The following is a 144,179-nucleotide window of genomic DNA, read 5'->3' on the forward strand; positions in this document are numbered from 1 at the left end:
AGAAAGTCCGGGCGCGACGCCAGTGCACCGCAGAGCTACACACAGACACACCCAACACGCACACACGCACACACACGCACACACACACACACACACACACACACACACACACACACACACACACACACACACACACACACACACACACACACACACACACACACACACACACACACACACACACACACACACACACACACACACACACACTCATTATTGTGGTCGATTTGGGACCGGCCAATTAACCTGAAGTGCATGATTTCTGGAGGTGGGAGGAAGCCGGAGAACTTGGAGAGAACCTACACAGACAGGGGGAGAACTCTGCACAGAGTGGGACTGGGACCCGCAACCTCCTTGCTGTGCGGCGACAGCGCTACCCACTGAACCACCATGCCGCCCGAAAGCCTTGACAAATACTGAAAATCTGATTTTCAGTCCTGGCAGAGATGCATTTTAACATAAAATATGATGTTTACAATTTAATGAATGAATGAATAAATTATAATCCCAAAGGGAAGTTATTCAGTTGCTCAAATTATTTTGTTTTAATCTAAAAGGCAACAAGTGTAAATTATGGAAGATCGTTTCGTCCATGTTACGCTTAAAAAACAATTATTGTCTAAAATAATCAAATCAAACCAATAATTTTACCTGGTGATACTCCATGAAAGTCTAACATAGCGTGAATGACCAATAACCAGCATGACAAAGAAATATCCATCCATCCATCTTCCACCGCTTATCCGGAATCGGGTCGCGGGACAAAGAAATACAATTTTTAAATTAATTTTAACTTTTAACTGTAATTTTAACTGTATGTAAATTATTCTATTTTAAAAGAGCATGTAAGTCCTCCTAAATAATATCTGATGTTTCTCTTTTAAAGTAACAATAAAAATTGTAAACACTTTGGAAATCATTTGACATCTTGCTGAAACTTGAATGCAAAGATCAGTACCACCAACATGTCTGGGTGGTAAATACGAAGAATATATATATATATATATATATATATATATATATATATATATATATATATACTGTATATATCAGAAGTAAAAAAGAAGACTAATTTATTTGCCTTACAGGGAAGGCAATTCTGCCCACAAAATGTTGTTATGCTATGCTTTTGCAACATAAAAGCCAATTAAAATATTTTAATATTTGACAGACAAATATAAATCTGATTAATTCAATATTGGATTGTGAAGCATTGTGAAGCGGTTTGTGGTGTGTGTTGTCACAAATGCTTCAATAAAAGTATTTCATAACAACTGAAGCTGCAAAAAAATTGTAATAGACAGTCTTGCCTTCCCCCATTATATTAAAAATATAATAAAAGCAGAACATATTTTTTCTCATTAGGGTTAAATTTTGGGGATTAGCCTCCATAGACTTCAAACATTTTGGATTAGCTCACCAGTGCCCCCTATCTACTCGGAGGTGGTAAGAATGGATGTGTTCTACAGCATGGAACATCTGTTATCTTACCATACTTGCTAAATAATTAAGTACTCTGATATTTGAAGTCAGATGTTGCGTCCGCCTTTTCCAGACAGTACACCATGGTAGTTATTAGTCTGAGACAATGCTAAACCACCAGTATTCAACCACTACACAAGTATACTCATTTAAATTATACTACATGGTAGTATGCTAACGAAAGTAGACAGATTTGATACTCATCAAATGAGTACTCAGTACTGCAAACCCAAGCTACATATTAATCCCAGCTCCACAACTCTGTCAGTGTGTCATGGCCACTTCTCTGCTTTCTACCCTGATTAGCTCAAACAGCCCCCATTCTACCAAACCTCCATCCGGGCCCCAGCTGACATTATAAAGTTTTATTTTGTGCCTTGTGTGTTGGAAAACTATGTCTGAAGGAGATGTATAAAGTAGAGGTAGATTGATTGGGTGGCTTGGTAGATACTTGGTTTTCAAACAGGTTTATCTCACATATCAGAGAATATGCAGTCACTGCGGTGGTGAAGGGTTCTGAAACATGTACAGAATAAGAAAACAGAAATTTGAGGTATTATTCAAGACCTTTCTGAGTAGGAAATGATCTGCCAAGGTTTTTCAGTTTCTATTTGCCAAACAAATGAAGCAAAAGGTCCTTGTTTCATGTGCAGCGTTTCCACCATCCAGACTGTAGTGCTATTCGATTTTCTATCAACCGGGATACCTAATGAATAAGAAAGCCAAAACAAATGTGCCAAATTTCAGTCATTACCTACAGCCACATGACTCTACCACCATGTCCTCGTACTGCTTGTAGACTACGTTGTTTCCTGAGTCGATGTAGAGGATGCTGATGGGGCTGAGCTTGGATGGGGCGCAGCAGCTTGGAGGCATGTTGCTGGGATTCATGGAATTCATCAGAGTCTGAATGATGGCATGGTTGGTGGGCTCCAGGTGGGAGCGCAGAGGGAAGTCACACATTCCTTCACAATGGTAGGCTTCATAATCCAGCGGGGCGATGATCCAATCGTCCCAGCCCAGTTCTCTAAAGTTGACATGCAGCGGCTTTTTGCTGCATCTGGATTTGGACTTCTTGCCGTGTCTCTTCCCGTGACGGGTTTTTGACGCTGCTGTCCTCCGTCTCCTGCTGGCTTTGGTACCAGAGCCTCTTTCTTTGACTTTCCTCTCAAAACCCAACAAAAATCTCCCCTCTCGTCTCTCACTAAAGAGAGTCTGTCTCTTTTTAGACCTGGTGAAAACCACCAAGATGGCTTTTTTCTGCTGAGGCCTGCTATGCCTCTGCAGGCCCAGAAGGTGCAGATCCAGCTCCCTCTCTGGATTGTCCAGCATGGCCCTTAGCTCCAGACAGAAGTGTTTCCCTTCGCTCAGGTGCTGCAGGTCTTTGAATATTTCCCACACATCCAAAACCTCCCACTTCGGCCTTTGGGAATCCTGCAAGTCCAGTGTTTTGGAGTCGAGCAGCTGTCGGTCATGACAGGAGAGGAGCTGAATGTCGACAGGTTCTGTTTCCGATATCCTGAAATTCCCAGACACTTTGGTGTATATCCTGAGCTCAGCTCCCAGCACCTCCGCTTTTTGAGAGAGGGTCGAGACGTCAAACAGATACTGCTGTCTCATCACAGGAGAGTGTAGGAGGTCATCTGGAGAAAGCATTAAAGCAGTGGGGTCAGATGTATTCTCACAGAGATGATGTGCATGCTACAAATAGGAGAATTTAACAGGGAAAATCCACCAGTTGTCTGGACTGAATTAATCCACAACACAATCCCTCTTGGTTGTTGCCTGTGCAATGTATAAATGAGGTAAATGGATGTATGGGGTCCTGACGGCCAATGGGCCCCCCAAAACTATTTGGAATGTCCCATAAGAGAGTCAGATGTTTAAAAATCATTCATTTTATATTTTTGCAATTTTATCATCAGAAAAAAAAGGAATAAAAGTATCTATAAGTATATATATATATATATATACACACACACACACACACACACACACACACACACACACACACACACACACACACACACACACACACACACACACATATAGTGAATTGTTATTATATTTAATATTCTTTTGCGATTATCAACCTTTTGCACATCTTGTAATAGCTTGTAACGTGAGTATTCAGCTATATCTTTGTTATAGTTAAAGTCATTACAGGTTCCTCTTATCTATTTAAATTTATTTTGTTTTAATCTACTTATTTTTCACATTTAGTTTTGTTCTCTTTATAAAAAAAAATCAGTTTTATAAATTTATTGAATTTATTTGTAAATTTTTGTTATTCATTTTGAACATTTCAAATAATTTTGAACTGAAGTTGTCAAAAGAACAATTAACAAAAGCATTGAACGTATTTACAATGTATGCAGTGTGGTTTATTTGATTACTTTACAAGGTCACCCTGAAGGTTGAATCCAGTGTTTGAAGAAGTTTTTATCCAAGAGTCTTCCTCAGTCTCATAAACAGAAGTCCAGCTGCTTTTCATTCAATTTTCATGATGCGCATGACTTTGAATGTAACTCAGTGAAGGGTATAAAAACATCCCAGATTGACTCTGCCAACCTTCACAGACACACACACACACGCACGCACGCACGCACGCACGCACACACACACACACACACACACACACACACACACACACACACACACACACACACACACACACACACACACAGTAAAGTTCAACATACCTTGTCCAATGTCCACAAAACTTGCAATGGTGTTTGCAGCTTTTGAAGATCGATAGAAGCTGGCGTTGAGCCCCAGTTTCTCAGCCGTGGAGAAGGTCTTGTAGATGGACAGCATGTAGTCGTGAGGCTCGACCAGGTCTTTAGATGTTGTTTTATAATGTCTTTCAATAGATGAGGGCGCATGAATCTGTTTGAAGTACTGGGAAGCCTCTTGTCCATCATAGATCCTCGCCACCTTGCTGGTCTTCGGGGGCGCAGCAGGGGAAATTGCAAGAGAAGGAAAAGCAGGAATTTCACAAAAAAACGCAAGAACCCCGCAGAGGAAAGTGAAGTGATAGACATCCATCCTCTGGTGTCGTCGTGGTATCAGAGCCTGAGCCTGGGCTGTGGCCGGGGGACCACGGACAAATCCCGAGCTGAGTTCTGCATCCACTCTGCGCCAAGTGGCGGCTCCGCAAAATCTGCACAGCGCCGCAGGACAGGCGGTGTAAAGTTAAAAAGGGGGCTGGAACACGCCCACATTGTGCCTTAAAGACCAAATCCAGGGTTGAAATTATGGCTGTAAAAGTGATTGTTTGCGCCTCTCAGACAGGCAGACGTGTTCGGAAAAGATGCTGAACAATTTGTGTGTCTGCCTGTTCATTTTTTTTTCTTTGAGACAAAAACTCTCTTGTACAAAAACAAAACAGATGTTGATGTTGAATTATTTGCCTGTTTTTTTCTTCTTCTTTTAATTCTTACTTCCCAAGAGGTTTTTGCGCGTCTCTCGAATCGCGCAGCATCAGGAGTATTAGAAGAGAGTATCCTGCCCCCTAGTGGCGCGTAAACGTATTACACTGTACCACAGAATAAGTATAAGCTTCCTTCAGCACCATGGACAGAGTCTATGCTCTCAGACCAACAGCTTGTATTAGACAAACAGCAAACAATTAAGATGCAAAAAAAAAACAGTATTTATTGGAAGCAGAACATACATTAAATCATGAACAAAATACAAATTTTAAATATTCCTTCACCTTGTTAGATATCCATGTCAAAACCTATTGCACCTGTTTCAGAATAAAAAATCAATAGAAAGTCTTTCACATTGTATTGATGTATATTAAACAGCTTAACCCCAAAACCTCCATTACACAAGTGATGATGCCAGAAAAGAAGAAACCCCTCCCCCAGCTGTGTTCAAAGATGAAATCAGTATTCAATACATTATTCTTTGGTTAAAATAATTTGAGCGATCCTTCATAAAACCGTTTCAGCTTTACTGAACTATTTAGAAAATTTTTATAATGCCTGAGGAGCCTATAGAATAAATAATGCTTATCAAACACAGACTGCCAGCTGAGACAGCGGTGCTGGAACAGAAGAGCGTGCCATCAGCACATGGTAGTGTTGTGGTAGATGTAGGTTGTGTGGTGCTGCTTGTAGAGTTGCTGCTTGTAGAGTTGCTGCTTGGTGTCATAGTGGTTAGACTGTTTTTGATGGAGATGCTGCGGGAGGTGGTGCTCCACTCCCTCAGAGTGAAGGTCATTGTCATGTTCTCTCCTGCAAGCAGAGGACGACAAATTGTTGGGGTTAAATGAGCAGCCGGTAAATACATCGGAACTTGTTGCTGAAGTCCAGACGTACCGCTGCTGAGGATGGACAAATCGGTGAAGTTTGCCCAGCAGCTGCTGAACAGCATGGTGGTGTTTCCACCCAGTCCATCTATGCTGTTCCCACTGGAGTCCCTCAGGTCGGCTGTTACAGTGAGCGACGTCACCCCCACTGAGACACACTGACCCTGCAGAGCAAACGAGTCAGCATTAAAAGACAGGTAGCTAATCTGTAATTTTATTTGGAGTATTTCTATTTCTATTTATTTCTTTGAGTGGGTGCTGAAATTTATGGTCATATGTATTCAGGTAGATCTTTACTGTCACTAAAAACCATGTAAATCCATTTAAATCAATGATTTAGTTTCTTACTTCTACAGGTGTTTATGACGTTTATTCACCATCTCACCGATCTTATCCAATAAATATTTACATGATCTGAGGTGAATCATTTATTCCGATGATAACAAGTTTGAAATAGAGTTAAAATGCCTCAAAGCAGTTATTTCTCTTAGGTATTCAATAAAGCCCCATACAGAATCTGAACAAAGTAATCCTGAGTCAATCCATCCATGGCTGCCACCCTGTCGCCATCAGATATAACAGCAGATCCTCACCGACTCATCTGCAGCCATGAGTCTGGGCTGCTGGGACAGAGGACCCACAAACTCTCCTGCTTTCGGCTCCACCATCAGCACCAGGCTGGCCATGCTGGCCACGATGCTCACTGGTGGCTCCTGCCTTGTCACATTTTCCGAGGCCTCCTGAGATTAAAAAGCAGAAAACCGTTGAAGCAGTGAGACTGACTGAGTGAAAGTTCTTATGACTTTGTCTGGATGTTTACCTCCCGCCAGCTGGAATCAGATGAGTGTGAAGGCGGCTTGACGATGCTTAAAGAGGACACGTTGTAGCCGGTGGCCTTGGTGAGAGTTCCTAAAACTGCTGCCTGACCTAGTTGATCAGCAATTTTCTTCATTTCTGTAAATGACTCCTCTGAGAAGACGAAAGCAACAGAGAGGTGAGACACTATGTCTGTTAGAGGATGGATCTGAATTTATAAATTGATGTTAAACATGCTGGGCATGACATCCCGTCTTCCACTGACCACTGGAGCTGTTGCCGCTTTGCTGGGCCGTGTTACTAATCTCTGCATTCACTCTCAGGCCCCCTTCTGAGGATCTCTTTCTGCGTGCGCCTCCATCCTCTCGGATGATATCGATGATTCGGATCATATTCGGGGGGATGCCGAGGAACGCAGCAAGGTTTCTCACAAGGCTTTCCCCAAAGAACTCTTCCTCAGTCATGGCAGGCAAGGCAAAGGAGACGAAGATTTTAGGAGACATTCGGACCTCGACTGGTTCGGAGCCTCTCAGCAACATCATCAGCATCTTTTGATCTTGGTTGAAGTAGTTGCTTCCCAAAGTACCATTCAGCTTGGGAAAATATTCCTCTGGAGTTGTGAAAGAGACAAAGCCCCAAGAAATAAAAGAATATTAAAATCTTACCACTTCAAGCCACGATTGTTTGGCAAAAACAATCGTGTAATCATATTCTGTCACCTTCTGTGGATAATAGATACTGTTTGACCTATTCTACTTGTTTTACCATCTGAACCTGTTTATAGTTACACTACATTATTTGCATGTGTGCAAAGTAGTGTCACCTGTATAGAAAGGTTTCTTCAGGGTGTAGTCAGTCCCGTCAGCGTTCCACTCAGCGTTAGTGGGAGGAACCAGGTCGTCGAAGACGTACACGTCCATCCGCTGCGGCCTGGAGTAGAAGACTGACACCACAACGGTCTGCACAAAGATAGACGTATGGATGGATGTATAGATAGACAGACAGACAGACAGACAGACACAGATAAATAGATAGATAAGGTAGATCGTATTGTACAATACTTTGTACAGATTAGTGTTGTGTTCACTGACTTCAGATGGATCAGCATTGAGCATCATAAGGCGAAGTTTCTGAGGACTCGTGCCGGTGAAGAAGATGTCAAACTTGTGTCCTGTGGCCACGATGGCGTGGAAGAGAGACAATCTCTCCTGGCAGGTGTAGCCTGAACACCAACCGTGATCCTGTGGACCTGGAAAGATCACTAATCACTAAACTGATCAAAGCATTTTATGTTGTGTGCAATCAGGAACAATATGTTGCTGTGATAAGTGATTTACTGTTGTGATCTCCAATAGTCTTTTGTTTCAAAATTGTGGTCGCAATCATTTGCACTTTCGGGCCACCGTACATTAGAACTGTACTGCAAGACCTACCGTTGATCAAATCCACGAAGCCCTCTCCAAAGACAGCAACGGGGGACAGACGTCGAGTCTCTGTGTCTTCGTCAAGACTCTCAATCACCAGCATCCTGTAGTTTAGCTCGAAACACTTATAAGCCTGCCAGGTAGGCATGTATGTGCAGTTTTTCCTGATCACACCTGAAGACACATTAAGACACACAGTTCACTAAGGGGTTAAATTAAGAGGTTTAATCATTTCTGAGCAATTCAAACAACAGATATAAACTCAATAATTAAAATTGCGCTCACGTATTAAACCTTGAATTTGAAAGTGAGATATGATTTGTCATACGTTCAGAAAAAAATTATATATATACGTATATATGTATAATTATATATATATATATTCAGAAAAAATTATATATATACGTATATATGTATAATTATATATATATATATATATATATGTGTGTGTGTGTGTGTGTGTGTGTGTGTGTGTGTGTGTGTGTGTGTGTGTGTGTGTGTGTGTGTGTGTGTGTGTGTGTGTGTAGATATATATAAATGTATCTCCACACTGTGGGATGGGAGTACTTGGATATGTTTAGATACGTTTCACAGGATCACAATGTACAATCTACTGCTTTCTTCTGCTTACCTTTATGTGGAGCAATGTTGTCCACAGGAATGCGGCTGCCGTTGGGATGGGTGAGCATGACTTTGGGAATGCGATAGTCTCCCAGTCCTCTCCTGGGATCCCCTCCCCATTCAAACTCAGACTGGGGCACCACAGCCCCCACAGTACCCAGAAGTGAACCATCAATGTCTCTTATGAGGGCTTTCTTCTTCGCGTCACAGTCCATGTCTACACAGTCAGCCGGGTTCACCTTACTGATGCGCAAAAAAGTATTAAGATTATTCTAGCCTCCCAAAAACAACATTTATACAACAATTTGTTGGTTTAATTATAAAATTAGCTATCATCCATTAACAAATGTGGACGTGGTTACAGGTGCAATGATGCTATTTATAGCAGTCTCGACTATTTTCATGACTTGTGGTTCCCAATGCTTTTGCAATACCACACTCTAACAAAACTGAAACTTATCATACAGCTTTTAGAATTTTAAAGATATTTTATGCATCATTTTGATACTAAAATCAAAGATTATTCTTCAAGTTCCTCCAAAACAAAACAAAAATTCTGCTGTTCGTTTTTACCGTAGGTCAGGTCTGTGGATGAGGATCATATACTCCTCCATGCTGTCCACCTTCCTTATGCCCGACAGCTCTACCTCTTGCTGCAGGTCCTCGTTCAGTGGGTTAGTTATGAACATGACGTTCCTTTCACTAGAGCAGACGTTTCTGAAATTTACAAATGTTGTGTCTGCAAAGACAAACGACAAATTAGGAATGAAATATTCCAACATGTCATTGTACAGCGGGCGGCAGTGGCTCAGCGGTAGAGCGGGTCGTCCAGTGTTCCAAGTGCTTTAAACAGTTTATAAAAATGTGAGAAAAGGTATACAGATAGAAGATGGTTTAATATCAGTATGAGGAGGGTTCATAAACGTTTAAATTGCTGTAAATAATAAGATAAATAGTTTGTTGTTTGTCTATTGCGGAATTCGTTAATCGCGTGGGGCTTCCTGGAGGCTAGAATTAATCACGAGAAACGAGGATGCACTGTACTGTACAGTGGTACCTCTACTTACGAATGTCTCTACTTACGAAATTTTCTACTTAAGCAATTTCTCACCAGGAAAATATTGCCACTATTTACGAAAGAAATTTCGACTTACGTAAGGTAAAAATACAGTATCGGCTGATACTCGCAGCTTCCACAGGTTCCTGAACGCAACATTCTCATAGCTGCTCTGCCATTGGCTATTACCTTGTATCCTGGCATACCATTGGCTAAGACGGACCTCTGTGTGCAGCTAGATAGGTGTCTATGCAGCGTCCTCGTAATTCAGTTCTCAACCCGTGAGGTGTTCTGATAGTTTTACGTAAATATATTAACTTTTAGAGTATTCACTATGGACCGCAAGAACGTGATGGAGAAAAGAGGAAAAGAAAAGATGAAGAAAAGAGTTTTTTTGTCCGTACAAACAAAGCAAGAGATAAAAGAAAAGCCTGAAAAAGGGATGCGTTTGGTTGATCTCTCCAAAGAATATGGCCGTAATGCATCTACAATCACCACGTTATTAAAACAAAAGGAAGTTTAAGGAGTTTAAGGCATCGCGTGGGTGGTTGGAGAAGTTCAGAAGGAGGACTGGAATTCACTCTGTTGTTCATGGTGGGGCAAGAGGGCATGAACCAAAGAGGGCAAAAAACAATGAGGACAGCAGTTAAAAGGTAAATGACCATCATTTTTATTTTTTATTCTTTGTTTTTTACGTTATGCACAACTCTCATTTATTGTGTAATAATGTAATTGTAACATGTATTTTTTACATGTTTTGATGCATTTTATGCTTTATAAAACAGTTATGTCGGAATATTTGGGGGGCTTGGAACGGATTAGGGCATTTGCATGGAAAACACGTCTCTACTTACGAAATTTTCTACTTGCGTAATTTCTTCCGAAACCAATTAATTTTGTAAGTAGAGGTACCACTGTACTTTATATGCATGTGATTTGACTAACTAGAGTGCCACTAATTTCCCTGCGGGGATTAATCAAGTATATATATAAAAAACTACTCTTTTCAATTGTACGTGTCCATTCATCCATCCATCTTCTAATCACCACTTCATCCGCCGTAGCAGGTCACTGGGACCTGGAGCCTATCCCAGCTGGCTTATGGCCTGAGGTGGGGCAAACTCCAGTGCGCCGCGGAAGGTGGATGTAAACATAGCAAAATAACATCACATTTTTAAACCTCACTTTGGTTGTAAACTTCAGAGCCTGAACTCACCCTTTACAATCATCTGTCCTCCGATGGCATTGTAGTTGTTGTTCAGGTGATGGTCCTTAAAGGGAGCACTGTTGTGTTGAGACTGAAAATTTGGCCAACAGACTCCAGCTCTGCCTCCTGTACAGAAATATAATGGATTAAATATTTCCTGAATAACCACCCTAGAAACCTCCTGATAATCCTGAGAGTGTGTTCAGTAGTATAGGGAGTCAGGGAATGCATGGACAAAGACCTTGGTCCCCACACAGTGGTCATAGGTTCAGTTTCCATTGATTTGTCACGTGTTAACACTCAAACACATTCTCTGATTCAAAGCTGATGCCATTAAAGTCAACCAAGAAATGTTTAAGGATTTTTAACGCCTGCTGCTACTCGTTCTTGCAGCCTAAGAAGACGCTACTATCCTCACATCAATGCATTAAAACCACAAACATAATTTTACTATGTAATGCTATGATTGTAGCGCACCATTTGGAGGTCTGGGGGCTCGATGGCCTTCGGTAGTTTTAATATTAAAGTCGCCGGAGGGCAAAGTGAGTGAACAGTCAAAGTTTGGGCTGCTGCCAACGATCAAGGCATTCTGGAAAGAAAAAAAAAAAAAAGGAATATGAAATAAATCAACTACAGAATGACAAAAGTAAACAAGATAACCAAATGATATGTGTTAAAGAAATGGTGTCTGTAAAGTAATTGCAATGAATGAAGCACAATAGACCTGAATCTCGACAGTTTTGTCAGCGAATAAGTGTGACCGAGATGGAGGACCGTAGATGAAAGACATAATGCCCAACCCATTGTCCACCAGGGTCACGTTGGAAACCATAATATTCATGCTGGTCTGTGAGGGAAGGAGAGGAAGGAAAGGAAGAGGATTTGAGTTTTTATGTACATAGAAACAACATAATTTAACAGGAAAGTAAAGTTCCGGATCTTCTTTCCAGGTTGATTATGACACGGTGTCATGTTTCATAATTGACTGTGGATCACAAACTGAAATGGACAATGTTCAGTATTTAAACCTGGAAGTAGATGCCGTGGTCAAAGCTCCTCCAGACAAAGAAGCCCCGGATGAGGCTGCAGAGAGGCAAACCATCTTCGTTCATATAGACTCCAAAAAGACCCCCATGAGCCTCATTGTCCATCCACTTCTCAATCATGTTCATGGAACCTAAACAGGCAGGAATCAGGGAGGAAAAAAAATGTTTCAGAACTTTACATCCTTCGCTTTAGTATTCTCCGGTGACACATAATCTGACGTGATCAGCTTTACTTGTTTGGCCAAGCATGAATGAAATGTTCGTGATCACTTTATTCCTTCTGTTACCTGGACATTGTTCCCCATCAATGCGATAACCAACTCTGGCGTAGCCTGCAACGATGTTATGCTGCAGCACAACATCAATAGCCTCATTTGCCTGAAAATATAGCATAGATTATAAATCCAGCTTTGGTTTATTCATTATACGAGTGGCTGTGTGTTGAGAGGACAGACCTCAATGCCAGCATTCCATTCAAAGTTGAAGGCCTCCTCTCTACCCTGATACGATCCGGGCCATAGTACCAGTGACACCAGGTTCCTCCTCAGTTTGGTACCACTGCCCTTAGTTATGATAGCTGCAAAGCGTTGTCACACGTTAAAGAGTTGCTATTCGGTGAAGAGGAAATGTCCATGAGCAACGTTTTACCTGATCCCACGGTGTGGTGGACGATGTTATCGTCAATTTTCAGTTGATCCGTCCCGATTGCTCCAATTGCTGGAGAGAAACCATCGTGGAAAGCACAGCCCTGAATGTATGAATCTTCTTCTGAAACCTTTTTGACATGAGACAGAAAGTAATTTTAATTTCATGAATTAAACTGATTTTGTGTCTGAACCGTCATGAGAACGACCACTGAAGGTTATCACAAATCAAATGGAGTGATTTTCCCCAAATCTAAACATATTACAACTTTGAGAAAATATTAATATTTTATGTATTAATCACTTTTCAACTGAATAAATTATTTTAAAAACAATTTGGCAGACTCCTTAATCCAAAGTACTTTGATGCATTATAAGTGTGTCATGTCATGTCTAATATGAATATAGGCCTGTCATAGGCTTTACTGTTTGCTGCTGTACCTCTCCAAGGTTTAGGAAGGACACAGAGTAACGAGGATCATGATCGTCGGTCCATCCTTCCTGACCAGAATGGAAGAATTCCACGTTTCTCAGCTGGGCTTTTCCTTTAGAAATAAAATATCATATAATGATAGATGGACTTTTTTAAAACTGTGTTTCAATGTAATTCACATAAATGGATATGAAGGGATATGTATAGTTCAAGAAGCATAATGGCATTATAGAGTATGAAGTAACTTAATAAACTCAAATCAGCAGCTTTAAAATGTCATGAGGGACACGTTATTTTGAAACTAGTGTCTGACTGATGAATCCAATGCATAAAGTAAATATAGAAGAGTCTAGAAACATAAAGCACAGTTCATACACCTGATCAATACCTTTGTAGTCGATTCCAGCCCAGGAGTAGGTGCCCACCAAAAGTCTGGCCCCAAACGACTCCTCCATCCTCTCTGGATATTCCTGACCGATGATCTTTATGTTTCTGGTCAGGAGCCCAACATCAGCTGCCAGATTGTAGCTGAAGGCCGTGCCTGAGACAGAGTGAGTCTCACCTGGAGAGAGAGGAGGAAAAGTCTTCTGTTTATTCAGCATAAAGACAAATGAAGGCTGCAGAGTCACATGCTGAACGGACCGATGTGAGTGTGGTTCAAAGGAAGGTTCAGGGTCAGCGTGCGGCCGTCTCCTGACACATTGGTGATCTGGCGTTTCTCAGTTTCCCACATGTTGTAGCTGGTGGTAGTGACGACGACCTCGTCTCCAGCCTGCATATGGGACAGACACAAAGTCGATCTGAAGAAGCTCACGTTCTCAGCGTTTACGTTAGACTCAGACACGAAGAGCTTCGCATTTCAATAAACACAGATTGAAAGGAAAAGTCTCCCTGACCTGCCAGTCGACAGAATTTTTCAAGGTCAGAGTTTTGGATCCGGACGCAGCCGTGGCAGCCAGTTTGGTGTGGTAAACATTGTGAGGTTGTCCGTAGAGCTCCAGAGAACCAAACACACCTGTGGGACGTCAACACACACTGAGTCACACATGAAGTATATACGACAAAGATCTCTTCAACATCATATTATACAAGAGATGTAACACTATTTAGATCTGGTACTCGAGCTTGATTGGTTATTTCTTATCTAACTAAAGAAAAATAATTTATACAGGTAAACTAATTTAAGTTACATGTGCACATTCCTGTTACAGCTATGTTCTGTGTTTGTTCAGATGGAGCTGATTCTGATTCTGTTACCCAGAACTTTTGATCCCTGGTTGGGTCCATTAGGTAATAACCAGTCCGGAGTACGATGGTTCCCACTCAGCGAGATGAGCAGCCGACCTGTGAATGGCTCATCAGGCTGTCCTGCAAACAGCCTGCCACCCTGAAACAACAGACACACACATGAACAGGAAGTACAGCGATCTCTGAAAAGATGATCCATTTAGACCATTTGATGTTACGTAGGTTAGAAATTTCTTTGTGCAAAAAAACACTGTTTACATAGAAATGATCCTCCTGATGAAACACATTGAATACAATAAACAGAAGGTGTATATCCTTTATTTTGCTACAGAGTAAAATTAAATAATATGAAAAAGACTTATTTAGAAGAGAAAATGCTGATCATCCCACCGACCTGGATGGAGACGTACACAGCGTTGATCGTCACACTGCTGAGCGATCTGGTCGTGGGCTCCGGGATCTCAACCACTCCAATCACCGTCAGCTTGTTGATGAGAGGAGTGTTGGTGTCTAAAACCACCCACACCCCTGTGATTTGATACAGATGGAAAATAGTACATTAGAACAAGAGCTGAGTTCAAAAAAATCGTGAATTAATTTATAAATACAGCAGTTAAAATTAATGTTATTCCATGACTACCATGATATTATCCTACCATCCATCTTAATGTGTGTTTTTTTTACAAGCAATAATTGATTGATAATTAATTGATAAAAAGAACAAAACAAGACTTTCAACATACAAATGACACTAGTTGAACTTTCTTTTGTTTAATTTTTTAATCTTCTGTTTCCAGTCTTACCTGGTCCGATGACCACATCGACTCCATCTGTCGGTATGGTGAAATTATTTTCTGCTGAATTTTTCCAGAAAGAGTCATTGGACCACAGCCTGGAGAAAAACAGCAGGAACTTTTAGTGTGATGAAGCCAGACTCAACCTGACGACGTTTTAAATATGTCCTGACTCCTTGTAGATTTCAGAATTATTTTTGTTCACTTCGGTGATATAACAGGATAAGATATTATTAAATCTTTTGTTAAAAAATTTATAAATTATTTGATAGATTGAAACTGGAAGTCATGAAACAACTAAAAATCAGAATAAATCCAGATGAAGAGGATTGAATAATGTGTTAATTTTTAGACTTTAAATTTTTTTAAAAATTAAAATTGAAATTAGTTGAAATATCTAGAAGTAAAAAAAAGTTTTTAGGTTTTTCCATATATACGAGTTTCGGCTTATATCACTAGTAATATCCCCTCCACTGGCTCCATTGGAGAATCTTTAAATTATTGTAGTAAGAAGTCAAGTCAGTTACAACTAGTTTGTTCCTGTAATGAATAAAATATTAAACCTACATGAAGTCGTCAGGTCGACTTGTAGCTGGGGGGGGCAGTGTGGCTGGAGGAGGTTTGATGCAGTTGGGGAAGAAGCAGCGGTAGACCTTAAAGTCGACCTTAGTGTCGACCAGAGAGCGGTCAACGCTGTTACGGCGCCGCCGTTGGCTCGTCTTCCCAGACACTGCAATGAAAAGACACACACAAGTCCCTCAGACACTAGATACACACCTGAACTCTCCTGAAGCATACCATCTCTATGGACACACAAACATCCAATCTGACATGGACGTCACATACTAATAATAACACCACGACTAAAGAAAAACTGGCAAGAAGTATTTAATTTAATAGTTTATGCTGATTTATTTCAGCATAAACTATGGACAAAGTTCATATAAAGGTGAACCTCACCAATGTAATAGAGGTCATTGGAGCTGTCATTGAAGAACCAGTCCCCGTTGTTGTTGCTGGATGTCAGCTGTGTTGAAGAGCCATTCCTGTCATCGATGATGTGGACCCTGTCTACATTCTGGGTGAAGTTGTGATTGATGATCACATAATCTTCTGGCTGTGTGGACAAAATAGTAGAAGGAATCAAACCTCAGTGTGGATAGACAAAATCGGGTCTAGGTTTTCGTATCCATTTAAAGTCTTATCCCATCATTTTCTAATATTACTATCGCACATTGTTTATTTACCTTGAAACCATAGAATTTTGCATCATACGTGATGTTGGTGATTTGACCCATGTCATTAATGTACAAATTGTATTTTGTTTTAGAGGGCAACATGGCCATCCAGCCCAACTTATGAGTCAATCTCTTCTTCAAATATGGAATCACACTTGAACCTGTATAAGAACAACAACAAAACAACAATCTTAATGTATTTAATGGCCGTCTTTTCAACAATTTCTATAAAAAATGTTACATAATACCCTGCCTCACCCCCCCAGTCGGCTGGGATGGGCTCCAGCACCAAGTGGACCACGACAGAGGATGACACGGGTTAGGAAAGTGAATGAATGAATGAATGTTACAATGTTACAGCTGAAATATTATTTGTTGATATTCATTACCTGAAAAATTGTAGCTTTTGACAAATTGATTAAAAATTGCTTACATGTCACTACAGTGTATTGTTGGACATTTAAGAGATGTTTATATATCTCTGTATTTACTGTATAAATAATAAATGTTGGCTTTAGTGAAGCACATACCTACTCAGTGGGATACAGGGGTACAGAACATTTTTGGCTCAACTGAATGCAGTCAACAAGTTGCAGAACTCTTCATCTCTCTGCAACCTTTTAATTTTTGCAGAGCTGACATTGTTTGTACTCGCAATGGTTTGTACTGAAACTGTTTCTGGATTATTCTGTATTAATAAAAAAAAATCCAAATGCAGAATTGACAATGCTTTCAATTGGTGGCAGCAAGAATTTGGACAAGTTTACTAGATCGCAATGAAATGACACATGACATATCTCTATTGCAGCTATTCCAGCCTCTAGCTGTATTGCATAATTTTTCGAGTCAGTTGGGTTGAATATCTAATCTGATTTTTTTTTATTGTTGCAGTTTTTTGGGTTAGGGAATCACCTGCAACCGCTTCATTATTCAGCTGCAATTCAAACTAATGTCCACTGGAGGTCAGCAATGGTTACAGATACAGCTCTTTGTATTGAAAGCAATAAGAGAGTACAGTATTTAAATACCGTGGTCGTTGGTCATGACAGCATCTTTCCCTTCCAGGGATTTTGGAGTTGGTTTGTTGAATGCAAAACGATGGAAGCTGACGGTTTGGTCACACACAGCGGCCGGGAAACCCACGCTGTGTTCAGGGCTAGGGGAACATCGAGTAGGGTCCAGCAAGGGGCTCTTGGGCACAACTTTATAGTCAGGGTGTCCTGATATCATCAAAATGAACAGAAAAAAAAAAGTTTGTTGGACTGCTTAACTCTGTAAAGTTTGATTTACTAAACAATAGCCAAAAAAAAGTAATTTTTTTAATATAAAGTCTTTATGGAACATCCTGAAAACAAATAACAAACAAACAAGTAACAAATGTGCATACATGAGCTGTAATTTATATCATCTTTCCTAGGCCCAGAATTTTTGTGCGTACAAAATGTACACACATTTGTTTGATTATATAATACGCGTTCAAGAACAAATATCAAACGTGATGAGGTCTCAAAACCATGTCAAAACAAGTATATCAATTATGATTCACGTGGCTTTAGTAAATCTTAAAAAATTAATAAATAAAAAATATATACGTATATATACAGTATATACAGTACATATATATTAACCACTTCAATAGGTTTGTATCTGTAGGCTTAATGCTTAGTGTGTCAGACAATTTTAATTTAGCTCAAACAGTCTAGACTGACTGTTTATTCTACAAAGCCCAGCAAACCATCATGAGTGAGCTTGATTTGATTAAGGTAGTGAGGAAAACATGCCTTTTAACAGGCAGAAACATCAAGTTGATTCAAGACTGAAGGTGGAGGGGATATTCTGATCAATTCCCAAATTGTGTTTTCCTTTAGCCATCATACATTGTTGTTTACCAAGTGGATTGAACATAAAAAAGAGAAATATGACTACCTGTGAGGGAACCATCAGAGTCGATTAGCTGTGCTTCATGCTCCCACCTGAGGTAAACCTTGTTTGTCGAGTTGAAAAACCTCAGCTGACCATAAATGGATGACCAGCCACCACATAAAGTTGTGCAAGTCCCATCGATGGAGGTAACCCCAATGGCTGAACACTTTTGTCGACTGAAGTTGATGAAAGTTGTGTTAAGGACACTCAGGCCATTGGCGAACGGCACAATAACACCCCGATCTGTGCAGTGCCCCCCTCCCAGCCCGAGCTCATCAACGTAGCTCACGATGATGCTGTCGGACACAACCGCTCCTCCATCTTTTCCGTTGCCTTTCACTGCAGATGAAACCACGTTCTTGATTTCAATACCGGCTTTCTCATTGTTGACCATGATGAATTTTGTGAACTGCAAGGCACCCCCGTTGACCCACTCGGCACCTTTCTCACAGTTCCAGGCAGTGAAAAAGCAAAAGACAGCAGGTTCTGGGATTTTGGAGTTGCAAGATCCATCTTTCATGGGGAAATAATCCTCAAAGATCCAAAGACCAAACCAGCCTTGTGAGTGTGCTGTATTGTTGTAAAATTCGCCCAAGGGAACCTTCTTCTGGCAGATGTTTCTGTCAAAAGATGCACCATCTGGATGGTCGTGCATGCGGTACCAGTAGCCAAAGTGAGAGCCTCCTGCAGCGGCATTGTGGCGGATGATGTTGTTGGGGTTAGTGACCCAGAAGGCAGCAGGGGTGATGTCATCATTCAGCAGGCTGGTGCTTTGTTTGACAAACACTGCCAGGTTATACTGCAGGATGTTCTGCGTCTCGATGCCATCCTCAATGAAGAAAGCACCGCCCATGATGTCATAAATGACATTGAACTCCAACAGCAACCCGTGAGTATTGTGGATGGTTATGGCCCTGTTGAACGTGTTATGGATAGCACAACCCCTCACGTACATTCCCTCAACAAATTCCATCCGATGCCAGTGGATTGGATAGCGTCCTAACCTGAAGGCCTGTCCTGCATAGAAAACCTATGACATAGTAGAAAAACTTGTTGGTACCACATAATCAAAAAGTACAATAACCTCTCTTTAAAACAGAGCTAATTGAATAAAAATACTGGGTAGTGTAGAATAAGAAGAAAAATATGTTCCCGTTGAAATATTTAAAGCATTGCACCTCAACATATTCTATTCTGCCAATTGCAAGATTCTCATTGGGTCTGGGAGCATGGAACATGATGGCGCATCCAAACTGGTCATCTCCGATTTCCTCTCCAAACCTTCCTTGGAAACAAGTTTGGGTTGCAAATTCACCTACAACAAAGTGACAGAAAATGTCAATGCTTAAAGCTGCATAAATACACTAATACGTACTAATATAAGTCATTATCTCAAAACAAGTACAATGTATGTGATGGAGTCAAGCCTTCAACGTATATTACATATATATTTTAATGCAATATAATGTATCGTTTAATTAGCAACTTTTTCCACTTTTTCATATATATATATATATATATATATATATGTGTGCTTTAATAATAATAATCTCATAACAGTACACAATTAGAAATAATGCAGCAAACCTCCTCTTAATAAAATGGAAATTATACGGAGTATATGCGAATCTGAATTTGCTCTCAGAATGCAGTAACGTCTCTCACAAAAAAAAGGTGCTTCTCCTCATATTTTTGACTTTTACGTGACATTCAGAGCAAAGATAACTCCAACAAAATTCAAATATCATCATCATAATCCATTTAAATACAGAACCTGTGTCAAAGCCTTCGGGACAGGCTTCAATCCTGTTGTTCCAGGCTCGGTTTTGGGAGCCTCGTACCACAATGTTTCTGGTGAGGAGACCCACTTCAGCTCTGCCCTCAAACTGTGTGCCATCAGGCAGTGTGATGGTCACCCCGAGATGAATGTACTTCAGAGGTTCGGTCAGCGTTACTGTCTTGCCATCAGGCGACACCGCAGCGATTGTCATCTTTTCGTTCTCTTTCTGGCTATGTCTGGAAAGAGCATATGTGACATTTACCACAATTAGATTCCACAACATTTTTATTGCTACAAGAAATGCAATATGTACAGATGTTCTGAGCACAAATCTTAGGACATGAAATTAGGACTTGAAGGTAGTTGGTGTGAGAGAAGAGGATTCAGGGGTCGCCACAGCGACCCCTGAAGGGAAAAGCCGAAAGGAGAAGAAGTTCTGAGCACAACTCTTATTTGTTGTTGTCTTCATTTGAACTAATGCCCTGGTACACTAATAATCATATTAAATTTATCATTTGTATGTAGTGATTATTCAGACAATAGAGTGTCATTGAGCTGCTAAACTTGCTAACCTTAGCTCTCTAACTAGTTTTTCCAGAGTTCTTCATTTCCCTGTTAAATGATGCCTTATTTATGGGCAAAAACAAAGTAATTTACAACATTTTTTCAGAGCAAGGTTACGTAATTGTTGGTAAGGCTATCTCATGCTAGATGCAACTAGGTATACTGAAGTAATCACAGTTTGGTTTTTACGTGCTATAATTATTTTAGACTTGTTTAAAATTGCACATTGCCATTCTAAAAATACCATATTATTGATGTACTAGAGGATAAAAATAATTTTTACAAGCATAAACTATAGACTTTGCTGTACCTGGAGCCAGTAGAAGCAATGACAATTTCATCTCCAGCTTTCCATGTCACTTCCTTCATTAGGGTTATTGTGGTGGAGCCCTGGGGGGCTGTTTGGGCCAAATAGGTCCAGGTAACAGGAACTGGAATTCCTGGACAAAAATGTTGTGAACAATTATTAGCACATGAGGTGAGGTCACACAGATCAAGCTAACTAGTCAGGGACTCGCTGGTGTGTGAACATGTGTGATTGTTTCTGTGGTGATTAGAGAGGTCGTTGGCGCAGAATTGACTGCTACGTTTCTGTCAATCTGCCCCAGGGCAGCTGTGGCTGCACATGTAGATTACCATCACCATGTATGGATGAATAAAGGATCCAGTGTAAAGCGTCTTTGAGTGTCTAGAAAAGTGCTATATAAATCGAATCCATTATTATTATTATTATTATTATTATTATTATTATTATTATTATTATTATTATTATTATTATTATTATTATTATTATTATTATTATTATTATTATTATTATTATTAATAACAATACTAATACTAATAATAATACTAATAATAATAATAACAATAATAATAATATATGAGGTCCCACTATGTGACATGATTTTCACAGGTAAACATGCATTAAACATGCATTATAATGCACTATAATCCAGTGCGCCTTATAGTGTGGAAAATATTGTAAGTTCTGTATTCTGTCTGTGCTGCCCAGTACCGAGTGACCCACGGACCGTTACCAGAGTGCGGCCCAGGGATTGGGGACCACAGATATACAGTATTGGTTTATTTTCTGTGTTCTTTGCTCTTGCATCAACAGCAACAGATGCTCTCTTTGTGTGTTCATACCATGAAGGTCCAGCACTCCCTCTCTCACAGCCAGTGTCTTGGCTCCATAAATGGGGAGTTCAGCTGAGCGCACATGTCCATGAAGGGTGATGATGGCTTTGTGCTGGAATGGCTCCTCCTCTGTCCCGATCTGTAAACGTCCACCATCTGTGATCAGGATGTTTTCCGCCTGCAGCTCGATGTCTGCTTCATCAAAGACCAGTGTCCCCCCTGAGTACGAAAAAACGGCAAGTCACACAATAAAAATCTTGGGGTTCACGTTCAGGCATCGAGCAAGGACACTCGATGTGAGGAGTTACGTATTCTGCTTGCACTTGTACTGATGTTTGTACCTTGAATAAGGAGCATTTTCAGCACTGGGGTGCTAGTGTCCAACAGGATGGTCTGGCCTTTAGTTACAACAGCAAACATACCGGCCCCGGGTGGAGACAGGCCACCCCACGTGAACCTGGACGACCACACATCAATGTAGAAAAGTAGTCTGCACTTTCCTAAGGAAAAAGACACAAACTTGAGACAGAGGTGTCGACTGAGTGTACAGTGTGTCATGAAGCAGACTGTAGCATGGCCTCCATATGGGAGTGTCCTCTCTTACCTGCAACGCTCTGCCCTTGCCTTCGATGCTGGCAATGACTTTGGTTTCTTGAGAATGCTGCTGAGAGTTTGTTACACATATGATGTGTGTGGCGTTGGTGGACTGAACATCACACACAGATCCTGCAATGGTAACGTTGACTTCATTCATTTTAGTGCTGTAGGGAAAAATGAGCTGATATAAATAAATGGGCAACAAGTCAAAGAATACAATAATCAAGGATTATTTAATTCATTGAATGATCAAACAATAGAAAGATTTTGCAGATTCATTGAATTCAAGACTCATAATAAAATAGAATGTGTGTGTGTGTGTGTGTGTGTGTGTGTGTGTGTGTGTGTGTGTGTGTGTGTGTGTGTGTGTGTGTGTGTGTGTGTGTGTGTGTACAATAATATAAGAAAAGTACCGACAGTGCCAGTACTCAGTCTTTTTGCATACTGGCACTGATGTTTCTACTGTTTGTTGTGTAGATAAAATTGTAATTACAAAATGCTTTGTGTTTGTCATATATGACTGAAGAAGTGTGTATACTATGTTGACACTACATTGCATTAAACCCTATGAAGTACATCCCACGACAAAAGTTAATGCGTTGTGTAATTTGAGCACTTAATTCTTAACAACTGGTCCTAATCTGTGTGACTTCCTCCATTGTGTCGTCTGTACAGCCACATATTCTCTTCTTTTACTGCACCTGAAACCAGAGCCGGTGATTGTGAGCCGTGTGCCTCCAGCAGTGCCTCCTCTTCGAGGAGAAACCCCAGTGATCACCGGAGTCAACTCAGTTTTGTAGACGTAGCCATTTGATATGTTGACCTTACGCAGCCGGTTACAAACAGCAACCGCACAGCTCAACTCTGACTGAGTACCTACAAATACACCAGACACACCAACACAGTTAGGTGATAAAAGAAGAGGAAGAATTTAAATGTGTGCTCAGACGTGACACGGTCCAGAACGATTAATCGTCCGTGGCAAGTCACGTTCTTATCACACATTCCTGTCTCCTGTGCTGACATGGTTACAAATCTATGTCGACACAGGAGTCAGTAAACAAAATATAATAAACCCACAGGAATACATTACTCACAAAGAATTACTTGAAAAAGATGAGTTGTTTTTAGTTCTTCTAGTTTAGTTCAGCTGATAACCAGACAAAACATTTTAGAACACTATGTTCTTGACAATTTGTCAAAGAGCTGTCTGCATAATTATGTTCCAGTCAAGCAGTGAGGACAGATCAGTTGGTTTAGTCTTTAATAGATTAGTTGATATGTTGACCTGCATGATCCCTGGGTCTAGCCTGAGAGGCAGAGCACAGGGCTAAAACTATTACCACAGGCTGTTGTTTATGACTTAAGGTGAAAACTGAAGAAATAGAGGGACAAAATTTGAGATTTTAAAAAATGAGAGGATCATGTTCTTTTATTTCCAGGGAAACGGATCCCTTTGTTTAAGTTTTCTATATATTGCTGCGCTTTTTTTCTGAATGGAGACCATTAAAGCCTGGCTGACTGCATATTCATCATCTTCTTAAGGCAGCAATGTTTGTGATAGTAATAAAATGACACAGTCATATTTTTTACGTTGAATCTTGTTGCTACTTTAGATAGAGAATGATTTTATTTTATTTTTTTATCTGATGTTAAATAACATAAACCAAACTTACCGTTGTTGAATGGAGTATGACAGTAGAGTTGGGTCGATGTCGACATTTGCCTGAGAACTTCACACTCCTGCTCACAGACCGTCACAGTAGAGTTTTGTGGGTCAAACCCAGAACCCAGAACAGACAGCAGTGTCCCACCACCAAAACTACCTGAATTACAGATGGGAGAAAGAAATTTCTTAGTATTAAAACATAAAACCTGTTAGTCGGCATGGTGGCATAGCGATTAGCAGTGTTGCCTCACAGCAAGAAGGTCATGGGTTCAAACCCTAGCATTTCCAAAATGGCCTTTCTGTGCAGAGTTTGCATGTTCTCTCTGTGTCCGAATGGGTTTTTCTGCTTTCCACCCATCACCACAAAAGACATGTGTCTAAGGAGCTTTAGTTTATGTTGGCCCATGGTGGCAGCACACCCAGGATGCAGCGGCTCAGGACCAACTCTCCATCTAACCTTGTAATTTCATTGTACGATTCTATAACGACAATAAAAGCTTTTTTCTCTTTCTTTCTTTAAATTATGGTTCATTACAGCAGTAAATTATTTAGTTTATTTAAAAAAAGGTTATTAGTTAATCATTAAGGATTATCCTTTCAGGTTCTCTCTTTATACTTAGCCTGGGAAAAGTCTATTCATTCATTCATTCATCCATCCATCCATCCATCCATCCATCCATCCATCCATCCATCCATCCATCCATCCATCCATCCATCCATCCATCCATCCATCCATCATCCATCCATCCATCCATCCATCCATCCATTCATTCATTCATTCATTCATTCATTCATCCATCCATTCATCCCCACTCACCCTGGTTCGGCTGTACGCCGGTCAGGATCAGCTCATGCGAGAACATGACATCTGACTGGGCAGCCCCCTGGTTGCTGTGATGCAGCATTACCAGGTAAGCCCCCCCTGGGTTGTCCCCTGCTTTGCACTCAATTTGTGTGTCAGAGATGGACGACACATCACAAGGGACATCGTTGATGGTGACGCTGACTTGCTTAGAGTCATTACCAAATCTTGAACCTGTGATTGTGATGACTGCACCACTCGGCCCTGTGGGAAACAGACAGGGAGTGAATCAATATGATATGAAAGAAATAAGCTTCCTCTACAGGGTTTTTGCCACAGTACTGTACATAACTCATGACAAATGAGGCTAAACTGTAAATCTAAACGATTCTACCACAGGGTGAATTTGTAAATGTAATTTAATGAATTTTATGTGTGTGATTTGGGGGAGGGATAACCTTTGGTTTTTTCAGTCATTGGGAAATAGAGGAGACTTAATCTTTTCTATTGTTGATTATGGAAGGGTCAGATTACCAACATTATTTGACCTTCTTCTCTCACCAAACAGGATGCTTTGTGTTGTCATCTCTCAGTAATTTGTTATTACAATGACAGTACGGTTTTGTTCGATACAGGCCTACAGATGGTTAGGGTGTTGACGATATCTGCTAGCTCCAAATGTTATTTTACAAAATTACATTGTTTTCCACCACCTCTTAGTATGCTTCTGTTGGTTGGTACCATCCAACCTTTTGATAATGGTGATACAACAATGTGTGGAAAAATGACCTGAAATAGAAACAGGACTATAAAGTACTGATTCAAAGCCTGACAGGACACAGAAAATGGTTTTGTTGAAGAGCGAAACTGAACTGAAGCATGAATACATGGTGGTTTTATTTACCTTGCTGTAAATGTAGGGTGGGATGATGCATAAAACATTCTCTGAACCCTTTTGTGCTTTATCCACCCTCTCAGAGTATAACAACTGATGTCACACGGATATTTCACACACAGACAATACAAAACCCAAATCTGTATTCATAAGGCTATGCACTGACAGAACTGAACTGAGCTAATCCCTAAACCAGGAGGAGATATGAAACTATAGTTACCAGTGGTTGGGTTGATAGAGCTGATTACGGGAGTGTGCGCTTCAGAGTAGTTGAAGCTCAGAGGAGGATACGGCACCATAAAGACCTGAATGTTGACGGCCACCTGTCCTTCTTTGTGGGGAGGTGTGGAGCAGTGAAGCCAACCTGAAGTTACTTCTTCAATCGTGCAGGACTTGCCTCCAACCATCACACTGGTGTTCCCCGGAGCAAAACCATTTCCAGTGATGACAAGAAGGGTATTTCCTGCAAGGCTACCTACTGCAGGGCTGAGGTCGGCTTGAGGAAGGCTCTTCAGGATCATGGTACCGGAAGCAAGGCCTTTACTTGAAACAATAATTTTGAGAAGGTGGTCACCAGCTGGCAAGGTATTCACTGTCAAAGAAATGCTGGTATCTTCTACAGAAATGACCTCCAGCTTTATCCCGCTGGCAAACACTGACACATCGTCTACATTGCTGCCAAACTTTGAACCAGAGATGGTGATTGTGGTTGGTTCACTGATGTTGTTTGGAGAAACACTGGTGACCGTGGGCATGGCAGAGGAAGAGTACAAGAAGGAGCAGTTAGACGCACAAGAGCTTTGGATCTGACCCATGTGGAACACGACATCACCACCGTGAGGCTGAGAAGGACTGGTGTCACAGATGATTGAAGTGTAATTGACCGAAACAATGGTGCATGGCTCGCCGGCTACAGTCACTTGTCCATCAGAGAACCCGGAGCCTAGAATGTGGAGTCGGGTGTAGCCGGTGGGGCTGCCAGTAGGGGGCGAGACTGAGTCGATCACAGGCAGAACTACAAAGCGACGCTTGAACTCATCTGGTATGGCGACGATGCCGTTGCCAAGGTTGTTGACTCCGACCACGACAACATTAGCGATGCCAATGGGAAGCTTGCTGTTGTAGCTGAGATGACAGTTGATCTCAGAGGAAGTGCTGTTGATCACCTGACAAGGCTGACCTCCTACCATCACCTGGAGGAGGAAGGGATGTAACGGCATCAGTCAAATGACCTGTTTGTCAGAATTCACTCTGTTTTATAAGGTAACTGAAGTGGAGAAAAACATGGCTTCAAATACAGACAGTTAAGACCATAGTCTACCACTGGGAGAAACACACTGATAAATGATGGATTAACCGAATAATCTACACAACTGTGGATCAAATGATGCTTTATATAATGAATATATATGATATAACGTATATTCTTTCATTCATCATCTACCGCTCATTCTGTCTATGGCGATTTTTGGAGCCTAACTAAGCTAACTTGTGGACGAGAGGTTGGGGACACTCCGAAAACGACGCACAATGAATGTATATATTAGTTATAAAATATAGAACCTTACCAAATTGTTTTCACCAGTTTTTTTTTTTTTTTTAAATTTATAATACATTTTTTAAACTACAGATGATACAAACCTCGTTGGCGCAGGTGATGTTACTGAAACCTCTGCCCTGGATGTGGATGACCTGGTGGTATGACCCCTGGTTGGGAGAGATGGAATCCACTGTGACGGTGACGCAGGAGGAGGTGGTGAAGAAAAGGCCATCTGAAGGCGGGTTGAGCTGTTGGCAGTCATGGGAGGCGATGCACGGTGACGTTGCTCTGGAGACACGACGATATTCTGGAGGAGAGACGGTTCAGTTCATACATCAACTGTAAACCTGGAATCATTTTGACATAAATTTCAAATGAACTCCTCTAGATGTTAAGTTTTTGTCTTGTTTCACCAAAAATCATTGGAAATCTAACTTGGATTTCTTATCTTTTCTTAATAATGTCACACACAACACACACATTCATTGGAGGATGAGGCCGCTGAGTAAGAACTTATCCACATCCAGTTACCTCCTGTCACATATTTGGCATCCTGGTTTCCCACGTTGACTGAAACTTTGCTGATCTTATCCTTTCGAGGTTTGACTTTGACAACTGCTTGCAGCAGGAAGGTTTTATCTTGGTCTAAGAAGCCACTGGACAGGTAGTAATGCCCCGGTGTGGCGAAGCGATACATGAAACTCCCTGAGGGGAAGTGAGAGACATTTCATGATATAACATTTCTGACTGATTTCTGAAGATTTGAATTTTTTTTTTTTTTACATGTATGTATTTACTGTATGTATTCATACAAACAGAGGACTGACCAAGTTTCAATACATGACATACCATTGATGCTTACGAATTAAGATTATTAAAATGCAAACCTTGGGTGTAGAACGATAAAACATTTAGGGAAAGAAAGAACAATACTTAGCATTTGGACGAAAAAAAATACAATGTGCCAAAAATAAAATCTAAAATATAATCATATGAGGCAAGATTATATCTACAACTGTATAGATACAGTTATAAACCTGTATAACAAGATAATGCTCTATAAGGACAGAACATAAAGCAATGACATTTAAAACTTCAAAGCTATTTAGGTTGACTTGTTGACTTTTCCTTTTAAATTGATATTTGATTTCTGCTGAGCATTGTACCTTTGGAGGTCCTGGTGTTTCCACTGTAGATCGGTCCCCCCTCATAGTTGGTGCTCCCTGGGGTGGGCACACTGTAGATGCCAAATTTCTGGTCACGTACGACTTCAGCTTCCCATTTCCAATTCACACTGTCTCCAACAGACACAGTCAAGGAGGAAGGATCCCATGCATATCCTCTTCCATAGACTAGAACACAGAGACAAGTGGTAACTGAAAACTGTGCACATATAAATTTATTACACACAAATGACAAGGTTTGCAATTTAAATATGAACACAATTCCATACGTCCAGTTGTCATGTTCAAAAAAGTGTGAGTATAGAGACGACGCTGTGGAACAGTCACATTTACATCTCCATGCCTCAAGCCGTTTCCAGTAAACGAATCTTCCATCTTTTGTAGTTCACGTCAGTGAACTGGATTTAGTTTGACAACTGCAAAAAGCATGGAAATGTAAACCTACTGTGGTGGACTCCCTGGTTGGTGACAGTGTGGGTCTTCTCCCCCGTCTGCAAGACACACTGAAGCTCATTCTCTGAGGCCGTCACCACATCACAGTCGATTTCTCCTGTTACAAAACAACACAGCATCACATGTGAAACCTAGAGCAGCAGCTTTGACACGTCTAACAGCTAACTACTTCTGGGGAAAATGCATGGTGATGTGGAATTTGTGTGTTCCCTCCATGTTGCTTACCAACAGAAACTGTGTTGTCAGAAATGTTGTTGCTGAAACCATTCCCAGTCACAGTTAGTCTGGTTCCTCCCATTAAAGAGCCAGCCAGTGGAAAGACGCTGTAGACTTCCAGGATGTATTCAATGGTTGTGTTCACATCATTGCTATGAAAGAAAAAGCCCAATGCAGTCCCAAATGAATAATATGATATGATCCATGTTCATAGGTTATATGACTTTTATTATAAGAGCAGCACCACTTATAATATGATGACATCACATACGCCCCCAGCTTGGCCTCACACTCCCAGTTGACTGGGATAGGCTCTAGCACTTCGCCACCCGCGACAGCGGACGAAGCGGATATAGAAAAAGAATGAATGAATGAATGTGTGTAAGAAAATACGTTGTGTGACAGGAAGTTAGTTTACGTACCTGTGCTATTCTTTCCAGTACGATCAACTTAATGGTATTTTGCTAAATTTTGTGAAATGTTTTTGCGAACACAAAATATTTTTTCATCAGGGCTTGAAACTTTCATGTGCATAGAGTACAACAGTGCAAAGCCATATATTCTGTGGACACTAAAAACATCTGAATTTTTTTACTTAATGTCAATTTGGACTTCATACATTTCCTGGAAAGTAAATTCATGGGGCATTTCTTTTGATATGATAAAAAAATGATGTGATAAAGGTCTTGTCTTGACCTTGATGTTTATCACCAAATCAAAAGTATAAAAATATTCCTGTGAGGGCTAACATAGAATAAAAAGATAAAAAAGCGTCACTGTTGGTGACAGTGATGAATAGAAAGAATTTGAAGAATTTGTGGGAATCCTAGAGAGTGAAACAGTCTGTCATGGTAGATGCACCTTGTCTGAGGGTAGCCATTGTTTCCAACCTGCACGTGTACAGCGTACAGGTCAGGTGGCAGCACGGGGAGAAGGCAGGTGATGACTGTTGTCGTCGACTCTATGGTGACACATTCTTCAGTGCCGACATACACCGTGGTGTCATTGTTCAGCCCTCGCAAGTTCGAACCCTGGATGGTGAGAACTCTGTGTCCTACAAGTAAATAACCATCAGTACACCGTTGCACAACAACACTTTCATCAGCCAATCAGTGCTGGTCATCCTTGTGCTCCAAAGTACCGTCGAGTGTAACACGGACTATTTCTGTACACATGCTTCTGCATTCTGTACTATAACTGTGTGAGATGACTCATGTCCTCCTCGTCTCAAATTGTTGAGGTTTTTCCAATAATGGGCGTAAATGAAAAAAATAATTTCATCAGGATTACACAATACAATAATATGACAAATAATCTTGTGGGATGACCAGCAGTAATGGACGTTCCTGTGTCATCCTTTAACCTCCCAGTGACGATGTAGTCACATACAAAGGACGAATAAAAACTGAACGAACAGCTTTTTTTAATACTTAGAAACATATAATTACACTGATATGCAATATTTCTCCATCAGAGAGGAATTTCAGACGAGCTATAATCATAGATTCACAAAGCTAAACCTCAGTCTGTCTGAAACTTGAGAAACAAACTGCGATTGTTGCAGATGTATTCTTTTCATAAGTTGTCAAACAAATGTACTATGGTGATGAATAACAGAGTGACCATTGAAATACAATGGGAAAACTTTGAATTATTGACTTTTCTTTTCAGAGTAGAGATGATTGACCTTCTCCAGATTGTCTGCTGTTGGTTCCACAGATAGGATTTCTACTAGGCTTTGTTGATAGGAGACATTCTGACAATCAACTTTCCATCTAACAATGCCGATTAATATAATCCAGTCTGGTTTAATTCATCTCTGTCACGCTCACTTAACCTTTACTCAATACTCATTCAAATGACAAAAAAACCAACTCATTTCACCTGTGACAGTTGTTGCATTGGGGCTCATGCTGCTGATCTGGGGTGTGAGGTCAGCATCATAGGTGAACAAGCCGCTGGCCGTCTGAGTCATGTTCTCCAGCATCACTGTGACGGCTTGTGATCCTGCAGTTCCCTGAAATACAATCAGTGATAGATCCAAGCCAGAAACAACAATCATGTCATGTATCTGATGTATTGTACTGTATGACCATAAAAAAAAATATTCTGAATCAGTTTACATGTTTTACTTTACACCAGTCCGCAACAATTCTGAAAATTATTTTTGTATTTAACTACTTTAATTAATTAGTAGACTGGAGCAGTGCCTGTTTAGACTGAGTACTTCTGATATCCCAACAAAACTGTGGGCAGGAGGCTAACATGAAGACTGGGCCTGTTGAGACAGAGTGAACCCAACTCTCCATAGACATGGCTCTGCATAATGAAATGTACAACTGCACCTGATTAGGTCTTTATCAATTATCTTAATTTATTTTATTTTATCAATGTAATGACTGATTTATTGATCATTCTAAACAATGTATATTTATTACTTGGTTCATACAATAATTAATTTATCCAAAACAAACGTGAAACCTTGTCACTCCATTCTCTCTGATCATTTCATTTTCATTTAGCTATAGTGTTATGATGTTAAGGACATTATAAAATGACAACTTTGTCTGAGGTCTTGCCATGTGTTAATGATACAGACTTTTTTAATCAATTAATCTACTGATATAATCACTGGGTGATTTCAAATAGTTTAATTTATTTTCACCCTCACAGATGGATTTTACATACAAATGATAAGTACGAATTAATTAGAGGACACATGTCTTTGGAAATCTGTTATTGGTGGTTTAGGAGTGCTCTTCCCTGGTTTAAGAGTGTTCTTTCTCAGCATGACTCATCGTCTAGCATCCTGTAATCTCTGTTTCCTCATGTTATTTATATTGCACATGTCATGTTCCCAGATTGCATCACATGTTCCCAGTAACACTTGCACCCAGTATGACGTCTATCAGTTCTGCAATTCTTGAGGCATTTTAGGCAAACAGACAGGCAGACAGATTCCTTGATTTAATGTTAATCTCTACACATTGATTTGTTACCAGATTCATTGACACAGATATATGTTATATTATACTTCCATCAAACATATTACACATTTGTTTACTGATGGAAACATTGATCATGGGGTCCTCAGTTGTTAAATGATATAACTGGATGTGTTAATGTACATGTAAACTGCTTAGTTCCTTTTCCTAAAGCTCTTTGACTAGTGAACGGTGGCTCACACGAGTTCACTTACTGCTGGAGTTTTACATCTCAGCTCTGTCTCGCTGACATAAACCACTGTGCATTCTGCGTTGCCCACAGCAACTGTGGCAGTCTTGCCAAGACCGAACCCTCTGACTGTCAGCAGTGTGCCTCCTATGAAAAGAGATGTTAATGTCCAAAGCTGTTTAAATCAATCCACAATATTGATTTAAACAGCTTTTAATAACCATGACCTGAATAACTGAGAACCTACATGGACGAGATGTTAATGGTTAGATTTTGTTAGAAAATTAAGGACTGTTTACTGCAAATATATGGATGTTGAGGTTTCATTTAATCTTATGAAGCAATAACAGACACTGGGGCAGTTGGGGTAGTGTCCTACCTGCTATACTCCCAGAGGCAGGAGAGAAAGAGGAAACAATGAGCTGATAGGTGAAGCTGAGCGTTCCACTGCTTGGGTAGCTTGCGCCCCCCACAGAAGGGAAGCTGACCAACACAGGGTGGGCTCCAGCAGGGGAACTGCCCAGTCTGCACACCAGAGCGGTAGCTGGAACACGGTCCATGAAGAGATTATTCTATGAGATGTTAAACTCAGCAACAAAATGACGGATTCACTTGTAATCTCACTTACCGTTGAACTGTTCAACATGGCACTCAGCTTTACCCACAAAGACGGAGGCATTTTCATGATTAAAGCCAGTGCCAGTGACAGTCAGCAGAGTCCCCAGGCCATTGGACCCTGAAACAATCGAGTCTTTTAATGCTAGGTACAACATCCTCTCAAGATTTATGTTGTGTTTTTTAAAAATAAAACCTAAATGACTGACAAGCAAGAAAGACACATGAAAAATTAGTTTGAAGACAAATATGTCCAAATATAACTTTAAGTCTTTGTGTTCAGTCTTTCATGCACAAATTTTCCAGAACTGTTGTGACTCATATCAAGTTACGTAGCTGTTGTGTGAGAAATCTATGTATAGGATGTCTGACTCTTTGCCTAAGGTAAGTCAGATCAGAGAGTCATCATTGTGAAAAAGGGTCTATACTCTGTTGATGGTATGATTTACACCCGCCATGAGGTCCAGATCTGTTTTTCTGTATATATGTATATCAGCTAAGCAATCTGAGAATAGTGCCTCTCTCTGTGCTTCATTAATAAAGAGATCAGAATGATGAGAGTCTGTAATTCCTCAGAGAATCAGAAACTATCAAAGTTGAAAACAGAAGGATTTCCCTTACATTTTATACGTTGGGTGTAAATCAATAAAGATCACTTTAAGAGAGTAAATAAGAGTTAGGGGCACCTTGAGATGGGCTGATACCAGTCACAACTGGGGTGCTGCTCTCACTCCATTCAAACCCACAGTCACCGGAACACTTTGAGATAATCCCATTGACGAAAACCTCCACCTACAAACAGGGTCACAAAACATTTGATTTAAAATGTTTCACAAAATACCTTTGACACAATAGTTTGCAACTGGAATTACTCAATAACATGCTATAACAATAGAATAATAGAGGAGTGTCACTGCAAGCTACGTCGATACATGGGAAATACTGTATATTCACTAAATCCTGCCTGGAGGCAAGAGATGTACAAATAGAGCTAGAACAGTACAAACAGAAAAAGGACTGGGCTTTAGAAACACACACACACACACACACACACACACACACACACACACACACACACACACACACACACACACACACACACACACACACACACACACACAGTAATTAGACATGATGACATGTGACAGACAGATAATGCTGAAACCCAAAACCACTCACGCCAGAGGGCTTACGATTAATGACCATACCTGTGGTTTGTCTTCACAAACACGGAAGAATTCATCGGGTATATTTTGCCAAAATGTACCTCCCTTCTTACTCTCAACGGCTGAAATGACGACATTTTCACCGACAACATTTGAGCCGTTTATCTGCAAAGAGAATAAATCACCATCAGAACTCATGAATCAAGTTGTTGGTACCTTTGTAACAGAAAAAACTTTGTTGTTCTTAACAGAAGACAATCGGAAAGTACTGCTCACAAATCTATCATTAATTAAAATCTACAACTGCTACTATTGATATGAATACTGCTGATGCTGTAGCTATGAGGCTCTGATATTAGTCTATACACTACTGTCAATGAAACTCGAGCAAACAAAACACAGACACTAGACAGAGCCACAGTAAAAGCTTGTGATCACTGTTCAGAGAGGTCTCATCAATCACTTTAAAAATAGTTACAATGCTGCTGAATGCTTGTGAAATACAAATACATAGGAAATAATGACCCAAACACAAAATAGGACTAGTAGTTTAAACACAAGCAAACAGTAAGAAATGAAACCAATTTAAACACTTTTTCTATTTCGTAAAATAGCTGAAATAGAAAAATGTATGTCAAAATGAATAGATCACGCATATTTAGAAATATTTTTCAAGTAGTCAGACAGACAGACAAGCAGATAGACAGACAGACAGACGGATGGATTCTGACATGCATAAGGGGCTGGTCTCCTGGTTTCGTGGTCCATGCCACCCTCCATATGGGTTTTCTGCAGCTTCCCTGCCAGGTAACGCCAACCTGACCCATCCCTGCGATTCCCTCCAGAGCGTACTTCAGATCGGTTGCACTGATGTTCACCGGTAGCCCTGAGAAGAAGGTGGTGTTAGAGCAGAACGCTACATGGAGACATTCAGACTAAACGTCTCACTAAACATCACTGAACCATTTTCAACGGTCTCTCTGGAGAATATCTGAGCTGCAGAGGAGCACCATGACATCATAACATATAAAACTAAAGTTTTTCAATGACGTCACAAAGACAAACTCCTTATTGGAGGAAGTATTCAGGAGTTCATGGGCAGAATCCTTGGGACATGTGAAAGAATGAAGAGATAAGAGACACACTCATCTTCATTAATCAGTTCTGTTTTGATCATGTGTTCCTGCCCTGTTCCTGGACAAAGGATAATTAGGAGTTGGGGTTACGGCCTAGCAGTAAAACATCAGCATTAAAGATTATTATTATCATTATTATTATTATTATTATTATTATTATTATTATTATTATTATTATTATTATTATTATTATTATTATTATTATTATTATTATTATTAATGATAATAATAATAATAAAAATAATAATAATTTATATAGAATTATGACAAATTTATTAAGAATTTGCTTTGTTTCATTTAGGATTAAGGTAAGATTATTTTCTTTATTTTAATTAAAAAGTCTTCAATATTTAAACTGTAAGTATGTCTTTGTTGGTACAATATCACATCACCATTTACTAAAATGTTCTTCTATTACTATATCAACATAATTTCATCCATAATAAGTAAGTTTTTGTGAGCGTCTGTATGGAGGTTGTGTATGGAGGGAAGAAGATCTATGGTGATGTGAAGGCGAACTGGTTTTTAATTGAGGATTAAGAATTCTCTAATCCTGACTGACTGATGGAGCTCAGTGTGTCATTTAAAAAAATTGACAGTATAAAGTAAATTCTAGAGATTATTTTTGATTCTGATAATACATTTGTAAAACAAATCACAGTCCATCAACACATAAATTTTCTTTCCATTTGTTTAGTTTAAAAAAAAAAGAAAAGAATCCACCGTGGTGAGTTGAGCCTTTCCTGCATTATTAGTCAGGCATTGTTTGTTGTTTGCATGTTTCAGTAGCTGTTAGGAGTGAATGTCTGTTTGGAACCAGCCCAAACATTTTGCACATATTTTTAATGATGGGCAAATGTTAGCTTGTCATCACTATAACGACAGCATTGACATTTTCTTTTAAGTCACAGACCTTTCATAATGGAACAAAAAGACTTTGGCAAAGGACAGTTAAAGTAAAGCACGCCAGAACTACACCTGTAGCAACGTCTCCGAAAATGTTCACATCAAAAGTGCCATGTGGAGGAGGAGTGGCTGCGTGAAGACGGCTGATGGTGATGGTGGCTGCTCCTTCTGTGTACTGCACACTGGAGGAATTCTGTCAAATACATCACGAGAAAGATCTTATCATGATTGATAAATACAGTAACACCTTAAGATGCGAGTGACTCCACATATAAATACAGTTATACATATTCGGAAATGCAAATGCATACTGTATGCTGTATGAATATTTGACATCTGTGTTTGACATACGAGCAAAAGTCTGAGTTTGGGGTTGTGCTTCTGAACACCATGGCTAGTTGGCGAATGGATACAACATCAACTGAGCTTAATGGATTTGTATGGAGGCCCATCTGGAGCGTGCATATTGGTGAAGTATGTGAAAGTAATCGTTAGTATACACTTATCCTTGATATAATAGAACATAAAATAGGTGATGCAGTCACAATGCACTGCAAGCTGCCTCCCAGTGTCATATTTCACACTACATGACTGAAGCAACACTTTTTTGTCTTTTGTCATCTTTTTCTTGCCTGATTCCATCAACAAGTATCACAGCAAAACCTGCAGATCAGACCGTGGTACGATTGCATGAGAGCAGATTTCTGTCCCTTGATTTGTAAAGACTCTATTTCCCTATAGATAAATCAATTAAATTGACTGCTAAAGCTAATTTAGGGGTGTGTGTCATTAAGAGGACATTGTTATGTAAATCTCAGTAGTGTGTTACCTGAAAGAAACGAACTTTCCACAGTGGAAACCCAAAAGCACAATCATCCGGAGTGGCTGCAATAGTGTAGCTGAAATGCGAATCATTTGATTCATGTTTGCTGACAGTAATTGTCTCAAAGGTAAAACCAACGGGCTCAAAAGGTGCTGGTCTTCTATAGAGAAGGACCTCTGCAAGAAAAACAATGGGTAAAATAACAAGGTGAACATATGAATCAAATTTAGTTCATGGAAATATATGCACTAGCTTCATACTATTAAATTATTGGAAAAGAATAATAAATAACTGCAAAACCCCCCCAATAAATTACAATTGGATTACACTTCAGAGACATTAAAATCTTAAAACTACTATCAAGGTGCATACCGGGCTCATTCATCGTGGTGGGAATCTTTCCAAAATAAACAACATCCACATAAAAATCACGATTATGTTCGTATTTGTAGAGGTAAAATTCCAGCAGGCGGTATTTGCTTCCAACAAAGAGTGACTGCAGAGAACTGTGCAGGTTCATGCATTTGTAATTCCATCTGTCGAGTAAAGTAAAAACCATTCTTATATATATATGTTTGTACATGACTTGTATGTTTAAAATGACTCGATGGGTTTCACTTACATATTGTTTCTATTTAAGACTGTGTTGATCCTCACGGTGTCTGTTAAGGTTTTGCCTTCGCTGCTGACGTAAGTGAACTTTAATCCAACTTCATCCTTCAAGGATCCCTTGTAAGCAAAGCAAATCTGTAGGGAGCATATTTATAATTATTTTTTATGAAGAGTTATGAAGAACCAGTCACAGATAATCTGTGTAGGGACAGAATGTGCAATGATTTAATGACAGGATGTGTGTTATATAAAAAAAAATCGCGTTGGGCATCCTACTAGCGAAGCGTTACGTGTGAATTCCAGCAGCTATTCTATACAAAATGAAGTTTCACTTCTCTGAAGCTGCCCTGTCAGAGAAATTCATCAAACTAAGCCAAGGTTTTTGATTACATGAAAGGTATTTCTGTTACATTCCAGTGATTCATCTGCTGGTTCAACAGATAGATAGGAAATAAACAGTTCTATCTGATTTCATTGCTCCAATTTTTTTAAAAATTAAGGTAATTTCCCTGACAGAACCTCCTTAAGGGATCAATAAAGTTCTACTCTACTGTAATTTTTCTTTTACAAAACTGAAATGTCTGTGTGTGCCAGAAAATACTGTTTGCAAGGATGTCTTTATTGCATTTCCTATTGCTTCTGAGACAAACAAGCAAACAAACAAACAAACAAAACTGCTGACATTGTGGACATGTAGAACATCTATACTGCTATTTGAACCTGAAACGACTGACGCTAACACTGCGTGAATGGGAAGTTGAACTGGTAACAATGCTATTTTTAGCGCTGCTATTGCCCAACACTGTTTTTACACTAATAATAATTTGGGAGCCTGAGGAGTGGAAAATGAGAAACCATGTAAAAAGTGTGTGTATTACCGTAGGATGCTTGTCCAATGACACCGGTCCGTAGTTTTCACCAGACACTTTTTCGAACGTGTCCTTGAAAAGTATCTCAGCGTTCTTCAGCGACCACCGGCCACAGCAAGAGTTCTTCACCCGAGTCCCTGTCTTACCTTTAAACTGGTGTGTAAAAGAAATCAGATAGCATTGTCAGGAGCAGTCAATATGAGATAGTTACTGTCACTGCTTTTAAAAAAAAATCATTTCCTATTGTGCTGTCCTTCCTTTCCTGCCGCCTGTTTTGCCTCTTTTACTCCCTTGTCCATTTTAGTCCACCTTTTCCTGATCATTTCCCTCCCCTTCTATTGATGGAGACAGCCAAATACCAACCCTGTATCAGAATCATGGTTGTACCTGTTCCAAGAATTTCTTTTTCAAACTTAACACCAACAATGATGATTTCACTGACCTGTGAGTGTTTAATTTCAAAGTCATTGAAGTATTTCACATCAGTGCTTTCTTTCGGCAGGATCTCACGGGGACACTCGGCTTGAAGAAAGGCCTCCAGGGCCGACTGCACCTGAAAAATCACACAACCTATGTGTTGGTAATCTGCTTTAATTTGGTACAGGCAGACATATCTGTATTAAGCTGCGCTCAACAATGATCTTCCTCGAATTGAAAATAAAGTATCTACTGCGTTCCTTATTTGACTAGTCCTAGAAATCGGTTACTTTGCAGTTAAATGAAGCCTTACAGCCATCATTCTAACCGTGTTCCAGCCACGTATTGTGTGCAGAGGCTTCAGATTTCAACATTGTTATGCAACACACCTCAGACTCATTTCCATTGACAGGGATCGGCTTTGACGAAATCCCGTCCCAGCTCAGAGTGAAGGTCGTCATGTTGCTTTTCCCCTTTGTCTTCTCAATAATAGTAATGTTAGGGTCAGTTCCAAAAATCTTATAGCCAAGAGGTGAGAAATCCCCTGTATTCCAAAGAAGAGAGATGGTCAATTAATTCACCAGCTGGAGAGCAACCTGCCTGTCTCCCTTCATACCTCTGCCAGAGTTAAATGTGATGGTGTAGTTGGATTCTTTGGCATCGCCCTGTTTGGTGACCTGGACCGTGTCGGGTTTAATGGACCAAAGTTGGTTCAAGGCAGCTTCCACCGCCTCTGCTGAGGCACCAACTGGCAGTTTTCCTATGAAGGATAAAAGCAAACCTCACAAACAGAACTTAGCAGATGGAGCGTACTGTAGCATCACGTATATCTGCTTAGATTGGAGTCACAGTAGCAGGTAGAGGATTTGAATGTTCGACTCGTTACCAGTATGAGCTGTTTCTAGCATCAGGATGAAGTAGGTGCTCCCACACAGATGGCTTTCACAGTTGCTGCGGACGGTGACCATCTGCACCTCTTCGACTGCCACAGCACTGCTGGGCCACGATTCGAACGATACAACCTGTTTAATGGTGACATTGAGATAAGGTGAAGAACAGAAGGGGCAGAAGAGAGCGCTGAAACAACAGGCAGAACAAGAGGACTTTACCGTTTGGTTCTCTCTAACCACTTTTTCCATTTTGTAGCTCATTTAGTGATAAGGAAATGCCACAAATTGTAAAGAGTGTGAGCTGAAGGTGAGGATGAGACTGGAGAGTTTACTTCATGCCTTTTTTTTTTTACACTCTGCAATCCGAGACTGTTTTGATACGTCCTCCTTACAAAGCGCTTTACAGAGAACATGATATTCTGTGTAAAATTAATCATGACTTCATTCACCTCAGTTTTGATCCTAATCAATATTTTCTTTAAGGCATTTTTTACACAATTCTGCCTTCATTAGATATAACAGGGTGCAGTGGGTACAACTGTCGCCTCACAGCACGAGGGTTCTGGATTCAAATACTTGTGTAGAGTTTGTATGTTCTCCTTGTGTCTATGTGGGTTCTCTCCGGGTTCTTCCTCCCGACCACCTTGAACATCCTTTCTCTTTTGCCTTAGGATTTTTTAATCATTTTTATCATATCAATCCTACGTTAGCTCTACGCGTCTCTACTCGATATGTTAGCTGCTTACCTGTTCCTCCTTGAACACGTCATATTTGATTACGATTTTCTGAACCTCATTGACGACATCATCCGTCTGCTCTTCTGTGAAGTAACCTTTCTCTTTGAACAATGCGATTCTGAAATTAGCTAAACCTCTATATTCTTGAAACACCACTTCCATGTAGTAGCTTTAGGGGGAAAAAAATTGAAGATGTTTAAATTTGCTTCAAAGGACGAAAATGATATAAAATGAATTGCTGATTTGGTTTTTAATGATCTTTCTCGACTCACTAGTTTCCCTTTTTGAGAGCCAATACTGGAGACTTTTGAGATGGTGTTGATGTGATAGTCCAGGCAAAATGTCGCTGGGAGGCAATTTCAACCTAAAGAGGTCATTGGAAAAAAACTGTTAAAAGCTGATCACAAATACATATATATGATGGAAACATACCATTGTATTTTTTTTCTTGTACTTTCAGATGATAAAAACATATTCATACCTTATCTTCTGGGCGGCTGGAATTGCTGAGGTAGAGCAAACATCTGTCATCACATCGGATGTACATTGTGTAGTTGGTGGTTTCGGTAGGAACAAAGAAGCCTCGGGTACGTGAGGTGAAAAAATCCATTTCATCAGGAAAGACTTGTGGCAAGGAGCCAGTCCACATCTTCATATATCCAGTTGTGTTTTCATTGTAGTTAAAAATGTCTTCCAGGTTTTGGGGTCTTGTATTGTTATAGATCTCTGTCATCAAGCCTCTTCCACCTGCATTTTAAAAGGAAATAAATGATGATCCACCAGCACACAGTCAAACGCCAGAAACAAAACAAATTAAATATTTTCAGGCAAAAATACTGAACATTTACTAGTGTCAGCTGCCTTTCTCAAACAATAGTAGATTTAACAAAAATTGGTTCCTAGACCTTTAATCAGCCAAAAAAGAGATTTAAAGACGTCACCATCAATTAAAGTGAGCATTTTCAAAATATTCAGACATTTAATTGAATATGTGATCAATAAATTCATTAGCAAAATGACAAAACATTTCAAAACTACAATAATCATGAGTTAAATCACTAATAGAGAAGCGTTATTGACTATCCGGGTGCTTAACAAGAACACATTCAAGGAATTAATCTTCTGACTTGCTATAGACTTCAAATCAATCCCCTCAAATCACTTGTTGCTCTTAAGGGAGATCTTCTTTGTCTTTTGCCTTGACAACATAGACGCCACTGATCTGCTCTGGTGTCCGTTCTAACAGATCCTTTTGTGTGAAGTAAATTCTCAAGGATGTAGTTTTCTTTTCGATCAAACAACAGATTAGCTTGCTTTGTTGTCATGAGCTGTGGCAAGAAATTGTGGCCTTTTTCAGACAGATGCCTTAAATGCCTCCACTGATCAACATCTCAACTGGTTTGACGTGGGGTTTTAAAATAGTTACAAAACACATGATGCAGCGGTGAGATGAAAGAAGACGGGCGCCTTCTGGTATGAAAACAAATGAATCAAAGGGCAGAAGAAGAGCTGCGTTGTCACCTGGATAACACGTCTGGCTGTCATTCTTCATGTTGTTCTTGGCAGTCCTGCATGTAATTCTGTCATCAGACACATTCTGGATTTCACAAGGCAGGCCTGAATGGAGAGATTGAAAGATTCACATTCAGCCTTGCATAAACACAAAGGCCCAGACTTTACTCAAGGGGTTAAAGGAAGTAGAAGGTCAACATTCACTCATTATTGACCGATCTCTGAAAAATACAGGTTGTAGGTGAAAAAAGGACAAAAAGTTAATGTATCACAATAAAAGCAAGATTTTATATTTTTCAGGCATTGTTTCAAAAACTTTTTTTCTCCAGTGAAATAATGGTTTTAATTTATTATCTACACCTTGAATAAATATTTAAATTTCTCTTATTTGCGACAAGCTGACAGATTGTCGCAAAAACGCGGGGTCCCAACCAGATATTTATTTGTAGACACATTATGCATGTATTCTTCAATATGAAGATGATGATGAGGAAAACTCCTTTTGCTCATTCATTTAGAGTTCCCTCTCTGTTCTGAATCAGATGACTATGAAGGTTTACTCTTCACTTAAATCAACCTGATGATCCTCACCCAGTGTCTAATCCACACGAGGTAGTTTCCTATGCTGTTTAAATAAAATAAAGGTAGAAATTACTGATTTAGAATGAAGTCTCCTCTCATTGAATCGTATTTTGAGGTTGATTTCCTACATAGAAGTCAATCAATAATACACTTCCACAAGGTGATAAGAGTTTGTAGGAGTAAACTGACTAATTGTTATTTCTTCCATGTATCCAAAAAGAAATCTTATATTTGATATCTGATCTGCACAATCATTAGCGTTATGTGTAACTGATTAACTTTTGACCAAAAATACATTCATTCATTCATTCATTTTCTTCATCCACTGTCATGGGTTGCTGGAAACTATCCCAGCGGACTGAGGATGTGAGGCAGGGTACACTCTGGGCATGACGCCAGTGCACCGCAGAGTCACATGAAGGACAGACAACTACTTATGCGCACACTAACACCTACATGCAATTTGGCACCGGCCAATCCACCTGAAGCACATGTTTTTTGGAGGTGGGAGGAAGCCGGAGAACCTGGAGAGAACCCACGCAGACATGGGGAGAACATGCAAACTCCACACAGAGCAGGAACTGAACCAGTGGCGGGCGGCCCCCAAAATTCAGCTTAAAATAATGAATACATTTACCAATATGTTACTGATTCAACCAACTACAATAAAATCTGTCAGAGACTAAAAAAAAAGCCCCAAAACCAGTTGATATCTGATCACTATTATGCTGATGCTTCCCTTTCCTTTTTTGCTGTAATGCTTCTTAATTTATCCTGCTGTCCACTATTTGAGCAAAAACAGTTTCCTTCTCTGTCAAACCTTTGATTCTACAATATGTCAGCTGACTCATTCAGGTATATGAAAGATGTCTGTCATTGTCTGTTGTGTCTTGAACGTTGCGTGACAGGCCAAAGGTCTGTCACACAACAGACCAAAGGTCTGTCACGCAATGACTCTGTTGTTACGTGACAGACCATAGCAACTCTTTCTGTGTTTGATTATCCCAATCGCGTGACATGAGACAATGTTTGGGGGTTTTTTATTTTGGAGATGCAACACATTCCTGAGTAAAAACAAACCCAACAAAGTCTTATTGTATTGGAAAGAGGCCTCAACTATAACAGCTAGTTTCCATTGAGACGGTGGAGATTACCTTTAACAAGAACACGCGCTGCTTCGTTGGTTTGGTCGCCCAGGAAGTGCCCATGGACTGTCAGTAAGGTTCCACCCATGACACTGCCCTTAGATGGGGAGACTCCAGTCACCTCTGAATTGAGGCATGACAACATTACACCATAAATAAGAGTAAACACTACATAAAAATTAGTTCATAACTGCTACATTTATAGTGAACAATATCTTTCATACCTGCATAGGTCTGAAACATGGTGATAGACCTGTTGACAACTCTGAACGTTCTCTTCTCTGGAAGAGACCTAAAGATTTTTGATTCAAAGTTAATAATAGTTTTTCTGAAACAATTTAACAATTTATGAAAAAGTGAACGTAAATCTCAAAATAAAATAAAACAATTCAAACTGGAATCAATTTAGCTCTGCCTTATAAACATTTTACCTTCCATAACCGCCCTCAATAATGTAACTGACATTTTGGTTCCCTGTTAGAAACAACAACGACAAAATTAGGAATAGTTTGTTAAGTTTTGAATGAAGCAAAGCAACTGTATTAAAAATCCCAATTAACTCACCAATAAACGTCCCCGTCATTTTGCAGGAAATGTATCCCCAGTGAGAACTTTCAGAGTCCAATTTTAGCTGATATCTTTAAAAAAATGTATATTTTTAAGTTTAATACTGCTTCATGACACCTCATTCCATTTATCTATAGCATAATATCTGAACACAGTTCTTACAGTTCATCAGATTGTGGTTTAAGCAGCTCACATGGCATCCCTGCTGCGTACACTCTGCAATGAAAATGAACATATTTATGAACTGATTCACAAAAAAGTAATCATAAACATTCTAGATAATGTATAATTAAACATCAAGCAAGAACACCGCAGCTTTATTCAATGTTTCATTTTTTTCTAATATGCATCAACATTATTCTACTGCTCATTATCTTCAACTTCTAGTCTTTTATCTACGTTTAATATTTACCTTTGAGGGGATTTTAGTGGAAGCATGACATGGAGCATGAATCAAAGACACGTCTTTTTTTTTTTACACAGTTTAGTTTTAAAATGCTAAATGTAATATTCAGATTAATCAGTAATAAAGAGCAATAATCTTATTCTGTAAATTTCCTTATCTCAGTGATCACTTGTTTTAAATAAAATACTTTCAAGCTTAGGTGTGACCAAATTCTATACCATAATATAAATATTCTAAATGTTTATCAATGGTTTATTTCATAATCCTACCTCAAAAATTTGGTATTGCGTCCGTTGGAGCTAATTCCTTGGTGGTTTCCGTACACATCAGTGAAGATCCTCCCTCGCATAGTCAACAAGGTTCCTGCAGTGATTTAGAATTTGGTTTAATACAAGGTTCAAGCTGGAGTGCATGTTTTACATGCAAGGAGCTGTACCTGGGGGACCGCTGGATGGGCTCAGCTCGTTGATAGTCGGTGTGCGATACCAGACCGTCTGAGTGTCACATTAACAGTGGAAAGGGATGTTGAGAAATCCAAACATGTCAGGAGTAACAGTTAATGTTTGCAGTGCAGTAGTTAAGTTGTGCTCGCTGCAGACGTACATAAAAGCTGCAATGGTGTGATTTGATCTGGCCCCTGCATATACTACTGTCAGGAAGGGAAACGCCGTCCACACTGACTTTGACCACATACTGATCCCTTGGCATGGGTCTGCAGTGGACAAAGGTGATCATTTTATATTCATGGAATCTATTTAAGTGACTTTTTTTTCAAAGACGTGTACATATCCAGCTCAGAGGGCTCTCTCCTACGGGATACCTGGTGTAACAGTGGATCATAGTGCCATGTGTTGAGTCTTTCTCCACATCACAGGGGACCGACAGGTGATCCGATACCAGGCGCACTTGATTGCCATAATTTTCATCTGTTTGACTCAGTGAGAATGGTTTCTTCTGGGCGAAACCTTGAAGCAATCATGAAAAAATATTCTTAGTGCCGAATAAAGGATTTACAGATAACGGATTCGTATTTCCAAGAAATTAAAAACTGATTAGACATTCCAAAGGTTTGGTAATAACAAATCAGCTTTTGCGTAATGTGTGAAATCGTCCATAGCTGCATTTAGCATTATACCAGGACAATGCTGTTTGCCAACTGTGAGGATTTTTAAAAAATAATAATAAATTAATCTAATAAAATAAAAAATAATGGTAAAAGATCAGGTTTAAACAAAACCTTCCAATCATATTTAACTGAACTCAGAATGGATTAACTTATCTACATGTTTGATTTGATAAAAGCTTTAAAAAAATCTAATAAATTTAGACTGAACACTGCCATGACAAAAACAGTAAAGTGTCTTTTGCAGCTTTATGCCTTACCAGCTCCAAAAATGGTGATTTTTGTTCCTCCGTTGTAGCTTCCTACATGAGGAAGTAAGTTGTCAACACGCCCAGCACCTGAAACAGAACTCCAACATCAAGTTACATCTGCTTGCATACAGAGTTGTAGATTTTATGCATTTAATTGAGATCATCTACTTACTGCAGCAGCACCACAGTGCCAGGAAGAGCACAGACGGATTCAATGGGAACATCCCGAAGTTGTCCCACTGTCCTCGAACGCCTCACTTGCTCGCTTTTTGTCCAATGATCTTTAGCGGCTTGGAAATTGTAAAATACTATTCTAAAAATTGTAAAATTACTATTTTTTTAAAGGAAAAATTTTCATTAACATTTTCAGAATGCCAACATAAAACAGAATTTTTCGTTTTTCAGACTGTTTAGAGAAATCAATTTAATTAGCTAAATGAAAAGGATTAAAAAAAAAATCAAAATACGGTCTACCCAAAACAAACGTGTTTAACATAAATCCCTTTATTGTTACAGAATTTAAGCCATGTCAAGATATTACAATAACAAAATACGTAAAATCAATGTTTGTTTCGTGGTCGTCAATTTGAATGTGAATTTTTAAATGAGATTTATTGAAAGGTAATTTACCTGCTGGACGCGTCGGGTGTCGACAGGAGGCTGACTGGCGCACAGCTCTTATGGAGCTGCCCTGTGGCGCTCCACCCGTCCCGTGACCTGAAACCGGGCGGAGTTTGATGACAATCTCTGGACAAGATGAAGAAACAGCGAAACTAAAGAACAGAACGGCGCCTCAAATGCAGTTTTCATTATTTATTAGTTATTATAATATGCAATAAGTTATTGTTATATTAATTATTATAATATGCTATAATGTAATATATATGCATATGTATATATGATTTCAAAACTATTCTATATATACTATATATATATATATATATATATATATATATATATATATATATATATATATATATTAATGTCAATAAACAAAGGATCAGCTGCTAATCCTTTTTATAAGATAAATGCTTTAATTTCACACACACACACACACACACACGCACGCACAACCTTATATTTTATTGTTTTTTATTGAGCATGCCTTTACTTGTTGGTACATGTAACTATTATAAAGGAGATGGTGTGTTTTGGAGGTTAAACATCCGTAATGACTCAGCCTTTTCTAATCAGATATGTTTGTTTGGAGAAGCTTGTCACCAAAGAAATGACATACTTCATTTTTACCCTCCATGGAAACAACATCAGAGCCAAAATTCCCTTCCTGTTAGAAGATAATGGTTGCTCTCACAATTTTTTTTACCTATAATTGGCTCAAATTATCATTACACAATTGCTTGCACGCTATCTCCATGCAACCATAGATCATGATAACGTGATCATGTAATGAACGATATGAATCGAATCAACATAAAACATCAAACACTGAGAAGACAAACTGTCAAATGCTGCACCATGAGATCTATCTAGAACCTATCTAGATCTAACTAGAACCTATCTAGATGTTTCATTCTTGGGAATGCTGTTCCTTTCAAACTGGCAGGTATTGTTACATAAGCATCACTTCCATTTACAGTCATTTCACAGAGAGTGAGATGATCAATTTAAAATCTTCATGACGGGACAGTGGAAGTCATTTCTCTTGCAGGGGAAAGCACAGTAGATAAAATTCAGATGAAAGATGACTATTCCTGTCTCATCTTCAAGATGAATGAATAACTGAACACATAGCCTGCATGCTGGTGCAGTGGATAGCATTATCACCTTATAGCTAGAAGGTTGGTTCAGTTACACCTGGGGTTTTTCTGTTTGCATGTTCTCCTTGTGTCTGCAAAATTGTGCAGCTTAGGTGAATTGATCACTCCAGCTTTTCTGTGTGAGTGGGTCTGTCTTTGCTTGTGGCCCTGCAATGAACTGGCGACTTGTCCAGAGTGTACACCGCCTCCTGCCTGATGTCAGCTGGGATAGGCTCCAGCAACACCTGTGATCTGCAAGGTGGATAAGCAGCTGAAAACAAGACAATTAAGGTTGTCTTGTCTACAAGAAAATGGAGGGATGGATTTAAAATGTCACAAATGTGTCAGTAAGGAAACTAAATATTATAATTATGCTTTCAGTACTAACATTGACAATATTTATGCAAAGTAACTTGTGTCTCTTGGGTAAAATCCTAGAGCCTGTCAAACTAACAAATGGAGATTTACGTTTTCCACATCCTGCATCAAATTTAAGTAAAACAAAATGAGTCTTTTTGTTTCATACATGTCAAACTAAGATCAACCAGCTCTTCAGCTGTACCAAAGAATTCAGGACCCCAGTGATTAAAATAGGCATGATTTTATTTTGTTTTTTTCAAAAATGCTGCATAATAAACTAAAATCAATATGAAAACACACAATACAAAATAAAAATAACACTTTAGCTTTGCTCACAATGAGAACAAACATCAGGTTGGATTTTTTTTACTGTCGATCTACAGTGAGTACAAAAATGTCTCGACGAGAATAGCCTCATTCACAAAGAAGCGTGTTGAGCTAGAAAAGCTCTGATTCTCTGCAGGAGCTCTTTCTTCACGCTGTCTGGTACGAGTGCTGCGCAGGAGAGGACAGAAATTTAGTAATTCAACACCACAGAAAATCCACTTTTTCCAATCTCCAAATAAGTTATTTCTTTAAAATCATTACTAAAATCACTGTGTTCTTGGAATAATATAACCTCGTGTAAATGTGCCCACTGTGTCTTGTATGTTATGTATATCGTCTTTATATATATTTCTTCAAATCTTCCACATTCTGTCACATTTTTTATTTTAAATCCCCACAAAAAATCATGTGAATCCTGCTGACAGGGCAGCAGGGATTTCATACTAACTGGGTCAAAGTGCTTTCATAAAACTAATCTGAATAAATTGAGTTGAGAAACAATATCTATTTGTGAACAGTGATTCGTTCCTAACTTAACCACCCACTGCTATGGTGTTTGCATATCTGTACCTCTGCCTTTTGGTGTGACTTCTGTGACCAGGTCCTCCACTGTGACATGCTCCAGGCCCTTTTCTTTGATCACATCTGGCAATTGATTAAAGAGATTCATCTCAACAGTGCACATATTTTAAAAGGAGGCAGCGGCTCTACCATGTTTGATTGTTGCCAAAAGACGTGTAGACAGATGGCATAATTTGTTGAAGCTGTTTAGTCCTCTTTTCGGGCATCACAATTTACTGAATTGATTTCAAAACCAACTTCTAAACAGGCTGCCAGTCACGTAAAGAAGTAATACAACCAAACTTTATTTAGGGGTGTTCGATGTTTGATACACTTGATCATAAAAGCTTCTTTAAACGATAGAAATGACTACAGGCCTCTTTACAACAAACACTGGAAGTTGGAATAATCCTTGTAGATGATTATAGTTAGATTTCTTGCAGAAAAATAATATTTGATATCTACTATAGGAATAATGAATGGACGATTTGATACTTTATCCACCTACATTCTCATTTAGCATTTGAAAATGTTCAACATGCCCCTTCTCGTTTAGTTCACTGTACCTTTGCAGTGAGCTTTCAGCTGATCCTTCCATCCACACTCCACCAGCTTTGCTCTGAGCAATTCCTTCAATCTGCAGAGACACGATTAACTTTATTCAATGACAGGTCGGCTGTTTTTCAAACCTTTACGGACCACATCACCACAGAAAAGCCTGCTTACCGCTCCCGTTCCCCCATTTCTATCAGCTTCTGGTTGATCGCAGCCCTCATCTGCGAGTCTTTGCTCATGATCTGTCTGAAACAAAATGCAAACACGACCAATGTCAGTTCGGATTCACAGTTTTCGCGGAATCTGCATTATGCTTAATTTTGTTGGCTACCCGGCGGACAGCACCTTTTGTCGAGCTAGATCAGCTGGGGAACAAACGGTCCCGTCATAGAATACTACCGTGTGAAACATCAAGCTTAAGGGTTCCGCTTTTGCGGTGGATAATTACAGAAAAAGTAATTGAAAAAAGGTGTTAGATAAGATGAAATATCTATAATTGTAAAAAATACATTTACCCGTTTGAAGGAAAATATTTAACACAAAAAACGAAAAGTTTGACAGAGGATACAAAGGACTCCACCTCCCATGAGCATCAGGGGTAAGCGTGTCCTCTGAAAAATATCTCCGTGTGCAACAAAACAGGAAACGTGTGTCTGACTTATCCAGCATCTTTTCTTTTGCTAAAGTCATTTATAAAACATGGCTGCGTCTAATTATTCGCTGAAGGTCAACAGGGATCTACTGGACCCCAAGTTTGAAAGTTACAGGTTATCCCTGGACGCCATACCAACGTATAACGTTGAGCTGGATGCTGGTATGAGAAACTTCACCACACAGAGCTCCTCAGTTAGCAAGTGTGCTAGCCGCGCAGGCTACCGACCTGAAAGCAGATGTCTGCCACATCTGTCAGCTGTAAGCAGAGAGGAAAAGCCAGTCGAGTAGTCAGAATTTACCGAATGCTCTATGTTAAAAAGAACAGGTTATGCTTTGTAATAACAGTGTTAGCTGTAACCCAGGAGCTCAAGTGCTCCACTGATACCACTGATTTAGAGGCATCTAAAACAAGTAAAACAGTATAACACTTATCGATGTAGATGTAGATGCCAGTAGTGTGTTGATAATGAAGTTTATCTGTGATACATGGAAGCAGCTGTAACCATGTCACTGTAACACCTGATTGAAAAGTAAACTTGGTTCATTCTAAACCCTTTCTTTGTCATCTCTCCTGCAGCTGTGGAGGAAGTTAAGCTGACGGATACTCAGTACACTCTGGAACACATGAGGGCGTTCGGCATGTACAATTACCTCCACTTAGATCCTTGGTATGAGGACAGTGTTCTGTTTGTGGACTGCAAAGGAAGGGTTCTCAGTCTCACTGTCACATTGGTAAGCTTTTAAATCTCTTTGACATTCTTGATCATAGCGATTTCTGTTTTTATCGGATTTTGCATGGCCTCCAGTGTTCTTCTAGAAATGTCAAGAGATGAAAATTCATAGCCGCATATTCCTTAAATCAAATGGGAAAGGTTGTAGTTGAGTTGCTGGTGAGCTTCAGTGCGTCTCTCACACCAGCAGGTGGTGATCAAACGCTTGTGTGAGAACACCATCTGCTCGAGATGCATTTCTGTTTCATTACCACACAATGTGACAGTAATTTCCATTAGTTACTGTTCTGCTGCTTATGCTGCACACGGTTCAACCCATCAGATGGTTTTTTGGAGCCTTTGTATGTTATGTGTGATGACATAATTGTACTGAGTTAAAATCAAGATGCAGAGTTCAGGAGCGAAAGAAAACTAATGACATTTGGAACAAAGTTCTTTTATGTCGATGAGATCTTTGATCATGATTGGACACAACTGACACTGCTTCTGTATTTTTATGTCTTAGCCGGCCTGAATCATGATCGGCTGACTGTGACACAGTATTTCTTGGTTTCAGTGGCATCATTAAACTTATTAGAAATGTGTTGCATAAATCGTAATGAAAATCATCAGATGATAATGATCATCTCTTGGCAGCTTTTTGGGCACATTTTGGTAACGTCATATAACACATTGTGCTTTGGTGTTTCACACTGTCCAAGGCATTGAAAGCATGGATGATGGACATAATTATCTCAAAGGTTCCTTTTACACCAGTTAGCAGTGCGGTATGCATTGTTGTGATCCATGATAATAAGAGAACATTTTCCACATAGCTTGTTTACACCCTGTTTCTTCCCACAATGAATAACTAATGCTCATTTGGTGCCACATCTGTCTATTAATGACTAGATGCAAATCATACATGAGTCAAATCCACATGGACCACCACAGTTTGTAGCTCTTTGATAAGCATGTCCTGTCTGTCATGATCGCTATTAATTGTATCTTCCTGTGAATTTTTAAAATGAAAAACACAATGAAAATTCCTGTTTATTGCATTTGAGAGCCTCAGTCAGTGAGAAAACAATGATTTTTTCCTTGTTGTTGAGGTCAGTTCTATTATTGATGCCTCTGCTCTAGCCTCTATGAGTCACGACTGAGCTTATATAAAATGATGACAGTAGGAAAAAATACCAGTAATATCTCATTAAACAATCTGCTCCTTGTTTTAGTGTAACTTACCATGAAGCAGTGATCAAATTTACATAGTCAAGTGGAGATAGGTACCAATGCACAGTTTTTCTATATCACTAACTTTTTAATTAGAAGTTAGTCTATTAAAGTGGCTTGCAAAAGTATTCATCCCCCTTGAACTTTTCCACATTTTGTCACGTTACCACCACAAACAAATATATTTTATTGGAATTTTATGTGACAGACCAACACAAAGGCACACAATTGAAGTAGAAAGAAAATTATACATGATTTAATTTTTTTTTTTTACAAATGAAGGACTGAAAAGTACGGTTTGCAAAAGTATTCAGCCCCTCGAGTCAATACTTTGTGGAACCGCCTTTTGCTGCAATTACAGCTGCAAGTCTTTTGGGGTATGTCCCTACTAGCTTTACACATCGAGAGACTGAAATTTTTGCTCATTCTTCCTTGCAAAACAGCTCAAACTCAGTCAGAATAGATGGAGAGCGTTTGTGAACGGCAGTTTTCAGATCTTGCTACAGATTCCCGATTGGATTTAGGTCAGGACTTTGACTGGGCCTTTCTAACACATGAATATGTTTTGTTTTAAACCATTCCATTGTAGCCCTGGCTTTATGTTTAGGGATGTTGTCCTGCTGGAACGTGAACCTCCGCCCCAGTCTCAAGTCTTTTGCAGACTCCAACAGGGTTTTCTTCCAAGAATGCCCTGTATTTGGCTCCATCCATCTTCCCATCAACTCTGACCATCTTCCCTGTTCCTGCTGAAGAGAAGCACCCCCAGAGCATGATGCTGCCACCACGTTTGACAGTGGGGATGGTGTGTTTAGAGTGATGCGCAGTGTTTTCCGCCACACATAGATAGCTTTTTTCATTTAGGCCAAAAAGTCAAATTTTGGTCTCATCTGACCAGAGCACCTTCTTCCACATGTTTGCTGTGTCTCCCATATGGCTTCTGGCAAACTAAACAGGACTGCTTATGGTTTTCTTTTAACAATGGCTTTCTTCTTGCCACTCTTCCATAAAGGTCAGATTTGTGCAGCGCACGACTAACAATTGTCCTGTGGACAGACTCCCCCACCTGAGCTGTGTATCTCTGCAGTTCGTCCAGAGTCACCATGGGCCTCTTGGCTGCGTCTCTGATCAGTGCTCTCCTTGTTCGGCCTGTAAGTTTAGGTGGACGGCCGTGTCTTGGTAGGTTTGCAGTTGTGCCACACAATTTTCATTTCCGGATGATGGACTGAACAGTGCTCCCTGAGATGTTCAAAGCTTGGGAAATCTTTTTGTAGCCTAACCCTGCTTTTTTAAAACTTCTCCACAACTTCATCCCTGACCTTTCTGGTGTGTTCCTTGGACATCATGATGCTGTTTGCTCCCCAATATTCTCTTAACAAACCTCTGAGGCCGTCACAGAAAAGCTGTATTTGTACTCAGATTAGATTAAACACAGGTGGACTCTATTTAGTCATAAGTCAACATTTGATCATTCAGCGATCATCAGGTAACTTCTGAAGGCAATTGGTTCCACTCAGAGAAAAGGGGGGTGAATACTTTTGCACAATTTTTTATTTGTAAGATTTTTTTTTAAAACACAGAATTTTCTTTCTATCTCACAAATGTGTGCCACTTTGTGTTGGTCTTTCACATTAAATTCCAATAAAATATATTTTAATTTGTGGTCGTAACGTGACAAAATGTGGAAAAGTTCAAGGGGGCGGAATACTTTTGCAAGCCACTGTAGTTGATAATTCAAATAATTCAAATAGTGTTCACAGTTTGTTGGACGGAATCAAACCTAACAAAGACGTCCAGTTAGGCTTTTTGAATTTTAATATTTTTTTTTCCCTCTGAAACTCCATTGATCAAGGTATTCTTCTGAATTGAATAAATCAATAGTTAATTAATGAAATTAATTATGTGTGACATACATTATAACAATGATATATAATTAATATACTGTATACTATATACACAGTGCTCACGCAGTGCACTGGCATCACACTGAAAATTTACCCAGCAGGGGTTGCTGGGTAAAACTCCAGCTACCCCTGCAATGCGCCAAAAGTAACGTAAGTGGTAGATGATGAATGAATCATGAATATACACAGTGTGGTGTGAAAATATTTGCCCCTTCGTAATTTCAAATTATTTTTACACATGCATCACACAAGTTTTAGATCATCAAAAAATGTTAACATTAGATGGTAACAATGATAGAAAATACAAAATGTAATTTTTAAATGTGAGTTCATTTAGTAAGGGAAAATATCTATTCAAATATAAATAGCTCCATCATATTTGGGTTATACAAGCAGGACCATGAATCCAACCACAACGACAGGTACACTTTTGAATGGCCTAAAAAAGAGAAAAAGAAAAAAGAAGGCTTAGAAGTGGCATAGTCAAAGTTTACACTTACATTTTATGAACTAAATAAATCTCATTACTGTGCTAAGTAGACTGGACCAAAAGTCCTCCACAGCAAAGACAAAAATATCAGCTCTACAGTCCTGCAGGTACAACTGTATGTCGTCTGCATAACAATGAATAGACTGTACATATCTATGACTGATGTCACCCACGAGTCACATATAAAGCCACAAAAAAATCAGTCTTGATAATGACATCAGAGTACTGTACATTTTTACTTTCTATGACACAAAGTCGAAGAAAAGTTTTTATGAGAAATTAAAAAAATTGACATATTGGATTGAGACTACTGTAATAGCATACCAGAAATACCCAGCCTGTGTCTCATTCTGTCTACATGAATGGAGAGATTAGTTGTGTCAAAAGCAGCACTTGAATTCAACAGCATGAGAACTGCACACATGCCAACATCAGCATTCATAAAAAGGTCACATACAGTATTGACTACAGGACTTTGACTGTCTCAGTGCTGTGGTACTGATGAAAACCAGATGAAACTTTTGAAAAATGAATATTGTCTTCCACACCTATGAAAATCAGTTTTTACTCAGTTCTTTCCATAATTCTTGAGGTAAAATGAGGTTGAGGAATCAGTTAAAATGGTTGAAAATGATGAGAGGAGAATCCAGCCTGTAGCTTTGTAAACAATCGGTTGGTCTCATGCAGTTTTAATAAGATCTGGGAAAGAACCAGTAAGCAGTCAGGTGTTCCCAACAGAAAGGCACTGGGCTTGTGCACATCAAATAAAAATTCAGTTGGGACTGTATTTTCTTGTAAGACATGATATCTAAGAATTTGGGCACAACAAGAGGAAAATGATGGCTCAACTTCACCTTTCCAACAGAAGTCTGACTAAAACTCTCTCTGGATTTGCATAATCACAGAGACAGACCAGGGTTCGGGTTAGGGTTAGGGTTAGGGTTACACATAGCAAATATTAAGCTAATAATTATGTAGAAAAAACTGCATCTGTCTGTTTTATGATTATAACAGTGAAGACTCAGTTGTGTTATGTATTCAGGACACGGCCCTGGGGAAGCCAAGAGAGGTGTACCGTTTCATCGCTGACCCCAGCCAGGGCGACAGTCAGCTTTGTGCATCCCTCAGTCTCACCTCAGCAACGTGGGCAGCTCTCTCTGATGGCGCCGGCCGGCTGTACCTTCTCCGCACCGGCAAGAGGGGAAACAGCTCCCATATGAAGTGGGAAGTAAGTGTAACCATTGGTTTTGCTGCTTTAAGCATCAGAATATAAAAAGTGCATGCAACCTCAAAGGTATTTAAATGTATTAATGCATCATAAGTTTTTCGACTCTGCAGCAACTCTAATTGGACTGACTGTTCTGTGTGGACGCATCCATTCTGGTATGCTCATCAATAAAGATGTGATTCAGCAGCGATAGACATGTAAAAACCACAAGAGGGAATGATCCCCCATCTCCCCCAATAAATTGCACCCTGTGTATGTACAGTACAGTATATGAATGGATTGATATAGGGTTGATGCAGAGGCATGTGTGATGGACACATTGTGTCTGGAGCGCTCAGGAAGAGGATTTTGAAAGGTATTTCTCAATGACACATCGTGCTTATCACAAAGAAGGTTGAGCTTATAGGACTAGATAGTACAATCCTTTAGATTGATCAGCATTTGATATTGAGTGGGTGGGGGCCGAGGGTAAATGCTACAGTGGAGTCTTTAGGTGAGCACCATCCTTCCTTAATGTTTCGTTGAAGAGCTCACAACTCTCCAGAGGCGTTGCCTGGAGGTGTGCCACCCTCTGCTTTTACCCCTAGATTGCAGCCTAGTTGGGGTCCTTTTTCTTTATCCATACCCATCTGCTACTTCATTTGTCGGCCTCTGACAGCACTTTGACGGCTCATTGAAAGGTCTATCCTCCAATTCTGTTAAGGAGCTTGGTTGTGGATACAGCAGTGAAACCTCAACACTTGACCTCAACCGGAACCACTGGGTTACGCCAGCTGCGTTGTTTTGCCTCGGCTGCTATTTCCTCATACTTCACTCATTTGTGTTCATGTGCTTCACCAACTGTGGCATCCCATGGTACAGTCACTTCTACAATGAGAACAGATTTCTGGGAGGTTGACCACAAGAACACGTCTGGCTGAGGCAGGTTGCAATGATCTCAGGTGGAATGATGAATTTCTGGTTTAAGTCAGCCTGCACCCCCCAGTCCCGGGCAGAATCAAGAAAGGTTGCGTACACTCTTGCAGAGGGCTTTGCACGAAGTTGTCCTGCACTAACAAAAGTGATGGTGCTTGAGTGTTTAGATATTGGAGAAGGAAGGGCATTAATGGTAGATCTTCCCTTCAGGATGATCATCAGTTGTGTTAGGACCTAGTTGTGTCTCCAGGTGTAGCGGCTTTGAGGCAAGCTGGTTTTACTGCCGATGAGGATATGTCTCAGTGTTGCAAGGGTGTGAGAGAGTGCACAATAAGGATCTTCTCCAAACCATTGGTCTAGAGTTTTGGGTTTGGGAAGAATATAGTAGCTGGCTCTTATCATGAAGCTAATTGGCTTCCTCCCATTTCCCAAAGATCCTTGCCTGTGAGCCCTCTTTGGACTCACTGGCCCTCTTTGGACTGTTTGATTCCTTCCTCTGAGAGCAGATTTTGCTTGCTTTACAGCTTCAGATGGGATCCCTTTTTCTTCTTAGTTGCCAGTCTTGGAGCACCTGCTTGGATCATTCGCATCATCTTGACACCCAGTCAGGGTCATGTCCAGTCTCACCTTGGTGCATTTAAACTCCTCTGTAAGGATAGAAACAGGCAGTTCCAGGGATTCATGTCCATACAAGCGGATGTTGCTGAGGCAACGTGGCACACCAAACCATTTCTTTATGAAGGAGTGGGGGTGAGCTTAGAGGAACAGGAGAACAAGGGGTTAAGTGATTAAGTTATGAGTTGCAGGTGGTTCAATTAATAGGAGAGGACGGGTGAATTAGTCAGAGAGCGGTGTAGTCTTGTTCCTGACCTTTACTTAGGAGAGCTTAATTGACCATCTGCTTTATTTGGCTTAGCATAACACGTTGTCAGTGATTGTAAATGTGTTTCCTCTAACGTCAGTCACATACACCAGATACTCTAAAGGTGGGGGTTCAAAACCAGATAGCTCAGCAATTGGTGATGAATCATTAATTCTGCAAGCAAACTGAGTCAAAGTCCCACACGAGCGTTATGAATTACACAATGATTCATAATGACCCTGACAAATTTTGTAAATGGTAGGAAAATCTTGAGCCACAAGCCATGTTTGATACTTGTTTTCAAAGCTTGATTCATTTTCTTAATCTGTGCTGTAGAGCAGTGGTTTCCAACTTTTTTTGCACCATGAACCGGTTTAACGTCAGACAATATTTTCATGGACTGGCCTTTAAGGTGTGATGGATAAATACAACAAAATAAAAATATATGACCAGCATAAAAGCTGTTATTTTGCAGCTTTCTCTTTCTTTGGAGTCGTAGGTTCCTCTTCTGTGTCCTCACTAGTTCTTCAAACCAGCACAAAGAAACTTTCCAATGATTTATGTATTTTGTTTGTTTTGCTAACATGGGAGTTACAATTTAGCGGTAATGTATTCTGTCTCTAGGGCGGCACGGTGGCGCAGTGGTTAGCGCTGCCGCCTCACAACACGGCGGACCCGGGTTCGAGTCCCGCTCTGTGCGGAGTTCGCATGCTCTCCCCGTGTCTGCGTGGGTTCTCTCCGGGTTCTCCGGCTTCCTCCCACCTCCAAAAGCATGCACTTCAGGTTGATTGGCCGGTCCCAAATTGACCATAAGAGTGAGTGTGTGTGTGAATGATTGTTTGTTTCTGTGTGGCTCCGCGGTACACTGGCGTCGTGCCCGGAGTGTCCCCCGCCTCACGCCCTGAGACTGCCAGGATAGGCACTGGCTACCCCGCGACCTGCGTTGGCGGATTAAGCGGGTTGGAAAATGAATGAATGAATGTATTCTGTCTCAGTGGCCGGAGCGGCCCCTTTAAGAAGGTAGTCATGTGACCGAGGCAAGCATCTTGACAAGCATCAAGAGTGACTCATTGACAGATGTGGAGAAGAGATTTCACTCATTTTAAAACGGAACATCATTCAGAATCAGATCACAAATGAAACAGGAAAGATGTAAGTTCTGGATTCTTTCTGTACGGCCTGGTACCATTTGACCCCCGGACCAGTACCGGTCCATGACCTGGGGGTTGGGGACCACTGCTGTAGAGCTCCACTATTATCTAAAGCAGACATGAGCGTCAGCTGCACTGATCAATCTGCCAATAGGATGAACACAGACACTCACATACTATCAGTCTGCCTTCACTGCAGGCAGGAAGTAATGATCACATGTGTATTGATCATGTAAATTCACCAAATGCTGATATTTGTGAACTAAGATATTCCTTTTACTGTGACTTCATCCTGAACAGTGAAAGTGTTAATAAGATGAGTCTTTGTGCTCTTCATCTTTCAGACAGACATTGAATTGAGTTAAGCTTGAAATTACTTTTCACTTTTTGAACAAGGACACTTGATGATGGCGGTCACAATAAAGCCACATCTCTTTCCTCCACCTCACAACTGACTTCCACCCATCAGTTTGAATGAGAATTTTACGGATAAAATAAAACGTGTCCCCATTCCTTAGCACATTATAGATCAATCAATTATAGAACAGTTAATGGTATTGTTTTTTAATTTGGTTAAAGCTGCATTGTTTTGCATCCAGTCTGTATTATTCTAATCCATCCATCCATCCACTTCCGCTTTTCCGGGGTCGGGTCGCGGGGGCAGCAGCTTAAGGAGGGAAGCCCAGACTTCCCTCTCCCTAGCCACTTCGTCCAGCTCCTCCGGGAGAATCCCAAGGCGTTCTCAGGCCAGCTGGGAGACATAGTCTCTCCAGCGTGTCCTGGGTCGTCCCCGGGGCCTCATCCCGGTAGGACGTGCCTGGAACACCTCACCAGGGAGGCGTCCAGGAGGCATCCTAACCAGATACCCGAGTCACCTCATCTGGCTCCTCTCGATGCCGAGGAGCAACGGCTCAACTCTTGAGTCCCTCCCGGATGACTGAACTTCTCACCCTATCTCTAAGGGAGAGCGCAGACACCTTGCGGAGGAAACTCATTTTGGCAGCTTGTATCCGGGATCTCGTTGTTTCGGTCATGAACCACAGCTTGTGACCATAGGTGAGGACAGGAATGTAGATCGACCGGTAAATCGAGAGCTTTGCCTTTCGGCTCAGCTCCTTCTTCACCACGACGGACCGATACAGAGTTCGCATCACTGCAGATGCTGCAAGGATCCGCCTGTCTATCTCCCGTTCCATCGTACCCTCACTCGTGAACGAGACCCCGAGATACTTGAACTCCTCCACTTGGGGCAGGATCTCATTCCCAACCTGGAGAGGGCACTCCACCCTTTTCCGACTGAGGACCATGGTCTCAGATTTGAAGGTGCTGATTCTCATCCCAACTGCTTCACACTCGGCTGTGAACCGCTCCAGTGAGAGTTGGAGATCACGGCTTGATGAAGCCAACAGCACCACGTCATCTGCAAAACGCCGAGATGCAATACTGAGGCCTCCAAACCGGACACCCTCAACGCTTTGGCTGCACCTAGAAATTCTGTCCATAAAAGTTATGAACAGAATCGGTGACAAAGGGCAGCCTTGGCGGCGTCCAACCCTCACTGGAAACGAATCCGACTTACTGCCGGCAATGCGGACCAAACTCTGACATTAGTCGTACAGGGACCGAACAGCCCTCATCAAGGGGTCCGGTACCCCATACTCCCGAAGCACCCCCCACAGAACCCCCCGAGGAACACGGTCGAACGCCTTCTCCAAGTCCACAAAACACACTTCCAGTCAGAAACAAACTCATTAAATAAACTTGTTCATCGAAAAATTATACAACAAACCTCAAGTGCAGACTTGAGATTTAAATGAATCAATGAATACTAATGAATATTTCATCCAAAATCACTCATTAAGTTTAGTGAGGAAATATTTCCTGTAAGAACTAAAATGACAGTTGCCGACTCTATTAGCTCATTTGATTCTGTGCTTGTAGCCCCTGTTCAGTGAAGACATGGGCGAGCCGTTCACCATCCTCCACAGTGTCTCGCACGTCCAGGATGGAGTCCACACCATGGAGGTCCTTCTGCTCCGCGTCCAGAAAGATTTGCAGGAAACCAAAGGAAGCGGATACTTCGTGTCTCTGGAATGGATCTCAGTCGCCAACTCTGCAGGACAAGGTGGGGTGGTGCTATCCTAATTTTGGTAATTGAGCGTGAAGATAAAACAAGCATGTCGCACATAATTTCGCTTAATGTGTATCTACATTTTAAGCCTGTCATATCGGTTTCATCTTCATTTATACAGCATTGAAATGCAGACGATGAGAGAAATCCTCTGTAATTAAACTTGATCAGGAAATGGAATTTAATCATGCTACCCCAGATGAGATTAATGCAAACTTTGGCAACGTGGATTTTCATTACAGTTCTTGGCGAGAAGATTAGAAATAATGAGGCAGAGATTGGAAAGACATACTTTGGAGAGTCCCATCCTCATTAGACGGCCCTTTGATATCGTAAACAGTGCAATACTCAGATATATGTGGTTGCTCTTCATCTTTTTTCACAGTTTTATCAGGGAGCAGAGTTTCCATATCAGCGTCAACAGTAGAGTCACCAGTATTAGTTTAGGCTTTTAATGCAGGACGTCACTAGTATGAAGATATACAAATGTAGAGTATTATCTTCAATGAATTTTTAATGAACAGTAGAAACTTATTAAAATGTGTTTTTATGTTCCACTGAGTTGACAGGCTGCTTTGTGAATGCTTGCATGAAATAAAAGCAGCAGTTATGTTTTGTCTGGGAAGCAGGTCTTTAGCAGAGTTACCCAAAATATACTGGACAGTAATAAACAACCTGAACTTTTTGTTTGCTGGGGGCCCAAGAAATAACCTCTACGTAGATAGACATAAGCTGTTTTCCTGTTGTATTACATCTCACTCTGTCAGAGTTTAATGGAAGAAGAGATTACTATAACACCTTTATCACATGCAGGTCAGGAGAAGAAGTATGAGGTGAGGAAGAGGAGGGTCCTCAGGGGGAAGTCGGTTCCTCACTATGCGGCGGTGGAGCCGAAGGGGACGGGGCTGATGGTGGCCTCGGAGAAACCGTTCGTCTTCACACGTGTGGACGGTTGCCCTGTGGAGCAGGTGGACTCTGAGCCCATGGAGATGGAGAAGACAGGTGGGTCAGAGGTCCATTAGAAGGTTTACTGTCATCAGGGATTTCTCCACTTTATATCACAGCTCTACCAGGTGTTTTGTCACCTCCACTCAAGCTTCTATTTTGGTCTATTGTGTGAGGTGAGTGTCAGGTCACGTCAACAGACTGATGGAGTCACAGAGTGGGTCCATCCCACTGATGGTATGTCCTCGAGGTCTGTTGCATTTGTAAAGTAACGACAGGCTGTTTTTCTGTACTTCAGGATACAACGCAAGCTATCAAACTTGCAGAATTTGTTCACATATAATTTGCTATAATTGTATTTATTAGCGTTAGGAAAACTCCTGGTTTGACTTGTTTTTGTTATTCGCCTCGTGAATATACAGTACTTACTAGATGAGAGAATAACTAGTGTTGTTTGTTAGTTTGATGTTAACACATAACTTATTACACTTGCTTGCTAGCATGAATAAATATGGCATCTATCTCAATATTATCTTAATAATATATCAGTAAAAGCGACATGCTTCACATAGATACTTTTCTATCCTCTGAGATACTGTAGGCATTGCTGGTTTAACTCAATTTTTAATTTTGCTTCTACACTGCCCAGCTGTGTCGCCCTCAAAAGGATTAAAAATTTAACCACGACTAGGTAGAGAGAAAAAATGTAACACTTGTAGCACATATCGTTATTTGCCCTTTCTGTTTTCTTTGTTATTCTCCATACTCTATTGCTTGAAGAACAGCAACAGCTAAATATAGTACAGTAATTACTTCAGAAAGTATATATTTTTGATTCAAGTAGTATATATTTTTCATTCTCGGTCATTATCACTTTTATTTGCACCTAAATGTAGGATTCACAGACAGTTGCACCTCAGTTGCACATGTGACAAATGTAAATTTAAAGACATCTGTGGTGTGTAGAGCAGAGTAATTAACAGTTCTCCACGCATCAAGAGCCTCAAGGGAAACCACATAGTTACAACACCTCGAATGGCAATCAGTCTGACTAAACAGTATGGAGTGACTCTCAGCATATGGAGAGACTAGTAGGAAGAGATCAAAGAGCAGGGTGAGTTATTAAAATTACAAACATATCACCATACATTACCTTTTTTTCCTCAACATAGTGTTTCTGTTTCACTTTATCTTCAACTTCACTACAGGAATTCAGATTTTTCTGAGTACCACCATTTCATCTCCAAAACTTACCACCTCTCCTGTTGGAGAAATATTTTGATGCCTATTTAATTTAATTTAATTTAATTTAATTTAATTTAATTTAATTTAATTTAATTTAATTTAATTTAATTTAATTTTATTTTATTTTATTTTATTTTATTTTATTTTATTTTTTTTTAACAATTGCGTGCACCAATAAGGAACATACAAATACACATCCTAGGACATATAAACATACAGCAAGAAAGAAACATATAATTACACAACTAAACAAACATATAAATACATTAACAAAACAAGTTAAAACATTTGTATGTGCCTTGCCACATGGTAGTAGTTATGAACTAAACAGTCAAATGTCAGTGAACTGCAGCAATGTGAGCTGTTAATGAAGCATTCTAGCGTATCCCTAATTCTGATGTTTATTATAAAGAGGAAAAAGTAAAGCTTTTAATAAATAAGAGCATCTAAATTGGAAAACAAATGTCCTTCTGTTCGTTCTCAAAGAGACAAGCAGGTCAGAGCTGAAGGAATCAACTTATCAGAGGTCAACATAGATGTCCATGAGAGCTACAAGTACACTGAGATTCCACAGGCTAATGGAAACCATGGTGGAGGGCTATGGTCTGGTGAATGGAATAATGGAATAAAGTCTGAACCATCAACCATTTACGCATTGCCAGTTACCAGATCGCCACTGGGGTCCTAAACCGGTTAGGAGGTAGAAGTAGAACAGAACAGATTACAAGACAAGAAAGCTCCTTGCCACGCACACAGGGCGTGTAGACTGAATATAAAGATAGAGGGCGAGGACTCGTGAGCTTCGGGGCCACAGTCCAGCAGGTAACATTGAAATTCCAAGAGTACATCGAGGAGATGACCCCACAGGATGAACTACTAGGTGGATGCAGCAGAAACATGATGAGAGTCAGGAGGAAGAGGAATAACCAGTGTAGAAAGACAAGCCTCTACGTGGCATGTACCACTGCCACATAGAGGAAATGGATAGCACCAAGACCTGTCAATGACTCACACACACACACACACACACACACACACACACACACACACACACACACACACACACACACACACACACACACACACACACACACACACACACACACACACACACACACACACACACAGGCACACCACAAAATTACATCTGAGTAATTTCAGGGATACTCAGATCTGATTACTGTCAGTCATTCCCTAATGAGTCGTGATATTTCAGCCTCTGAATTTGTACACCCCCAGTCAGCAGTTCTTTGCCAGCACTCGTTTCTGAACTGAACATCTGATGCCACAACATACTGTAGCTGTTCTCACTCCACCAGCATTGAATGATTTAAGTGTTGGTGTAGTTTTCAGTAAAAGCTTGAAAATGTTTAACATTTGATAAAAAACATTTAATTATTGGTTATTGATTGATGTTTTGTTTTTAAAAATGCCAAAACAGTTAATAAATGCCTACTGTCCAACAGTCTCAAAATATGAAAAGTCAATTTCTCACGTTTTAGACACTAACAGACACATCAAAAGTGGTCTCATTAAAAATAATTAATTAGAATCAAAGAAAATGTATACATTTCGATCAATTTTTTTTTCTAATATTAATACTAACATTATTCTGGGATTTTGTATTAATTTTAGTTTGTAGTAAATCTTGGTTTATTTTTTGGCTACAAACTTTTGTGGACCTTGGATCATTATGGACTGCTAGAGAGTCAGACATTTTTGTTCAGCCACCAATGGTTATCAATAGGCCCAGGAAATAACCATTACAAGGGCCAGCTGCACACAAATGAACAAACAAGTAATGTATTTTTATTTTTATATTTGCAAGTTTCAATTAAAAAAACAGTTCAAAAATCATGCTTCAAAAAATATTAACTCAAAAATAGAAAACAATAAATTTACACTCTGGAAACAGTCTGGCACATACACTTTCAGTTATTCATTGATTAAACGAGAGTTCTTACATGTTAAGGTGATTTAGCCGTAACACCAAGCAGACATGGCTACCTTTTTTGCAGATATGCTAGCTGTTTCCAGTTTTTATTCAAAGCTATTTTAACTAGTAACATCTATCTCTTCATCTAAGACGTGTAAAAGGCATTAGCAATAAAGCTTTAAACAATATCAAGCTACTCTCTGTTCTGATGAAATATTTCACTTTTAATACATCAATATTTGTTTCAAAGTTACATTCCTAACTGGTCTTCTGTATTTCACAGATGCTTCCTCTGTGAACTTCTCAGTTGGATGTTGGACCTTAGTGTGAATTAACAAAACATTCTTTGTCTAACCTGAACCCAACAATCACATCCAACTGGTTTTTAATGCCCCTGCTTTCACGCTGTGTCGCACTCATAACCTTTCCACCAGCAGACAGACAGCTGCTCATGTTTCACCAGAAAAACATCGGCAAGGTGTGCTTGTATGCACGTAATGGCAGCTTTGAGCAAACCCTTTTATCAACACTCTATATTTCTCCCTTTGGAGGGGATGATTAGATGTCAAGAGAGAGGGCAATCTTCAAACAAGTTTGTAAGCGATGAGAGAGGAAATGGAAACAGGGTAGGAGGACTGAAAGCACACTTAATTGTGCATGTAAGGCTATGATAGACACATACTGAACAGACAGAGAGAGCATCCACGTGAGTATTTGGTTTTTTTGGCGGCTCCCTTCCTCTGTTTCATTGTTCATTCACCGGACAACAAAAGGTGATAATGAACACGTTTCAGCTCATCACATCCCCATCTAGATTTGTAGATTTGTTTGTTTGGAGCATCATAATTTGGCCGGTTACACGCTCAGACTATGCCAGTAATCACCGAGTTGTATTTGGTGTTTTCACCTAGACAATTCTCAGCATCAGACGCGTCTCATGTGAGCAAATTAGCACAGTTGTGTTAGAATTGTTTGTGGATGAATCAGATGATTTGTCTGTGGTTCATAGTATCTTTTTTCCCCCACTAGTTCATTTTTATTCATGTTACATCTCACTATATTTCAGTTCTTCCAGTTTCGACGAACAGGCAAGGGCATCAAAGGAAGTTGTCTTTTACAATGTTGCATAAGTGAAAAACTTTTATCCTTGAAAATGTGATTCAATTACAGATTAGTGATATGAAAGGGCACCAGACTGCTGCTTATACATTTTCCAGGATGACCTCCTGTGTCCTCATTCTTCATTCTACAGAGATGTTGAGCTGGAGGCAGCGGAGGGTTCTATACTGAATGTCAATTATAAAGTAGTCCGTAGGGAAGAAGGTGAGCATCAGTTCCGTGTTTTTTTTTAAATATTCACAATTAACTTATTAACTTTACAAATTATTAGAATTAGAATTTGCAGTGATTTGTAATGCATTACCAAAAACAAGTTTATTGAGGTTTAATAGTTCACATATTAAAAACTATTAGCAGGAATGTTGCGCTGCTGTAATTCCAGCTCTGTTGGACAAGGCAAGGAATCTTAGGCCTTGCAGCTCCCACATCATTTTAACAACCATTTATTGTTATTACACAATCCTGTTACTATCGCTTACAAAGTCAGTGAAAAATGAGATTTGGAACAATTAGCTAATAATACTTGTGATTCATCTGTAGTAAACGCAGGACGATGAAAAGCAGACAATGTCAGAACTCGAAACACAGACGCAGCCCATAAATCCTGTGCTTGTGGGCTTGAACTGGATGTTTGTACAGTTGGTTCATTGGTGGTTTGGGGGGAATAAACACAATGAATATGTAAAGTTCTAAAAAAGCAGCTTTTAAGATTTGACAACAAACATATACAAGATTTAAATCCAGGGGACGAACTATTACTAAAATATATTTTATACTATTATATTTCTACATTTTTTAAGGGAAGGACTATGTTTATGGGCACATTAAGGAATATATCAGTTATCAATCTATACACCATAGACACACATTCTAAGACGAAAAACAACATCATTGTAATTTTCAATATGTGTTCCACAGGTGGAGAGAAATAGAAATGTCCTCACACGGCAAATGATCATCACCAGTTCTTTATTCAGTCATTCATCTTCTGAACTGCTTTATCTGCCGTAGCGGGTCTTAGGGAAAAACATTCCGCATTCAGAATGAAAAACGTTTGATATAATGAGTTCCTAAATGGTCCCCAAGCATTACTGATAGTCCTAATAATTTAAAAACTCATCAAATTCTAATCATTTTCAAAAACGTGTGCATCTGAAATGTTGTCTTTGTGCTATTTTACTGTTTATGTTTACGTTTTACTCAGCATCACATCATTTTGTTTTGGGAACGGGTTGTCGTCTCCTCTCGGGGTGGTGTAATTCTTTTTCTCCTATCGCTGCCACTGAATATCCTCCAGCACTGAGATACAATCTGCTTCAGCACCATACAATTCTCTCTCGTTTGATTCAGATCACATTTACTTCTGGCTGCAGACAGCGGAGGACATTACACTCTGCGTACGCATGCCTGAGGGCGTCACCAAAGAGGAGGTGCAGTTCAAGCTGACAGGGGACAGCATCAGCATCGGAGTTCGGGGATTCCCTGCTGTACTGGAAGGCCAGCTGTATGCGTCCGTCGACCCCGAGGCCAGCGCCTGGATCATCAAAAACCAGAAAAGGTTTGCAGCAATTTTAGTAGCACCAACCGCTTCAGAACCTTCGACGTCACTGAACAGTTTCCATCCCCATTCTTTTTTTGTCTTCCTCCATGCTGACTGAGACCGGCAGCTCTGGCTGTACATAGATGTACAGTATCTGCAGTTTTGAATGTACATCCCAACAGTAACAGAGGACAGGAACTCAAAATCTGTAAAATGAACATTTCATGATCAGATACTCACTAGGGTTCGGTTTCTGCCACTTTGTCGCCTAAGTTGTTTCCACGCTGTTTAGCTGTAACAGAGGACTTTGTGGCTGCCATATTGTCTCATATTGTGTTGTGAAAATGGAAGATGAAAACAGTTTTTAATCTTCTAGTTGTCATTAAAGAAGCACCGTTGTACATTCCCATGTACACACACGTCCATCATACATCATGTACGTCTGTTGACATGGAATTGCTTCTTGAGGAGAATATTTTACACAATGACAAAGTATTTTACATTCTATATATATTTTATATTGTGAACTGTGGTTGCTTTGACCTGGTAAGGCGTCAGGTAGGAGGCTCAGTACATTCATTGTCTCCAGAAACTATCAATGGCTTTTAGGTGGTTAAGAATTTCATGATTTTGAGGCAAACCCTAAATTGCAATGTGTGTTTCCTGGATTTGTCTTGACCTTAAGCAGTAGAAGCTGTTTGTGAGTCTGACCTTACTGTGTGATCTCGTTACCCTGTTGTAGTGTCTTGGTTTTCGATGCAAACTGGTCCCAGGTCTTGAGCCAGAGCCAATCAAGAGGTTTTACCCATGGCCTTAATGGCTGGTTCTCACTCTTATTTTTTAACAAATTGACTCATTTCTTACAGATTTGGAGAGTAATGGAAGAGAAGGACAGTCAGAGGATTTGCAGCCAGAATAGATTTTGCTCTCTATAAAATGATTCAGTCAAGACAGGAAAAGATGGAGGGGTGTGTGTTAACATGACGTGTATGAGCGTGGTGAGTTACATCATACATGTATTGAGATAAGGGAGCTGATATAATTAAAATAAGAAAATGATTACGTTATGGATGAGACTCCTGATCCCAGCCTCAAACTTGATGGATTATGGAGAGTCTTGTGTGACAAACTGCAGATTAGTCATCAGATTAGTCATCTTTTTTTGATGTATTTTAGATCTGACCTGTTAAAGTGGTATTGACATTTTAAAATGTGAACCAAAATGTGCTCAAGCCAACGATCTCAGAGACTGTTGTCATGGTTTTGGAGCTGGGGAGCAGCGTCTTTGGTTTAAGTACACTGATTTTGATGGTGCTGCAACACAGAAATAGTTTTTAAAAAAGGCAGAGGAGGTTTAATATTTACTTACTCTCACTTCGTAAAAGTGGTAGCTGGTGATGGTGTCACATCCGCTTCTTCATTTCCTTTTTAAAAAAATGTCTATTCTTTATTCCTTCCTGTTTCTACAATGTGTGTCCTTCACCACTGTGAAAACGGCTTACATAGATGGGTCGGTAGTTGTCTAAGAATCCTTGAGTTTCAAGGTGTGTGTGTGCGTGTGTGAGAGAGTTATTCTAAAGTAGAACGATATACATGCTTCCGTTTACGTTGTCACTGAGTGCAGAAAGAAAACTAAAAATAATAAGAGCCGCGGAGCTGAGAGGTGGAGGTGAGTGTTTATGCTGCCGGTTAGATTTATTTCTATTCTTATTTATCCAAGATAAATCCTGCCTTCATTTGATGGGTGATAATGAACGATGTGATTAAACTGCTTGTGTATTTAGTCCCTTTTAAGCTGTGAATTTCTCAAACCCTCATTCAGGGCATTTATTATGTCTTCTCTTAGATACACAAAGCTCACTATCATTGCAAACAAGGGCTAAAATGGGTCATTTAAATGTTTTCATGAAGACCTAAATATGCACTACCTGTGGAAAAAGTGTGTTTGCATGCAGAACGCATCTGATATCCTTTTATAATGTAAATATTTAACAAAAGCACTATTGCCTGTTTTTCCAATGGGTTATAATGGAATACATTTATAGGGAGGCAGCTGAGCCCTATCCAGCTCTCCTCCATCCATAAACGAATTAAGAAGCTGTCCTTTGTCTCTTTCACATCTTCCCTTTGTTGTCCAAATAAAAACCACTTCGAGGCATCAGTGTTTTCTGTATAATACGGTTTGGACGATACAGGTGTCTGGATTCTTAGATTTAAGCTGTACATGTGTGCTGAATGGCACGTTGCATGTGACTAAAGCCCTGAGGGATCCAAATGAAGGCTTGTGTTGGTTACTCTGTCAAACGTCTCTTTCAGATACAACAAGGCAGTCAGAGACTGCAACATGTCACGACACCTCTGAATTGAAAATTTTACCCTGACATACTTTCATGGATAATAAAAGACCCATGATCCAACACATAACTGGTGCATTCTACTTTACATGAGGTTTCAGAGATGTGTACCTAAAAAGGTATAAAAGTGAAACGTGACCTTGACCTAGTTTTTCAAGGACAAGGTTGTGATCTAATGTTCATCCCCTTGCCTCTCTGAATTAACTGCTTTTTTCCCCCTTCTATTTTATCTTATCCGGTTCCTGAGATATGTGCAAAAATATCTCAGGATAGAAAATATCTCAGACCGTAGATCAAAGCACAAGTTTTAATCTATGGTCTTACTCACAATGGCCTCCTCTGTCGTCTTTCAATTTTATACGGTTCCTGAGTGTACAAAAGTTGAAATTTGACCTTGACCTACTTTTTTCAAGGTCGTCATCTCATTTTCATCCCCTTTGCTGCCCGAGTAATGTGCTTTTTCTCTTATTTTTCTATCTGCAACGGTTGCTAAGATATTTGGTGGACGGACAAACACACAAACACTGACAATTACAATACATCACCACTTTGCAGGATGTAATTATTAACTGTAATCCCATAATTACTCAAATAAAGCTGTTGGCTGTTGCCGAATTGGCTGACTACACATACCAACTTTGTGCCAAGGATAATTTTAGGGAGAGAAAATCATTAAACTGTCTAATGCTGCCTGTGATTGTTTGTTGTAAAAATGTGTCCAAAAAATGTGAAACCTCCTTCCAAGAAGTGATCAAACGGATGCCCAGTTAAAAATGTCTGATTAAAAAAAGTAAAGTTGGAAACTAAACCTCATTCAGTCTGATAAAGGATATTAAACTTTTGTCATTTTTGAGAAAATTTCATTGAAAAATTGATTACAAATCTTTTTTTTTTCTGTAAATGTAGAAATGTAAATGTAAAGAGATGCTATGAAGGCATTTAAACAGCTGCTGTGGACAGTTTCCGTTTCTTCACTGTAACATAATGTCCTTGGAATTAGTCTTAAAATGAACCTTGTCAGAACCAAGTAGAGATTGTGTGAGACATCAGTTTTCATAATACCATGTTTGTTTACATGCAAGCAAACTTCAGATATTGATTGATTTTTACAAGGTATTACACTTAACAGGAAGATGAAAGGAGAAAGAGAGAGGTAGAATGAACTGAGGCAGAAATAAAAGAGAAAATAAATTAGAAATTAGGATGAAAACCTGGACCGAGAGAGCCCTTCATTACGCCCCTTTCTTTGTGAATATAGGCTGACATGTGGTTGAGGGTATACTCACCACAGATGAAATAGCTTGCAGCAAAATGCACATATGCATACCAATGAATGTTCCTTTTTCTGAACGTCTTTCCCTTTGTCTTCATTGTTATAATTTAGTGAAACACAGTCCTCGTAATGAATTCACTGTGCATTCTCCAATGATGCTGGAGGACACATGGGATGCCGTGTATGGAATACAGATGAAGACACAGTAACATTATACAGAATCCACAGCTGCAGCCTGTGATTATCATACAGTGTGGAATATCATTCTGTAGTGCAAGGTCAGGTGGTAAGAAAGGAGCGCTTGGATTCATCAAACCTCCACCGCTGAGCTTCTGACCACAGGATGATTTTCCTTCACTAATCACATTCCTATTTACATTCAGCACTTATTTAGATAGTTACGACGAGAAAACAAACTCGTACATCTTGGATCCGTTATCAGTGAAAATAGCTATCCAGAAGAGTCTGCATTTCCTGTCTCCCATTCCTGTATGTGTTATCAGTTTCACACAAATCTCTCCAGCAGTTTTAATTTTAATTTAAAAACATAAACCTACCTCAAAAGAAGTCGATACCGATGAAGTTCCTGACCATTGGCACTGCAAAAGAGAAAATTGTTTACAGAATTTGTGCTTCTGTGCGTACGATTGTGTTCCCAGCCTGGAGGTGACGCTGCAGAAGCGCGATGAGGGACCCGTGTGGCCGGAGCTGGTGATGGGTGACAGGAGAGGGGAGTACGTGATGAGCAGCGAGCAAGCGGCACTTCTCCAGGACAGACTGGCATACCTCACCTCCGAGGACCTGGTACAGCTGCCTCTAAAAAAATCAGCTCGTAGTCTGGTTGTGCTGAAGAAATAGCAAGTTTCAGCTCTTTCAGTTTTTCAAATGAGATTGCAAATTTTTTAAGTACTGTATTGGATTTAAATGTAAGTTTTTTTCTGACCGTTAGCATGTTGTGTTTTAAGACCTATTACATTTAAATACATGACTGTATAAAATGTAATTCATTCATTCATTCATTCGTCTTCAGTACCCGCTTTATGGTAATACATGTAATATAAATCAATTAATCAACTTTTATTTATAAAGCGCATAATTACATCAACAGACATTTCAAAGTGATTTAACAGACAGAGAAACCGAAACAGAACCCCCCAGAGTAAGCATAAGCGACAGCAACAGGAAAAACCCTCATTGAGGAAGAAACTCTGGGCAGGACCCAGACTCTAGAGGGCGGTCATCTGCTTTGACTGGTTGGGTGGAAAAGAAATACGAATAAAGAGACAGATTAGAGAAAGGGAGAGAGTCACGGAGAGAGTCATGGAGAGAGTTTCAGATGGGCTAGATAGAGCTGCTATCTAAAGTTTACATCCAGCTGCTGACGTAGGGGTGGGGTTTTCAGGCTTTCAGATGTCTTCTATAGTTGTTCCCCACCTGACAAGTAGCAGCACATAGACAGCTACTACTACATTGATGCTTCACGTGCTTACAAGTGTCTTGCAAGTATGTGAAGCATCAATGTAATATTGGCAAGAAAAAGCAAATAAAGAGAAATAACAGAAGCTCCTAAAGTAAATTAAAAGTGAATTAAAACAGCAGAAATATGGAAGTCATTCAATCAATATATTCAGTCAAGATCTTTATTATTATTATTATTATTTATTTTTTTGTGCACTGTCTCTAACAGCTGATTTGCTTATTATGTATCGTCACAGAACCAGGCTCTACTGGTAGAATCCCTACCATCCTAAATCCAATAATCATAGTTCATATTTGAAAAAAGAATACTGATAACTTGTATCAAGAACAGCTTTGGCTGGGTTTATTTTCTCGTGACTCATGATCTCAAGACACCCCCCCCCCCCCGACACACACACACACACACACACACACACACACACACACACACACACACACACACACACACACACACACACACACACACACACACACACCTGAGGCTTTCTGTCTGTTCCTTCTTCTGCCTCTCTGACTCCTCTTCCTCTTACCTACCACCATCGTCCCACCTGGGTCGTCAGTGTTGCTTTCAGTCTCATCACATTTTACCCACTTCCTCTGTCGGCCTTCATGAGTGTCATCGGGGGTCCACTCGAGGCCTTCTCCGCAGATCAAGCCTTTTAGATGTTAATTAATGTAGAGCGAGTGTAACGGGACCGCCTGTCTTATTATCCTGTTTTGTCTTTTCCTAAGAATGGAAACCCTGACGTGGACAAACCTCCCTGTAACTCCCAGGAGCTGGAGGACTGTGATGGCTTCCCGGAAGACAGCTTCAGCCTCACACACTTCAGTGGAGAACTGCTCAAACCCACTCAGGTGGTAAGTCACGGCGCTCTCCTCAGAACACATTTTGTTTGTTCCAGTCCTTCGAGCCTGAACCCTCATTTTCAATTTTATCAGATAAATTCCCACTTGTCTGCTGTTCACTACCTGATGCTCTCTGCCTGTATAAGAATATTGCTTTTTATTCGGCCCAACGCCCAGCTGGCCATGTAACAAACCAAAAAAAGCTCCACAAAGGCTCAGTGAGAACGCCCACTCCGTTACCCTGGACCATTGTGTTTGTCAGGGTACAACATGTTACTTGGCATAGATGGCAACCTGAACTCTCATTAGAGCTCTCCTTCAGTGGTTTTATGCATCAGAGTGACATCAGGTTTGTTTTGTCTGGTCCAGATTCTTCACATCAATGTTTCCAGGATTCTGTTGTTCAAGTCACATCATCATCTCTTTGCTTTTGGAGAGGAGAAGGTGATTAAACGTTTCCAGGCCCAGACTGGCATAAAAACTCTTGTTTGTTGTCGACCCTCAGATGAAGTTGTAATTTGATTGTTTGATTGTGAGGTGAGGAAGAGGCTCGTCGGTTTTTACTGCCATAACCTTCTATAGAGGAGGTTTTAACAGCAGAGAAATGTCTGCATCACAGAATTTGTCTTGTTTTCCTAAGCATTGGGTTTTTATGTCTGTTGTGTTCCTCTGGAAGGATGTGAGGACAGAACAGAAACAGCCATCAGCGTCATGGCCTCATCACCCTTGGCCTCAACTGTCCAGAGATGACAAACACTTCAGACGATGCAGATTTTATGAGAAACACATGAAGTGGAGTTAAATAATACTCTCTTGTTTTTGTGTTACGAAAGGCCCGTGTTAGCTTTCAAACGTAACGATATAGTAAAAAGTCAGATTAAAAATGTTTTCTGTGATGTAATGGGGAAAAATTGTTACTTTCTAAAACACAATTATGAGAATAAGTGAATCTTTTTCCAAACACCTCTATTCATGTGTGTGCATTAGCATTGGTCCACCTCTGCCCCTCTTTCCCTTTCTCTCTTTCATTTTTCATTTGCATTGGTTAAGAATTTCCCCTCCTGAAAACTCAGTGCCGTCAGAAATAAAGCTTTCATTGTGTGCTGAAAGGCTGCTGATGAGTGTTGGACATGAGGTCGGTGTCGAGGCTGAAATGTGGGCCTGGATGTGAACACAAGACCTTTAATGTTTCTCTTCCATTTGCTGTGCAAACAGAGCAGCCGAGCTGCTGCTGCCTCCAGCCGCTGGGTTCTAATCCTGTCTGAACGCCGTCCTTCTGAAGAACAGCTCCTCCTGTTAGTGGGATTGTGTGGGTTGAAGCACTTTCATGGGTTCATGGGTTTATCTCTTTGTCCCCCAGGAGGCCTCACCTTTCATTCTTTCCTTCACACCCACTGTATCCGCCTTATTGCTTCATCGCTTGTCAGCCCACCAGGACATGAACAGACCTTTGTGTGAAATCTTCAGGAAGCTTCCTATTAATTTGGGACCTTGGCAGATGTTCTTCTCTTCTGTTCTAATCCCAGATGAAAATGGGAAATGTGATTTCCCAGACGGAGACTGATTCATATCTGTAAAACGTTTCCACAGGGAGGACTCGTTCATCTGTTGACTGGGTTTACGTCTGTCCACAAGACGATTCAGGAAAGCTTTAAGACGCAGTCGTCATGCATTAAACCAACAGTTGTTCTCATGATGGTGACACTACATATGAAGAAACAGAAAGAAATGAATGTTTCTGTGTTCCAATTTTTCCCGTCATCTTAGTTTGGAAATGTTCATTCATCACCAGACTGTTCCAGACTGACGTATCTCAGCATCAAACAGCTTCTTTACGGGTGTCTGGTCCTTAGAGTCCTTCAAGCTCAACTTCAGAAGGATCGTTTCCTTTTTTAGATGTTAGCCTTGTTAGCGTCCCCAGACTTTACACATGTTGTCATTATAAGCAGTTATGCCTTCCAAATTTCTCCATGTAAACCTTTATGTGGTCACATGTTTGTGGACAACCCAGAGGGGGTCAGTTTGTCTCCCATGTTAGCATTTAGCTCAGCGGCTGCGTCTCAGAGCTGCTGGACAGACGAGACTGTTAATCTGTCCAGAGATTCTGTTCCCTTTTTGTTTCTGGAGGTGAGAGGAGCTGAGAGACACTTTGAGCCACAACAAACATCTTTTTGCTATTTTTGAAACAGGCGGCTGTTGATGTTAGAAACATGATGTCAAGCTGCTTGTTGGCTGTGATAACCAGTCAGTCAACTTCTGCCAGGAGCAGAACGCAGACAGCACGTCTGCACACACAGGATTTCCTGACGCCTCCTGTGAAATAAATGATATAATCCAGCCTGACCTTTTATGGACGGAGCTGTGGCACTGATTACATGAGATATGCAGGAGGAAGGAGTTCGTGGCGACTGCCTCATCACCATACAGTATGCTCATCATCACATACCGGACTGAACGAACGGTGATGAAGGTCATCCGTTTGGTTCACCCAATGTCTCAAAAGTCAAACTAATGTTTGGAACCAGAGTCCTGCGTCTCGGCTGGAACCAGTCCAAATAATCCTCGTCTCGCTGTGAAGGTGATAAATATAACAACCTGTTGAAGAGAAGAAAACAGCATCACTGAAAAGCGCTTTTTAGTCAAACTGATTCATTCTGACAACTGGACTGAGTCGGTTGTACTTCATGTTGAACGTCCTCCCGGACCCAAAGATCTGATGGTCCTCCATTAGTAGCAGTTTATTAACCTGATGCTTTATGATGATGACATCAATAAAGATTGAATAATTCACATTGAATAATTGTAAATGAACTAAGATGAACTGTTTGTCTCATCAGCTGAGATGATTTAGAGGGTTCGATTCTCCTGATAACAGCAGACCAGAGGCTGTAGGAAAATGTTCAGTGAAATAACTAAATAAAAACCTCATAACTGATCTGAACTTAGAGTTTGATCTCCAACAGACCAGAGCATGAAGCATTAATCACAGAAGAAGGTCTGATGCTAGAAAGAAAACACAGAATAATCATGTTGGAGAGAATTCAGCCGTTTTATTGGAGGTATTTTGATTTGTAATAAAAGTGTTTGAGTTGTGACCGAAACACCCCAGTTAAAATCCTCGCCCACTCCCACCCAGCGTCTGAGCCACAGCGAAGGATATTACAACGCCTCTGGTACCAGAGACGTCAGGTGTAACTCGATTTTCTGAAGGAGTGAAAGTGTGTGTGTGTGTGTGCGTGTGTGTCAGTGTTTCTGAAGCAGCGACTCCTTTAGAGCAGAACCTCATTGACTTTATTCAGTTTTTACAATCAGACCTTCAGAAGAAGAAATTGCTCCGGCTGTCAGGAAGCCTCTGAAGCCACAATGGTTCCTCCATCTGTGCTGCTTTCTTCACTGTTTCAGTGGAGGAGGAGGATGTGAGGAAGATGTGATGTCTGCTGCTATGATTTTAATGTAACCTCACAGAGTCTGGTGTCATGTCTTGCTCTTATTCTTTCATAAACAGTTTGAATCCTGACGTCTGTACACACTATGTATATGCATGTGCAAGAGAATCTCACTGTAGCTTCTTTGGATGGAAATATTCCCACAGGAGGCCCTTTTATTTCCACACAGTTTCATTTGTTCTCCTTGAAGCTTGATACTGAGATCTGTATAATGTTGATTCACACTTCAGCCATCATAGTTATACTACTGGTTCTAAACTCAGAGCGTTAGGCTCTAACTGACTGACAGCAGGAATAAGAGACAAATACAGCAGCTTTGTGGTTACACAGATAACTATTAAATATATTGCGCTATAACGTCAAGAATGCTGGGAGAAGAGTAGATGAACATAAAGCCAGCATTCCTTTAGCTCCGTCCGCTCAATCAGAACTTAACACTGCAGCATTTGTTCAAATAGTACCTGGTGCGCTGGTCTTTTGAGTAACCGATGCCAATCGGTTTGTGTCTGCTAAAGCAAAATCTTTCAGCTCTCTGCTTGAAGCCACATTAGTGGAGAGGAAGTTAGAACTGGGGGAGTGATGACTTCCTTAAAGGCTTGTCATTGTGTGAACCATCAGCTGCCAGCGTGTGTGCTGGTTTATGCTTAGTTGTCAGTGTGTGTTGAAATGGGGAGGACAGCAATGCTGACAGCTTCTGAGACATGTTGGCAGTTCATCGGATGTTTTTGGACTCGAAATGAAGCATCGGTGTGAACAGGCATATGTTGAGAAGTTACTACATCACAACAACAGTGATTTACCTCCCCAAAGAAATGGAGTCGGGCTAAACTACGCATGGATTCAAGGAAAATACTTGAACTTATACAGCCACTTCATATTTATGGCAACTTTTCAGTCATATAATATTAAATTCCAAAATGGAGATGTACTGCAAACGATAGTCTGAGGGTCTGCTGGTCATGACGGATCAGCACAAGCTGGCTTTGGGGACGTGAAATATCACCTCACTGGCGGGGAAGGAGCCGAAGCTTGTGTTGGAGGTGGTGGGGCAGTTGGGTCTGGTGGGGCTTACTTCCAGGCATAGCCTCGGTTCTGGATCCAAACTCCTGGATAGGGGTTGGTCCTTGTTTTATTCTGGAGTTGCGTCAGGTGTGAGGCAGGGCGGGTGTGGGGATAGCGGGTGATTGAGTTATCTGACCTTTGACCATGTGTTTTGGACACTCGGGTGAAGGGGTGGGCAGAGCTGCCAACTGATCACCACCTGGTGGTGAGTTGGGTCTGTTGGCGGGGGAAACCCTTGGATGGACCTGGTAAGCCCAAACGAGTTGTGCGGGTGAACTGGGAACGTCTGGAGGAGGACTCTGACCGCAAAGCCTTAAATTCACACCTCCGAAGGAGCTTCTCGTGCATCCCTGTGGAGGCTGGGGGGCATTGAACCTGAATGGTCAATGTTCAAAGCTTCCATTGCTGAAGCTGCAGCTGAGAGCTTTGGTCTCAAGGTCTTGGGTGCCTCAAGGGGCGGTAACCCTTGAACACTGTGGTGGACCCCTGTGGTCAGGGAAGGCGTCCCACTGAAGAAGGAGGCCTTCAGGGGCATGTTGTCCCTGGGGACTCCTGAGGCAGTTGCAGGGTACCGACAGGCCAGAAGGACTGCAGCATCAGCTGTGATGGAGGCAAAAACAAAGGGTTTGGGAGGAGTTCGGAGAGGCCATGGAGAAGGACTATCAGATGGCACCAAAGTTGTTCTGGAGGACTGTCTGATACTTCAGGAGGGGGAGACGGGGGACCATCCAAGCTTTACACGGCAAGGATGGGATACTGTTGACCTCGACTGAGGAGGTTGTTGGTCGGTTGCAGGAACACTTTGAGGAACTCCTGAGTAGGCAATTAAACAACTTTATGGTGGCAAAGCCCCGGGTGTTGATGAGATTTGCCCAGAAATACCGAAGACTCTGGGTGTTGAGGGCTCCGTCCTGGTCATGGAACAACAGACCAGCTCTTTACTCTCGTGGGTAGCCTAGAGGGGGCTTGGAAGTATGCCCATTCAGTCTACATGTGTTTTGTGGACTTGGAGAAGGCGTACGATTGGGTCCCCAGGGACTTACTGTGGGAGGTAATATGGGAGTATGGGGTGAGGGGGCCTCGCCTCGGGGCCATCCAATCCCTGTTTTCCTACACAAAATAAAGGAAGACATTGTTGAAGAGGAAGCAAGAGAAAATTTGGAACAAAAAGAATATTGTTATTGAAAACTCTTTACTAATTTACCTTTTGGATTATTATAAAAAAAAAATACAAAAATTAAATTACCACATTAATGAAAACCTTATGAGGACAGATTCTGTCTTGTCTTGTCTGATCAGCCTGTCTGATCAGCCTGTATTTTACATTTACAGCCTGTATTTTTACATTTGTCAACCTGATAAGGATTTGCTGGTGAACACTCAGTGTCCATCATTGCTCCCTCTGAGATATTCCTGCTAGGTGCACCTGGAGACCTCTTGTTAAATCCAGTTGTTATGACGACTAACATATTCACACTCAGAGCTTTCTCTGTGCTCCGTCCCTGCAGGTGAACCTGGGCAGCCATCAGTACCTGTTCACTGTGGATGTGAACCCATGTGACATGCCCTGTCTCTGCCTCAGACACGATGTTGATGCTCTGGTGTGGCAGCCTCGACCCGATCAGCCCAGTAACATGTGGGAGCATATCGCCACATTCAACGCCCTAGGTAAGACTTCTGATTACAAGCTGAAGGTAAACACAGTGTGAAGAATAATTATCTCTTCCTCTAATCCCAAAAAAGGTGACTTTCCTCAGCATTATTCTAATAAAGAGATTCAATGACTTCCCAGATTCATCAGCTGTTGGAGGATGATGAAAATTTGTTCTATTTCATTTGAATGTTTGACCGCCCTTGACATTTTCATTTCAAGTTGTGTGATGTCACTAAAACACGTGGCCTCACTAGTTTGCTGATAGAACACAAAACAAAATTATTCATCTCTGTTACACTTTAGGTTTCTTGGTAAAATTTCTTTTTCAGCTTCAAAAAGCAGATCAAGCAAGATCAGTTTCAAATAGATCAGCTTATCAGGTTTTAAGGTTTTGTCATATTCCATGACAATATCTTCAGTTTCACCGTTATTCAACCCCCTGAATATCATCCCTCATGAAATACCGAGGGACAAATGAGACGTTGTTCACATGCTGAGTCGTCTCTGTTAAGGCCTACATTAGAGCTTCATGCCTCAACATGCTTTACTCTAAACCCAAGAAATCTGCTGTGGTTGCTCAGTGCTGTCTCGCTAAGATCGAAGCACCTGCTGAACAGAACCCCCCCAGGGTGAAGCATGGTGGGAGTATCCAGAAATCCTAGAAGAAAAATCTGAGATTGTTCAAGAACGCTGCCTGATGTTTGGATCAGCAGATGTTTGGATCAGCATCTTGTTAGCAGCAGCTGACGGCAGCTAAAGGGTCCATACAAAGAATGAGAGATGCTTTTCTGTCAAGGATCAGTTAGATGGCAGGAGTCAGTAAAACAACACATTTTGTTTGATATTTGGTTTAAAATAACTGATAAACTAGGGTTGAACTATTGGGCTTCTAAATGAAGACTCTGAGGATATGAAGACTCTACGGTGTCCCTCAGGGGCCAAAAAAAGGCCCTCCAGATGAGTCTGAAGCAGCACTTTCAGAAGCTGAATTTCTGTTTGTGATCGATCTTGACAGTGGAGCTGAGTTCTTCATTCTTGTGGACATGATGTTTGTTTAGCGACAGCTGCTGCCACGCTGAGCCTCTCCTGTTCTAGTGGGTAGACGACACAACGTTTAAATGGCTGTAATAAAACTGACGTTAATGACAGGAGGGATTTGCTGCCGGAGTCCACAAGGACACACAAACAGATTTATGACGATGGCTCGACAACATTAACAGATCTGTCTTCTCCTCTGCATATAAACCAGTCAGAGACATCTGGATAATAAATTGTCGACTGATTAATGGCTCATTCTGTGCCTCTTGGGGTTCTTGTGTTAATTTAACTCCAAATCTCAAATCAAATACTCAAACATTAGCCCACGTCTGTCTTGACTGAATTTGTCTGCTCATTTATCTCTCTCCTCTTTGTCTTTTTTTTTTTTTTTTGAGAGCACAGATGGAACTCCTGGTATTTACAAAAATGATCTCAGCAACTCCTAATGAGGCTGAAAAAACCCCACACATTTTTAAACACACAAATCAGGCCTGTTTCAGAGAAAGGACTCATTATTAGTGGTTCTCTCTTAAACCACCATTAAATAAATGATTCAAAATATGTATGCTTTTTTATAGGAATACTCACAATAATGTTTACTACTTTTGAAATATAAGATTTTTAGAAATAAAGGTGAGTCTGAATTTCTGAATTTCTGAGAGGGATGGAATCCTTGAACAACAAACAGCAACAAACAAAAACATGTTTTTTTGGTAGAGACGTAATTATAAACTAATTCATGGCACTGAGCAAAAGTGAAGAAGAATATCCTGTCTTCTGTTGTTAAAACATCCGGCTGTCAGATGACAATAAGTGACTACTTAGATGGTCAAATGAAGGATGATGTGGTTTTCATAGGAGACAGAGAAAAAACATAAAGGCTCTGGTGTTGTCATAGCAATGAAGCCACTGGTTCAATTTTTAGGAAAGGATGTGTCATATTCGTAGCTAATTTTCTCTCCATCAGCTGATTGTGTCGGCGTGGTTGAATTCTTACATTGGCTGAAATGTCTTATGCTACTCCTGACATGAATTCACCATTAATAGAACTTATGTGGTTAAATCACCTGACATCAGAGATCGTCAGTAAGATGTCTCAGATGTTTGCGGCTGTACGTATTTTCTGTGCAAAAAAGCTGTTAGACCTTTTTTTATTTCGGTGATTTGTCTTTTTGAAGGGTTAAACCACCAAGGCAGCTTCTCAGCACTTCATAGCTTCCCTCCTATAATGGACGAGAGAAATCATTGTGTTAGATCTCTATATTAATGTCAGTGTGCAACAGAAGGCGTGTTGTTTGCTTCCACAACTGCAGATATTACTTGTAAAATGTTCAGAAATGGATGATGGGGAGTAAGATGAGTATTGATTAGATTTCACATCATCGAATAGTATGAGAGTTGAATCTGTTATGCCTCAGAACAAGATCAAACAGGCCCCAGTTCATTTAGGAGTCTGGTTCGTTTAGCAGTTACTATAGCAACATACAAAACCTGTCCATCAAGGACCACATCGGTGCTCAGGTGGGGCAGCTGAAGGACAGACGGAAAAACAGGACATTTATTTATTTATTTATTTATTTATTTTTATTAAAACTGAATCAAATTTCACCAGAATAAAGTTACCAAGTTCTGTTTTTGTACAGGGACTCTGCTGTGAAGGCGTCCTTCTGACATGAAATATTAATGCTATTTCTGAGCCGCAAAAAGATGAAGATTGGTCGATGAGTAAAGGCTATGATATTGGTTGAAGTGATTTGGCTCAAGCTGACAGAACAACAAATATTTTTCCCATAAATTTTCCTTTGCATTTTGCTGCCAGTTGCACCAAACTATGTGTCGGAAACTCAAACGGGGTCTCCGTGGCTCAGCTAGCCCTCTGGGAAGCTTTCAGAACCTCAGAGAAGTTGCCTATTGAGCAGAAGAACCCTTGATTTATGTAGGGAGTCACAGAGCAGCTGCTGTCCTGACCTTCTGTCCAGTGTGCTCTGCTTCAAAAACCGACCTGTGGATACTGTGGCTGCCTGGGGGGCTACAGTGTTAATCAGCAGGTGCGAATATGGGACTGTCCTCACGTCTGTCCTCACGTCTCTGTCCTGACCTCTAGGCTACGTCCAGGCATCCAAACGGGACAAGAAGTTTGCGACCTGCGCTCCAAACTTCTCCTACGCCTCCCTGTGCGAGTGTCTCCGCCGGACTTTCATCTACCGACAGCCGTCACCAGTGGAAACCGTCCTCTTCAACAGGAAGCAGGGTCGCCAGATAGGGCAGGTTGCCAAGCAACAGGTGGCCAGCCTGGACTCTGATAAACCGATCCTGGGCTTCAGAGCAACCAATGAGAGACTGTACATCCTGACCTCCAGTCACATCTTTGTTCTAAAGGTCAATAATAATTAGATTTGGCTTCTGAGGGTCAGATTTTCATCTCCTAACTCCCTCAGAGGAGGATCGTTCCAAACCGAAGTTGTTTGTCTGCTAAAGCTGGAAAAGAAAAACTTTAATTTATACATTCATGCTTCACCTCTCTGTACTGGACATTGTTGTTACTTCTCATCTTCTAGAAACCACATTCTAAAAGATAAATTCCCATAATAAACCTGTTTTGGAGGTGAATTTTTTTTGGAGTGGAATTATTGAGATTTGGCAGCATCGATAGTGCAGGGGTTAAGGTGTGCTGTTTGGTGGGTCTCTCCCGTTCCTTGTCTTAACTAGTGGTTTCTTTTCATTATCTACCTCTCATACAATGAGAGCAATCTGGGAGATTTTTTTTAAGGATCCAGTTCCTATATTTATGGAGAAAAATTAAAAGATGGGTTTCATGTTACCCTTTCCCTTACTTTTATTGTCCTTCATCTCTCTCCTCCTCCTCCTCCTCCTCCTCCTCAGCATTTAGGTTGAGGCTTGTAACAACATTCTGCAGAATGTGAGGTCAGGGTGGGGGGTTGGGACAATAATTTGATATCCCCCAAATAAGAGTTTGCCTCCATGAAGGATCTTCTTTGTTTTTGGGGTTGTGTAAAAAAAAGCCATCAAGTTAGAATATAAATAATCTGTTGGATGAAAAGGTTTCATTTATGGTGTGATTTTGTCTTGACAGAGTGACTTCTGCACTCAGTTTTATTTGATTACTCGTGTGCTCTTGGATCAGACAGCACCACTTGTTTTTATTAGGTTTACCGGCATGTCTCTGAGGATTGGCTCTGCCTTTCTCCTGGTACGTGCTGCAGATCCATCTGACCACAGAGAATCACATAATGAAAGACAGTTCCTGAACTAAACCTCCACGTTCCTGCGTTCAGGTACACAACACATCTTTAAATGTCAGATGTGTTTTCAAGAGTGACGGCAATGCTTTAAAAAAAAAATCTAATCAATCCTCCCAACTCCATCGGCTGCAGGGTCAAGAAACTGACCCCGCTCTAAATTAAAATCAGGTTTCATTAGAGAAGAGCGACTTGCAGTTGGTGAGATAAACAGAGAGAATGAGAAGGAGAGGACGGGGGAAGGGAGGGACGACACAGTGTTTCAGTGGGTAGCACTGTTGACTCAACACATACTGTAGGTTCCAGGTTTGATTCTTTCTGTGTGGGGTTTGTACTGTATGTTCTCTCTGTGTCTGCAGGTTCTCACCAGGTTCTCCAGCTTCCTCCCACCTCCAAAAACATGCACCTTAAGTGAACTGGTGACTCCACTGTCGGTGTGATCATGAAGATTTGTTTGTCTTTAATGGGGTCCCACAGTGAGATGCCATCTTATCTGGGGTGTACCCTGCCTCTCACTTAGAGCCGGCTGGGTTAGACTCCAGCAGACTCATGACCAGCAAGGCGGATAAGAGGCTGTAGACAATGGATGGATGACTTATTTGTCCTATAATGATCAAACCCACGACAAGTTTTTTCTTTAGTTGTTTCTTTATCAACAGGAAATTATAATAAAATATCAAATATATAGGGGAAACAGGGTGACGCAGTAGATCGTAATTTTTGCCTCACAGCAAGAAGATCCTTGATTTGATTCCAAATGGGGCCCATTTTTAAGAACAAGGGAGATGTGCAGAGTTGAGGCAACTACAGAGGAATAAAGCTGATGAGCCATACAATGAAGTTATGGGAAAGAGTAGCTGAAGCTAGACTAAGGGCAGAAGTGAGCATTTGTGAGCAGCAGTATGGTTTCATGCCAAAAAAGAGTACTACAGATGCAGTATTTGCTTTGAGGATGTTGATAGAGAAGTACAGAGAAGGCCAGAGGGAGCTGCATTGTGTTTTTGTAGATATGGAGAAAGCTTACGACAGGGTGCCCAGAGAGGAACTGTGGTATTGTATGAGGAAGTCTGGAGTGGCAGAGAAGTATGTTAGAGCGGTGCAGGACATGTATGAGGACTGTAAGACAGTGGTGAGGTGTGCTGTAGGTGTGACAGAGGAGTTCAAGGTGGAGGTGGGACTACATCAGGGATCAGCTCTGAGCCCCTTCTTGTTCGCTATGGTGATGGACAGGCTGACAGACGAGGTTAGACAGGAATCTCCATGGACTATGATGTTTGCAGATTACATTGTGATCTGTAGTGAGAGCAGGGAACAGGTGGAGGAGAAGCTAGAGAGGTGGAGGTTTGTCCTGGAAAGGAGAGGAATGAAGGTTAGCCGCAGTAAGACAGAGTACATGTGTATGAATGAGAGGGACCCAAGTGGAAGAGTGAGGTTACAGGGAGAAGAGATCAAGAAGGTGGAGGATTTTAAGTACTTAGGGTCAACATTCCAGAGCAATGGAGAGTGTGGAAAAGAGGTGAAGAAGCGTGTACAGGCAGGATGGAACAGGTGGAGGAAAGTGTCAGGTGTGATGTGTGATAGAAGAGTTTCAGCTAAAATGAAAGGAAAGGTGTACAAAACTGTGGTGAGACCAGCGATGTTGTTTGGTCTAGAGACAGTGTCACTGAGGAAAAGACAGGAGACAGAGCTGGGGGTAGCAGAGATGAAGATGCTGAGGTTCTCTCTGGGAGTGACCAGGAAGGATAGGATCAGGAATGAGTACATCAGAGGGACAGCACATGTTAGAGGTTCTGGAGATAAAGTCAGAGAGGCCAGACTGAGATGGTTTGGACATGTCCAGAGGAGAGATAGTGAATATATTGGTAGAAGGATGCTGAGTTTTGAACTGCCAGGCAGGAGGCCTAGAGGAAGACCAAAGAGGAGGTTTGTGGATGTAATGAGGGAGGGCATGAAGGTAGCTGATGTGAGAGAAGAGGATGCAGAAGACAGGGTTAGATGGAGGCAACTGATTCGCTGTGGCAACCCCTGAAGGGAAAAGCCAAAAGGAAAGAAGAAGAAATAGTATTTGCAGACTTCTAAATATTTATATGTATCGTAATTATATATTTTATGTTCATTTTTGTGAAGGCGAAACATTCTTCTTCAGATATTGCACGGTTTCTTTGCATGTTTCACCCTATCCCAGCCAACTTTGGGTGGAGGCTGGATACACCCTAGATACGTTTCCAGTTTATCGCAGGGCCACAAAAAAACAGACATGATTTTGGTTTTAGGACGAAGCTGGAGAACCCAGAGAGAACCCATGCAGACACATGGAAAACATGCACACTCATCAGTTTAATTCCTCTATAGTTGCCACAACTCTCCACATCTCCCTTGTTCTTAAAAATGGACACCAGCACACTTTTCAATTCTTGTTCATCAACTCTTCAAAGTACTCTTTCCATCTTCCCATCACACTACTGGCACCTGTCAATGGACTTCCATCCCTATCCTTAATCACCCTAACCTGCTGCACGTCCTTCCCATCTCTGTCTCTCTATCTTGCCAACCTCTCCCTACTTACTGTCCAACCTAGCATGCAAGTCATCATAAGCTTCTTGTTTGGCCTTTGCTACCTCTACCTTCACCTTACGCTGCATCTCCCTGTACTCCTGTCTACTCTCCTCAGTCCCCTCAGTGTCCCACTTCTTCTTAGCTAACCTCTTTCTCTGTATACACTCCTGTACCTCCTCATTCCACCACCAAGTCTCCTTATCTACTTTCCTTCTGGATGACACACCAAGTACTCTCCTACCTGTCTCCCCGATCACATTAGCTGTAGTTGTCCAGTCATCTGGAAGCACCTTCTGACCACCTGACGCCTGTCTTGGGACCGGCACAATAAGAAATTGGCTTGTGCCCTCTTGCGGCTATATTTCTAGAAATACTCTTTATTATATAGAAAACCAACAGTTCCCCCATGAGTAAGCAGTTGGTAATAATGGCTAAGAGCAGAAACCTTGAGCAGACCGAAGATTCAAGGTGGACGGCCATTTGCTTTGACCAGTTGGGTGAGCAAGTATAAAGGGTATGGGTATGACGGGTAGGGATAATGACTAAAGTACTTTTAATTTAATACACTGTTATAATCCCCGAAGGGAAATTAAGAACACACACTCAAGTTTTTGTTGGTCTATCAGTCACAGGCATGCATATTAGTGTGTACAGGCTCCAGTAATACACACAACCACACACAAGTGGGCCTCTAGGCATGCAAGGGAGGTAGAGTGGCAGGCAGCTCCTTCTTGGTGCACCTCAAATGAGCAATTTGTAAAGGGGACGACACCTTGCTCAAGGGTGCCTTGGCGGGGCTCCGGAGGTGAGCTGACACCTCCCACTGTCAGCTTTTTTTTGGGCGGGACCGGGAAGCGTACCGCCGATCTTGAAATCATAGGACGACCCGCTCTACCGCCCGCTTTACCACTGAGCCACTGCCGCCCAGCAATACACAATACATTAATAATACATTAACATTTATCTAATTCTATATATTTAATTACAAATCAACTTTAAATAATCTTACAATGTTTTTACAATACAACTTACCAATCTTTGTAATTGTAACATTCACATATTTACATCTCCTGAACTCTTAACAATCTCTTACTCCAAAATCAGGGGCTCCAGGATATGAAGACAGTGGTTTTATTGCAGCAGCTCCTGCAAGCAAACAAAACAGAATATAAAAAAATAGAGAAAATTGTAATACATTTACAAATATATCTCCTAGAAAACAGCCCAGTAAAGACTGTATTTTAGCAATATATGATCTATCTTTATCAAATATCAAGTTTTCATCAAATGTCAGGTAAAAACACTGAGATGAAAAGAAACATCGACTCACCTCCACGAAGATGGAATTCTATAGACATTGAGTGAACGTGACTGGAGGAACGTGGCCACATTTTAGGTTCTCTAGTCTGCACTGCACTGAGGTATTTCCATCTGTTTCTACTACACTACATTTCAGAAATACATACTATTTTGCTTTGCTACAAGTCTACAGATGACTTGACTCACTCTCCAGTGAAGCTCGTACTGAGAACAACACAAACAATCAGTCTGCAGGGGTTTTGTTTGCTTTCTCCTTTTAAGGTTCTTATATCTATCCCGGACGTTGACTGAGTATCTGACTTCAGGGTTGATGGCCGTGGATGAAGAAATGAAAATGTCCCACAATGCATTTCCACAGTCTGTCTAAAACATCTCTACCAGAAAGTCCTCCAGCATGTAATCCATCAGGTTGACAGGTAAGAGTGATGACAGAATGTTTAATACTATTACCGCTGCTGGTGAATCGGTAGTAATAATCTTACAGTATATGAGATGCGCACCCCCCCCCCCATACTAACACACACAAATAAACAAAGGTGGATATTTTTACACTAACAAGTTCAACGTTCAACCAGAATAATTAAAGAGTTTTAGATGAGTACAGATTATGCTCTCTGCTTGGTGAATGGTGAAATGAGTAATGGTTTATGTGCCGGAATATTGTCAGCACAATTCTGTGCCAAATGTAATGTATAATAAGTATATAGAATATAATGAAACTCTTTACCTTTTAAATGATGTGATGTTCAAATCATACAAATTTATTTCTGCAGCAGGAGTTTCTGAAAACAAATTATTCCTGACTTCATGATTCCTTCCTGTGTGAAACATTAGCGGAGCTCTTGAAGGGATCAGCAGGCGGAGGGAATGTAATTAGAGGTTAATGATGTCATTCCTGCACAGCCGTCTCCATAGGCGATGAATGTTAGGACAGCATGTAAAGAGACGTCTGACAACAATGGAAAACAAAACTGATTTCTTTGATTGATTTACCAACAGATTGGTCTTTTCTAAACTGATTTGCTACAGTAAAATAAGAAATGAACATTTTGGCTTGGGATTTATTCTAACATTGTCTGTGCATCAGTCCTTTCTATACCAGTAAACAAACATCTACAAACACGCTGTATATAAACACGTGTCTCAGGCTTTGGACACAGAGTATAATTAGTAGGATGTTCATTCAAACTTCTTCATCGGGATTGTTGATAATTTTCCTGCTTTATCCTGTTACAAATATGGAGCTAAATAAATGCTCGTATTATCTTTGTCTGAGTTGCAGCTTGTGTTACTGAAGCTGTGTGTGAAAAACTCATTTTCCATCACGGTTGTTTGAGACAGAGAGGCTTTTCTTTGTCCGCCACTCAATGGTGTTTTCTTCCAGGTGTAATTCCTCATAAAGGCCAGCGCTACCTCCATGCTGCTAAACAGCTGTAATTCCTCCTCTTGTCTTCTCAGTGTTTGGATGTTATTATGACATTAAATTCCCTTTATCCTTCAACGTCCTTTTTTTACTGAAACACATTTATTTCTCAGTTAATGAGCCGTACAGCTTCTATCTCAACCTCTCTGCCTCTGAATATTCCTCTCTGCTCATTCCCTCCTTCTCCTGATCTGTTCTTCTACATCTCTCTCTCTTCAGTCCTTCCTTTGTAACTTGTCTGTTGTGATTAAGTAAATTTTAATATTTCATACTGAGTTTACGACAGCATTACACTTCTAGAGCGGCTCTAACGTGATTCGTCTGATTTCAGGCCTGCATCTCTGGGGCTTTCTGCTCAGCATCACAAACCATCACATTGATGTTAAATTGTTTCTGACAGGGTTTGAGGTGTTTTATTTCATTTTGATGTTGCTAATGGATTATTACTACTGTGGTTCTGCTCTAATCTGTCAGTTTTGTTGGCACAGCCATCTTTCATCACGTTTATTCACTTTATTTTCACTTTGACCTCCAATTACCACTGTTTGATTATTTGGTTTAGTTGAGAAAAAACAAACCCAAAAAATAATATGTCAAAGATCTTTTTCCACCAAATATTCACCAGAACAATTTTACTTTTGTATGAGGTGATTCTGCTGGTTCTTCCTGTTTTGAATGGATGGTTGGGATTAGTTGTTGAACAGTAAATCCCAGTACTGCCATCAGCAAACACTTGTTTCATTTTTTAGTTTATGACCAAATGACTGCATCACAAATGATTTTAGTCTTTAGCTGAACTTAACATTTGATGATAATTTCCTGCTGTTAGTGTTACACCCTTCAATGAGGGGGTGAAATAATCACAAATGTGACAAGAGATATTTCCAGTCAGTAATGTCTTTACTGCCGTGCGAAGACTAAAGCGATCGATCTCAGACGATCGAATCAAGACAGCACTGATGAACAACGATAACATTGGTACGTCTTGACTTTTAACAATAACAAAAAAGAAAAAATTAATTAGACTTTTTAGCTTTTCAACTTTTTAACCCTTCTTAAACATATCTGTGAATTTGTAAGGTTTTTAGCCCATTTTCAAAACACGTTATTATATTTCATTTCTCTTAACTAAATGTTAATCTTATTATAAATCTTCAAATAACAGTCTTTTACACTTACCATCTTATTATTATTATTATTATTATTATTATAATTTCCAACTTATCAGCTTATTATCATTTCTAACTTGTCACATTAGGAAGTCAACACATAAGACAAGATGTGCATCATTTTCCGCACTATAAGGCAAATCTAAAAGCCTTTAATTTTCTCAAAAACTCAACAGTGTGCCTTATAATCCAATCCACCTTATATATGAAAAAAAGTTTTCAAGTAGGCCATTCATTGAGGGTGAGACAGAATACAGAAGTCTATGCTGCCCCCCTCCCCCACAGTTACCTGCTGTTTCAGGTGGTACCTTTGGCTAGCAGCGCCTCGGTTTATTGAAATCAATCTAGTGGATGCAAAACGCAACAACATCCACTACAGTAGTTTTTATTCTGTGTGCTTTATAATGTGGTGGGCCCTATTCTGGTGAAAACAGTTTTAAAATAGGCCATTCATTGAAGGTGCGCCTTATAATAAGATGAGCCTTATAATCCAGTGTGCCTTATAGTGCGGAAAACACTGTAAATAATACTCCTGGTAAACATCACAAGTTATGGTGAACATGCTCTTATGCTAACTTCACATTTACATTAAAGTAACACTTGTCTGACAACAGCCTCAAAGAACGATGAGATTCTGCTCTACAGTTTTCAACGTTTAGCAATGGAATTAGCTAAGTTTTGCGTGTACTCAGTGTTGCTGCCAATAGTAAAAGAAGAAAACAAAGCAAAAGAGAGTTGAACCTACTGTATGTCTGGTCTTGATACCTTTATTCTATTTCACAGCTCCACCTTAACCCAAAACAAATTGGTGACAAAGTTGGTGGACGCTGTGACTCTCCCTGCATTGTTCCTGGTATCCACTGGACAATTTGCAAATTTGTCGGATGTGTGGATAAAAATGTGTCGACAACTACCTTCCTGCATGAAGGTAGTTTCTGCATGAATACCTTGGTATTCATGCAGAAAGAGGACACTGGTCAGACACGAAGAAACGTGCACTTTTTTCTGACTGACAGTGAAGTTCAATGTGTATTTTACACATTTTTCACTTGCAAATGCAGGTCCAACTGATTCTCCAGTGACTACATTGTGTGCACATTTTAGCATAGCAATAAATATTGTAGCAACACAAGTTTAGACAAAGAGTGCAGAGACCACACGAGACTGTGACTGAGTATGAGGGCATGCTGTGTGAGTTCGCTGGAAATGCAGATTAAATGATACGTGACCATCTCATCAAGCATGTAAGCTGCTCGAGAGAATGTGAGCAGTAGTTACATGCAGAGCCAGACTTTACATTATACACTGCTGTGAAGCCGGTGTACCAGGCTGAAGCAGAATGTGGGCGTGCACAGACCCCTTCTGCAGAGCTCCAGGTTTCCTTGCCGTTATGAGAAAGACGCCGAAGTGTCCATTCAAACCTAAGACAAGATTTCATAACCCTTCTGAGTTTCTTTAGTACACAAACAGGACCGATGTTGTTTCAGATGCGGATTTTCATCTTACCCTGCTGACCCACTGCCCTGCATGTAAAACAATATCCTGTAACTGCAATATCAAGGGACACTTTCCTTGTGAATTTATTTAAGTCCAAGGAAAACACAGCTAAAGTTGAAGGGATGATTGATTGTTGAAATGAATACACTGCTCTTGTTGCAAGTTGGGCAGTTACTTGAAAAAATTACATGTGCATTAAGACATTATTTTAAAAAAACGTCCTGCCCTGTGGAGCTAATGGTCAGTATGGGCTCTGCTGCATCCATCATTCCTGAGCACCTCACTTCGGTGGTGTCTGTTGGCTGAGGCTCTTTCAAGGTTTGAGACAGACCAAATCCAAAGTTCCAGGTTTCCTATTAGCTACAGTGCAGTGTACAAATACAACAGTGTCAGCTACATGATATGTTGTGAAGACGGGTGCAGATTTACTGGGATTGAATTTATTCAGAACACTATTGTCACTGAATAAACAGCTCCTTCCTGCAGCTCCACCACCAACAGTTTCCTCACACACAACTCCAGTACCAGGGATCAAAGCCAAGAGCAGTGACGGGGGAGGAACTGGGTCATGTTAAAGGTTTCATTCATTGTGTAAATCAGAGAAGGTGTCCAGCCTGTACAACAAAAGCTACGAAGGCTCCTGCTCTGAGTCAGACAGACATTATCTAATGAAGTGGAACGGCTGCTGGAAATGGATGTAATTGAGGGGATTGATGCTTCCCTGTGGGTATCAGTCATCATGGTTACACTACGGAGAAATGGTAAAGTAAGAGTGTGTGTGGATTATCACAAGTCAAATGAAACAACAGTCATAGTCACATAGGTCCTTCTCTTAAATATTTACATCCACTGTTTTCTTCACTATTGATTTAGCTCATGCTTATCATCATTTGTTAGCAGCAGAAGAAAGCAGAGACATGACTGCATTCATGACACATGAAGGATTATTTAGGTTCCGCTGAGTTCCACAAGGAATGCGTTCAGCCCTGCCACTGCATTCTCCAAGTGTTTGTCAGAGCTGAAAGACCTAAAAGGGGGTCCAGAACTATGTGGATGCTGCGATGCATGGACCGGGAGGAACGTGACCACAACCCAAGAGGAAGCAAATCTCTAATGATGATAAAACATCTCTTCAACCAGAAAAACCTGCAGTGTTGGCATGCAATTTTAGCGCAGGGTTTGCTATGAGACAAGAGCATGTTGGAGCTATTTCAGTAGTACCTGCAGACCCCGTAACATTGCACTCATTAATGGGGCTATGTCAAATTTGTCCAGAACTATGGTGGAATTACAGAATACCAATGTGATGATACAGTACATTCAAGTAGACTACAGCTGCACAGTCAAGCTCTGCTACAGTAAGGATTTAGGTAATATACTACCATAGTGACATAAAGGCACCCTGAAAGACAAAGTACAAACAATACACAGAAAAATAATAATCAAGTTTACGTCATTTCACTCGACTAAATTGGAGTCTTAAAATGACCAGAAAACTGCTAAAGCACATAATATTATTTTACCGTGCAAGAAATAAGAATAAAAACATGTAATCATATTAAAATACGTACATATAGTCCTAATATCTACTGTTAAGCGTCAGTCACCTGATTGTTTTGAATTCAGATTAGTTTACAGTAAATTTTTGGTCCTTATGAATTAATCCTTGGGGAGAAGAAGAAAATACCTCAGGAACTCTACCACTTTTTAAAGTGCATCTCACAACAACAGCCAGAGTCAGCTGTAAGTGTAGCTTACCTTTAGAGCCAAGGACGAGGACGAGGAGCGAGGAGTTGTATCAGAAGATGGTCACCACGACCACTATCTTAACAAGCCTTTGCTTTGTCATCCATGATAACCAGTAAAGTGTGGTAATCACTGATGACCACCTTTAATACCTCAGTGGATTAAAAGTGGTCTTAGCCTCTACACCCCTGAGGATAAAATTCATCCATCAGAGGTAAAGTTACATTACAGAAATACAGTTTTCTTTCATCACGTGTTGTTTTTATGTCCTGTTATTGTTTCTGGTCAGTCTTAGAGAATAATAATTTCATATTTAAAGTAGCAATTACATTTAAATGACCACAAATGGCCATTATAGATTGAAATCTAATAAATAGACATATGAAGAATGCAACTTGCGAACAAACTCTTGGAACCAATTATGCTGATATGTTGAGGACTACCTGTTATTTATTTATTTATTTATTTATTTACCTTCTTTAAGAAGAAGTTGTTGTTTTTTCCTTTCCAGACATGCTATTACAACAGACTTCACCATCACATTTGCAACATTAGAAAAAAAAGGGCTGACGGGTAGACGCCATTTGGCTGGTAAAATTCCCGTCCCCAGAATCAACAACATTCCTCTCATTACAATATTGTCACGATTCGGCGTTGGTGCTGGGGTGTGACAGGAGGACAGGCAGAACTCGTGCGCGGAGCCTCGTCTCCAAACCTGTTGTTCCTGTATAAAACACTTGATGTTATATTGTCCGTGAAACACCAAGATACAAAAAGAAGAAAAATTAAAAGAGTTCAACCCAAGTTTGGCTTTAGTACCTTTATTTTATTTCATATCTCCACCTGAACCCACAACACCAGGCAAACAAATGTAATGCTTTCAGAACCAAATATCCTTCCTCTTTTCTACACTTTCATTAAGAGTTTGTTTCCCTTTTAATCCACAAAGGTGGATTAAAATACAGAGAAACTATGGACTTTTTTTTAATTATGAACATCAAAATTGAAACAAATAATGTAGAAAGGTGCAAAAATAAATATATCCTTTTATATTCCATCCCCTTTTCACTATTCTTCCATTTAATACAATTTTATAAACAAAATTTTAAAACAAACCCATCGAAAAAATATTTTATTTCAAACATTAACAGCGGTTGAGGACAAACAGGTGGATGATAATTTGTTCCTGCCCACTCAGAATGTGAATTGATACCCCGGTCCCACAAAGAATCTCACATTACGGGTGGTATTGTGAGTGCTTGGAGGATCTCACTGATACACAATAGCTGAGCTTCAGAGGCTTTTTAATTTGAGCTAAGACAGAAAAAAGCAAAAAACATTTTTCCTGCAGGTCGATCTAAAAACCTTACCGAGTGTCAGTTTAGGTTTTCTAAAAGCACCAGAGGCCTCAGGTCGATCCATCCCAGTGGTTTTCTGCCCTTCATCATCGACGACTGGCCTTGGATTTTAGAGGAACACTGGGAATGTGGCTTTAGTAACTGGATTCTTTATGTTGCTGCATCTTTATCTTCTTAGACACATTTAAAATTCTGACTGATTTTCATGTTGGATCGATCCTTAAACTTTTCACTCAGAGCAGCGGTCCCCAACCTTTTTTGTGCTGGTTTCATCTAAGACAATATTTTCACAGACCGGTCTTCATTTGCTCGATAATCGTTAATAACGTTGGGACAGCTGTAGTCTAATAATAAATAATCCACAGTGGTTTTATGTAAAATGCAGACATCAACAGACAATAAACAACCTTTTTTTTCATAAATTGATAATCAACATCTCTGTAAATGAAATAATTGTAAGAAATAATTCTATTAAAAACTCAACTCAAGTGACTGCACTTAAATGGTTTATTTTGAAATATAGGGACCCTTTTTAATGTACCACTGACTGAGAGCATCATCAGATCAGACTGTTTCTGTTGATCAAATATTAAGAATTCCTTTGTAAACTCACCTTTTTCTGTGACGCTAGAATTTTCATAGAGCCATTAGATTTTCAGCCATTGTTTTAGTTTTGTCCAAATATCTGTGTTAATACTCACCTTCATTCCTTTGGGCTGGTTTATCAAACCTAAAACTAGCTGTACAGCCACCATCTTGGGTAAACAATAAAATGCGTTTGTGACTTTATGTTCAGGGCATTTCTTTTTCTAAACATGGAGTAAGCCAAAAGCCGCGTGGCGCAGTAAGATAATCTCACCTCAGGGAACTGGCTAAAGGTAAATGTCTCCCTGTGGGCCATCCGTCTTCTTACTTCAGTGATTTGCAGCACTGATCAATGTGTGTGAGTTACAGTATTTACACTCCACAGAATTTAGGTCAGTTTTATAAAAATATCACATACTCAGCGTGTGCATAAGCTGACACTGTTCCCAGGGGGTTACTTTATGTAATTTGTCATTTATGATGAGAAATGCAGCGGTTGTGTTTTCACATTCTTTGTCACGTTCTTATTATGTTTCCTATAAAGAGACGGACGCGGAGGGAGATGTGTTCTGATATATTTACATATTAATGTTGCGGCTCATTAACATTGTTAAACGAGAAAAAGGTGCTGTCATTATTCAAATATTACGACTCTGATATCATTAAGCAGAAACTAATGCGACGATCATCATTCTGACACTTGACAACAGCTCAAAGAAAATACATCTAATGTTTTGTCTCATCAGCGTCAGTAATGTGCTTCATTGAATGCTCCACAAACACCAGTTTGGAATGTTCCACAGGTAAAAAGGTTCACAGGTGAGATCATGATCGGGTCTGAAAGAGGCCTCCTGTAGAAAGGATGGGGGGATGTTCACAACCTAATACACATCTAATGATTCCATTAAGGAAATCAGTACATGGGCTGAGGGACACTTTAAAATCACTGAACTAAGTTCATCAGGAGACTTCGTTCTAGTTTAATTTACGTTTAGGGTCTCAGCCTTTGGACTATCGGCTTGAATCTGGATTATTTCTATGTAGACTTGAGAAAAGATTTGAAAACATAAAATATTCAAATCATGCACAATATTCAAAATTACAATTCATATAATAGGTATATAAATAAATATATGATTTATAATATGAGGGAAGGATGGAACGTGAGACTGACCGACGGATCGGTGTAGCTACTGCAGTGATGTGGTCGCTGTATAGGTCTGTCGTGGTGAAGAAGGAGCTAAGTCGCAAGACGAGGCTCTTGGTTTACCAGTCCATCTACATTCCTGCTCTCACCGATGGTCATGAGCTTTGGGTCATGACCGAAAGGACAAGATCTCGGATACAAGCGGCTGAGAAGAGTTTCCTCCATAGAGTGGCTGGGCGCACCGTTAGAGATAGGGTGAGGAGCTCAGTCACCAGGGAGGAGCTGGGAGTAGAGCTGCTGCTCCTCCACCTTGAGCGGAGCCAGCTGAGGTGGCTCGTGCATCTGATGCCTCCTGGACACCTCCCTGGGGAGCTGATCCAGGCATGTCCTACCGGGAGGAGACCCCGAGGAAGACCTAGGACACACTAGAGGGACAATGTCTCTCGGCTAGCCAGGGAACGCCTCGGGCTCCCCCTGGAGGAGCTGGAGGAGATGCCTGGGGAGAGGGAAGTATGGGCATCCCTCCTGAGACTGTTGCCCCTGTGACCTGGCCTCGGATAAGCGGTTGAAGATGGATGGATGGAAGATAAATGATATTGTTGATAAACAACACTGTTCCATTCCATCGGTGTAAACAAAAAGACAATGGCTGATGTGTCAGATCACCTTTTCTGGATGACCACCTGATGACTACTTTCCGTCTCTGCTTTGGGCTACACCAGCTCTTGAAGGAACCTTTTGGTTCTTCTGCTGCAAATGATCTTTATGTGTAGCAGCAGCTGCTAATGTGACAGGTTATTTTGTGAATCACTCACCCCATATTCAATTTAAAATACAAGGGCAATTCCATCATACCTTGTTAATGTTGTTTTTTTCTCATATGAGGAGTTTGATTATTTAGCAATATACTGGTGATGCCTCAGAGCTGTGTGGAGGTAGATCGATTGCTCGGTGATCGGTTGGTGATGCCTCAGGGCTCCGGTAGGGGGAGACGCGCTCTGCTGCTTCGTTCAATACAGTAAGTGAACGACAGAGCTGCGTGTGACTTTCCTCAGTTCTCTCACTATCGTTTCCCTGTTTAAGGTAATTAGCGTTCACAAAGCAGCTTCATATGACATGTTTGCAACGTTTTACTCTGTGTTATTGTGATTTTAGTTGGTAGAAATGACATATTTCCTTTTTTTTTTAATTGTTAAAAAGAGTTTCATATGCCAAGTTTTAAGCTAGAGGCGGCATCGTGGCGCGGCCATATTGGACAGTTAGCCCTTCCAGGTTTGCTAGCTAACACGTCTACATTGAGGGAAAGAAGTGCTAATTTTGCAATTCATGTATCATTACAAGAAATTTGATAAACTAAAAAAATATTCCATAATATGCTGGCCATGGAATAATTTAGTTTAAAACGGAAGTGCATTTGTAATGATATTTGTGCTACTGACACTGGGTTAGTGAATGTATTATTGTTTTTGTTAAATATAAGTAAATTTTGTATGATGTGAAAAATGGTTCAATACAATAAGTGAACGATAGAGCTGCTTGTGATTTTCCTCAGTTCTCTCACTATTGTTTCCCTGTCTAAGGGCACAACACTAACAGTGTCTGTCTACCATGTAGTGCTGGGTAGGCAGAGTCCAGTGGGTTATCAGAACCTTTTCTCCACTGAAAACTAGATGGAACCAAGGCTGAAGCATGAGTGGAACATCTGACAGATGTACCAACGTTTTACCAAATCATGTGAGAGAGAAATCTAATGGTGACTTAGATTTATAAACAATATAAAAATAATAAAATATTATAATTTAATCCCAGAAAATTTTATTTGCAACACAAACATAAAATATACTAATTACTTTTTGTGGATCGCCACCAAACATTCTTAGAGGATCACATGAATGTTAAAAGAAACAGCTTCAAAATAGTACATCACAGAACATTTAGAATGCTTTAATGAGCTATGATGAAAGTAGATGACATAAATTTTCCTTCATGTCTCACAAACCATAGAGTTATATAAATAAACAACTTTAAATACATACAAGAACATTTGAAACTACAGAAGCTCAAGAATTGTTCAGTCCTGAAACAGCCATCAAAGAAAGACTGTTGTGTGACTGTCCACAAACACTAGTGAATGTGACAGTTCAGTAGTGTGACAGTTCACTGACAGTTTGCACAAATGAAAAGATGAGCAAAGCAGCTGCTGGTTAAATATACAGTTCACAGAATACAGAACATTCACTTTATTTTTCTTCAAGTTGGACATTGGTGAACGTTGCAGTGCCGCAGCTGAATTCTATCAGCGTATACTTTGTTACACGACATCCACGGTAGCCCAACTCTGCCACAGAGTCCAAATGCCCCATTGCTGACACAAATGAGGGACATATCTTATGTACGTACATAAACATGTATGAATAGAGTAATGTATTTGTTAAATATTGAGGGTTCCAAATTGTTCGTAGGCGTGAGTGTGTGTGAGTGGTTGTTTGTCTTTTAGTGTGGCTCTGTGATGTACTGGCAATTTGTCCAGAGCGTCTCCCAGCCCAGAAGTCTGTTGGGATAGGCTCCAGCAACCCCAGTGACCCCCAAAAATGGAAGAAACAGCACAAAAAATGAATGTCAGTCTTGTTCTTGCTAGCCTGCACTAGTTCATCCTTCTCACCTTGTTTCACTGATTTAGATGTTTCCTTCAGTCTTATTAGATCGCTGTGACATCACTGGGAGTGTGGTCAGAGCCAGCAGTATACTGACTCTGTAAAGACTATTTTATGAAGCTCTAATCATCTGTTGTTAGCACCTCTCACTGTATGCTCAATCTTCATGTCTGAGGCTCTTAATCACACAACATTGGTAGCCATCATGTCTCAGCTGTCTTTATACATTCACTATATTACCAAGAATACTTGCTTGCCTCCTTTCACACTGATATACTGTATACTTGAGAATCATCCTATTTCTAAAGAATTCTGTGTTGACCAAATACGTTTTTCAAAACCAAACTCGCTCATCCATGTCTTTATGGACCTTGCTTTGTGGGCCAATAATGGGCCATCACCAAAGTGTTCCTACAGTTTTGGAAAAAATCAGAAATTTCTTAGTATACTGAAGAAAGAGTTTCTTTCACTGGAACAAAGGGGAAAAACAACCCAACACAACAATACCCCCTCCACGAAACTTTAAACTTGTGCAATCACTTGCACAATGCAGTTAGACATGTACCGTTCTCCTGGCAACCTCTACACCTAAACTCATTCATCTGACGGAGAAGCGTGATTTGTCACTTTAGAGACCGTGTCTCCGCCGTTTTGGATTCCAGTGGCGGCGCTGCATTAAATGCTTTGCATTGTGCTTGGATGCAGTTGCTTGGCTATGGAAACTTATTCCATGAAGGTCTCTAAGCACTGTCCTTGAGCTAGTCTGATGATGACATGAAGTTTTGGGGTCTATAGGTAGAAAGGTAGAAAGTTGCAGACTTCTGTGCACTATGTGCTTCAACATCCAAAGACCCGCATGCTGTGATTTTATTTGGCCTACTACTTCGTGGCAGAGCGGCTGTTGTTCCTAATTGCTTTCACTTTGTTATAATATGACTAATAGTTGATTATGGAATATGATTGTGGCCATGGAATTGACTGGAATGTCTAAATGTGATGATTTCAATAGCTGAGAAAATACTTTTGAAGATATAGTGTATGATTCTCTGTAGATATATAAATTTATTCATGCTGCTGCTATGCATGTCCTCAACCACCCAGTCGTCACAGATTCACCAACATCATCATTTCATCTGTTTCTGTCATGTCATCCACCACCACCACCTGGAGTGTCTGAACTTCAATTGGGGGATTTATCTTGATGCTGCTAGAGACGAAAATGCTTTCATTAAAATCTGTTCGGGGAGTCTAAAGTCCAGAAGATCAGGTTATTCTATTATGACTAATCATCACAAATCATCTGCTGCAATAAACAAGTTTAGTTCATCAGTTGTGACATTTCTGAATGTCTGTAGTTTAAGGAGATTGCAGCAAAAGGATATCTTTCCTGAGGATCAGCAGAGTCAATCGATGGTGTCCAGAGGCAGGTGGTCGTGGCTGATGACTCTGCTGAAACTGGTGAAGCTGCTTTGAATGATGTAAACATGTAAAAGGAGTCCAGTACCCTCAGGTGGAGACAGTTGTGTCACTGAGTGTCATATGATAAATACACTCCAGGCATAGGTTTGCTAGGTATAGCTCTCCCTGACTGGAATTTTGTGACTATTTCATTTAATTTGTTTGTCTTCTTTATCAAATAAAAACATGAATTTAAGACATGTAACATGATTTCCAATATCCAACCTGCAACTGTTTAACCTCATTATGCTTTGTTTTGAACAGATTATAGTATGAATTCTTCGAATGGAAAGGTCCTGACTGAATACAAATACATTGACTGGTTAATGTTGGAAAAAAACACAAGGTTTAATTGCATGAAATTTTTCATGAGTACTTCTTTAAAGAGCCAAAAAATTATGTAGGATGAACATTTTGCAACCAAGGGTTTAAAAATGCCTGCCTAAAAATATAAGCCAAGAGAGACAATTTAGCATCCAACAATAAATAATGCCTAAAACCTATGCCAAGTTGGCAGTAATATAACAACACTATAACAACAATGAAAAGTACTTTTTGCTCCTGAATCTGTCATTCACACTGGAGAAATTGAATCACCTCAGGCCAGAACACACTGTCTCCTGGCTTTCACAATTTGCTTCATATCACTTCCTTCACTGTAAAAATAGGGCCTTTTTTGTCCTTGAAAGTTCAGGTGTGACTCTTCTTTTAATGGTAAACGATAATACAATGTTCGTATCATGCCTTTCTTGTATGATTGACCGCTTGATCACTTCATGACACAAGCAAGCACAGATCGAAGGGGGAAGGGAGTTAAACCATCAACCTCCTGAAAGGTGAACCACTGCTCTCCCACTGAGCCCTCCTCAACTCTTTCCTCCCTAATCCCACCTACAGATGTGATAATTCATATCGTTCTGCAGGGGAGTCGCGACTACAGGCATGGTAACCAAGATGTGTGTAGTTAAATCCTACAGGTGTGGTATCTACTTGTAAAACAAAGCGTGATTGGCCAAAACAGGTGGATTCCTGGAAAAAGAAACCACTGGGATATTTTGCCAATAAAAAAGAGTTCAATAAAGCTATATACCAATTCTTATATTGTTATTGGGAGTTTTGATAGGTTATAATCAAAGTTAAAGGTCCAGCATGACGGCATTCCTGAATGAAAATATTTACTGTAAATATGGATTCCAGAGAGGATAGTAGCACCAACAGATTTGATGACAAATGATGTGGAGATTTATCAGAAAAGTTGGATAGATTTTTAGAGACTTGACACACAGGTACAACATGGCCTTTTGCCGCCTGACGCCGAGGACGTGATCACCCCTCAATGCTGCCCATGAGACACCACTAATGGAGAGTGAGACCTGTTGGCACCGCCTCTTCAGACTCAACCTCCACCTCTCCCCCTTAGTCTCCTTCTCTCTACCTCTCTCTACTAACAGAGAACTAGAGCTGGATGACATAGAGATTGTTTTCAAATTAAATTTCACCTGAAATTTTCCTACCAACTTTTGGGAGAGGGAAATGGTTCCAGACAAACTAGAACATTAGCTGGATGAAATGGGAAAAAGATTCAGTTCAGGGTGGCTGCCAGGGAGAGGTAAATGGACCATCTGCACTGGAAGTCAGTTGGGGTACTACTAAGGGCAAAGGTTCTTGGGTTTTACACAATGATTTTTTACATTTTTTCTTAACCTTTTGCTCTGAATTTTGTCTGAAGGTTAGGAAAATGACTCATTAGTGCTCTTGTGATACACTTAACACCTCCACACCAGATCTGTTAACATTATGGTTTTTGCCTCCATCATATCTTTGGTGTCCTCTGGTATTAAAACATCATTGTTTCGGGAGGAGGCAGTAGCTCAGTCCACTAGGTCTCGGGCTGCAATGGCCAGTTCAAGACCTGCATGGACCAGAATGTCTGGAGTGTGACCTGGCAGTCGGAGGTGCAAGTTCACCTCCCGAGCACTGCAGAGGTTCTCTTTAGCAGACATACACCCCCTACAAGTTGCTCATAGAGCACACCAAGAAGAAACTCCCCGGAACTCTACCTCTTACTGTCTACTGTATATTGTCTGCCTATAGGCTTCTTGTGTGTGTGTGTGTGTGTGCGCGTGTGTGCACGTGTGTGTACATGTATTTCAGGGCCTGTACCAATACATACATATGTGTGTGAAAATAGGCTGGAGTGGAAAAATATTTTCCCCCAAGGGGATAATAAAAGTCTTTCTTTTTTTTCTTTGTTCTTACTGTTTGTATCCATGAACGTGACAAAAGCACTTTACTGACTCATTCCCAGGACTTTCCTAGTGGGAGTTCTGCTTCCCCTCGTAGCTTTAAATAGTCTGTGGTAGCCTGTGGCACATCACATCTATGTAGGAGCGGCAGTTCGATTCCCGCTACCACTCCCCTAGTCACTTGTCATTTGTCCTTGGGCAAGACATTTTACCCTCTGCCTCCAGTGAGGCACTCGCTGGTGTGTGAAGATGTGTGATTGTTCCGATGGTGGTTGGAGGGGCTGCAGGCGCGAATTAGCTCCCACGCTACCGTCAGTCTGCCCCAGGGCAGCTGTGGCTACCCACATAGCTTAACATCACCAAGTACGAATGAGGAGTGAATGAAAAATGGAGCCACTTTGAGTGTCCAGAAAAGCGCTATATAAATCTAATCCATTATTATTATTAAATAGGAACCATGTTTTTGTTATTTCTGTTTTTTGTTGACTAATTCACAGTATATTACGTGGATATGCCCAAGATAATAGTATAAAGAGGGATTGTTGTTGAGTGTTTTTACTTGTAAAGGTCCAGTTTAATTCACGCCAAAGTGGCTTTAATCTGTGTTTACATCTCAATCAATAGCAGCCTCCTTCTGAAAATGTCAGCAGACACTCCAGAAACAATATTCCCACTTGACAAACTCCACTAATCACGTTTTATTTCTTTATCCTCCATTGACTCAGAATCTCAGGCGTCTCTGAAATTCACCTTCCCGTAGACACAAGAATCTGGAAACACCACTTTCTGCTCAGACAGCAGCTCGTCTGTGACCGTCAGCTCCTCCAGCTCTGTGGTGAAGGGATCGGTGGTCTCCACCATCGATGTGTCCTTGGCCACGCTGTAACTGAGGGCCACGCTGTAGGCGGCAGGTTTTTCAGAACATTTCCTACCACAGTGGCAGATCTTGTGGAAAGCTGCGCGAAACTTCTGGGACATGGCGTTGTAGATGACAGGGTTGATGGCGCTGTTGAGGTAGATGCAGAGGCGGCAGAACAGAAGGAACCAGCTGTCCAGGTAGGCTTTCTCCAGGCAGGAGTTGACCAACACCAGAGTGCGGTAGGGCATCCAGAGTGTGGCGAACAGGACCACCACAACAGCTAGCATCTTAGTCACCTGTAGGGGGCGATATACCAGAAAATGATGCAGCATTACAGCTCCTAGAGGAGGAAGTATGTTGGCCATCCATCCATCCATCCATCCACCCATCCAATCATTCATTTTCCTGTGGAGCTACTAATCCGACTTGAGGGTCATGGGTGTTCGATCTGGCGACAGGCAAGAGGTGGGATTCACCCCAGACAAGTCGCCAGCTCATCCCAGGGTCACACGAAAGATACACAGAACATTCACATCACACTCACACCCATGGACAAGCTGGAATAATCAGTTCTCCTAAGCTGCATGTTTTTGGAGGTGGGAGGTAGCCGGAGAACCCAGAGAAAACCCACACAGACACGGGGAGAACATACAAACTCCACAGAAAGGATCAAAACCAGGAACCTTCTTGCTGTGAGGTAACACTGTGTCATGGCTAATCAACACAAGACAGTTCCTTTTGTCTCAAGGATGGTACATTTTTAACTGTGTGTTTGCTTGTTTGTTTGTTTTTTTGACAGCGGGCTGATGCTTCTTGGGCCAAAATGGACCCTGTTAAATTTTGGTGTGATCCAGAAATTCAGGATTTTGACAAATTTTTGGGAGAAATTTCAACATTTTCTTTCTCTTCCAGCCAATAAACAATCAGATGAAAAATTGGGGAGTGGTATCAAAAGGTGACGATAATTTAAAGTTTGTTAAAAAAAAAACAACCCTACGGCATCTGAATCCACAACAGTTGTTGAACACATATTTTTCTCTTAAAAAATTAAAGTGTTTGCTTTAACAGTTAATTAATTAACTCTCCATGGAACTCTCAATGGAAGATAAACACTGAGAGGAACTTAAAAAGGCAATCATAGGCTTTTGTGTTATTAAAAAATAACTGAACCATCCTAGGACTGAACCATCCTAGACTGTTCAACTTGAATGGCCTCCATCCAAAGACGCCAGATCTTTTTTTTTAAATCTATTTTTTCATTTTTGGAAATTTTATTGAAAAAACTATTAAATAATTTTAAAAAAACTTCTGGATCTACCACTCAATCTGGATCTGCTGTAAAACTTCATTGGTTCTCCCTTAGTTCATAAGTTTTTGTCTAATCCTGCTGAAATTGACTTCGGTTTACATTTTTATTTCTTTATTTGTAGAGATTTAGGTAATAACTCAAATTCTTTACATAAGTTGATGTAACAGTACAGTGAATGAATTACTTTTATGCATCACTGTGTAAATCATTTATGAGTAGAGATGCAGCATTTTTTACAGCTTTACCTGGGAGGTGATGTTTTCTCTCTGGTTTTTTTGTCTGTCAGCAGGATCACAAAAAACAAAACACAAAACAAAACAACCCCCCCCCCCAAATGGCATGATTTTCATAGATGTGTTTGGAATGATGTGCAGTGGGTCCAGAAAGAACCCTTTAAACTCTGGAGCACTGGTGGTAGAGAGAGTTAGTCTGTGCGAGAGGAGAAGGAGCAGCTTGACAACAGACCTAAAGTTATTTTATGACTTTTTCATTGTGGTTACACACATCCCAAAACACAACGACACACACCTGCAGAACAGGAAGGAGCCTCATCTATGGATTAAGTGTGAATTCAAACGAAACATAAAAGGAACACACACACACGCATGCACACACACACACACACACACACACACACACACACACACACACACACACACACACACACACACACACACACACACACACAGCGTCTATCACACACTTTCGTGTGTCAAAGACACTTCAGCTACACACAAACATATTTTGCCATCACTCTAATACTTTTTGAAACATGGTTCATCAAAGACACGTGGCTGGAGAATAAACTGTCGGTGTGTGTGTGTGTTTGTGTGTGTGTGTGTGTGTGTGTGTGTGTGTGTGGCATGTAATTATTGTGGAAGAGAGGGCTATTTACACGATTAAAACCGGTTGAGTATTTTTCTCTATTTCTCTCTATCTCTATTTCTATTACATTTTTAATCATAAATTTAGCGTTGGTCGATGATTAAACTATTTACTGAAGCAGGTCTTGAATAATTAGAGCGCCGAAGTTCCCTTAGAAACACAACTGCGTTGAGTAAAATACTGCGTATTTCTACAGTAAACCCTAGATTTGTGTGAGCACCATTCTCTTGATGAATTAATAAACAAGGGTTTAAGTGAGGTTGGTTTCATCCATTTAACACTTTGAGGTAGAAAATGAGATTAAATGACTGAGATCGTGACGTCATCCCGACCGCCATCCCCTCCCTCCCCACCTGTCTGCGGGATTTGGCGGTGGAGCTGGAGTGACGGGCGTTTTTCACGTTGTGGTCGTTGAATCCGTTCTTCTTGTTGTCTTTGTGGTCGGAGGGCAGCGGGTTGAGGAAGAGGATCCTGGCGATCAGTCCGTATAAGACCGCCGAGAGCAGCAGCGGCATCACGAAAAAGACGCCGAAGTCAAAAAAGTAAATGGGTAAATAGAACTTCCTGGAGACTCTGTAGCCGCAGGTGATGATGGTGATGTTGTCGTACACCAGCTCCTGTATGTCCGACAGGTAGAACCACATCACGCAGTAGAGACAAGTAAAAGCCCAAACGAACAGAATGATCTTCTTGGCTCTGGACAGGGTGCATAGGAACTGGGCTTTGATGGGATGGCAGATCGCGATGTATCTCTCTATGGTGAACGCTGTGATGGAGCAGGAGGAGGCGTTGATCCCCAGATACTGACAGTAGGTGATGCAGAGACACCCGTAGCGACCGAACACCCACGACTCGAAGATGCTGTCAGTGATGGACGGTAAACCCGCCGCTATCAGCACCATCAGATCAGCCACAGCCAGACTCACCAGGTAGCAGTTGGTGGGAGTCCTCATGTGTTTGGTGGTGAGCACCACCAAGATGACCATAATGTTGCCAACGATCCCTAAAGCGCAAATCACAAAAAGCAGTAAGCTGCTTATCACTTTGTAGCGGATAGTGTAGTCCGTCCAGATGCCCAGTGAGTTGTTCGTCTGTGGAGATGCTGTGAAGTTTTCCATCTTGTTGTTTCAGCTCAAATGTCTGAGAGAAAAGAGATTCTGGTGTTTCGTTGTTTCCTGACGCACCGGTTAGTCTTTTACGCGCGACGGCGGCGAGAGATCAGTCCACTCTGCGTGTGATTTAGAACATCCATCGGTCTGAATACACTCTAAACTACTGCCAGCCGTGTGCTGTACATTTACCGTCATAACGTGACAAAGAGCTTCACGGACTCTGCAGTCATTCCGTGTTCTTGCTGTGCGTAAAAGAGACGCGTCTCCCTGTTCTCGGTTCTCGCTCTGCGTCTGACGGACAGCTGGCGGGTTGGGTTTGAGCCCTCCTCTTGGCATCAGCTCTCACTACGTACGGAGGGGGATTAGTCCATCATCCCAATTAAATCAACACACTCCCCCCTTAAACATGCGATCCGTAATGTGTCACCACTGTTGTTGCTTTCTGTTGCTCTATATTATAGACAGATGAATTGATGTTGGTACCGCAAATCCAACATTTAAACAGACGACTCTTATTCTGTCACCGTTTGAATCCAGACTGTTGAGGCGCATCTAAAGAACAGTTTTATTCTTCATCAGAATCCAGCTCAGCTCAACAGGTTGGATCTCTCATGGAGCAGGTTAATGCTGTCTGAACTGTGTTCTCTGGTTTGTGGTACACACTCCTTTCACTCTTAACATATTTAGATAGATAGATACTTTATTAATCCCGGAGGAAATTGTATATAATCAAGACAATCATAAAAATAAAAGCAAATTAATTAATTTTAATATTTGCTGACATTTCCTGTTTATATTTGATCGATCAATGCTTGATTCATTATTGTCTAATTATCATTTTTAATTTACCTTTTTTTTTTAAAGAAAAGGGAACATCAATGGCCTAAAAAGTTTTAAAGTAGAAAAAAATAACAGTGGAGGGTTAGGAGAGGTATGGTATGACATCGATGGAGGGGTGATGGTGATCAGATGAAACATGTACAGCATATAGGCAGATCAGGAATGATCTGTAGTAGCTGTCATGCTTTCCTACACCACCAGAATCTTCCCTTCACAAAAATGTGGAGGTGGAAACCCTCCTCCACACCAACTGCACACATTCTGCAGGACATGATCCGACAATTGTGAAGTCCATGCCAACACGCACTTTATTCACAAGCTCATGCTCCAGGCACTGACGCTATCAGCCGTCCATCCTTAGCAACAAGCGGACAGGAAGCAAATTACATAATAGTGATGCCCCTTTCTTTATTTCTCATGACTCCTATCATCACCAGTCAGATTTTGTTCAACGTTTTCTTTCCTTGAAATTAAAAGTTGATGGTGAACATTCAGCTAATGTCAGCCGTTTTGGAAAAAGGAAATAGATGAAAGTCAAGTTATAAAGCGGTGAGTATGTGTTTCTTCAACTCATGGGCTGTGAACTACACTAAATAAACCTTTAACGTTTTATTACTCGCTGCTAAATAATGAGAATGTAAAGCTTCTGTCCTCCACTGAGCTGAGATCAGCCTCTGACATCCACTGATGTATTCATGCTACAGTCAGTTACCAGAGATGGGCAACCAGTACTACTACTGTAAATGGCACACTGTTACAGTCAGTCACCACAGATGGGCAACCGTTACTACTAGTTAACCCTCAGTTAAAATCAGTTATCAGAGACAGATAACCATTACTACTAATTAACATTTTTCTACAGTCAGTTATTAGAGATGGGTAACCATTACTAAAACAGTAGTTAACACTGTTACAGTCAGTCACCAGAGATGGGTAACTATTAGTACTAGTTAACACTCTGCTACAGTCAGTTATCAGAAATGGGTAACCATAACTACTAGTTAACACTCTGCTGCCTCTATAGTTATTCAGGGCGAGAGTGGAAGTTAGACACTGTATGAAAGAGTTTTACTGCCACCCAAAGGACATCACTTAAACTGAGCCTGAGAGAGGAACCTGAGAATTTAAATTCATGACAACAACAAAATTGTGAGACATTACGTTGATGACTGACAGAAGCATGGAGAAGGTAAGAGGTGGGGAATGATCTAGATTCCCTCACAGACTCATAGTCTCTAATAGTTTATTGTCAGCAATGTGTGGAAACACACAATTTATTTATCACTTCAAATTTTCCATATGTGTGAGTGGTTTTTTGTCTATGTGTGGCCCCATAATGTGCTGACGACTCATCCAGAGTGAACAATGACCTACAAAAACCAAAGGTCATGTAGAACAAAAGGTCATGTACAACCAAAAGGTCATGTAGAACCAGAGGATAGAAACATTTTTTATTCAGGCTTTTTGTTTTATTTCTACATAACTAGATTGAAATGCAGAGAGCTGCCACCTTATTGTGGTGGGTGCCCGAATTATCCCAGGAGATATGTTGTCAGGTACTATATACTCCTGCTAGGCTCTCCCGTGACAAACAGGTCCTGGGTGACGGGCCAGACTAAGAGCCGTAACAAAACCCCTATGGCAAACAACAAGGACTGTGACATGGTATGGCGCAACCGGGGCTCCACCCTGGAGCCAGGCCCGGGGTAAGGGCTTGTATGCAAACACCAGGTGACCGGGCCTCGGCCCACGGGGCCTGGCCGGGCTGAGCCCGAAAGGACGACGTCGGCCCAACCTCCGGTGGACTCACCACCTGCCAAGGAAACCGTAGGGGACGGGTGCAGTGTGGATTGGGTGGCAGTCGTCATCATGGGGCTCGACGAGCCAATCTCCAGACAAAGAGTCTAGCTTTAGGGAGATGAAATGTCACCTCGCTCGGGGGGAAGGAGTCACAGCTTGTGAGGGAGGTTGAGAGGTACCGACTAGATATAGTCGGGCTCACCTCCACCCACAGCTTGGACTCTGGAACCCAAACCGTTGAGAGGGGCTGGACTCTCCATTTTTCTGGTGTTGCCCAAGATTAGAGGTGGTGGGCTGGTGTGGGCTTGCTTATAGCCCCACAGCTCAGCCATCATATGTGGGAGTTCACCCTGGTGAACGAGTGGGTCGTGTCCCTGCGCCTTCAGGTTGGAGACAGGTGACTCACTGTTGTTTCAGCCTACGGGCCAAACAGCAGTGCGGAGTACCCGCCCTTCTTGGAGTTGCTGGGAGGGGTACTGAATAGTGCTCCGACTGTGGACTCCATTGTTCTCCTTGGGGACTTCAACGCTCACGTGGACAATGACAGTGAGACCTGGAAAGGGGTGATTGGGATGAACATCCATCCCGATCTGAGGACAAGTGGTGTTCTGTTATTGGACTTCTGTGCTAGTCACAGTTTGTCCATAATGAACACCTTGTTCAACCACAGGGATGTCCATAAGTGCACATGGCACCAGGACACCCTAGGCTGGAGGTCGATGGTCGACTTTGTTGTCGTATCATCAGACCTCCGACTGCGTATGCTAGACAGTCCGGTGAAGTGAGGGGCAGAGCTGTCAATCAATCACCACATGGTGGTGAGTTGGATCTGCTGGCAGAGCAGGGGGCTGGACAGACTTGGCAGGCCCAAACGTGTTTTGAGAGTCTGTTGGGGACGTCTGGCAGAGCCCTCTGTCAGTGATGTCCGGGAGAGCTTCTCTCATATCCCCCACAAGGTTGAGGACATTGAGTCAGAGTGGATCATGTTCTCAACCTCCATTGTCGAAGTGGCTGCTTGGATCTGTGGTCGTAAGGTCTCTGGTGCCTGTCGTGGCAGTAACCCCCAAACTCGCTGGTGGACACTGGAAGTAAGGGATGCCGTCAAGCTGAAGAGGAAATCCTACCAAATCTTGCTGAATTGTAGGACACTGGAGGCAGCTGACGGGTACAGGCAGGCCAGGCATACTGCAGCTCAAGTAGTCGCAGAGGCAAAAATTCGGGTCTGGTAGGAGTTTGGGAGGAAGACTATTGGTCAGCCTCGAAGAAATTCTAGCAAACTCTTCGGCGTCTCAGGAGGGGAAAGTGTTGCACAGTAGAGTCAGAGAGCTGCTGACCTCGACTGAGCATATTTTCGGGTAGTGGAAAGAAAATTTCGAGGATCTCCTCAATCCTGCTACTATGTCTTAAACAAAGGAAGCAGAGGTTGAGGTCTCAGAGATGGACTCGTTCCTCACCCACGCTGAAGTCACCAAGGTGGTTGCCAAACTTCTGGCTGGCAAAGCACCGGGGGTGGATGAGATTCACCCCTCAAATCTCTGAATGTGCAGGGACTGTCATGGTTGACACGTCTCTGTAACATCGCATGGCAGTCGGGGACAGTACCTCTGGATTGGCAGACCGGGGTGGTGGTCCCTCTTTTCAAAAAGGGGGACCGGAGGGTGGGTTTCCAACTATAGGGGGATCACACTCCTCAGCCTCCCGGGGGAAAGTCTACTCAAGGGTCCTGGAGAGGAGGATTAGTCGAACAGCGGATTCAGGAGGAACAATGCGGTTGGTGTCGTCAAAGACAGGAGGAGGGATTTGCACTGGTTCCTGTCGGTTTATATTCAGGAAGAGACAAAGAGTCAGAGGAAACACCAAAATGTGCCTGATTTGAGGGACACATGATGATGTCTGCACCTCAGTTCTTCTACAAGAACTAAAAATATATATCACGACTACCATTCAACACAAGCACTGCATGGTGTGACAAAAATACCATAAATACCTCATTTTATGATATTCTTCTTGTGTACCTCATGAATATGAATTGATTGAGTCAGGTAACAGACTAGTCTGTCTCGTCTTAAAGACACATAAACCATTTTAATGGGCTCATTTCTTTGAGTTATTTACCTGTACTAACTCCAAATTGAGCATGGTAACATACTTTTTTTTCTTTATTATCTACTGTATATATTTTCTCATACAAGTGTCGTGTGATCAAAATACTACACAACAGTTTTCTCATTAACATCTGTTAACAAAAACATAACAGCAGTTTAAAATTACTGCTTTGATAAATTGAGGTAGTGGCACGTAATTTTCAGTTTTCACACACACAGGCACGCACGCACACGCACACACACACACACACACACACACACACACACACACACACACACACACACACACACACACACACACACACACACACACACACACACACACACACACACACACACACACACACACAGAAGTGATTCAGGGTAGGTCATAAACAAGCTGCCTGCTTCTGACCCTGACCTCCTCCTGTTAAGGTGCAGGAACTGTTGGTCAGTCCATCACCGCCATTGACACTAAGTGTTACTCCTGCTGATGAGACAGATCTCAGTCTTCTTCACCGCCTGTTCATCTTGCACTCAAGCTGTACCTTTCTCGTGGAGAACACACAGACTGATGATTGCTGCATACAGTAGATATTATGTAGGTGTGTTCACGACAGCTCTCTGGTGTGATCCTGCGAAGATACACAACTGTGGAGATAGAGAAACAAAAATCACATTCAGGGTTAAAAAAAAAAAAGTCAAGAAAAGACTTACAAGGCAAACATTCATGCATTCACTCATGCATTCACTCATTCATTCATTCATTGATTCATTCATTCATTCATTCGTAATTGTCTTCAGTCACTCATCTGGAATATGGTGTGCTGGAGTTATGAACGAGTTGTAGAATTACATAATACTACAGTAGTGCAAACCTCTACCAAACCAGTAATTCCATTGAATGAATTCAACTTTTATATAAAATCAAAATTTTAATTTGGTGAATCCATATCCATTCTCAGATTCACACCAGATTCCTCACACACATTGGGACCACACTTAGTATGGCTATTTCCTGTGGTAAGGTCCATGTATTTTTCAATGTGGGGTAAAAAAACAAAAGCACTGTCACAATGTGAAAGAAAGCCAGAAAATTGAATTTAGCCTGTTCAAGCTGGAACAAACTGCTGCTGAAGTCCAATAAATGTTAGATAGATTGATAGACAGACAAACATTAGAGGAGGTGATGGGTGAACGTTCTCCTCTTGTGCTCTGCTGCCTGCAGCTTAGCTGCTCCTTCTGCCTTTATTTGACATTAATGATGATTCCCTACTTGAGCTTCACCTACTGTATCCCTTAAATTGTGCTGAGTGACACCAAAGAGACAAATCAGACTTCTCAGCTCAGCTTAGTATTGCAGCTTGACTCATCTCTAACACACTCAGCTTCTGGTTAGTGACAACACAAACCATCCAGGAGACACATATATATTTATATGTGTGTGTGTGTGTGTACGTCTGTGTGTTTCATCTCTGTCCAATCAATGATGTCCTCCATGCCAAGCTGAAAGGTGGCGTGACTGTCTACCTCTGTCCTGCTCTAACCTTGGACCGATGTGTGTCTCTGCTCCTTCTGGCTTCCCATCAGCTATTCTTAGCTTTACTTGTACTCTGGCTTCACAGCAGATCTGTCAGTGTAAAATGCCACACCACACTGGATGGCACAAACAAAACAGACCTGCTGCTTGGGAGCATCTCTGGGGGAAATGACAAATCATGTTAGATCAGAAATAACAGTAGTTTGTTATTTGAAGAACATCTCATGGTGATAGTTGGTGTATATGTTTTTTTTTAGATTGGGATGGGACAGAATATTTACAGCCCTCATGTCAATATGTTTCCCAAGGGATAATTGTAATTTCCCTGCAGTGCTGCACTTAAAGTCATAGTTAGACAGATGAATTCTCCCCTTTTTCCGGTTTACGGTCTAAGGAATGCGGTTAGAAGGGAGGATTATGTTACATCCCCCCCAGGAGAACACATCAGTGCCAAAACACTCGACATCAGCGGCTGAGCTTTGATTTTACACTTTGAGACTAAATAAACAACCGATTACACACACACACACACACACACACACACACACACACACACACACACACACACACACACACACACACACACACACACACACATACATATACATATATATACGTATATATATACATATATATACATATATACAGAGTATACATATACAGTACATATACTGTTTATATATACAGTATATATATATATATATATATATATATATATATATATATACACACACACATATATATATATAGATAATTTTTTTAAAAATATTTATTTATTTAAATTGAATGAATACAACTAATATAAATTTAAAATTAGATTATTTGCCTTGTTAAAAGCTCTGTTCTTGTTTTGTTCCATTGTGCCTTATAGATTTGTGTTCTCTCTGTTCATCTATGTTCATCTTTCTCTTTAGTTTTCCTTTCTACCATCTTCCCTCCAGTGTCTGTCTGACCGTCTCTTTATCTATTTGTCACCTGTTTTCCATTGTCGCCTATCTCAGTGTGTTTAGTGTGTTTTCCCCTCTTTAGTTGTCTGTTGGTCAGTGATATTGCCACATTTTGCATCTTTTTTCCTTGTGATTCCTTGCATGTTCTCAGTGTTATCCTAGCAGTTTGTGCTCAAAAGTTTTAGTTTACCCAGTTATGAATTTGCTTTCGGACTTGGATAGTGTACCATTTTTGGATCACCAGCTGGTTTGGACGTTTGCCTATTATTTGGCTTCAGATTAACACCATAAACTGAACAACCTTGTTTATATCTTGTGCTTCCATTTGGATCCTCGTCCTCATTCTTTGGCGCTGAAACTGTGATACGGTGGGCTGGCAGCTGACTTCAATAAATTTTTTGTAACTTCAGTGAAGTTACACTACATTCTTTGCTACCCACCCACTTATAAGTAAGAAAAGTAAAGATCGTAAAAGACAATTTCATATCAAAACTATTATTACAACTTTTAATAATAATAATCTGCACCTATAAAAATCAACTAAACAAACACTAGCATTGAAATTTGGGGTTTATCCTTATTAATTGATTACTAGAAATCCTGCTAGAATATGGTCATCTGAGTGAGGATCAACGATTTATTTTATTCCTTGACTTTTTCCAAAGCATTTGATATGTTAGAGCATCAGGTTCTATTTGAGAAGCAGAAAGGTTCTTCTTGGTTCTTATCACTCCGTGCAGGTGTTAACGTTGTCGTGCACCATCTAGATTCAAGATTATGGAGACTGTGCTGTGCTTTATCATACTGAAAATGTTACATTTTGTATTTTATTTACCCTAAACTGAAGACAACAAAAAAAATATCTAAACAAACAGACACCCGTAGACATCAGGCAGAAAAGTCCCACCATGAATACCAAGATTAAAAATTCCCCCAACTTCATGAAGAATGAACAATTTGAGGTACAGTATAATTAGTTTACTTCACCCATTTGATGAATTCCCCTTAATTGTTTCCTTTATGGGGCGGCATGCTGGGCCAGTGGGTAGCGCTGTTGCCTCACTTCAAGAAGGTTCAGGGTTCGATTCCTTACTGTGTGGAATTTGTAAGCTCTCCTTATGTCTGTGTGGGTTCTCTCCCGGGTCTCCAGCTTCCTCCCACCTCCAGAAACATGCAGCTTAGGTGAATTGATCAAACTAAATTGACCAATACAATTTTAGATGTGAGTGTGAGTCTGTCTAAGTGTGGCCCAGCCATGCATTATAATAGCATCCAGGGTGCACCCTGCTTCTCGCCAGGACAGGCTCCATCATAACCCCTGACCCACACAAGTACGATTGTATCGTCTCCAAGACGATGGATGGATGGCTACTTTAGCCCAATTGTTTGGGCTAAAGTAGGGTACATTTGTCTGCTATTTAAAGAACTATTAATGGTTATGATGAATAGTAATCATTATTAACGAAGCAATTTACTATACAGTAATCCTTCGGGCATTCACGCTACAAGATTAGTTATTAACAATAAAAATGGGACACCCCATTGACAACAGGGAATAAAAAAACAACTGCAATCAGTGGTGAAGTTGAAGCTACTGTACTGAACCCTCACAGCCAACCTTTATAATAATAATAATAATAACAATAACAACAACAACAACAACAACAACAACAACAACAACAACAATAATAATAATAATAATAATTGCTGTCATGTACCTCCTCCATGCTGTCATGTACCTCCTCCACCGCACACTCTCCTACCTGGACGCCGGGGGCTGTGCCGTCAGAGTGCTCTTCTTCGACTTTTCGAGTGCCTTCAACACCATCCAGCCCCAGCTCCTGCAGGATAAACTGACCTCCATGGCTGTGGACCCCTACCTCGTGAGCTGGATTACGGACTACCTAACGGACAGACCCCAGTACGTCCGTATGGGGGACTGTTTGTCTTCTATGGTGACCAGCAGCACGGGGGCGCCACAGGGGACCGTTCTATCCCCCATTCTCTTCACCCTCTACACATCAGACTTCAAGCACAACTCGGATACATGCCACATACAGAAGTACTCCGATGACACCGCGATAGTGGCATGTATCCGGGAGGGTGATGAGGGGGGGTACAGGGCATTGGTGGCTGACTTCGTGGAGTGGTGCCAACAGAACCAGCTCCAGCTCAACGTCTCCAAGACAAAGGAGATGGTTCTGGATTTCCGGCGGGCACCTCCCTCTCCACAGCCGGTGATCATCAAAGGCAGTGAGGTGGAGGTGGTAGGAAACTATAAGTACCTGGGACTGCAGCTAGACAGCAGACTGGACTGGTCACTCAACTCCAACTGTGTGTACAAGAAGGGGCAGAGCAGGATGTACTTCCTAAGGAGGCTGGCCTCCTTCAACATCTGTCCTAAGCTCCTTTTCATGTTCTATCAGTCCGTAGTCTCCAGTGTGCTGTCATACGCCATTGTGTGTTGGGGTGGGGGGGCCAGGAAAAGAGATATGGACCGTCTGAACAGACTCATCCGCAGAGCGGGCTCAGTGGTCGGGCTGAGCCTGGACTCTGTGGATATGCTTCTGGAGAGCAGGACCATGTCTAAAATTAAGGCCATCATGAACAACACCAGGCACCCCCTACACACCACCTTCTCCCAGCAGAGAAGCACCTTCAGCGGCAGACTGCTGTCACACAGCGCCTCCACAGAGAGGCTGAGGTCCTCCTTCGTGCCCCGTGCCATCAGGGGGTACAATGACTCTCTCAGGAGGAGCGGGGGGGAGGTGGCGAGGTCAGCACGGGGTTGAATATGGATTTAATTTAATTTAATTTTAATTTAATTTAAATTTAATTTTATACTGTTGTGTGTATATATATATAATTTAATTATTTATTTTTATACTGTTTTATATTTTAATTCAATTTTATACTGTTTAGATTTTATTTTATACTGTTTATATTTTAATACTGTAATATTTTTAAATTTTATACTGTTTATATTTTAGTTATAGTTTAGTATATAAGTCCTGTTAGTGCTGCATGTGCCTGTCTGTTAGTGTAATGTATGTCTTGTGGTATGTCCTGTGATGTCAGTGTTTCCTTTTCTCCTGGTATTTATCCAGTATTATTTGTTATGTAATGCCTGAGCAGTGGATATATGCAATTTCCTCCGGGATTAATAAAGTATCTATCTATCTATCTATCTATCTATCTATCTATCTATCTATCTATCTATCTATCTATCTATCTATCTATCTATCTATCTATCTATCTATCTATCTATCTATCTATCTATCTATCTATCTATCTATCTATCTATCTATCTATCTATCTATCTATCTATCTAATAATAATAATAATAATAATAATAATAATAATAATAGTAATAATAATAATAATAATAATAGTAATAAGCCGCACATTATTGATCCCTCTTGGGGAAATTATCTTTACACTTCACACTCATCACTCAAGTACATATAATTACAGCACTTGGTTACAGGTTACAGGCCCCTGAAACAGACACAGCACACTAGCAGCCTGTAGGCATGCAATTAGTAAATACAGTAATTATAAAAATAACTAAATAAAAAACAACTTACAAATAACCTTAATTAACATTTAATTTACAGTGGTGATTTCAATTGGCAATTATTAGACCTAAATTAATAAACTCCATTAGATCTTCACCGCTCCCCCTACAAGCTGCTCATCTGGGACACGCCTGGTGTCTGCCCGCCACTCTACCTCCCATTGTATGTACTGCATTCTTACAGGCCCCTTTGTGTGTGTTTGTGTGTGTTTCATTGGCCTGTACAGACACATATTTGCATGTCAAAAATCAGTAACATGAGTGGAAAAAAGAATTTCGCCAAGTGTCGGGGTGTGGGGTGACTGAAGACGAAAAGGAGAGAGAGAGGAAGAAATAAGTGCAAAGAAGAATAAAAAGGGATTGCAGCAATTGTGTGGAATGACCGATGTTTTTATAAGGCCGGCCGCTCGAACTCAGTCCATCATTACTTCACTGCTCTAATCTGCCCAGAAATAAAACCTCTTACTTTTTGGAGGTAGCTGGTGAGAGGATTCCTGTTCTTTTTCCAAGCTACAGTTCCTGACAGTGTGTGTTGTAATGATTAGGTGGCAGTAATGATTGGTGGTGTGTGTGGAGTGTGGCATTGTTACCTTGCCTTTTTAATGCAGCGTGGGTGGCAGTGATACTGGTGGAGCTGATGTTTAGCCAAGGTGAGTAGAACAGCTGATCCTTGGTGTGCATTGCGAGCGCATGGGTTCCTGCCTCTGGCAGGCTGTCACGGTGAGAGGGATTCTACTTTGGCTTGAAGAAAACACATTATATATTGCTATTCGTGCCATATCGAAGCACTCCATGCTCACGTGGTGGCGTCGCAACTGGGGCGCACGGACGTGTTGCTCTGTGGAACAAGGAAGGAAAAAAGCAGGAAGTTGAGAAGCCTGGAGCCAAAGAATACCCAAAAGAGAATCCTTTCCCAAGGAGCTCCAGCTTATATGCCCTTGCTGACATAAGGGTGGTTTTCAGTGCCTCTTACTCGATGAGGGCAAATGGTTGGGGTGAAGGAATTTACAACGCAGGTATAATGTTGCCTCCTGGGAAATGTAGTGCCCCCTTTACTCCAATTTGCCTTCTAAGCTGATTAGCCTTCAAACAGGATTTTAAATCTCAGACAAACAATTTAGGCCTTACTTTGCTTCAAGTCATGGACCACAAGGCCCAACATCTGTGACCTGCAGGAGGTAATGGGATTAAAAAACAAGATTTATGTTGGTCACAAGTAAGAGATGACACGTTTATGGAATTTTAGGAATCGTGATTTTAATTGTCCTCTCCAAGGAACCATCACCTTACCGTGGTGGAGAGGTTTGTGTGCCCTAAGGATCCTGGGAGCTATGTTGTCGGGAGTCTTGTACTCCTGGTAGGGTCACCCAAGGCAAACAGGTCTCAGGTGAAGGGCCAGACAAAGAATGGTTCAAATATCCCATGAAAAACGGAAAAGGGAAAACTGTGACCCTGCCCGGAGGAAGCCCGGGGCCCACGTCTGGAGTCAGGCCTGGACGGAGGGCCCGTCAGCGAGCGCCTGGTGGCCGGGTCTGCCACGGGGCCCGGCCGGGCTTAGCCCGAAAAGGCAACGTGGATTCTTCCCACCCCTGTGGACCCACCACCCGCAGGGCAGACCGATGGGGTCGGGTGCGCTGCCATATGGGTGGCAGTGACGACAGGGGGTCACGACGGACCAGACCCGGGCGGCAGAAGTTGGCTTTGGGGACGTAGAATGTCACCTCACTGGCGGGGAAGGAGCCGGAACTTGTGTTGGAGGTGGAGCGCTACCAGTTGGATCTGGTGGGGCTTACCTCCACGCATAGCCTCGGTTCTGGATCCAAACTCCTGGATAGGGGTTGGACCTTGTTTTACTCTGGAGTTGCGTCAGGCGTGAGGCGCAGGGCGGGTGTGGGGATACTCACAAGCCCCCGGCTGCGCGCCGCTGTGTTGGAGTTTACCCCGGTGGATGAGAGGGTCGCTTCCCTACGCCTTAAGGCTGTGGGGGGGAAAACTCTGACTGTTGTTTGTGCATATGCACCAAATATCAGTTCAGAGTATTCGGCCTTCTTGGGGTCCCTAAATGGGGTCCTTGAAGGGATCCCTGCAGGGGACTCCATTGTTCTCCTGGGGGACTTCAACGCACACATCGGCAATGATGGAGACACTTGGAGGGGCGTGATTGGGAGGAATGGCCTCCCTGATCTGAACCCGAGCGGTGTTATGTTGTTGGACTTCTGTGCTAGTCACGGATTGTTCATAACTAACACCATGTTCGAACACAAGGATGCTCATAAGTGTACCTGGTACCAGAGCACCCTGGGTCGGAGGTCAATGATTGATCTTGTGATCGTATCATCTGATCTTTGACCGTGTGTTTTGGACACTCGGGTGAAGAGAGGGGCAGAGCTGTCAACTGATCACCACCTGGTGGTGAGTTGGGTCCGTTGGCGGAGGAAACCTTTGGATAGACCTGGTAAGCCCAAACGAGTAGTGCGGGTGAACTGGGAACGTCTGGAGGAGGACTCTGTCCATGAGGCCTTCAATTCACACCTCCGAAGGAGCTTCTCGTGCATCCCTGTGGAGGCTGGGGGCATTGAACCTGGATGGTCGATGTTCAAAGCTTCCATTGCTGAAGCTGCAGCTGAGAGCTGTGGTCTCAAGGTCTTGGGTGCCTCAAGGGGCGGTAACCCTCGAACACCGTGGTGGACCCCGGTGGTCAGGGAAGCCGTCCGACTAAAGAAGGAGGCCTTCAGGGGCATGTTGTCCCTGGGGACTCCTGAAGCAGTTGCAGGGTACCGACAGGCCAAAAGGACTGCAGCCTCGGCTGTGATGGAGGCAAAACAGAGGGTGTGGGAGGAGTTCGGAGAGGCCATGGAGAAGGACTATCGGACGGCACCAAAGTTGTTCTGGAGGACTGTCCGACACCTCAGGAGGGGGAAACGGGGAACCATCCAAGCTGTATACAGCAAAGATGGGACACTGTTGACCTCGACTGAGGAGGTTGTCGGTCGGTGGAAGGAACACTTTGAGGAACTCCTGAATCCAACTACCCCAACTGACCCGTCCTCTGTTGCAGAGGCAGAGCTGGAGGATGATGGGGGATCAGAGTCAATCTCTCGGGGCGAAGCCACCGAGGTAGTTAAACAACTGCACGGTGGCAAAGCCCCGGGTATTGATGAGATTCGCCCGGAAATGCTGAAGGCTCTGGGTGTTGAGGGGCTGTCGTGGATGACACGCCTCTTTAACATTGCGTGGAAATCTGGGACAGTGCCGAAAGAGTGGCAGACTGGGGTGGTGGTTCCTCTTTTTAAAAAGGGGGACCAGAGGGTGTGTGCCAATTACAGGGGCATCACACTCCTCAGCCTCCCTGGGAAAGTTTACTCCAAGGTGCTGGAAAGGAGGGTCCGGCCGATTGTCGAGCCTCAGATTGAGGAGGAACAATGTGGGTTCCGTCCTGGTCGTGGAACAACGGACCAGCTTTTTACTCTCACAGGGATCCTAGAGGGGGCTTGGGAGTATGCCCATCCAGTCTACATGTGTTTTGTGGACTTGGAGAAGGCATATGATCGTGTCCCCAGGGATATACTGTGGGAAATACTGCGGGAGTATGGAGTGAGGGGGCCTCTTCTCAGGGCCATCCAATCCCTGTACGCCCAAAGTGAGAGCTGCGTTCGGGTTCTCGGCAGTAAGTCGGACTTGTTCCGAGTAGCTGTTGGCCTTCGCCAGGGCTGCGCTTTATCACCAATTCTGTTTGTGATTTTCATGGACAGGATATCGAGGCGTAGTCGTGGTGAGGAGGCTTTACAGTTTGGTGGCCTGAGGATTGCATCACTGCTTTTTGCAGATGATGTGGTCCTGTTTGCGTCATCAGCCTGTGACCTGCAGCGCTCACTGGTCCGGTTTGCAGCCGAGTGTGAAGCGGCGGGGATGAGGATTAGCACCTCCAAATCTGAGGCCATGGTCCTCAGCAGGAAACCGGTGGAATGCCTTCTCCAAGTGGGGAATGAGGTCCTTCCACAAGTGAAGGAGTTTAAGTATCTTGGGGTCCTGTTCACGAGTGAGGGAACAATGGAGCGTGAGATTGGACGGAGAATTGGGGCAGCAGGAGCGGTATTGCAGTCGCTTTACCGCACTGTTGTCACAAAGAGGGAGCTAAGCCGAGAGGCAAAGCTCTCCATCTACCGTTCAATCTTCGTTCCTACCCTCACCTATGGTCATGAGCGATGGGTCATGACCGAAAGAACGAGATCGCGGATACAAGCGGCTGAAATGGGCTTTCTCAGGCGGATAGCTGGTGTCTCCCTTAGAGATAAGGTGAGAAACACTGCTGTTCGCGAGGGGCTCAGAGTAGAGCCGCTGCTCCTTCGCGTGGAAAGGAGTCAGTTGAGGTGGTTTGGGCATCTGGTGCGGATGCCTCTGGGACGCCTCAGAGGGGTTTCTGGCACGTCCAGCTGGGAGGAGACCTCGGGGCAGACCCAGGACCAGGTGGAGGGATTATATCTCAACACTGGCCTGGGAACGCCTTGGGATCCCCCAGTCAGAGCTGGTGGATGTGGCCCAGGAAAGGGAATTTTGGGGCTCCCTGTTGAAGCTGCTGCCCCCGCGACCCGATTCCGGATAAGCGGTGGAAGATGGATGGATGGATGGATGGATGGATGGATTTTAATTGTGTAATTCCATCTTTATTTTTAATTCCATCTTTATTTTTTTATATCTTTATTTTTTTGAACACTTAGGTCATTTACTGTCCTCTTGTATGTTTGCCATCCTTGAATTAAATACCAGTGCACTAACTACCTGATCCATCTGTTTGAGAACACACAGTCATATCAGTTAAAGCAAACTCTCAGCCTATGGTATTCGTCTTCTGACATGAAGAGACGCATATTCATTACTTCACATTACTCAAGGATGAAAATGTTTTCTTTATTTTGTGTGTGACTGTACAAGTATAGGAGTGAGTAGCTGCAGGAATGTTATACCACTGTAAGTTCCATCCATCCATGTTCTTGAAGAGGGAATGACCGTGATTGTCTTGTCTTCAGACGCTTTTCCGCCTGCAGGTCACACGTGGTGCTTTAGCCAATCACAGCGGCTTATTGTGTCCATGCAAATTGCTTGTGAACCTCTGGTCAGATGTCTTCTCCAATAGATCTTTCAAGAAAGAGCAACGTTCAACATCCAAACCTGCAGACAAAGGTTGCGACCCCGTGCCACCCAATATTTAATATGCTGAAAAAAAATAAGAGATAAGTACTTTTCATTCTCTTTGTCCATAATAGTAACTGTAGCATTTTCTAATCAGGTTGGATCATTAAGAAAATGATTTTTAAAAGAGCATTCTAATAATGGTCTTTGAATTCTTTCACATCCACATGTTTGTAGATCCCATCATTCTTTTGCAAAAAATATCAGATAAATGGGGAAACGTGCTGCATTACATATTACATTTTAATGACTGCATTATCTGCATAACAGTCATTTGCATAAAATATTTACTCTTTGGGTTTCTTATTTTATTTTCTGCAATTTGTTACTTTCATTTTACATATGCATTCACCTGTAGGTTCTGCTTGAGTTCTTCTTTCTGTTTATGGTCTTCAGCTCTTCAGATTCTGTCATTAGGTCTCAATAACAGTACTCATGGAGCTTCCATAAATCTAAAGCGCGAGATCAACACAATAGTCCTCAGTGCGGATGCTTGTGATGCAGCTGCCAACCTCATACTGTCCTGAAGGACGACAGGGAGGAACAATCAGGTGTCACATGGGAGCCACACATGAAATGAACGGAAACCATCATCATTTTCTTTTGTTTTCTGCATATGAGCTGGCCTTGATTTTAACCTTTCTGCAGAAATCCTTTTTAACTTTTACTTTGAGTTTATCAATTATAATTAACAATAAATGAATTATTTTTTCATACATAACTGAATGCATTTCAGAAAAGGTAATCAGCTTGCATATGGACACAAATATAATACAATAATAATAAAATAAGTAGGTCTATGGTACTCAAATTGCTGACTTTCACAGTACTGTGTAGTTATAAGGCAATGTAAAATCTACAGAACTTGACTTCAGCTCCATTGTTTAAATTGACCTGCAAGCATTTAGATTAATTTATGTTTAATGACCATAAATCCAGGTTACAACGAAAGGAACAGCTGAGCTGTAAACACACTTTTATCTAAATAGTGTATTCTCCCTGCACTATAACAATGACTTTGACCAAACTGTTGCATTTCTTCTTCTTTTTTTTTAGTTTGCTTAATGACTTACTGAGATGGATTTATGGTGACTGAGGTTTGTTCTGAAAGTATGAGAAGCCATTATTCATGTTAGTAAATAAGAGAGATGTTGAGACTAAATCTATTTCCGAATAGTGTGTCTGACGTGTCAGATGGATTCATTGAGAATGCATAGAAATGAAAGTAAATGAATACATGATTTAGTCAAACGAACCTAGCAGTCCTGCCCCCCCCTCCTCCCTCTGAAAGGTTTCTGAACAGTAAATACACATTGAGCAGACAATGCGGTACGAACAGAATGTCCTCCAGCATCAGGATGGTCAATCTTGGCAAACAAGAAAAAGAACATCATGAAACACTGAGGCTATTTGTAATTGTGACCTTTGGGTGCCTATAGTATACATATGCTCCAGTGCTTTGTGGCAAACAAGGAGAAGTCTCTTTAAGTGCTTATAATGTACTGTATATTATTTATGCATATGCGTGGTGTTGAAGTGAAGGTTTTTGTTATTTCCTGTGAAGCTGTAGGTTTGGAAATGCCAGCTTTTCTCTCAGCATTGACTCTACAGGATTGGACATGGTTTGGATCAACTATCAAAGCAGTTTTTAGAGAGTTTTTCTTCTGATGTGCTATTTGAAATTGGCCAGTCAGGAAGGCAGTCCCATTTCTAGGGACAAAAAAAAAATCTTTTTTTTTTTGAATTATGTAAGACTTGCTATCATGATGATATTGTTAGAGTGCATGTTCAATAATGATGTTATATGTTCTGCCCCCAGAAAGGAGATAGACACACAGATAGCAACAAGAACACTGAGATAGTGTAATCTGTATTTTTTTATGTGACTCCTCAAAGGAATATTTAGTTTCCTTGTCTATATTTTCTTTCTTACTGAGAAGTAACTGAGAAAATTAACATCATTCTTGCATCTGCCGGAGCAGCAGAACATCTACATTGACACACAATCTTGTCATCCAAGTCGGAAGCGCAGCTAAAAAGCCTCTAAAAATGTTGAACCATTTCTTTATGGCTCAAAATGAACAGGAAATATAACTGAACCTGAAAAATGTCATTTAATCAACAAATTCCAAGCATGGGTGTGTGTAGGGTTAGTATTATGTTCTGTATGTCTTACAGGAGTGGTTGCTTTTGTTAAGAGAACTTCCTGCCTCAGCTGCAAGGCAAGTCAGCTGAAAGCATTGTCACTGACACTTAAACTGCCTCCATGATGATCACTAAAGCATAAATCACATTACTGCTGCTGTCTCACAAAAACAAGACACTGTTATGGAAAACAGTATCATATGAACATTTTGGTGTCAGTAAGTTTTCACCAAAGGCTTTGCAGACACATACTGCATTAGGAACATTTTTTTGTTGACATTTATATAAGATCTCTGTTTTGTTTGTCTTGAACGCCCATATTTTATCAGAGAAACCCTTTGACTGGGCTATTGACCTCTGACCTTCTGCTTGGAGCTACAGGGCAACTGGCCCAAAATCCATTTATTGACATTCCCAGATGAGACCTGATGGATTGTGGTTTGTATTTGTGTGTGTGTGTGTGTGTGTGTGTGTGTGTGCGTGCGTGCGTGTGTGCATACGCCACACAACCCTGATGACGAACTGTTCTTGGAAGCAATACTTTCTTGTTCTTCTTTTTCCTGAAAAAAATCTTTCCTAAAAAGTTGCCACGCCTTCTCTTTGGCCAATTTCCACGACTGCACCCCAGCCTGTTTCCATGCCTGAACCCCAGCCTGTTTCTATACCTGAACCCCAGCCTGTTTCATGCCTGAACCCCAGCCTGTTTCCATGCCTGAACCCCAGCCTGTTTCATGCCTGAACCCCAGCCTGCTCCTGAGTCCAAATCCTATCCTGAGTTCATTCGTGATCCTGTACCTGACTCTTCATCCCGACTCTTCAGCCTGGATGTCCTGCCTGCCATTGGATCCTGTTTTGAGTCTGCCTGTTCTCCTGACCCTGCATGATGTCTGGTTTTACATGTTCGCCTGTGGTTCATCTGTTTTTTTGAACATTTTGATATTAGTTGTGTTTCCTGGATATTTGCCTGTTCCTGATTAAACCTTGGATGAAAACTCTTCTACTGGTGTCCTGCACATGAGTACCAATCCTGCAGTTTCCACATTAAATGATCTTTGTTAGCCCCTTCTGGGCTTGGATTCAGTTTTTCCACAAAACAATACATCGGACTGTGGCAGCAGTGTTGCTGACTTTTAAAATGTTCCAACGCGGAACATATTCATAGGACTCAGGAGCCGACCATGTCCCTCCTCTGAACCTCATCGCTGAGGTACGGTGGTGCATTCAATATGATCACTGTTTTAATCGGGTTAGCCAAGGGAAGGATGGGGGTGAAGGTATTCTTAATCACCACCCCGCTCACAACTACCTGGTGCACCTTTTCAGCTTCATCAAGAAAACTTACCACTGCTTTGTTCATTCAGGAGCCTGCATTAACGCTGTCGTATACGACCTGCTCTCCAGCCGCAAAACACACCTCGCCCAACGAGCAGCTGGGAGGAAGAGGCAGCTAAATACCATGCTCGCGAGTGAGCCGTGCCAATGAGGCTTTTTGCTCTGCATCTCTACCATATTGCCTCCTAATCTCCACAAAATCCTCACAAACAACCAAACGCAACTGCAAGGTAACTGTCACTAACTGCAAGTGAAGACACATACAAAAAAGAAAAAAACCCAGAGTGAATACGCATGCAAAGACGCCACACTCATCTATTCCTCTCCCCAAAATCCCAACACGTAGCCGTGGAGCAGTGTGGGGAAAAAAAGCCCACCAATTTGGCCATACAGTATCTGAAAAATCCCAAATACCTTCTTCTTATCCTTTCAGCTTTTCCCTTCAGGGGTCGCCACAGCGAATCAGTGTCCTCCATCTAACCCTGTCTTCTGCATCCTCTTCTCTCACACCAACTACCTTCATGTCCTCTTTCACTACATCCACAAACCTCCTCTTTGGTCTTCCTCTAGGCCTCCTGCCTGGCAGTTCAAAACTCAGCATCCTTCTACCAATATATTCACTATCTCTCCTCTGGACATGTCCAAACCATCTCAGTCTGGCCTCTCTGACTTTGTCTCCAAAACCTCTAACATGTGCTGTCCCTCTGATGTACTCGTTCCTGATCCTATCCTTCCTGGTGACTCCCAGAGAGAACCTCAGCATCTTCATCTCTGCTACCTCCAGCTCTGTCTCCTGTCTTTTCCTCAGTGACACTGTCTCTAGACCAAACAACATCGCTGGTCTCACCACAGTTTTGTACACCTTTCCTTTCATTTTAGCTGAAACTCTTCTATCACACCTGACACTTTCCTCCACCTGTTCCATCCTGCCTGGACACGCTTCTTCACCTCTTTTCCACACTCTCCATTGCTCTGGACTGTTGAGCCTAAGTACTTAAAATCCTCCACCTTCTTGATCTCTTCTCCCTGTAACCTCACTCTTCCACTTGGGTCCCTCTCATTCACACACATGTACTCTGTCTTACTGCGGCTAACCTTCATTCCTCTCCTTTCCAGGACAAACCTCCACCTCTCTAGCTTCTCCTCCACCTGTTCCCTGCTCTCACTACAGATCACAATGTCATCTGCAAACATCATAGTCCATGGAGATTCCTGTCTAACCTCGTCTGTCAGCCTGTCCATCACCATAGCAACAAGAAGGGGCTCAGAGCTGATCCCTGATGCAGTCCCACCTCCACCTTGAACTCCTCTGTCACACCTACAGCACACCTCACCACTGTCTTACAGTCCTCATACATGTCCTGCACCGCTCTAACATACTTCTCTGCCACTCCAGACTTCCTCATACAATACCACAGTTCCTCTCTGGGCACCCTGTCATCAGCTTTCTCCAGATCTACAAAAACACAATGCAGCTCCCTCTGGCCTTCTCTGTACTTCTCTATCAACATCCTCAAAGCAAATACTACATCTGTAGTACTCTTTTTTTTGGCATGAAACCATACTGCTGCTCACAAATGCTCACTTCTGCCCTTAGTCTAGCTTCAACTACTCTTTCCTATAACTTCATTGTATGGCTCATCAGCTTTATTCCTCTGTAGTTGCCACAACTCTGCACGTCTCCCTTGTTCTTAAAAATGGGCACCAGCACACTTCTCCTCCATTCCTCAGGCATCTTCTCACTATCTAAGACCCTGTTGAACAACCCAGTCAGAAACTCTACTGCCACCTCTCCTAGACACTTCCATACCTCCACAGGTATATCATCAGGACCGAATGCCTTTCCACTCTTCATCCTCTTCAATGCCCTCCTCACTTCATCCTGACTAATCTTTGCTACTTCCTGGTCCACAACAGCCACGTCTTCTGGTCTTTGTTCTCTCTCATTTTCCTCTTTTCCTAATTAATTTCCCTGATGGAAACTCCTGAAGGGATGAATAAAGTCCTACTCTACTCTCTCGTTCATCAACTCTTCAAAGTACTCTTTCCATCTTCCCATCACACTACTGGCACCTGTCAATTCACTTCCATCCCTATCCTCAATCACCCTAACCTGCTTCACGTCCTTCCCATCTGTCTCTCTGTCTTGCCAACCTTTATAGATCAGTCTCTCCCTCCTTACTGTCCAACCTAGCATACAAGTCATCATAAGCCCCTTGTTTGGCCTTTGCTGCCTCTACTTTCACCTTATGCTGCATCTCCCTGTACTCCTGTCTACTCTCCTCAGTCCTCTCACAAGTATCACATGCATAATCATCACATGTAGCACTTCCCAAAGGATGAGCCATAGTGACTTTGGTATTCCGGTGTCTTTTTTTTCCCAGTGCAGCTGTGAGGTTGACATTTATTGTTTGTTACATCTTGAATTCATTTTGAATAAGCACACGATCCCCACAGACAGTGTCAAAAAAACAAACAAACCCAAAAGCCCCTGACTTTTCATTCATTTTCTTTCACTTATGCAGGTCTGGGACAGCAGAGAAGGCCAGTTCCCCCTCTCCCCAGCCACCTCCAGGTCTTCTGGGTGTATGTTAAAGCTTTCTCAAGACAGACATGTTGGTTCTGGGATTACATTCATAACAGGCAACCACAAACTCATGGCTAAAGCTTCAAGCAGCTGCATCAACAAGAATGTGGGACAAGGTGCATCTGGATTCAGTAACTCCTTTCCCACCAATATTTTAAGGAATTTCTGTTTCCGGGAATTTATTATCTAGGTAAGAGGGTTACAAATAATCTGTGGAGTTTGCATTTCCACTGCTTCAAGATGTATTCAAATCAGGATAATAACATGTTGTTCTGTGTTTTCTATATTGCAAATAAAACCATGGGATCTGCATGGAAAAGACCACAAGTACTATTGTCATGGTTACAATGTTGAGTATGATAAAAAAACTAAGATCCTATGGTTTAAAATGATTTTTTTTCATATGCTGGGATTGTGATTCAAGCAGAAGAGTTATTAAATAAAGGATAATAATTCAATGTTTTCATATGTCCTGAGTTAATGTTAAAATGATGATTGATGACTGGTTTTGTGTTTGAATTATTTTGCTTTGCAGATATGGATACTACAACAGAAACAGTAATAACAATCATAGAGAGTAGTTTTACTTTACATTCTTTTTTTTTCTGTACTTACCTGTTATGAAACTGAACTTGCATAAATTATGTTTACGAATGTGCTGCACAGCCATTGATTGAAAATACCCTTTAAGTGGTGAACTGCAGAAAATACACTGGATGAAGGTAAACATGTTTTGCTCGTAGTTCTTTCACTTTTTTCCTTTTGTCATTTTTCCAGGCAACGGGGCGTAACAGTATTAGCAAAGACAATAGTGACCTCCCGAATAGAAAATCTAAAAATAAAGAAGATAGATTTGACATGTTGTTGGGAAGACTGACTGTGAGGTGTATGAGATGTGCTTGTTCCATCAGCCACAAAGAAAATGATAATATATGTAATTATATTATATATATATAATTATATATAATTATACATAATTATACATAATTATACATAATTATATAAAAGAACCCTGACATGCAAATAAATGTGGAGCTTATATGTCGACTAATTATATTTTTCTGCCTCTGCCACAACTCCTGCACCTTAAGTTTGGGTCACCAAGGCTGTCCGACACTCTCCTTCGCCCTTGGATCCAACTCTCCACCAGATGGTGATCAACTCACAGATCAGCAGCAATATCCAAAATATGTGATCAAAGTCAATCATCAGCGTACTGGTCTCAGGTGCACTGATGGACACCGTTTCAGTCAAACGTAGTGTTAACAAACTGCAACAAGCACAGAGGTCCTACACCACAGAACAGTCAGGTAAAGATCAGACAGGCTACTCCTTACAACATACCCCATAGTGTCACTTCTTTATATTAAAATATCCATGATGCGCTGGCGACGCATCCGGGATGTACCCCGCCTCTCACCCGTGGACAGCTGGGATAGTTTCAAGCCACACCCTTGACCCGCAAAGTGGGAAAGTGCCTGAAGACAAGACGATTCCGATCATCTCATCTATAAGGAAATGGTTGGATGGATTTAAATGCAGCCACACTGGTTTTTACTGGAGAGAGGGAGGAGAATGGGAGGGAGTCACCAATGACTCAACAGAGGGAGTTTTAGGAAACCTGGCAACCTGACTTGTACATGAACCTCTTCCTGCAGTGTCACTGTCAAACCTACACCGATATACACTATAAATAGACATGAATTGGTGACTGCATACAGGCTACTGTGTTGTATGAAGATTATATACTTACCAGTGTTTCATATCCATATATTCTCATTTATAATGAAACTCTCACATACATTGTACATTTTTTAAAAAAAATTGCTCTGCTTTATATTCCCTTTCAATTCATTATTCTGGTGTAGTTTGATCATTGTGGAAAAACATCAAAATCAGTGATTGTGTTCTCACCTGATAATAAACCTGATTGTGAAGCTTCAAATTTGCTTTTAATGTAATTTGTAAAACATTTTCTATTAATTAACCAGTAATTACTGCTCATGACCCTTTGCCGGGAACATGAGCAGGTGATGTACAACCTCTCTCCCCGCTCGTCCACATCATGAGGCGGTCTGCTGAGCTCCGTCCGTGGGAGGGGTCTGCCAAACCTTTCCCTCTAATTGACCGGAGCGCAGAGGCAGCCGGGATGTGAGCTGCCACCGGCGGGGAGAGAACTGCTCAGAAAACCGCGTCTTGTGGTTTGATGACAATCCGTTTAACCGCATTGAGTGGCGCGTCTGGCGCGGTTTGGATTGGGGGTTTCCTTTGGAGCGACTGTTGGTTTGACAGCTGGAAGAAGTCAGGAAAACAACACGGATAAAGTGTGACTTTGGCTGCAGCCTGCTTTGACATACTGGAGAGAGGGGTGCACAGCTGGATCGGGCTCATACTTCAGACACAGACATAGAGTGGAGCGACAAAGTCCTTCCAGAGACTTTAAACGTCTCGTCTCTCTCTGTTCTCCATGATTCGCTGACAGAGACGGGCGCATGGGCTTGGCAGCCTGATGCGCAAATGGCTGATCTGGAACTGCTTTACTTTGACCGACCCGATCCGAGAGATGCCTCCCCGGTTCTGAAGGAGCCGTGCATCAACGGGATTATCAGCGACGAAACAAAGTCGCGTCACCCCGGCGGAGGAGACGGCTCCGCGCCGCGGACGGAGGCGCGGAGAGCCGCTTCGACTGAGCTGGAGACGGAAACATCGTTCAGCAAACACCCCGGTGATGAAGAAGAAGAAGAAGATGATGATGATGACGTTCAGCTATTAGAAACAATCACACATAGCTGCAGACTTAATCAGAGCTTCTCAAGTGAACTATACGAGGAGGAGGAGGAGGAAGAAGAGGGAGAGGAGGTGGAGGAGGAGGAGGAGGAGGAAGAGGACATCCCGGAACTTTACTTGCTGTCCGACGACGACCTCTCCGACGGCCCGGGGAAATCTGTGGATTACGGCTTCATCACCGCCGTGACATGCCTGGTGACCGGCATCTCTTTGGTCGCTATATCCTACACGGTCCCCAGAGACGTCCACGTGGATCCGGACAGCGTGTCCGCAAGGGACATGGAGCGGCTGGAGAGGGACAAAGCCCGGGTCGGGGCCCACCTGGACCGGTGCGTCATAGCGGGACTGTGCCTGCTCACCCTCGGTGGCGTGTTGCTCTCCACCCTGCTGATGATCTCCATGTGGAAAGGGGAGATGATGAGGAGGAAAGCCTTCGCTTATTCCAAACACGCAGCCAAGTTGTACGGCTCCATCAGTTTGAGAGCCGGCTCCAGCCCGACGCGGGAATCCTCCCCACATTTATCATGTGAGGAGGATTTAGAGGTGCTCGGCTGAATTTATGAATCCTCTCAGTGCCGTCTTATAATCAGAGTTGTAATTATAGTTTCATGACTTTTTAATTTCTAATCGTTGAGGTAAACATTCTTTTTAAAAAAAAGAGATTCATATTGTGTTTCTTGTGTGTGCGGAAGAAGTTCTTGTTGATCCTGTTTGACCAAATGAGATCCAGAGTCATTCCAAACCTGAGGCATTGTGGGAAAAAATTCACTACCTTTTCCAAACTATTAATTACTCATTGACATGCTTTGAATTATAAATGCTGACCCCCACACACACACACACCTGAAAACAATGCATGGGCAGGAAAAGTGCTTTAAAAGGTCAAATATGAGATATATTTTGTATACATCGGTGGATGGTTGTTATGACGATCCCTGGCCTACCTTTTCCTCCAAGCACGACAGCACTGCTCCTAATGATGCTGCTATTTCAGTGATTTCATGTTTACAAGCCAGCACAGACTTGTATGTTGAAAGAGCGTGTGCGTATCCGCTGCAGGGGGGGGGGGGAATCAAACCTGATCCAAGAGAGATGTCACTGCCTTCACTTTTCCACCTTGACAGGAACAGCGCTTTGCTGACACGCATCAAACAAAGCCACGCAGGTCTGATCTGCAGAGGCAGCCAGTGCACGAATCTGTGTCGAGATTCGGTTTAGGTAATTGTAAGTGTGCTGAAGTGATGCTCGTATTTGTTCAGATCTGTTGAAACTCAAATAGTAATACACAGGAGGCGTAATTAAATTTTATGGTTGAGCTCCGATGACAAGGAGGCTCAATTTACCCAAAAATACACGAGGTGCTGTTGACTGCAGATGTTCAAAGGCAAACACGCCTGAGGAGGAAAGCTCTCCTGGTAACCGGTGTTAGTTAAATGCTTGTGGGAGGCTTGTGAATCATTTTAACAACTGCCTCAATCAAGGCCGCATCGCCCGCTTATCACAATCCAAACCAGTCCAGCTGCAACACAAGAAATCAAACGCAACGTTCAAGAAGTCGTTTTCAGCCTGCTTTGAAAGGAGGCGATGTGAACGAACTGCTTATGGTGTGCAGAATTCTGTGTGGCGCATGCCTCAATAAATGTAAGTGCCGGCAGGGTCACATTATCCTCCACATGACCTTTGTTCATGTTCACTCTGGTAATGTAATAAAATCTGTGGAATCAGCTGACCTCCAAATGAAATATCAACTCGATGTGTGAAACTAATTTCACCTCCTAAGCTGTGATGTTCGTCTGGTGTCGACCCTTCGCTGCTGTGAACGGAGACATCCCTCTTACATGTGTTATTTTGTGATCTCGTGTTGTCCACTTCTCTTCAATGAAACTCATCCGCTTCATCTTCTTTGTTTCATCTTTCCTTGCTTTACTTTTTTTTCTTTCTGACAGCTGCCAAAGAACAGCTTGTTGCATCAAATATGTGGGTTTGAAGAGAGCAAAGCGAGCGTCGTCAAAGTGAGAGCAACATAAAAGTCAGCTATCTAAATCAAAAACCTGAAGGACTTTGAAGTACCGAGGCAACCGTCTGTAGGACGTCAGTCTTTATATTTCTTCTTCTGTACAATATATTTCTTCCAGTCGATGTCGTTTCGACACAAGTCAGCCTACAGAGAAAATGTCATTTAACAGCTTTTGACATTTACTGATGTGGTGTGGAAAATCAGTCCGTAACCACACTGAAATGTTAACATCACATTTATGCAGATAGAAAAAACACATTGGATATGGGGGGAAAAAATAGTCTATTACCTTCCATTAAAACGATTGGTAAAATAACCTGTGAACAAAGTCCATTTTGTGGCGGCAGTTATGCTCATTTAATCTGATTGAAGCGCTATTTCCAGATCAGGAAATGACGATGAAAACCGCCAGCCTTTAACTGCTCGCTACTGGCTAACTCCTTGACCCCCACCACAGTAGAGAGGCATCTCCACCCACATTTACACTGAATCACCACAAATACAACAGAATACTCACATCACTGTAGTACCACACAGCAGGACCCTAATTTATGTTACTCATTATGATACAATCATCAGCCCTATTAACTGCAGGGCAATATTCTCTACTACACCTACATTAATTGCCCCATGGAACATCCTGGTACCTTTAAATGTGGTACTTAAAGCCTTTGGGGACTCATTTAGACGTCCCACAAAGACGACACAGAGGTGAGTGATCTGAACACAAAGACCACACGTCAGCTCATTACACCGTGATGAAACACTCATTAGGTTTATGTTATTGTTTCAATAAAGGGTTAGTTATCATGAGGATATTACAAAAACGTGTCAAGGACCACCCTCCGATCAGTCTCAGCCGAAGCTTAATAAAAGCAGAACAAAATCTGTTTCATTATTACATGCTTCAGTAAAACATCCTTGAAATTTCTGTCCTTCCATTTACTACTGATGCATCTCAGTATGTTTGCAACTGACTACAACTACAATGAAAAGTCTTTGAATTGCTCAGAAAGTTTCAAAAGCATTGCAAAAGTGACAAAAGGACAACCAAGAGTTTTAGAAAATGCAGGTTTCCTTTAGCAATCATCTCACACTCATCGGTAATCCATTCCTATCCGAGTGTGTTTGTACTAAACTGGATTTCCAAGAACCAAGGAAGCCGATCAGGGCCGCAAACCCTATTGATATATATTATTACAGCATATAGAAATGTGATCATACATCAGTGATATGAGGACATCTGAATGCTTCATTTACAAAGAAGCACAAATCCTTATTTCTGACATTAAAGTCATTATTGACATTATTCTCATCTTACATCTATTGTCCTTAATAATACACTGAATTTAAACCAGAGCTGATTTCTATCTTCCTTTGTCAATCGTTAATTCAAGCGACATACAGAGAGCCGTGGCTGAAACACAATACCACAATCAGAACCCGACCAGGAGTGTGACAGCTGACTGGAATTCAGAATGGGTGACTGTACTGAAGCGTTAGTCAACAACATTAGCTGGAGTACTTGACTAGTTGGTGCTAATCACCTAAAATCAAGGGCAGTTGCAAGAAAACACTTTAAAATTTTAACAAACTAACAGAACAACTGCACAAGTGCATTCTCATGACACGTTCAAATTATATTGGTTTTACCCGCTCCCACCCCTACCAGCTGTCACTAAAAGGCCTTTTGTGCACATTTGTTCATTGAAGAAAATATTCATCTACAAGTTTGGCCTGATTAGATTATGGTGAAAGGGTGGGTCTGTCTTTTTTTTGTTTTTAGTAGGGCTGTCACTTTAACGTCTTAATTAGATTAAATAATTACGCTGCAAATTAACACGATATAAAAATTAACACAATTAATCTTGAGTGGGAAGTCAATGCACAAGCATTCTAAATTTGGCCCATTGAGGGACCCGTAGGCTGCAGTGATGTCACTTCGTACGTATAAAAGAGAATTTTCATATCACCGAAGCAGCTCCAGCCTAACTTATTATTTAAATGCAAAACATGTCAAGGACACAGAGTTGAACGTTAGCTTACCCTTTAAAGGAAAAGCCTGTTTGCATCTTGATATTTTTTGCCTTATTTAGAGGCATGTTATACTATTCATTTTGAATTGCTGTATTGACTCAGCTTTAGTATTCATTTTGATTGAGAGTCTGCTTATGTACCTATTTGAGACTCAGCTTTATTTTATTTCTGAATTTTATTTATTTTATTTAACTGTATTCGTATTGCATTTTTGAGAAATGCACCTGGCCTAACTGGTTTGCTGATGTGCTTGACCTTTTTTCTTTTGAATTTCATTTTTAAAGCACACTTAACCAATAAAAATGTGGATTTCAAATCTTATCTTCTTGGTGTATTCTATTGATTAGTCATGCGCTACAATTTTGTAACGTCCGAGAATTCAAATTCTTTATTTGGGGGCCTTCAGCAGATATGAGATTAAAATGTGATTATTAGATTAATTAATTAATTACAAATTCTGTAATTAATTAGATTAATTTTTTAATCGCTTGACACCACTAATTTTTAGTTATTTCGTTTTCCTAACTGGGAAGCTCTCTTAAGATAATTCTTCTCTCGGGATTGAACCACCGACTGTCATCAGACTCAGATTCTGACATCACTGAAATCATCTTTCTCAAATTCTAGCCAAACCAGCCCCAAACACAGACTGACATAAAACATAATTTTAGGGACTGTAGCGCATCCACTTGACAATGTGATTATACTTGTGTTCCAGTCAGGAGACGTCTGAGGGATGGAGGAGGGTTAAAGCTTCTTGTTTCTTCCACAGACACACTATTAGTGATTGGGCACTGCAGCAGCTTTAATTGGTGTGTGTTTGTTTTGCCAGGGGACTCTGCCAGACACAAAATCAAACCTGTAATTAAAAAATCACACACACACACACACACACACACACACACACACACACACACACACACACACACACACACACACACACACACACACACACACACACGCACCAATTTATCAGACTTGTGCACTAAAGGAAGAGGGAACTCTCAACAGGCACAAATGTCTCCTCCAGGATGGAGTCGGTCAGGCTCATCATTCAGGGCAGCAAGAGGCAGGAAGTGGAATTGAATCTCTGAATCTGGGGTCAAGAGCTAGGGTTTGGTTGTGGACACTGGGGATTAGGACCAAGAGCCTTTGCAGCAGCACATTACATCAGCGCCTGGCAGTCACTTATCATCAGCTGTCATAACCACTCATCAAGCTGAGTGGCAGCGAACCAAATGCTCTGCCAATAATGTCTCTCTGGGAATCACACAATCTTACATACTTTGCAGTGTTGGCATAATCGATTAGGAATAAGATAATGTCTGTGGGTTCTGAAATGCCCCTCTTGAACTATTACCTTAAGCTAATGACTTTTTCAAATAACGATTCTCATTACTCTGTTGCATAGCAACAGCAGGCAGACTCAGACACAGGACTGAGTGGAGCTTTGGCTAAAAGGGAAGGAAGGGGAGAAGTGGAGGAACAAGTTGGAAAATAAAATTACCGTCCACGTCTTTTATTAGCTTTATTCATTCAGCTCGGAGGTTTTAAGACCCAAACCCTGCACAAACTGACATCCCGCTCTCGAGGTGTCACTCAGGAGGTCTTCAGACCCGTGATCCGTTGAGGCAAACAAACCGGTAGAACATTTCTTAACTTGGGAGTCTGAAGGGAGGGAAAAGCCAACTATCTTAAAAGCTGCACCATCTGCGGCATTTTAACACAGAACACCACTGAGAGGAGATGTAAGCTGCACTGTCGGCGCTGGAATCCGAAGACCCCCAAGCCAAGCATTATTAACCGCCTTTGTTAGCAATGATCAAGTGAACCACCTGCTGTGGGTTGAGCAGCGCCCACATACTCACATCCCTTCTTTTTTCTTTTCTTTTTGCCTCTGATGTTGTGGAATAAATGCAGAAGGGACACCATAACCATAGAAACTGGGTCAGTTTGTTGCTACGGAGAATTGTCTGGGTGACTCGGTGTAAGAGATCTTAAGGTGATCTCTAATGGCAGTCACAGTCTTCCATTATTGCCTTCTTTTTGAACTACATGCCTCTTTTGAGCAGACTTGTGTTTTAGAATCTAGAATCAAGTGTATTTCTCACTTTCAAATGACTTCTAAAAACAGTCAGCAGGATTTAGACTAATTTCATCTCAACGTATATTTGCTATCCATGTGTCCTTTTTGAAAGTTAATCTATTGTGGAGAATTAAATGGCATCATCATTCTTTCAATACCGTCATACATATGAGCTTGTAATAACATTAAAATTCTTTCAGTGGAGAATTTTAATTAGAATAAAATGTTTATTGCCCCTCAGGGATTTTCCTGACGTGGAGAAATTTATGAACGTGGAGGGATGTTCATTAAAATATAAATCATATTTAAAGTGTTTTTGGAAATAACAGTTTAAATTGTAAATCAAAATAACAGAATTATTTGGATTTTAATGTTTAAACCAGGAACATTTAGGAGCCACATATTTCATGAGTTTCTTTAGTTAAGCATCACCAGCCAGTCATAAAAACACAGCAAAGCATCTAAATATTTTATCATGATGGAACATGCCAGTATTTGTTACCATGTCTCATAGAAAAAAATATGTACATTATAAACTATCTGTAGTCTCTACATATATTGATCACATTAAGGGTTTGAAGGAGAATAAATTAATGTCACCCAGGAATGCTTTGCTTTCGCTGTCTCTGATTTATGCTTTAATTTATTCTGCATGGCAGGTTTTCATTACTAATGTAGATTTCACCTGAGCAAAAACATGAAAGGTTTCTACAGAAAACTAATTCCACTAAAGGTCTGGTTTAATGATGAATCCTACTCTTAAGGAGAATTTAACGGCATTCTCCCACGTGTTGGCTGGAGGCTTTCTCAGGAAAGGGCTCACAAAAGCCTTGGGTGGCTTTATTTGTGGGGAATCAATTGAGTGCAATCTTCCACTACCTAACACTACAAGAGTGTTTCTGCAACATTGATTGTGTCTATTCTTTGGGTTCTGCTCAATCAGAATCAATATTTTTATACTTCTGAGAAATGACAGTGTCTGGCTTTTCTGTCCTCCGATAAATGTAGGTACGATTACCCGGACGTCTGGAAGTTTACTTTTTCCCCCATAGTTTTTTTTCCATTTCCATGTCAGTCTGGAAGCCAATTAGATAGATAGATAGATAGATAGATAGATAGATAGATAGATAGATAGATAGATAGATAGATAGATAGATAGATAGATAGATAGATAGATACTTTATTAATCCCGGAGGAAATTGCATATATCCAATTATGTGAAATACTGTAAAAAAAAAATCTTCTAGAGGAATTTGTAGTTACTGGCTACATGTTTTAATTTTATACCTGCATTAGGTAATATGTTAGAGAAATATGTAAAAAAAATTACAGCATAATATCCATTTAATTTCAAAGGATCCATTGAACTACGATAAATTCTTTCCCATAGCAAACAGTGATGGAACTTAAGTATGTGTACTCCACCATAGTATGTTTGTATAGCTCTGAAGTAAAATATTTGAGACACATAAAAGTTTTTTTACCTGCAGTGACAACGAAAACTCGACTGAAGTTTCTTACTCTGCAGAACATTTGTGAAGCTTCTTAACAGAGCAGCTTTGCGGCGTTCTCCTTTTTTTTTTTTTTTTTTTACAAAGCATATGTTCATATCTTTGAAGATTTGTTGATTATAACTGTCTTCACCATCTTATCTGAAGTTCTGGGTCATATTGCTGGAGCCTATCCCAGCTGACTACATGCCAGAGGTGGGGTACACCCCAGATGAGACACCAGCTCATCGCTGGGCTGACAGACAACCATTCACATTCATAGACAATTTAGAGTGATCAATTTATCTGTAGTGCATATTTTTTGATGGCTAGAGGAAGATGGAACCTGGATTGAATCCATGCAGGTACAGGGAGAACAAACAAACTCTGCACAGAAAAGCGTCAGTTGGAATTGAATCTGGGATCATTTTGCAGTGAGGCAACAGCATTATCCAATGCTGCCATTTTTCAAAACCTGGAAAAAAAAAAATAGCTCCAATAAATTTGAAAAGACATGGATTACAACATCTTTTAAGCTGAAATCCTCAGTTGGTTTAAACTTTTGTACTTTCAGGTTTAATCCAGACCCAAAATCAAAAGCCAAAAGCCAAAGAGCAAAGGTGTTTGCTCTGACAAAAACATGTCATCTCGGTCTGGATCAAACTTAAACATGAATTGGTTCCTTGACAATATAAAAGAACTTTTTTATGACTCACTCAGATTAATGGACCAATTACAAGGAATAATGCTAGACTACCACTGCCAACAAAAGAAGAAAAAACAGAAAAAGTATAAAAATGAAGATTATAGGTATTACAGTCTTAAGAACAAAAGAAAAGAACATAGGAAAAAAAAGTAGAATCGAAATATAAAACCTCCTCCATAGCATACAAGTAAAACAAGAAACTGCATTTTTCAGAAATGTTTTATTGTTGGGTTTTTAATTGTAATGGAGTATTACACTGTATGGCGTTTCTGTCTTAATTCACTACTGCCAATACTGAGATCTTAGAGGTTTCTGTCTCCTTCACAACACAATGGAGGTAAACATGTTTTAATTTTGGGCGTGCAGCACTAAAACCTCACAGCAAACGGTAAACCTCACTGTTTTCATATTAAGCTCTTCTCCTGAATAAATGCTGCCTGTCAGAAAAGTTGGCAGCTGTGTTTCCTGGATTTTCTGAAATAGCAGCAATGATTCTGAGGAGAGATGTTTGAATTGCTTCAATGTGATACCGAGAGTAACACAATGAATTTATCCTGTAGTATATCATGATGGAGACAACCACATCAAAATAGTAAAATTTCATAAGATGTACATGGCAGAATATGTCTATAATTTTCACACGAACCAGTCTTGACCAAAAGTACATGCCCATTTTTTATTTATATAAGTAAAACAGATTCTTTATTCTTTATTATTGTTCCTGTTCAATTTGCTTACCCACCTCCATTTGTTTTGACTGCATCGAGCCAACTGTCATCCAAAACACATCAACCTGAAGTGAATCACATCTTTATTATGAACAAACACAAGGCAATCAATGCAAAAAAAAAAGGAAGCAAATATATAAAATCCTCATTGTATTTTAGATTTACAGGAAAAATATACTGTTGTTGTAAACACAATTTAATTCATTTTTACATTTTTTGTACAAAAACATCAAGCAACACATAATATAAATAATATTATTTATAATAATGCAAACAAAACAAAACAGGGGCCACAAAAGAAAAATGAATATTTAGCCTAGATCCCTAAATTATAACACATGGTACGTGGAGATTCTGCTTCCTAAAAATCAGAAAATAAAACAGGAGTAAACAGTAGGAACAACAACAAATGGGAATCAATCCAATACCTTACCTCACGGCCCCAAAATTGTGTTCTGCCAACGTTCAGTCTAACAATCTAGCAAGCCCTTCAACACAATACCAGGCAACCTTATACTAATATATCTAAGAATTGGTGCGCAAACCTCAGTTATTTGCCCTGCCCTAAAATCTATGTGTCAGATATTACAGTGATAAGTAAAATATGATTTAACACAGCATTTATCTATTTAAACAATATATTTTTAAGGGCAGTAAATGTGTGAACATTGAAAAGCCTGTATTATATACTGTTTATCTTCTGTTTGTAAAAAGCAGCTTAATCCCAGTTTAAATATTTCTGTGGAACCCTGTTATGCAGGGCAACTAGTACAGTACATTTAATGACCACTGCCGTCTTAAAATTATATGACCCCTGGCAAGACCAGACAAGGCAAAAAAACAACAACTTTATTTATGTTATTTATATACAAGGGAAAATCTTTGCTTTCCAGGTAGTGAAACGTTCACAAGTTTCAAGTAAAAATACAGACAAAACATGCAAAATACAAAAGATGCATTGATTTTCTAATGCAACTGTAATTAGAAAGAGACAGGCAGTAGACCTAATCATAGGTACTTACAACGAGAAAATAAGCAAATTAAATCTACGCCGCTTGAAAGCCAACAGAATATAACATTTAATGATTGCTGGGCAGTAGACGGTGCACAATATGTAGGTTGTTAATGTTGCTTCAGACTTTGCCTTGTCTAAAATCCGCTGGGAAATTACTCTTGGACTAAGTTGCATAACAAAATGCTGCTTTACCATGTTTTACTTGACTGTTGGACCACGAGTAGGCTAGTCCCAAATGTCATGACAGTTATGGGTGGTTCACATGGTACACGTTTTTCAGCCATACAAATTTGCCAAGCAGTGACATGTGGTGAGGTTCATGGCTGGTGAGGCACTGATCTCATCATAATTAGATTTACAAACATATGAACCTACAGTGTAGCTTATTCACCATTTCATTATCAACAGTGAGTGGGATATTTTTAAGGTCTCAAAGAAACTCTAACACACAAATAAGCACATTTGATTTAAAAAAATACGTTATGTTGTTAAGTACGTTTGTTATATGTTACGTTTACTTATAAATGAAGTCCATTCGCCGCTCCTTCTGAACAAAAGGAGCAAAAAAAAATTATATAATAAGGCAAGGCGAGCGGAAAACAAATGAATGGCTGTAGTTTGCTGTCTCTACTTCTACGGCCGAGGAAGAAGACTCCTTGGCCGAATCCCTGGGATCACCAGCACCCCCTACCAATGAGGCACGACATCATCGTGCCTCACGTAGTGCCTTGTCCCAGCAGTTTCAGGACCGCTCAAGTCAAGAAGGATGTTACACTCATGCAGTTGCTGACAAAAAACAATGTACATTATATACATTAGCGAAATTATGGAAATTTAGTTCATAGAGCAAACATGTTTGAACATTTTAATCGCGACATATAGAGAGATAGCATCACAGTCTCACTGCATAGCTACCAGCACAGCTAGCCGAGTCATTGATCAATCCATGGTGAGGCTCGGCTGGCTGGTGCCTCACCACAGGTCTCTTCTCAGTATTTCAGTGTTAAACGTGAAAATTCAGCCATTTTGAGTAAAAATAATCTCAAATTGGTGATTTTGAATGTAAAATAACTTTATAATAATCATCATTGGTTAATATAACCATTTAATTGATTTCTTCCATTTTTCATTTTTTGTCTCTCATTATGGCAGGTGAGGCCGTGCCTCACCTGCCTCCCCTGACGGCTCGTCACTGTTGCCAAGGTATACTAAGTGATTTGAAAAACATAATGGGATTGAATTTCATTCTGTCAGTGATTACAAGGCAGTGTCAATATTTTAACATTAGTTTGATGGTCATATGTTTGTTTTTGCCAGGAGTGGCTGGATATTACACCAAGGTTCGACCACTGCTTGTTGACAAAGATAAGTTTAGGTGAGTAGAGGAGCATATTGGTGTACATTAGGAAGGGTCACAAGATGGTACGTTGTGGAATCCCACAGGTCACGTCTATCTGGTTTATCTACATCTATCTACACTTAAATAGTTCCTTTCTTGAAGATGAGACTTTAACCACAGCAGTTCATGAAAACCCCACGTGGTCTTTCAGCCTTTGTTGATAGATAGATAGATACAGGTAGTCGTCGACTTACGACCTATGCAACTTATGACCGACCGACTTTATGACCACAATGTCCTGGTAACGCGGGCATTCCCTCCAGCCACAGTACTCACGCTCTGAGACTCCCGCGCTGTCTTCAGTCACCACGGCGCACACACGCTGTTCAGTCACACCGTGAGATCAATAGCCCAGCCCACTACTGATGGGCTGGGCTGCTTAGGAGGCTGTGACGGAGAAATGTATGAATGGCGTATGGAAAAACTGTCAAGCGTTACGTGAACTCTTCTGCTGGATTTGAAAGTGACGAAGAACTTGATCAGATTCGGGAGAAAAT

General features: G+C 41.1%; 6 protein-coding genes across 9 annotated transcripts; 2 read left to right on the top strand and 4 right to left on the bottom strand.

The window, feature by feature from the left end:
• Positions 1–2,232: 2,232 nt before the first annotated feature.
• On the bottom strand, positions 2,233–4,570 carry gdf6b (growth differentiation factor 6b). The gene is made up of 2 exons (XM_068333577.1): positions 4,185–4,570; positions 2,233–3,125 (listed from the first exon to the last, which is right to left on the bottom strand). Exons 1-2 carry the CDS (start codon positions 4,528–4,530, stop codon positions 2,233–2,235), a joined length of 1,239 nt encoding a protein of 412 aa, XP_068189678.1. The 5' UTR covers positions 4,531–4,570.
• A 572-nt stretch (positions 4,571–5,142) lies between these two features.
• Positions 5,143–46,320, bottom strand: LOC137607813 (fibrocystin-L-like). Its single transcript, XM_068333813.1, has 76 exons — positions 46,192–46,320; positions 46,029–46,106; positions 45,466–45,610; positions 45,249–45,357; positions 45,082–45,139; positions 44,915–45,008; positions 44,402–44,455; positions 44,237–44,310; positions 44,104–44,146; positions 43,897–43,964; positions 43,682–43,795; positions 41,955–42,050; positions 40,915–41,180; positions 40,706–40,797; positions 40,443–40,602; positions 39,693–39,828; positions 39,423–39,566; positions 39,196–39,350; positions 38,832–38,942; positions 38,399–38,542; positions 37,531–37,655; positions 37,281–37,444; positions 36,915–37,084; positions 36,158–36,278; positions 34,775–34,929; positions 34,086–34,208; positions 33,564–33,669; positions 32,891–32,998; positions 32,642–32,806; positions 32,288–32,409; positions 30,973–31,105; positions 29,950–30,142; positions 29,098–29,240; positions 28,865–28,969; positions 28,402–28,587; positions 27,767–27,940; positions 27,337–27,542; positions 25,916–26,888; positions 24,816–25,064; positions 24,006–24,155; positions 23,031–23,205; positions 22,344–22,493; positions 22,074–22,222; positions 21,742–21,951; positions 20,906–21,035; positions 20,026–20,267; positions 19,430–19,566; positions 18,255–19,281; positions 17,357–17,548; positions 16,338–16,489; positions 16,051–16,207; positions 15,658–15,820; positions 15,100–15,188; positions 14,691–14,824; positions 14,306–14,435; positions 13,945–14,063; positions 13,691–13,820; positions 13,437–13,610; positions 13,057–13,160; positions 12,620–12,746; positions 12,427–12,548; positions 12,259–12,349; positions 11,954–12,102; positions 11,650–11,772; positions 11,403–11,514; positions 10,935–11,051; positions 9,235–9,400; positions 8,672–8,904; positions 8,050–8,214; positions 7,708–7,865; positions 7,440–7,575; positions 6,882–7,226; positions 6,621–6,769; positions 6,394–6,540; positions 5,811–5,964; positions 5,143–5,726 (listed from the first exon to the last, which is right to left on the bottom strand). The coding sequence occupies exons 1-76, from the start codon at positions 46,241–46,243 to the stop codon at positions 5,455–5,457; spliced, it is 12,594 nt and encodes a 4,197-aa protein (XP_068189914.1). The 5' UTR covers positions 46,244–46,320; the 3' UTR covers positions 5,143–5,454.
• A 2,047-nt stretch (positions 46,321–48,367) lies between these two features.
• Positions 48,368–49,969, bottom strand: LOC137607229 (transcription and mRNA export factor ENY2). 4 transcript variants are annotated; one of them, XM_068332833.1, is made up of 5 exons: positions 49,925–49,969; positions 49,751–49,825; positions 49,591–49,661; positions 49,034–49,108; positions 48,368–48,631 (listed from the first exon to the last, which is right to left on the bottom strand). In XM_068332833.1, exons 2-5 carry the CDS (start codon positions 49,816–49,818, stop codon positions 48,555–48,557), a joined length of 291 nt encoding a protein of 96 aa, XP_068188934.1. In that variant the 5' UTR covers positions 49,819–49,825; positions 49,925–49,969; the 3' UTR covers positions 48,368–48,554. The 4 variants fall into 4 exon arrangements, with proteins under 4 accessions (XP_068188934.1, XP_068188936.1, XP_068188935.1 ...); XM_068332835.1 differs by having other exon boundaries at positions 49,751–49,821; positions 49,925–49,959; XM_068332834.1 differs by having other exon boundaries at positions 49,911–49,930.
• Positions 49,970–50,208: 239 nt separating this feature from the next.
• Positions 50,209–83,545, top strand: nudcd1 (NudC domain containing 1). Its single transcript, XM_068332832.1, has 10 exons — positions 50,209–50,393; positions 50,811–50,965; positions 55,610–55,795; positions 60,665–60,848; positions 61,668–61,856; positions 67,450–67,657; positions 71,926–72,070; positions 73,478–73,603; positions 79,608–79,767; positions 82,896–83,545. Exons 1-10 carry the CDS (start codon positions 50,279–50,281, stop codon positions 83,183–83,185), a joined length of 1,758 nt encoding a protein of 585 aa, XP_068188933.1. The 5' UTR covers positions 50,209–50,278; the 3' UTR covers positions 83,186–83,545.
• A 20,222-nt stretch (positions 83,546–103,767) lies between these two features.
• Positions 103,768–107,652, bottom strand: trhrb (thyrotropin-releasing hormone receptor b). The gene is made up of 2 exons (XM_068333914.1): positions 106,617–107,652; positions 103,768–104,365 (listed from the first exon to the last, which is right to left on the bottom strand). The coding sequence occupies exons 1-2, from the start codon at positions 107,379–107,381 to the stop codon at positions 103,940–103,942; spliced, it is 1,191 nt and encodes a 396-aa protein (XP_068190015.1). The 5' UTR covers positions 107,382–107,652; the 3' UTR covers positions 103,768–103,939.
• A 23,732-nt stretch (positions 107,653–131,384) lies between these two features.
• On the top strand, positions 131,385–134,091 carry LOC137607665 (transmembrane protein 74). Its single transcript, XM_068333575.1, has 2 exons — positions 131,385–132,232; positions 132,263–134,091. The coding sequence occupies exons 1-2, from the start codon at positions 131,935–131,937 to the stop codon at positions 132,757–132,759; spliced, it is 795 nt and encodes a 264-aa protein (XP_068189676.1). The 5' UTR covers positions 131,385–131,934; the 3' UTR covers positions 132,760–134,091.
• Positions 134,092–144,179: the final 10,088 nt, after the last annotated feature.

This window comes from Antennarius striatus, chromosome 14 (genome assembly GCF_040054535.1).
Source record: "Antennarius striatus isolate MH-2024 chromosome 14, ASM4005453v1, whole genome shotgun sequence".
NCBI classification, from domain to species: Eukaryota; Metazoa; Chordata; class Actinopteri; order Lophiiformes; family Antennariidae; genus Antennarius; species Antennarius striatus.

Coding starts and splice junctions, on each gene's coding strand:
- LOC137607229 (XM_068332833.1), bottom strand. CDS start 49,818: ATGAGCAAAGACTCGCAGATGAGGGCTGCGATCAACCAGAAGCTGATA. Junction 49,109..49,590: donor GCTGAAAGCTCACTGCAAAG/GTACAGTGAACT, acceptor ATCAATTGCCAG/ATGTGATCAAAGAAAAGGGC. Junction 48,632..49,033: donor AGTCACACCAAAAGGCAGAG/GTACAGATATGC, acceptor TCTCCTGCGCAG/CACTCGTACCAGACAGCGTG.
- LOC137607813 (XM_068333813.1), bottom strand. CDS start 46,243: ATGTTCCCATTGAATCCGTCTGTGCTCTTCCTGGCACTGTGGTGCTGC. Junction 44,456..44,914: donor CGCAATACCAAATTTTTGAG/GTAGGATTATGA, acceptor TTTTCATTGCAG/AGTGTACGCAGCAGGGATGC. Junction 7,227..7,439: donor GAAGAAACCTTTCTATACAG/GTGACACTACTT, acceptor TCACAACTCCAG/AGGAATATTTTCCCAAGCTG.
- trhrb (XM_068333914.1), bottom strand. CDS start 107,381: ATGGAAAACTTCACAGCATCTCCACAGACGAACAACTCACTGGGCATC. Junction 104,366..106,616: donor CCGCCAAATCCCGCAGACAG/GTGGGGAGGGAG, acceptor CGCCCCCTACAG/GTGACTAAGATGCTAGCTGT.
- gdf6b (XM_068333577.1), bottom strand. CDS start 4,530: ATGGATGTCTATCACTTCACTTTCCTCTGCGGGGTTCTTGCGTTTTTT. Junction 3,126..4,184: donor TTTTGTGGACATTGGACAAG/GTATGTTGAACT, acceptor TGCTTTCTCCAG/ATGACCTCCTACACTCTCCT.
- nudcd1 (XM_068332832.1), top strand. CDS start 50,279: ATGGCTGCGTCTAATTATTCGCTGAAGGTCAACAGGGATCTACTGGAC. Junction 50,394..50,810: donor TAACGTTGAGCTGGATGCTG/GTATGAGAAACT, acceptor TCTCTCCTGCAG/CTGTGGAGGAAGTTAAGCTG. Junction 60,849..61,667: donor CGCCAACTCTGCAGGACAAG/GTGGGGTGGTGC, acceptor TATCACATGCAG/GTCAGGAGAAGAAGTATGAG.
- LOC137607665 (XM_068333575.1), top strand. CDS start 131,935: ATGGCTGATCTGGAACTGCTTTACTTTGACCGACCCGATCCGAGAGAT. Junction 132,233..132,262: donor ACTTAATCAGAGCTTCTCAA/GTGAACTATACG, acceptor AGGAGGAGGAAG/AAGAGGGAGAGGAGGTGGAG.